A 144,179-nucleotide genomic window follows, 5' to 3' on the forward strand; every position below is an offset into this window, starting at 1 on the left:
GGTTTTTAAATCTTGATGTTTTTATTATGTTTTAGAATGTAACCCATGTTGGGAGGGAATACATTTAACAACTATTTTTGCAATTGACCAACATTGGCTTATTGAGTATACTTTTATATGACTTTATGTGATTGTCCATTTTTTGCCTTGCTTGGATAGGTTTCTATTAGTTAAAGATAATAGGGAGATCTACCCACATATCCCCTACCCCCCTTTTTTATTGTTCTTTGTTTGGCCACTCCAGCCTATTACGTTTTTAACAGGGATTCTTGTTTTGCTGATGCTAACCCCCTTCCCTGTCATATACCTCAGGGGTACCTCCTTCTTTTGAATTCCAGTGACTGTACAGTTACTATATGTAACCCCTTGAATACCAGATGAAAGGACACCACACAGGATATATATAAAATATATATGTATTTAATCACTAACACACTCCTCTGAACTCTTTATGAGGTCAGTGGCATAAGCACATAACAAGTTACACTTAGGAAATACTTTAAATAGCACAATATACAGTTAGGCCCTAGGGGCGCGGAAAACCATATACTAAGTAAGTGGTATAAGAACCACGACTTCAGAAAGGAGCAGGCCTAGGGCCTAGAGAATCGCTGGGGCTAGGTTAAGAGGGGGAGGTAAGTAAATGAAGATTTAGGACACTTCCAGTCTAGCTAGAAGCAAACAACTAGTAAATCTGGACACTAGGATAGTCAATCCCTACTGGAGCACCAAAGTACTCGTGTTACCTCACCCACGGACTGCGGGTGCATAGGTTTCAAAGTGTGTCGGGTTTCGTCTTTGTTCTCATTGGAGCCTTGAAGAAAGATGCTGCAGGCGACCAGGAGGAAGATGTCCGGGTGGATCTAAGGGTGGATCGGAGATGAAGAGGACCTGAAAGCAGAGGGGACAGAGTCTAGGTCACTAGCCAGTGACCGGGTGGAACCAGGGAGGAACCAGACGTCGTCGAGGAGCAATCAGGTAGGGATGTGAAGCTTGTCGTTGCAGCCACACGGACCAGGAGGCGTCGAGGATGACCAGGTGCTGGAGAGGAGCTGTCCCACAAAGGTTCTCGCAGATGGAAGGGTCGGCTTCAAAATCGGAGCCAACAAGCCTAAGCAAACGCAACCCACGCAGGATACACAAAAGGCTTCTGGTGCAGACCAGGAGGTTCTGAGGTACTTCACCTTTTCAGGGAAGCAAGGGTCAGTCTGGAGCAACCAGACCAGCGATGGATTTTCACAAGGATCGTCGTCAGAGGGCTACTAGCCAACGGGCCAGCAACCGGACAACACGTTGAGCAGAACACAAGCAGAAGGGCCCCACGCAGATCTCGTGGAGTGTGGAGGGCTGATCTTCGGTGCAAGTGGAGCTCGGTGTCGGGGTGTCTCAGTCCCCAGTGCACAGCTTCGAGGATGCCTCAGGAGCTGCGCTGGTAGCAAGTTGAAGACTTTCCAAGTTGCCTGGTTCCACGGATTCCGACGCCTTCCACGGAGCTCAGCTGTGCTGGGGTCGTGCAGTGGGGTCAGAGGAGTCCTGGAGTCGAGGTCTTGTCAGGCTCTGCGCTCGAGTTCTGGCGGGAACGGGGACAAAGCAAGCCGTCGAATTGCTGGATGGTGCCTGGTTGCCCAGGGTCGTCACTCCTTGGCCACAAGGGAGATTCTTCAGTCTTCACGTCAGTTGAATGTCGAAGGGTCCAGAGTTTCATTTCAAAGTTTAATCAGGATAAATCTAAAGTCTCCTGGGTCAGCTCCTACCTTTATACAACTAAAGGGGTCTGGCTTACTCACTAGGTCCCTCCTATGGGTGGCACCAGGAAAGGGGGTGGTTACACCCCCTCTCCTTTGTCCAGTTTTGCGCCAGAGCTGGGGCTGCAGTGCCCCAGCAGCCGGTTTGAACTGGAGTATGAATGGAGCACCTAGTGTGCCCCAGGCATGTCCCAATCTATTCAGCCCTCCCTGTCCCAATACACAAAATCCTGGCTAGGGTGGTGCTCGCACCTTCCCAGGCAGGAAACCTATTGTCCAAGCCTCCCTGACTGGGAGGACTCCCAGCAGCAGGAGGTCAGACTTGTGTCTGTGGCAGCAGCATCTATTTTGTGATGCTGGGGCTCTGGTTAACTTTAACCGGGTGCAGTAGTTTCAACATGTCTTCTCCCCCTAGAAGGGTGGAATGCTACCCCCGTTGCCAGAATTGGCGAGGGGGTAGTATTCCAAAGCGTATGACACCTTACACAACATGTTTTGATAAAGCCAAACCAAAGTTAGCATTAACCGCGAGGATTATAATGCACTTAAGAGTATATGGTATGGCACTATCATAGAACAGCTATAAGGACTTGCTAGAGCACCATCTCACACATAATCAAGCACTCTGCCTCCAGGATTGTTATGGCCTGCCATAGGAGTGACTTATAGGTTACTGTGTGTCTATTTTTAAGGGTAGATATAGGAATACTAAACCTAAGCAAGGGGTGATTACATGACCTTGCCCCAGCTGAGTGATCAGCCAGTTGTGTCAGTTTGAGTGGCCAGCCAGGGGTGGCATAATACATGCTGCAGCCCCTGGTAGGCCTTGGTTGCACCTATGCCCTGAGTACCTAAGGTACACCTCTACAGGGGCTGACAAGGTGAACCAATTCCCAATTGTGTATGTACCTACAGTACATGGTTTGAATTTAGAGAGAGTGCATCTGGGCTGTGGGTCTGATTAGCAGGCCCACAGCTACATCTAAGTCGAAAACCAGTAAAGCAAAAGCAAAAAGTGGGGGTGACCATAGGAAGCATACCCTACTCTCCCACAGGTACGATCTGCCTTGTGGAGGGTTCTTAATACATGCAGAGTTGGTTTCCGCACTACGAGCACACTGGAGGGAGGGGCTCACAGAACCTACAACGACAATGCATGCCAATACGTGGTGATGGCGGCCGAGACCTTTAAGGCCGTCACATGCCTGTATTCCAGAATGCTGAACGAAGGGCTGACGCCATTGGACGCACTGAAGTTAAAATGGGAAACGGGCATCAGGAAGCCTATACCGGAGAACGCATGGGAACAAATAATACGTAGGGCATGGAAAGGCACGAGAAATGCATGGTTCCAGCTAGTGCATTTCTTTATATTACATAGGGCATACTTAACCCCGGGCAAGATTAGGCAGTATTTTAGGGTGGAAGACGCAGCATGCCCATGGTCCGCGAGCGAAGGTGTGGGGCTGGAGCACATGCTGTGGGGGAGTGTCCTAAGCTGGGGAACTACTGGGAAGATGTAGGAGACCTTTTGAATGAGCTCACGAAGAGACAGTTAACTTTTAACACAGCTACGTGCATACTGCACTGGTTCCCACACACATCCAAGACCACGGTGACGAACAAATTCGCGGATATGGGGTTACTACTAGCAAAGAGGGAAATTACGAGGCTTGGAAATCAAGAGAAGGCCCTAATAGCAGGAGGTGGAGTGTTGAGTTCTTGAAGTGGGCGAGTAGTGAGAGCGCCATTAGATATCAGCAAGCGCGACGTCTGAACAACAAAAAAAGCACTAGAAACAAGCATGGGAGGCATTAGTACAATCCTTAGCGGATTACCATGCAGAGGAAGAACAGGGAGAGGGAATCGAGCAAGGTGCAGTCCCCTTACAGGTATAATACACAAGACCTTAAATAGTAGCCACATCAAGAACTAAGTCTGGCAGATTGTTCATAGTAATACACACTGGTGGAGAAGGGAGGGAGAAGGAGTTGATCGGGTTTGGGGGCAGTTTGGGTAAGAGAATTATGAAACTCCGTGCAGGAATGTTTGACAAGGTTAGATGGGGATGGTTTGAGCACTAATGTGGTGAATTAACAAATTATTGGATGGCCCTTAGGTCTTAAGTTGGAAAGGAATGTGTGAAGGTTTGATGTACGGGGATGGTGATTGATTAAGATTTGTGTAATTTGTGCAAAAATCTAATAACATTTGTTATAAAAAAATTAAAAATGAGTAGTGGGCACCGGCAAATTCCGCTATGTAGCGGCTGTAGAGTTTTAACGGACCTCTCGCTAATGGCAAAAGTCTGCAAACTCTGAAGGCGGAGCAGAGTTTACTGCCCAAGAATAGAACTGATTGAAAGAGCATTGTCTTTTGTACCTGGATGCCAAGACCTGCTTACGAAGCACAGGCACTTCCTGCTGTTCGGAGTGGCAAACAGATTGATTGTAGGATGACCTTCTTGATTGAAAATATAATCCACCTGCTTCTGCTCTAGTTCCCATTTGTGACAGTCCATCATTTGCTAACTGAGTGCAACTGCCTGATCATTCTGGCAACCTGGTAAGTGTTTCACAGAGATTTCAATATTGTGAAAAACAGCCGGATTCCAGAGCTAATGAACCAATTCAGAGAGGGATCGGGATCGTGTTCCTTCTTGCTTGGTTATGTAGAACATAGACGTTGAGTTGTTCAATCTGACTATGACTGGCTGACCTATTAGCCTAGGAAGGAACGCTTGCAGGCCTAGACAAGTTCACAAACATTGATGTGAAGTGTCTTTTCTGTATCCAACCACAGGACTCTGGTTGACAGTTTCTGCAGGTGAGCTCCTCATCCATCCATGGATGCATCTGCTGTAAGTATCATCCAGTTTGACGCAGGTAGGAAAGACAGTCCTACTTTTGTCTGAAGCATCCAGCAAAGCCTGTTTTGGACTTCTCGTGATTTGCACAGTGTATTCACAATATCTTTTGACTTGCTTCCATTGTGAATCAACCTCGTGCTGAACAGGCCTCGTGTGGATTCTGGAAAAGGGAACACGACCTATGCATGACACCATTAAGCGAATTTGTATTGCATCACTGTTATTGCCTGTTTTGTAGAGATGTTCCTTGCCACAATCAGCAACCTCTTCCCCCTTTTCCCTGATGGAAAAGGTTTCCTCAGTTGCATTTCAAGCAATGCACACAGGATCTGGCTATGTGTCTGTTTTTCTAATAAACATTTTTCTCAGTTCAAGGTGAGACCCAATTTTTAGAACGGATTGATGCAGGCCATTATATGCCTTCTTGCCTCTTTCTTTGATGATGCCTTGATGAGCCAGTCATCGAGGTATGGAAACACCTGATGAACTTCTCGTCTGCGGAAAGCAGCTACTGGAGCAAGGCATTTGTTAAAAATTCAAGGGGCTGACTTGAGTCCATAAGGAAATGTATTGAACTGATAACGCTGCCCCACTACCAGGAATACTAAATATTGTCTGTGTCTTTGATGAATTGTTGTTGGACTTGGCCCTTCTGGGAGGTTCACCCCTGAACTGTTTGCCTTTTAATGTTATATCATTATAGTGATTTCTGGTCTTTGCGCACTTTAGCACTATGGCGCAGTGTAAAGTGCGTACGCTCTCTGAGTGCGTGTGTGAGATTGGCCTGCCCTCCCATAGAAATGCATGGGGAATATGTGTGTCCATGGTAGTTCCTGATGTGTGGGGAATGCAGGCTCGAGTTTGGTATGTGCGAAGTCGTGAGAGTAAATGCTGCACGATGCTGTGTGCGGCTTTACTGTGTCTAGTGTGGAAGTGCCACTTCTAGAAGTTGGCATGTCTGTGCAGTTAATGTGATTTGACTGGCTTGTGATTGGCTGGAGCTGGCTGGTGTGCCTGACTCCAGGAGTCAAGATGGGTCTGCCCCGGTGGTGAATGGGGAGATCTGCATGTTGATGGCACGGAGGGGTGGCACCTGGGACCTGAATAGGGCTGGGTTTTTCCTCCACAATGCTGGCTCCGCCCCCTGTGATGCGACTGATGTCCCTAGCCTGTCCTGTGAATGGGAAGAGTGGCTGAGCACAACAGAGTGCTCCAGAACCAGCTGCATCTGGTTTCCCCCCACCCTGCACCCTAGAGACAAAGGGATTTGGTGTATAAAAAGAGGCTGTGACCTCCTGGAAAATGTTCTTATGTTCCTACTTGAATCTACCAGGGGCGTGCTGCTACTGGGGCCCAGGGGAAGGCTTGCCTCCCTGGGCCCTGCCCAGCCCCTGGATTGCTGATGGACTTGGATGCTGGAGGACTTTCCTTTTTCTTGGGAGCTGCTTGCTCCAACTTTTGGTGTCCAGGACTTTGTGGGACCCTCCGGCCCTCTTCACCTATGGGGGCTGTGGTCCTGGGACCCACCTTGTTGTAGGGGTCATTTTCTGGGGCCTTTGGTGCTTTCTACGCCCCCCATAGCGCCCGGGAGCGCTGTGCTCCTTTTCCTCGTGGCCCCTTCGTAGCAGGAGCCCACCCTACTTTATCGTCCCATTCGGTGGGAGCCTACCCCTCATTTGCACTCCTTAAACTTATTTATTCACAGAACGGGTGCCCACCCCGTGTTTGGGTGCCCTAGCGGGTGCCCACCCCTATTCTACATTGTATTTGCCTACCGAGGGTGCCCACCCCTCATTTTCCGAGATGAAAATCACCGCTGCGGCCCTCGCGCCGCAAACAGGAAGTCAGGCACCGTAGTGCCTGACGAGGGGCGGGACTTCCGGTTTTAGAAGGAAGTCCTGCCCGCCGCCGCGCTGTGATTGGCCGGCGCCCGGCCGGAGGAGGGGACTGCTGCCCTGGAGCCACGAAGGCTCCACATCAAGTTCCGGTCCCGAGATGGGGGACAGGGTGAAGAGCGGGCGAAGCGGGCGCATGGTGAAGGCGGGGCTCCCATGAAGAGAGAGAGCCCTGCCGAGCGCTACCGCCACCCAAGGAAGAGGAGTGCTGCTGTGAGCAAGGCTCCCCGGTGAAGGAGAGCCCCACAGCCCAAGAATCGCCGTGGAAGGGAGCAGAGGAGCCCAGCGAGGACGCCGCTTCCCATCCGACGGTGAGTGCGGGCATCTCGGTGGGTCCCCTGTCCGAGGGTAGAGCGGCCCCGAGTGGCAGCGGGCCGCTCCCCCGTTGCTCTCCCACATTTGGCCGCATTGTTTCCGAGTCCCCAGAGGGGGCACTCCAACAACGGGGGCAGTTTATATCTAGAGCCCACGAGACTCCACGCACATGGGGGCATTTTAGAGGTTAGAGCGGCCCCGGTTGGCAGCGGGCCGCTCCCCACGTTCCCCGAGCCCAGATGGCTCCCACGAGGCCCCATTATTTCAAAAATTAAAACAGTAGTTTGAAAAAGTAAACACACACTTGTGCACACCAAACAAATACTCGAATCACTAAAGATTTTAATATTTTATATAGAAAGAATAATCAAAATCGAAATCTTTTAATGGGATGATTAGTGCTGCATCTCGGCAACTAACTTTTCAATATTTGGTTCTATTTCTCAGTATGAGGCTCCTGCCAGGGCCAGACTGGGAACCCAAAGCCGCCCAGGCAAATGTTGTCAGACCAGTCCCAGTACTAAGTGCAGTGAGTGAGCCTGGCCACTGCAAAGCAAACTTTGGGGGGCTCTCTCACCAAGGAAATTTGGGAAAAATAGTGCATTCTGCAACACATTTGCCATTATATATTGAATTGAGTTTGCTTTTAAAGCATAGTAAATGATGACCTTACTATGCATCAATACAACAATCTTTTTGGGGCTCTTTTGTGAATAACTCACTAGCACTCTCTAACAGTGCCTCTCTTCTCTCAATAGCTCCTCTGTCACACGTATTTCATTTGTTTTACAGCATCCCTCATACAAGTGTAGGGTGTCAGAGCACTTTACATCACACACATACAGAGACAATGAATCGTATGTGTGTAAATCAGTGTATAGAAAATGATATGTTATATAAGGCAAAGGGGACTTCAAGGTGTAGGATTCACATGTCATCCATACTGGTGAGCATTTTTTAAGAGTGATTGTTCTGGAGAAGCACAAAATCTTGACACAGACTGTAACATAGGGGTTAGCTTTGACTTTAATTAGAACAGTTTAATTCTACGAAAAACAAACATTTTTGGTAAAATGAGGATTATGAAAGACTGGGAAAAAAAGATAGCATGCTTACTTGTACCATGCAGTTTGCATGCAGCTGTTTGATGGCAGGTCATAGCTTCAGGTGCTAGATTATTATTGTAACTCATAAACTGCACATTAACAAAAGAATCTATGTGACAAAAGCAGTAACCCACTGAGCAATGCACATAAACTACTGTTTTTGTTTTTTAAATGCATGGTACACATTCTTTGCAGCAGGCATATTAACACTCTGTGCTACCTTAGATGAGTCAACCCTGCTACTGAACAAAACATACATCCCTCTCCAGCAGGTCCATTAATCACTGGATGTTATCTTGACACTTTTATAGTTGCCAGAAAACTACAGATTATTCAAGGAACTTTGAAGTGCTTTTAAAACTGTTGCTTGCGGACCCCCTGGGAATGTGTCATGGACCCCTGGGGGTCCACGGACCACAGTTTGGGAAACACTGGCCTAGAGGGCTCCTGAGGACACATTGATTTAGAGCCTAGAGGGCTCCAACGATGGGCAAGTGGTTATTTCTAGAGCCAGAGTGCTCCCATGCGCACAGTTATTTCGAGAGCCAGGGGGCTCCAACCCTTTGCACAGGTTTGCTCCTAAGGGACAGTGAGGGCCCCTGTCGCAGTTTGCTTTCCAGCTGCCCAGCAATTAGTGGGTAGCTGCACCGTTTAGTTTTTCCTTTCCAGGGACATGTCTCTGGACTCAGGAGTGAGTCGCATTTCTTCATCCCTACCTTGGCCTTCCACAGCTGCGCAGCACTTAGTGCCAGCTGCAGCGTTTAGGCCCTGTTCTTGTCCTCAGCTGCCCAGCAAGTAGTGGGCAGCTGCTACGTTTAGGTTTTGGCGCAGTGGCGCAACCTGGACCCTCATGTGAATTATGTGCTGATGCTTTTGGGTGTTAGGAAATGTACTGTGTGTAGTATGTTTTGCGCACCCTGTCTTGATGCCTCTAGATTTGGTTTATGCCTAGGAGGTTGTTTTACCTAGTATAGTTATACTAGTGAGTTCATGGTTCCCTGCGTGATATATGCCTAAGGTGTTTAGGATTGTGTAGGATGTACTTACCTCTACCAGTGGTTACTGGTTGTGTGCTACATTTGCTATTTGGTGCTACAATTGTTCTATGTTCTAAGTGCTAGTTCTACCAAATGCTTATTCCTGACAGTGGTCCATGTGGCCCTGTCTTATGTACATAATCCCCTGTAAATTGCGCCCGTGCCAGTGGCACAGTGTAAATTGTGTGTTTACTATCTAATGTGTTTGGTATAATACAAAGGCTATTATTATATATGACCTTGTGTGGAGTTTCCTCTGTGGTGGGCCTTGGGTGTTGTTGCTGGGTGCGCGCAAACGCTTTACACATTGCCTCCGAGATAGGCCTGACTGCTCGTCCCAAGCTACCAAGGGGGTGAGCAGGGGTTATCTTGGCGAGTGACTTCCTTGCCCTGACTAGAGTGGTGGTTTCTGCCTGGCTTTGGCGCAAGCCTCAGCAAACCAGAAGAACAAGTTACTTACCTTTGGTAACGCTTTTTCTGGTAGATACAGTATCTGCCTGTGGATTCCTCACCTTGTGAATATCCCCCTTGCGTCAGCAACATTCGGAAAATTCTTCGTAGCATGCCGGCGTAGACGACGTCATAGGAACGCGGCATCTCACGCGACTCCGTCTGACGTCACCGACCCCTTATTAGGCCAACGTCGGCGTGATGACATCAGTTCCGCCCTTTTTTCCGTGCCTTCGAGGCACCCGGACGGACCAATGACAGGAAATATACATATATACAGTGTACATAGTACATACAAACCAAAATAGCACACATAGTGCATAACAAAGGTATCAAAAACCCAATAAATATACAAATAAACCCAAGTATAGCAGAGTGGACAACGGGGAGGCGGGTGGGTCAGTGAGGAATCCACAAGCAGATACTGTATCTACCAGAAAAAGCGTTACCGAAGGTAAGTAACTTGTTCTTCTGATAGATACATCTGCCTTGTGGATTCCTCACCTTGTGAATAGAGTCCCACAGCAGTCCCCACTCCCGGAGGAGGGTGTCCACTCTGCTACACCAGGAAATCTTGGAGGACAGAACACGCGAAGTGGCCGTCCCTCCTCACCTCGGTATCCAAGCAGTAATGCTCCACGAAAGTGTGGGGGGAGGCCCAAATCGCGGCTCTGCAAATGTCCTCAACAGGTACACCTCTAGACAATGCAGAAGAAGCAGATCTTGCCCTGGTAGAATGAGCTCTTATACCCTCAGGAGGGTCCTTACCCGCCAGGGAGTAGCAAATCTTGATGCACAGGATTATCCACCTGGAAAGAGTGCGCTTGTGCACCGCTCTGCCCCTCCGACAGCCAGCAAAACCAACAAACAGCTGGTCGTCCATCCGGAAGTCTTTAGTTCTGTCCAAATAAAAAGACACCGCCCTCTTAGGGTCCAGACGGTGCAGTCTTTCTTCCTCCTTAGAAGGGTGAGGGGGAGGATAGAAGGTAGGAAGGGTAACGGACTGTCCTAGATGGAAGGGAGTTACAGACTTAGGCAGAAAAGCAGCCCTGGTCCTAAGAACCATTCGTTCAGCATGAATGGTGAGGAATGGGGGCTTAGAACTAAGAGCTTGAAGCTCACTCACCCTCCTTGCCAAGGTGATCGCAACTAAGAAGACCGTCTTGAAAGACAAAAGCCTCATGGGACACTTGTGTAAGGGTTCAAAGGGAAAACCCATTAAGAAAGTTAAGACAAGATTTAAGTCCCATTGAGGCACGATAAATGGAGAAGGAGGGAACTTATTTGTGAGGCCCTTCAGAAACTTCAAAACCACTGGAGATTTAAAAAGAGACGGCTGGTCCGGCAAGCAGAGAAATGCCGATAACGCCGAAAGGTAACCTTTGACTGTGGCAACAGCAAATCCTTGCTGCGCCAAAGAGAGAGCAAACTGCAAAATATCAGACAGATGAGCCCTCAAAGGATCAACAGCCTTCTCCCTACACCAAACAACAAATTTAGACCATCTATACGAATAGATGGACTTGGTGGAGTCACGCCTGGCCGAAAGAATGACATCCACCACATCGTGAGGGAGAGAAAAAGAGTTCAGGTTGCCCCGTTCAATCTCCAGGCATGAAGGTGTAATGTCTGGAGGTGGGGGTGTAGAACCTGCCCCTCCATCTGAGAGAGGAGATCTACCCTGAGAGGGAGACGGAGCAGCGGGTGAGAGGAGAGGTAGAGTAGGTCCGTGTACCACACCCTTCTTGGCCAATCCGGGGCCACCAAAATGACTTGGGCCCGGTCCTGGCGAGTCTTCCTCAGAACCCGAGGAATCAAGGGTATGGGAGGAAATGCGTAAAGGAGTTGCGAGTCCCAACTCAACTGAAACGCGTCCCCCAGTGCTCCTCGCATCGGATACTGGAGACTGCAGAATGACAGGCAGTGAGCATTCTCGCGAGTGGCGAACAGGTCCACCTGAGGAGTCCCCCACATCTGAAAGATGTCGTGAACAACCTCCGGATGGAGCCTCCACTCGTGATCGGCAGAGAACTGCCGACTGAGAACGTATGCACGTACGTTCAGAACTCCGGCTAGATGATTTGCCATTAGACAAATCTGGTGGTCCTGAACCCAGGACCAGAGTCGCAGAGCCTCTTTGCAGAGACACCGCGACCCTACCCCTCCCTGCTTGTTGATATACCACATCGCGGTCGTGTTGTCCGTCAGGACTTGAACCGACTGACCGCGAAGGGAAGGGAAGAAGGCCTTGAGCGCTAGACGTATCGCCTGCAACTCTAGAAGGTTGATGTGAAGCAACCTTTCCTCTGGAGACCAAAGCCCTTTGACCTCCAAATCCCCCAGATGAGCACCCCACCCGAGAGTGGATGCATCCGTTATCACTGTGGCAACCAATGGAGGTAGTTGGAAAGGCTTTCCCTGAGACAGATTGCCTTCCACGCTCCACCATGACAGATCCGCTGCAGTTTCTCTGGAGATCCTCACAGACTCCCTGAGATCTCCGTTGTGCTGATACCACTGCCTGCGGAGGCACCACTGGAGCGCCCTCATGTGCCAGCGTGCATGGTTGACCAACAGAATGCAAGAAGCCATCAGACCGAGCAGACGAAGGACCTTCAGGACTGGAACGACCGTTCCATTGTAGAATAAAGGAATCATCTCCTGTATGTCGCGAATCCTTTGAGGTGGAGGGAATGCACGACATACTGTAGTGTCCAGTACCGCACCTATGAACAGGTTGCGCTGGGAGGGCACCAGGTGAGATTTGGGTACATTTATCGAAAAACCCAATTTGTGCAACAACTGAGTTGTCTCCTGCAGATGAAGGAGCACCTTCTCTGGCGACTCTGCTTTGATCAGCCAGTCGTCCAGATACGGAAATACAGGTATTCCCGACCTTCTGAGATGTGCCGCCACCACTGCCATCACCTTGGTGAAAACTCGAGGCGCAGTAGTAAGTCCAACCGGAAGAACCGCAAACTGGTAGTGCTGCGATCCCACCGTAAAACGGAGATACTTCCTGTGCGACTTCAGGATGGGGATGTGGAAATAAGCATCCTGCAAGTCGATCGACACCATCCAGTCTTCTTCCAACAGCGCCTGAAGAACCTGCGCAAGAGTGAGCATCTTGAACTTTTCTTGTTTCAGATACAAGTTCAAGATCCTGAGATCCAGGATTGGTCGAAGTCTGCCATCCTTTTTGGGGATCAGGAAATACCGGGAGTAGCACCCCTGACCCCTCTCCTGCTCCGGAACCACCTCTATCGCACCCTTTTTGAACAGTGCCAGGACTTCTTCCTGCAGGAGAAGCAGGCGGTCCTCCGAACAATAACCTTGGCAAGGAGGGTAATTGGGAGGGAACTCCTGGAAAGGAAGAGCATACCCATTTTCTACGAGATTGAGAACCCAAAGATCTGATGTAACCGATTCCCAATCCCATAGAAAATGAGTAAGCCGACCCCCTACCGGACCCGCATGATCCGGAATGGCGGATCTCGGGCTGCTTTTCTGTTGTAGGTGGGGGGTGGGTATTAGAGGAGGAAGTAGAGGAGGAAGAGGCCTGACGTCCACGTCCACGACCCCTCTGTCTACCTCTGTAAGACTTGTACAGAGGGTTCTGTTGCTGCTGCTGCTGCTGCTGGCCTTGTTTGAAGGAATGAAAGGAGGACCTGCCAAAGCCCCTGAACTTCCTGGTGGCTGTGCCTTTTGCTTGCAAGCCCAAAGACCTAGCCGTCGCCCGGCTATCTTTGAACCTCTCTAAAGCCGCATCCGCTTTCTTCCCAAAGAGGCCAACTCCGTCAAAAGGCAAATCCAAAAGAGTAGCCTGTACATCAGCAGAAAACTCCGAGGACTTTAGCCAAGCAGCTCTTCTGGTAGCCACTGAAGAACCCATCACTCTAGCCACAGAGTCTGCTGTGTCCATGCCACTCTTAATAACCTGGCGGGCTGCCTCCTGAGTGTCCAAAACAACCTCATTAAAGTTTTTCCTGTCTTCCTCCGGAAGCTTAGCTGACAATTGCTTGACCGAGTCCATTAAGGCATGCACATACCTTCCTAGTAAGCAGGTAGCATTTGTTGATTTTAAAGCCATGCTACCTGAGGAGAAAACCTTCTTAGCGGCTTGATCCAACTTCTTGGAGTCTTTATCTCCTGGAACCTGGGGAAAAGAGCCTGCTGATCTGTTCGCACAAGCGGCTTGCACTACCAGACTCTTCGGCGAAGGGTGAGATGACAAGAATTCAGGGTCTCCAGGAGCCACCCTATAACGCCTCGCCACAGATCTAGACACCGCAGGTGCAGACAAAGGCTTTTTCCAGACTTCTAGAATCGGCTCCGTCAGAGCCTCAGTGAATGGCAGAGTCGGCTCAATGACTGAAGAAGGCGAATGTAAAACTTCTGTAAGGATAATAGAGGCAAGATGGCTGCCGTGTGGAAGGCTGTGTGAGCAGCTTGCTCTCTGGCTCCAGGCGTCCGGGAGAAAAGGAGAGAGCATAGATCCATTTCTGATGAGGAAAAATCGATGACTGGCAGCGCCTGTGAGATACTTGGTTTGAGCTGCTTTGCGCGGCTGCATTTGGCTGCATTCGATCACTCACCTGGTTATATCGGCGTTTCTTCCATTGCTGGACATTGCAAGACGGAGGTTGTCTGAGGCGTTGTCCGCTTCCGGCTGATTATCTGGTTCGGTGTTTCACAACTGGGCTGCTTCTGTGGCGCGGAGAAAGGCGGAGAAAAGTATTGCGGAGAAGTGCCTTTGGAAGCTGTCAGCGTGCTGGCGTATTAAATACGATACACGATACAAAGTATCCCTCGAAGGATTACACGAATGTTGCTGAATTTTTACGAGCTCAGACGGCGGTCCCCGCTCTGGCGTGCTACACTTTGTCTATTCTGGGTGCAGAGCGGCGTCTTTCCTGGTAGAGGCGGAGGCGGAGGCGGTACACGGAAGGGGAAAAAAAAGACACCGTTACCCTCGTCTGTTAGCACCCGCAGTAACAGGAGAAACGACGCGGGCCGAACGCAGAGAAACGCGGACCTGGACGTCGAGGGATTCGTTATGGCTGAGGCTCCAGAGGCGGCACGCTCAACCCCTGCTAACACTGCAACTAAACAGGGTAAGAACTCCGGTAGGCCTCCTGCCAAGCATAATGAGGCCGTGAGTGTTAAGGACGCTATGCTACAGACTCTGCCTGCCTTGTTTGAGAAGCAAGTGGCCAGGAAAAAAATAATAACTGATACCAATGTGCAAAGCATAGATGCGATGGCAATGCAATCCGAGCAATCTACTGTTACAGCAGAAACTGATAATAATCCGTTAAACAATTCTCCAAATCCGTTGCTGACTAATCCCTTAAAGAAGGGTACTATGGGAGATGTAGTCTCTGGTGGTGCTGGTATCATTCGCTCCTGCTCGCTGCCCACGCTATCGGTATCAGTATCAGTAGAAAATGTCCAACAGAAGACAGTGGTAGACTCTGCATTACATACTAATTTGGAGGCCTCGGAGAAGTTTTTTTCTCTGTCGGAATTATCCTCGGATGAGGCGACAGGAGTTCACAAAGATTGGGCTGAGAACAGCTGCGAGAGCCTATCCTCAGATGGCGAATTTAGCGTGAGCCCTGATGCTAACACAGCTACCACCATTAAAAAAAAACTATGGAAAAAACGGTCATTACGTGTGGGGAGTAAAGAAGCTGATGTTAATTCACTCAAAGGGGGCAATACACTATCTTCCATTTTATCTTATAATTTGGTACCCGCTCCCACCACCGATGTCACTGATTCTGTGGGAACTATATCTGATCCTGTCTCGGGTTCGGTCACTGCACAGGACAGTAGTGAAGGCCCTGAGGAGATAACTTTGAAGATGATTTATGACACCATGATGAGCCACAGGGCTGAAAGTAAGGCTGAAAATTTACGTACGCAGGTGACCTGTGCCAAGGTCAAAAATTCAGTTCGCCGTGCCATCAAGATGTGCTCCGAGATCACCGACAGAGTTGTCGAAGCAGAGACCAGAATTGCAGTTCTGGAGGAAGAAAGTATGGCACAGAGACAGGAAGTTGGTGATTTTATGGCCTTAAAAGAGGATTTGTCCGATAAGATTGCTAATTTGGAGAATCAGGCCCGTAGAAGCAATTTACGCTTTTTGGGAATCCCCGAAAATAAAGAAGGATCTGACCCACGGCGGTTCATTGTTAATCTATTGAAGGATGCCTTTCCTGAAATGGTAGAGTGGGATTGGACACGAGAAGTACAACGTGCGCACAGGTTCCCCTTCACAGTGCGGAGTCCACGTCAAGGCCAAGTAAATTATCCTAGGGCTATTCTGGTCTCATTTAATAATTTTCTTGCCCGTGAAGCTATTTTTGTGTCTGCGAGACCAGATAAGAAAGCGGATGGACTTGGCTGTCAGTTCTTTGTACGACCGGACTATTGTCAGGCTACAGTAGTTCAACGGTGGAGGTTGAGACAACTGATTCCTGGCTTTCAAAAGAAAGAAGTTGCCGTTTTTCTTCAAGGCCCAGCGAAGCTAAAGACCGTATTCAAAGACACAGTCAAATACTTTATTTCAGAGGTTAAAGCCAAAGAATATTTGGACTCTATTTGAATTATAATTAGATGTTAAGGCCTTGTAGAATATAAGGTCAATATTCTGTAGATTTATAAGGACTAAAAGGGCTGTCAGCTTAAGTAATTTTGTCGAAACTTTATTTATTTTCTTTTTTCCCTCTCTTTTTAAGTAGGAGTAATAAGCCTCTTTCTTTTATTTTTCTAATTTTTTCCTCTAATTTTTTTTTTCTTCATCTAATTGCTTTCCTCTTCTCTCTTTTCTTCTTATGGACGTTATGGCCCAGGGACACGGCACCCATACGTTCTAGGAACTGATAGTTCCTATGCCTCCTATAATGGGGAGGGTGGGGGGAGGGGATCTGGGGAAATGGGTGGGGGTGGGAAAGGGTAAGGGTTGGTGGTGGGGGTGTAAGGCAGAGGTATTCGTTGCAAGAATGTCTAACCGGTATCCTAGTTGGTATTTAAGTTGTAGTAGCGAGGACTATACATTGTTGAGGTTTGCTAATCTTTTGTTTCTCATTATTTCAATATGGAGAAAAAGATGATAAAGGTGAAAATATGCACAATTAATATTAATGGTCTTAATGACTTTAAAAAGATTGGAATGTTTCGTTCTATGATTCAGACACTGTCTATCGACTTATTATGTATACAAGAAACTCACATTGCGTGGGATAAGCGCTCACTTTTGGATAAGTTGGGTTTGGATGTACTACTTGTTTCTAAGCAGATGGGTATAAAAAGAGGCATTGCTATTTGTATGCGAAAGGGAGTTGGGAAGTGTTCAAAAACTCTAGCTGATAAATGGGGTAGATGGGGACTTGCTGAATTAATTATCGGTGGTTCTAAATTTACTCTATGTTGTATGTATGGGCCAAATTTAGATGATGCGGAAGTTTTTCATACAATTAATGCAGAACTAGCTATTTGGGCGCAACCTACTATAATATGTGGGGACTTAAATATTCATCTGCCGGCTGACTGGAACATTAATTTAGGAAGGAGGTATATCGGTCATAAACCCAGAACATATTATGCCCTTCGGGAGTTGGTTTTGAATAACGGATTAACGGATGTGTGGTATAAAAAGTACTCCAAAGATCCTGGATATACCTTTTATTCTTGTCCACATCGTAAGTTCGCCCGATTAGATTATTTTTTTACGTCTTTGCAGTTTTTGTAGACAATTAGTCTTGAAATTCTACCCCAAGTCATTTCAGACCATAATCCCATAATTGCTGAGATCGAGGTTTCTACGGAATCTCAGAACTCAAGTAGATCTTGGTCATTTCAGAGAAATTTGTTACTAGATGAGGATTATTTACAATCTATGGCGACTATTATCAATGACTATTTTCTAATAAATAACGATTCAGCCTCCCCACCAGTGGTGTGGGACGCATTCAAATCAATTATACGCGGAGAGACAATTAGTTTTGCAAACTTTAAGAGAAAAAAAACACAAACAGAATTTAAGGAGAGGTTAAATAAGATCAGGTTAGCCGAGATGGATCTAGCGATGGCTTGTAAAAATAATGTTGGTATAGAAGACGCGCAATTACGTCTAGTAATCGAACGCTCTGGTCTACGGACTCATATTGCTGATAAAGTAGCATTAGATTTTAAGCTCTTCAAAACCGAACGTTATGAATATAGTGAGCGTACCGGCAAAATTTTAGCACAGCGGCTACGTCAGAAATCCTCTATTAATGAAATTCAGGGCGTCAATGATATGAACGGTGACTATCATGAAAGTAGGGAAGGAATTTTAGAGGCATTCTTGGGGTTTTATAAAACATTGTATAATGACTTTAATAATGAAGTAGATAAGACTCTGAATCCCGCAGATTACTTTCACAGTACTAATCAATTATTATTGGGGTGTGAAGAGATTGATTTATTTGGACGTCCAATAAGTTGGGATGAGATTGAGCAAGCCATTCTGAGTCTTGCTGCAGGCAAAGCCATGGGATTTGATCAGATACCTCTCGAGTTCTATCGCACATTTAGACATATGCTGAAACCAGAATTTGTAAAGATTTTTAATTCTGCTTTTCAAGGGAAACCACCTGATTCCTGGTCCACCGCTATTATAGTGGTGTTTTTGAAGAAGCACAAGGACTCGAAAGAATTAGGTTCATATCGACCTATATCCCTTATTACGGCAGACAGCAAGATCTATTCTAAAATTCTTGCAAATAGGCTTAACCAGGTAATGTCCAGTTTAGTGTCTAATATCCAACACGGTTTCATCAGAGGTAGAGATACTACTGACCATGTGAGACGTGTTATTACACTTCTAGATTGGGCACAGGCAAAGGAATCCCCAGTCGGGGTGATCTTACTCGATGCTGAAAAAGCGTTTGATAGAGTAGACTGGGGATTCCTTTGGACTGTGCTAGAAGGGAAGGGGTTTCCCTTGCAATTCATTCAGGCGGTACGTTCACTGTACTCTGGTCCTAAGGGTATTATAAGATTGGGCACTGACTATTCAAGATTTTTTCCAATTACGAGAGGGACGAGACAAGGGTGCCCTTGTTCCCCGCTTTTATTTGCGTTATACTTAGAACCTTATTTAAGTAGACTTATTTTGGAACCGAATATTCCACCAGTTCGTCTTTTTGAAGTAGACCATAAAGTTCTAGCATACGCGGATGACGTTGCAATTGTCACCTCTGATGTCTCCTCTGCGTTACCCACAATAATTAATCTGGCCAACGAGTTCGGAAAGGTTTCCGGCTACAAGTTAAACATCACAAAAACCCAGATCATTCACTCGGAAACGGGTAAACCCACTGATATCCCATTAAATATTACTGGTTCTTATCTTGGTGTTACTCTATCTTCCAAGGTTGAGGATATTGTTGCATTAAACTTAGACCCTTTGCTCATATCCTCTAATAGATCGTTGGAAAGATTCAATAATTTACATTTATCATTATATGGTCGAACTAATGTCATTAAGATGATGATCTTTCCAAAATTTTTGTCTTTTTTTCGCACTATCCCTCTATTTTTTTCAATGTCTCTCTTTAATAGAATAGACAGAATGGTGTCTAGGTTTTTGTGGGGATACCATCGTGCTAGAAGATCTCTAAAATGGTGCACTCTCCCATTTGATTGTGCTGGCTTGGGGCTTCCGAATTTTAAAATGTATTACTGGGCTATTGCTCTGAAAACTTTTCGGGTTTTGCTCTTTCATGATTATGTATCTGATCCAGCCATGTCACCCTCTATTTTTGAAATGCTCCTAGGTACTGACGCGCGGCAATGTTTGGTGAAAGTCATTGAACCTAGCTATTATAAAAAAACAAAGTTCAAGGTAGTCCTCGCGGCATGTTTAATCTGGAGGCAAATGAACAAAATTCTATGTATAGTTCCAAAACTGAACTACTATACACCTTTGTTTGATAATAAGTCATTACCCGTAATCTTTCAAGATATGGTAACTCACCGGTGGCACATGAGACAGATTTATTTACTCGGCCAATTGTACCAAAACGGGTCTCTTTTGTCCTTTTCTAAACTACAAGAGACTTTTGGTTTATCTAGGAATGATTTTTTTAAATACCTACAGATTCGTAGCTTCCTGGAAAAAAAAAATGTTTTATTTTCTGACACCATGGAAACTATTGATATTCTAGAAAGCTCTAGGAAGAACAGTCGTATCGGTATTATCTACCAATTAATGAATAATAGGACCCAGAACGATTTGGATCATCATACCCGGAAATGGGAGAGGAAGCTCTGTATCGTAGGGATTGATTTGGTAAAAGTGTTTGAGATGAGCAATAAGACACTAATTAATAGTTCTCTTAAGAGTCAACATTTTATGTCTACCTTAGATCTTTACTATACACCTGCAAAACTGGTCAAATGGAAAGCTGTAAAAGGTATCAACTGTAGCCGTTGTGGTACTTTAGCAGCCGACTCAATTCACATGTTCCATAGCTGTCCTAAACTTACTGTATATATTGAGAAGATTGAAAAGTTTTTGTCTAATTTGTTACATGTACGGATTATGCTCCATCCTACTATTATTATTTTTGGTGTTTATTTTCCTTCTCGGGATTTAACTATAGATCAAGAATATTTTTTGTTTATCGGAATGTCTATTTATCGAGCTTGTATTACTTCTAGATGGTTGGATGTAGATCCCCCAACGTTTGAGCTATGGTTGGGAAAGCTGCTGAATGTTTATAGAATGGATAAAGCAGTTTATAAATTGAAAGGACTCAAAAAGAAGACTTTTGGCCGGAAGCTATGGCTACCAATTGATAATTGGATTTGAAATGTACTTTGGTTGTTTTTTTTTTTTTTTCTTTTGTAAAGAATTTTGTCTGATTTCTTATTTTTGGTCATGTCCTTGTATGTATTACCTCTGCCAGAAAATAATAAAATAAATTAAAAAAAAAAAAGGATATTAGATTTGAACTCCACTGTTGGCAAAGTCAAGTTCAGCAACTCAGCAGCCTTTTTGATTACCATATGGTATGGCACTACATCCCTAGAGGGCGCATCCGAAACCACAGGTAACCCCCATTCTGGAGAAAGTTCAAGACTGCTTGCACTATGCAGATCCTCAAAACAATCATCATGATCCTGAAGCTCGCCTTACTCCACTTCAGGTTCCCCATACTCCTTCTCCTCTAAGAGACGTTGGGCTCTACGCCTCGACCACTCCAGACGGATCGAAGTCGACGGATCCGGTAACGACTCCGATGGAGTCGGAGCCGGTGTCGAGCGAGGAGCTGGAACAACAGGAGGCTGAGAAACAGGAACCGGCGTCGAGCCTCGATCCAAACTTCGAGGTTGCTCCGGAGCCGGCGAAGGCGTGCGCGGAGTTGATGACCTCGGCGGCCCCGTACCGATCCAAGAAGGATATGGAGTCAGCATAAAAGGCAGAAAGGGCGCCGGTGCATAAGCTTGGGGGACACCCAAGTTAAAAGACAAAGGACCCATGGGACCCGCAGGTGCTCCAGTGGGGTACATTGCCCTCGCATATACTCCAAACATAGCATTTAGGAAATGCGAAGGGTCCTGACCAGGACCAGGAAAGAAAGGTATGAACCCATTGACCGCTCCGCAGGAGGTTGTTCCGGATTCGGTTCCTCCTGACCCTTTTGAACCTCCAGGTCATCCTCCGGAGTCGGTGATTGAGGAACCTCCACGACCTCCTCATGCTCCGAAGACTGGACCGAAGCCGGATTCGGATCCAACTCCGGCTCCGGTGTATGTTCTCGAGACCGCATCGACGTGGCTCCACCAGCAGGAGACGGAGAAACAAAATCCTTGTGATGTTTCCGAGAAGACCTCTTCTTCGAGTCCGATGACCCCGAATGATGATGAGAACTATGCTTCTTCCTCTTATGTTTTCTCTTCGAGGAACCCGAAGCATGCCCAGAAGCTGACTTCAACGCCGACTCCGATCTGGCTCTCGATCTCGATCGCAACCTCGATCGTGACTTCGATCGCGACCTCGATCGCGACTTCGATCTTGACTTCGGCCTCGATCTGGAGTGTCTTGATCTCGAAGATCTACCGGCTTTTTTACCTTTAATCTTGGCTAATAGAAGTTTAGCCTCCCGCTCTCGAAGAGCCTTCGGATTCATCTTAGAGCAGGATCGACAGCCCTTGACGTCATGATCAGACCCTAAACACCATAAACAATCTTCGCGTGGATCGGTAATCGACATCATCCGGGCACAGGAGCCACACTGCTTGAAACCCGTTTTCTTCAACGACATCCTCGACGAAGAACAGAAACAGTAACAGACAAAAAGCAACAAAGTCTCTATCTGTAACCACAGAAGATCCCTGAAACCGTTAGCGTCGACGACGCGGAAAAAAGGGAACTGATGTCATCACGCCGACGTAGGCCTAACAAGGGGTCGGTGACGTCAGACGCGATGCCGCGTTCCTATGACTTCGTCTACGCCGGCGTGCTACGAAGAATTTTCCGAACGTTGCTGACACAAGGGGGATATTCACAAGGTGAGGAATCCACAAGGCAGATGTATCTATCAGAAATCCCATTTCTAACATTTGGTATGTGGAAATATGCATCCCCAACATCTAGGGTGATCATGAAATCTCCTCCCTTCATCATCAGGAGGAGGTCTTGCTATAGGGCAACCATCCTCAAAGATTGTTCCTTCATAAACTTTTTTATGTGTTTGAAATCCAATTGATCTCCATTGACCCATATTCTACTTGATCTGGAAAAACCTGGAATAAAACCCAATTCCTTCAGTGCAAGTGATTTTCTTTCTTGGGAGGGTTCACAGGGGGTCTCTGAATGAACTCTAGTGTATGGCCTGAAGAACAAGTAACTTACCTTCGGTAAAGCTGTTTCTGGTGGATACAGTATCTGCCTGTGGATTCCTCACCTTTTGAATTTACCCCTGCGCCAGCAATCCACGGAAATTTTGTCTTAGCTCTCTCACGTCGACAATGACGTCAGAATTGCACAGCGCCGTCCACGTCTCTGTATGATGTCACCGGAGCCATAAGAAGACCTCGTCGGTATGTTGACGTCAGTTCCACCCACTTTTTATGTGCCTTCGAGGTGAATGGGTGAACCGACAACATATCGCAATTATACACAGTATACAATATATACACACTACATGAATGAAAAGAAAGAAAATAGGAAAAGCCAAAGCCAAGACATTTCCTAGTAACAAACATCATAACAATGCAAATGACAATGAAATATGAGAATGTCATGCCCAAAAATCTTTTCGGTATACGTAGGTAGACAACGGGAAGGAGGGAGGGTCAGTCAGGAATCTGAAGGCAGATACTATATCCATCAGAAAAAGCATTAGTGAAAGTAAATAACTTCTTCATCTGCCTTTGGATTCATCACCTTTTTAATTGAATCCACAAGCTGTGTCCACCTACTTACACCAAAAAATCCTGCAGCACAGAACGTGCAAAATGGTCGTCCCTCCTCACCAGCGAATCCAAGCAATAATGTTTTGCTAAAGTGAGGAGGGAGGCCCAAGTTGCCGCCTTACAGATGTGAACCACAGGACCACCTCTAGCCAAAGCTGAAAAAGAAGACTTAGCTACAGTAGAATAAGTGCTAATACCTTCAGACGGCTCCTTCTTGGCCAAGGTGTAGCTGATCTTGCTGCACAAGATGATCCAACTGGAAAGTGTTCTCCTGGGGACAGCTTTGCCCTTCATTCTTCCCACGTAAGCAACAAAGAGCTGAATGTTCAGCCTCAAGTCCTTGGTTCTATCCAAGTAAAAGCTGACCGCTTTTCTAGGGTCCAGGCAGTGAAGGGATCTCCTCCTCCTTGTAAGGGTGAGGGGGAGGATAGAAGGTGGGTAATGTGATAGACTGCCCTAAATGAAAAGGTGTAACCACCTTAGGCAGGAAAGCAGATCTGGTTCTAAGAACCACCTTGTCTGCATAGATGGTTGTAAAAGGAGGCTTAGAGCTATGAGCCTGAAGCTCACTTACCGTCCTGGCCAAGGTAATAGCAATCAGAAAAACAGTCTTGAATGTAAGAAGCCCCAATGGACAACTATGAAGAGGCTCGAAAGGAGAACCCATCAGGAAAGAAAGAACCATATTTAAGTCCCACTGAGGCATAATAAAGGGAGTGGGAGGAACTCTATTAGTGAGGCCCTTAATGAACATCGTAACTGTAGGAGACTTAAACAATGATGGTTGATACGGCAAACAAAATGGAAGGAAGGCTGATAATGCTTACTGGTAGCCCTTAACAGTTGCCACAGCACAACCTTGCTGGGCCAAGGAAAGAGAAAAACTAAGTACATCAGACAAATGGGCCTTCAAGGGATCAACTGAACTATCTCCACACCACTTAACAAACCTGGCCGATCTACAGGAATAGACAGATTTGGTGGAGTGTCTTCTGACCGATAATAAAACATCCAGCACATCCAGCGGGAGAAAGAAAGAACTCAGGTTGGCCTCTTCAATCTCCATACATGAAGGTGCAGGCTCTGAAGGTGGGGGTGTAGAACCTGCCCCTGCGACTGCAACAAGAGGTCTGCCCTAAGAGGAAGACGGACCGGTGGGTGCGATGAAAGGTATAGAAGGTCTGTGTACCACACCCTTCTTGGCCAATCTGAAGGGATCAATGTGACTAGGGCCCGTTCATGGCGCATTTTCCTCTGAACCAGAGGAATCACGTATTATTGAGGAAACGCGTAAAGAAGCTGAAAGCTCCAATCTAGTTAAAAAGCGTCCCCCAATGCTTCCCGCATTGGATACTGGAGACTGCAGAATGACGGGCAGTACACGTTCTCGTGAGTGGCAAACAGGTCCAACCGAGGAAATCCCCACATCCTGAAAATGCGGTGAACAACCTCCAGGTGAAGCCGCTACTTGTGATCTGCTGAGTACTGCCGTCTGAGACTGTCCACACGCACATTCAGCACTCTAGCCAGATGATTTGCAATCATGCAAATCTGGTGCTCCTGGGGCCAGGACCAGAGCAGCAGAGCCTCTCTGTAGAGACGATACGATCCTACCCCTCCCTGCTTGTTGACGTACCACATCGCGGTAGTGTAGTCCAACGGGCCTGAACTGACTGACCGCAAAGGGAGGGAAGGAAAGCCTTGAGAGCCAAACAAATCGCCTGCAATTCTAGAAGATTGATATGAAGCAATCTTTCCTCTGGAGACCAAAAACCCTTGACTTCCAGATCCCCCAGATGAGATCCCCACCGTAGAGCAGAGGTATCCGTTACCATCGTGGCCACCAGAGAAGGAGGGTGAAACGGCTTCCCTTGAGACATGTTGTTCAAAACACCGCACCATAACAGCTTCGCTGCAGTGTCTATGGAGATTCTGATCACCTCCCTGAGATCTCTGTTGTCTTGAAATCACTGCCGGCGGAGGCACCACTGGAGAGTCCTCTTATGCCAGTGTGCATAGTTAACCAACAGTATGCAGGAAGCAAAAAAACCGAGCAGGCGTAAGACCTCCAGGACGGGAACAGCTGCTCCCTCATGAAACAATGGAATCATTGCCTTGTGGTCCAGAATCCTCTGAGGAGGCGGGAAGGCACGATTCACAGTAGTGTCCAGTACTGCCCCTATGAACTGATTGCGCTGAGAGGGTACCAGGTGAGATTTGGGTACATTTATCGAAAAACCTAAGTCAAACAACAGCCGAGCGTTATATGCAGATGATGCACCACCAACTCTGGCGGCCGCGCTTTGTGCAGCCTGTCGTCCAGATAAGGGAATACTGGAATCCCCAACCTTTTGAGATGAGCTGCAACCACCACCATCACCTTTGTGAAGACCTGAGGTGCGGAAGTATGGCCAAAAGGAAGGACCGCAAACTGGTAGTATTGAGATCCCACCGTAAAACAGAGATACTTTGATGCGACTTTAGGATGGGAATGTGAAAATACGCATCCTGCAAATCGATCAACACCATCCAGTCTTACTGCTGCAGTGCCAGAAGAACCTGAGCTAGAGTCAGCATTTTGACTCCACCTGGTTAAGGTAAAAATGAAACACCCTGAGGTCCACGATCGGTCTCAACCGCCTGTCCTTTTCAGGGATCAGGAAATATCGGGAATAACACCCCTGACCCCTTTCCTGCTCAGGAACCACATCTATCGCACCTTTCTGTAACAAGGACAGGACCTCTTGCTGCAGAAGCAAAAGATGGTCCTCGGGACACCAGCCTTGGCGAGGAGGATAAGGAGGGGGAAACATCCTGGAAAGGAAGGGCGTACCGATCTTCCACAAGATTTAACACCCAAAGATCTGATGCAACAGATTTCCAATTTTGTAGAAAATGGGACACCCGGCCTCCTACGGGACCAACTTGCTCCAAGATGGGGGATCTAGACCTGCTTCGCTGCTTCACTGCTGATCCAGTGGGGGGGACAGGAGAGGAGGAGGACTCCTGCCAGGAGACACCTGTATACGGCCTCTTCCCTTCCCTCAATAAGATTTGTGGAAGGGGTTCTGCTGACGGCCTCGAAAAAAAGCCTCTTTTGTACCCATAACCTCTAGGCTGGGACTGAAGGCCCAAGGATCTCGCAGTAGCCCTGCTATCCTTGAAGCGTTGCAGAGCAGAATCTGCCTTTGTCCCAAAGAGCCTGGAACCATCAAAAGGGAGATCAAGTAGAGTACCTTGCACATCTGGAGAAAACCCTGAGCTTGTAGCCACCCATTCAGAGCCCATCACCCTGGCGACTGAATCTGCTTTATCCAGACCCGACTGGCTTACCTGCTGGGCTGCAGCCTATGAATCAACCAACACCTCCAGAAAGTGACCTCAAATATCCTCGGGAGTTTAGGAGCCACGTCTTTGGCTGTGTCCATAAAAGCGTGGCTATATCTTCCTAACAAGCATGTGGCATTTGTTGATTTTAAGGCCATGCTTGCCGAAAAAAAAAACATTTTGGTGACTCCTCCAGCCTTTTGGAATCTCTATCCAGCGGGTGGAAGAGAAGGATCCTGCAGATTGTTTGGACGAACACGAAGCATGAACCACCAAGCTTTCCGGTGAAGGGTGAAATGTTAAAAAGGCCGGATTACCAGGAGCAGCCTTATAGCATCTTGCCACAGTCCTGCATAGGTTCTACTACTGAAGAAGGAAAGTGCACAACTTCAGTCAGAATTTTGAACCTGACCTCTGCCGTGGGTAAGAGCAGATCTAAAGGGTCAGCCACCTTCGTTATTACGCAAACACAAGGATAACAGAGTGTTAAAACTTTTCAGACACTCACCTCCAGTCACAGATTTGGGTTAAATCCATCATCGTTCTTTAGCTCACTTCGCCATCCCAGTTCAGAAACAGCTATATGTAAATCAGTCTTGACACTGTGCCTCATGGGAACAGTCCAGCCCAAACTGCCAAGCCATGTCTTCCCTGGAGCGGAAAGCATCCTGGGACTGGTTTCACGCTAACAGCCCTCATCAGTCAGGCTAGCTTGATTCTAGTGGTAACGTGAGCAAGAGACCTACGTCTGGTCATTCCCTGCCAACTTAGGGGGAACAAAGCAAACACAAGGAGATGATGGACAGAGTGCTGAAACTTTTCAGACACTCACCCCCAGTCACAGATCTGGGTTGAATCCATCATCAATCTTTAGCTCACTTCGCCACCCCAGTTCAGACACAGCTATATGCAAATCAGTCTTGACCCTGTGCCTCATGGGAATAGTCCAGCCCGAACTGCCAAGCCACGTCTTCTTTGGACTGGAAACAAGCATCTTGGGATCGGTTTCAGGCTAACAGCCCTCATCAGCCAGGCTAACTAGATTCCAGAGGCAAAGTGAACAAGGGACCCACGTCTGGGCATAACCTGAGAACTTAGGGCGAACAAAGCAAACACAAGAAGATGATGGACAGAGCGCTGAAACTTTTCAGGCACTCACCACCAGTTACTTGTCTGGGATGAATCCATCATGGTTCTTTAGCTCACTTCGCCACACAAGTTCAGAAACAGCTATATGCAAATCAGTCTTGACCCTCTGCCTCATGGGAAAAAGTCCTGCCCAAACTGCCAAGCCATGTCTTCCCTGGACCGGAAACAAGCATCCTGGGACCGGTATCGGGCTAATACCCCTCATCGGCCAGGCTAGCTTGAATCCAGTGGCTAATTGAGCAAGGGCAACACTTCTGGACATACCCTGCCAACTTAGGGGGCACAAAGCAAACACAAGGAGATGATGGAAGGAGCGCTGAAACTTTTCCAGACACTCATCCCCAGTCACAGAGCTAGGTTGAATCAATCATCAATCTTTAGCTCACTTCGCCACCCCAGTTCAGACACAGCTATATGCAAATCGGCCTTGACCCTGTGCCTCATGGGAACAGTCCAGCACGAACTGCCAAGCCATGTCTTCCCTGGATCAGAAACAAGCATCCTGGGACCAGTTTCCGGTTAACAGCCCTCATCAGCCAGGCTAGCTTGATTCTAGTGGCAAAGTGAGCAAGGGACCCATGTCAGGGCATACCATGCCAACTTAGGGAAAAATAAAGCAAACACAAGGAGATGATGAACGAAGCGCTGAAACTTTTCAGACACTCACCCCCAGTCACAGATCCAGGTTGAATCCATCATCGTTCTTTAGCTCACTTCGCCACACCAATTCAGAATCAGTTACATGCAAAGCATTCTTGACCCTGTGCCTCAAGGGAACAGTCCAGCCCAAACTGCCAGGCCATGTCTTCCCTGGACTGAAAACAAGCTCCTGGGACAGGTTTCGGGCTAACAGCCCTCAACAGAAAGGCTAGCTTGATTCCAGTGGCAGAGTGAGCAAGGGACCCACATCTGGACATACCCTGCCAACTTAGGGCGAACAAAGCAAACACAAAGAGATGAAGGACAGAGCGCTGAAACTTTTCAGACACTCACCCCCAGTCACAGATCTGGGTTGAACCCATCATCAATCTTTAGCTCACTTTGCCACCCCTGTTCAGTCACAGCTATATGCAAATTAGTCTTGACCCTGTGCCTCATGGGAACAGTCCAGCCTGAACTGCCAAGCCATATCTTTCCTGGAGTGGAAACAAGCATCTTGGGATCAGTTTCCGGCTAACAGCCCTCCTCAGCCAGGCTAGCTTGATTCCAGTGGCAAAGTGAGCAAGGGACCCACGTCGGACATACCATGCCAGCTTAGGGCGAACAAAGCAAACACAAGGAGATGATGGATGGAGTCCTAAAACATTTCAGACACTCACCCCCAGTCACAGATCTGGGTTGAATCCATCATAGTTCTTTGGCTCACTTTGTCAACCCAGTACAGACACAGCTATATGCAAATCAGTCTTGACCCTGTGCCTCATGGGAACAGTCCAGCTCAAACTGTCAAGCCATGTCTTCCTTGGACCGGAAACAAGCATCTGGGACCGGTTTCAGGCTTCCAGCCCTCATCAGCCAGGATAGCTTGACTCCAGTGGCATCGAGAGCACGAGACCCACGTCTGGGAATACCCGTCCCACTCGGGGTGACGAATGCAAAAAGAACAATTGTTGGACAGACTGCAGAACAATGTCATACATTCACCCCAGTACAGAGTTCTGGGCCTAAATCCATTGCTTTTTTTCTCACCATGCCATTCCAGTTTGGACCTAGCCATATGCAAATCAGTCTTGACCCTGCGCCCAATGGGAACAGTCCAGCCCGAAACGCCAGGCCAGGTCCTCCATGGACTGAAAACAAGCCTCCTAGGACCGGTTTTGGGCTTTCAGCCATCATCAGCCAGGATAGCTTGACTCCAGTGGCATGGAGACCACGAAACCCACATCTGGGCATACCCGTCCCACTCGGGGTGACAAAAGCAAAAAAAAAATTGATGAACAGAATGCAAAACAATGTCATACATTCACCCCAGTACAGAGATCTGTGCCTAAATCAATATTTTTTTTGCTCACCATGCAATTCCAGTTTGGACCCAGCCATATGCAAATCAGTCTTGACACTGCACCCAGTGGGAACAGTCCAGCCCGAAACGCCAGGCCAGGCCCTCCCTGGACTGGAAACAAGCATCCTAGGACCGGTTTCAGGCTTTCAGCCCTAATCAACCAGGATAGCTTGACTCCAGTGGCATGGAGAGCACGGAAACCACGCCTGGGCATACTTGTCCCACTCGGAGTGACAAATGCAAAAAGAACAACTGATGGACAGAATGCAGAACAATGTGATACATTCACCCCAGTACAGAGATCTGGGCCTAAATCCATTGTCTTTTTGCTCACCATGCCAATCCAGGTTGGACCCAGCCATTTGCATCCTAGGACCGGTTTCGGGCTTTCAGCCATGATCAGCCAGGATAGGTTGACTCCAGTGGCATGGAGACCACGGGACCCACATCTGGGCATACCCGTCCCACTCGGTGTGACAAAAGCAAAAAAAAACAATTGATGAACAGAATGCAAAACAATGTTATACATTCACCCCAGTACAGAGATCTGGGCATAATTCCATTGTTTTTTTGCTTACCATGCCATTCCAGTTTGGACCCAGCCATATGCAAATCAGTCTTGACCCTGCGCCCAATGGGAACAGTCCAGCCAGAACAGCCAAGCCAGGTCCTATCTGGAATGGAAACAAGCATCCTAGGACCGTTTTGGGCTTTCAGCCCTCATCAGCCAAGATAGCTTGATTCCAGTGGCAAGGAGAACACAGGACGCAGGTTTGGGCATACCCGCCCCACTCGGGGTGACAAATGCAAAAACAACAGTTGATGGACAGAGTGCAGAACAATGTCATACATTCACCCCAGTACAGAAATCTGGGCCTAAATCCATTGTCTTTTGCTCACCATGCCACACCAGAGAGCCTTTCATGACGCGCTTGCAGTCTGGGGATAATATCTGCCATCAACTTGCCTCGCCAGCGAAGTCTGTTCTTTCTGTGGCAGAGCTCCAGTGAGGGATGATCAAACTGCATTGCACTAGACGAACGGATGGGCAAAAACAAGGCGGAGCACTGACCCACGGGCTGGGGAATCGGCCGGATGTGAGACCTGCTGCATGGGAGCTGGACCTGACTGCAGTATCCAACAGCTCTGGGGGGGACGAGCTGGCCCAGTGGCACATCATTCACCATATAGTGTCCCACAAACTGCTAACCTGTGACAGATTATTCTGGCACGCTACAGTCTATATCGCGATGGACAAATCCGAAGGCTGATAGTCTAAGCTACATTTTAACTCCCTCTGGTCCCAGTGGGTGAGCGAGACTGGGGCAGAGATACCTGCTGCAGCCGGTTCATCCTCAGAGGCACACTCGGACTCAACTGACATGAAAGCCCTGCTGCCGGCGAAGGACCGAGCCTGAATTCCATTAAAACCAAAATGGATTCCATACGCATCACGATAGAAGTCATCACTTGCAAACTGGAGAGAAATGATGGTCGACTCCAGGAGACCGAGCAGCACATCTCCATGGTTGAGGATACTGTATCTTCCTGAAGGGACACCCTCCTTTTTTTTTTTCTTCTTTTTTTTTGGGTTTTTAGAAGACCTTTATTATGCAGAAAGTGGACATCATACATTTCACATTTCACGGCTCACAGAGGCCAGCTGAGCACAGAACAATCGGGTAAATTCTGAACAGGATGACACAGCCATTCAGCCGACAACCCGGGGGTCCGGCGGCGAGTCTCATGAGATAACATGTGCAGCCATCTGTTGTCTAGCTATATAAGTGATAGATCTTATGGTTTTGTGTTTTTTCGTCAAAATGTGCTTTGCAATGTTCACCCAGCAGTGGTGCCATGATGGTAATCTCCCAAATTCCCGCAGGCAGTTTAAGAGTCAGCTGTGGTTAGTCGGTAATGGGGAGGGGATCGGCAATAGATGTGTCACCAATGCTGAGTCTGTATTGCTGTCCATGAAATGGCAAAATGTGTAGTAGTATAGCTCACTGAGGCATAGGAGCAAGCAGGTATGTTCAGCAGGGTTAGTCTGTAGCCATGTTGGTCAAGGATCAAATATCCAGCAGTAGGGTGCCTATGTGCCTTCCCAGTTACGTTATCGGGAGGGCGCTAGGGACGTGGCAGCAGCTAATATATAGCAGCAAATCCATGTCTAACACATGCGAGGCCGAGTGTCAGTTCGTATCTCTCGTAGTGTGTGAGTGGCATCGCGTCTCCGCATTTTGTGGGTAGTATGAGGTCATTGAGGGATTGCTTCCTGATAGTGACGTGTTGCATCAGGTGTCCTCATTTGAAGTAAGGAATGGGGTCTGGTCAGGGAACATGACCAGCAAACAAACTGTTCCCTATGCCTATACAATGGCTGGGAAAACCGGGGGTTGGGAAGGTGAGAAAGACAAGGGAAGGGAAAGGGGGAGATTGTCGCGGGTTCTAATGTGGGGCATCGATTGTATAGTGGGGCCTGGCAAGGCTTCCTGTAATGTAAAGGGAGAGATGGGGGGGGTTTAGTCCCGGGCTGGGGCTGGTAGGCGTTGCCTGTAATGTATAGTCAGAGTGTAAGCTGGCGTTTCGCGGGGCGTTGGCGCAGTCCGCCTATATGGTAATCAATCCCCTGCAGCGGGAGGGGAGGGGGGGCCACCTCCCTTTCAGTATCTACAGTTGGCGCGGGCAGGCCTGGGCCAGGGCAGCGATGTGCACGCAGTGTCACGAAGGCGTTCGGTGTATAACGGAGGATTGTAAGTATCCTTATCCAGGGGTGTATGTCGTGTGATTGTAAGAGGTGAGTGGGTGGGGGAGAGGGGTGCAGGGCTATATCCGCTCTCGGCGTTGGTTGGCATCGCTATGGCGACGCTACCCGTTATCTCAAGTGATCCCCCGCTCCTGGCAGGCATGCTGGAATGCCTTTAGGAGGTCGTTCCAGAGCTGAGCAATAGGGAATTTGCGGAGTCCCGCTGTTTCCTCTCGAAGAAGTACCGTGCCCTCCGCTCGTGCCCAATTGGTAAAGGAGGCGCGCCAGTGTCGAGTGTGGGGGGGGGGTCGCCGCCTTCCAATGTTTGGTAAGCAGGCGCTTGGCTGTTATAAGCCCCATGTCCCAGAAGCGTGTCCGCACTTTGTTAAGCTTCGTACGTTTATACAACCCTAAGATACACGCTTCCCACGTGTGTGGTATCTGCTCGCCAGTGCTGCGTGTGAGGAGCGTCACGACTTCGTCCCAGTATGTGTGTATATCAGGACAACGCCACAGCATGTGTAAAAGGTCTGCTCCAGTCAGAGAGCAGCCTGGACAGGCGGCATCAGTGGTTGTAAAGTATCTATTTAGTTTGTCAGGCGTAAGATAAGCGCGGTGCAGAATGTAGAATTGAATAATTTTGAAGCGGGGGCTGCGTGGGATATATGTCGGTCCGGCTAGTATCATCGCCCATTCCTTGTCAGTCCAGGCCCGTCCCCTGTCCGTCGCCCACTTGTCCCGTAGCTGTAATGTGGATGGCTGCGAGTGTGTCTGCAGAGCCTGCGCAACCAATGGATGACGTGCGAGCCATTCCCCATAACATGGAGATACTGCATAAAATTATGCATCGGCAATTCTTCCGCCACATCGCCCCAGGAGGCAGTAAGTGTGCGTAAGAGAGTCGCATGTAATAGGAACTGCCCAGCTGGGAGCTCCGTGGTAGCAGCCAGGTCCGCAAAGGTGAGCAGCGTTCCTTCAGCGTACAGGTCACCCAGGGTGTCCACCCCTGCGTGCGCCCAGCTAGTCAAGCGAGTCACAGCCAGTGCGCCCCTTGGGCCTGGGGTGCCCAGAATGGGTAAAATCGGGGCGTATGGTGTTGTAGCTCGGGTGAGTCGCAGACAACGCAGGAAGCACTTGCGTGCTACCGCCAGGTACAGCTGTGAGGGGCAGGAGGTTCGGGTTATCGGGTGGAACAGCGTGTTGATTTGTGTTTGTGTCCAGGCAGCAGTCTCTGAGGCAGTATCCTCAAGATGTTTACCGCTGAGCCACCCCGTCACCCATTGCATCTGTGCCGAAAGATAGTACAGCTCCATGTTGGGAACCGCCAGGCCTCCCAACGTTGTTGGCATGTAGAGCTTGGTCAGCGCTACTCGGGGTCGGCCCGTATTCCAGATGAGGCTTCGCAGCAGAATCTCCAGATCACGGAAAATTTTATTCGGCACGTAAGTTGGTATATTAGCGAAATAGTACAGCAGTCTAGGCAGCACTATCATTTTGGTAAGTGTTATACGACTCGGCACGTTGAGGGGTAAGGTGTTCCAGAATGTGACCTGTGCTCTAACCGAGGAAATTGCCCGCAGGAGGTTCCCTTCCAGGACATCTATTGGAGTCCGATATATACGTATCGCCAGATAGCGGAACGTAGTGGGATGCCATTGCAGTCTACCTCCGCCCAGGCGCACATCGCACTCGGGCGTGTCCGGGTGGAAGGAATACGCCCCCGATTTGGACCAATTAACTCGCAGTCCTGACATCTCTTCGAAGGTTCGGAAGACATCGGCCAGGGAGGCAGGGATGTCAGTTATGTCCCTGACGTACAACAGTAAGTCATCTGCGTACAGCGACACTGTGTGGAGGCCATCCGCCAGTGGAATCCCCCAGTCAGGTCCCTGTGTCCTAAGAATAGTGGCTAGGGGCTCCATGGCCAAGGAGAACAATAGAGGCGACAGGGGGCAGCCCTGCCTAATGCCTCTGCGGACCCGGATGGTGTCCGAGAGCAGTGCGCCCGTGCGGACCCGGACCGTCGGTTTGTCATATAGTAGGCCCACCATGACCTCATATCCCCCACCCAGTTGGAACTTTTCCATAACCGCTCCCAGGTACGGCCACTCAACCGAGTCGAATGCCTTCTCTAGGTCTAATATCAAGCACCCTGCTCTGGGCCACTGTTGGGTAGCATACTCTTGTATCCGGAAAAGGCGACGGATATTGTGGGAGGTGTGGCGTGTCGGGACAAAGCCGTTCTGGTCTTGGTGTACCAATCGGGGCACATAAGGCGCCAATCTCCGAGCTAGCGTAGAGGCCAGTATTTTGTAGTCTGTATTTAGCAACGCTAGGGGGCGGTAAGAGCCCATCTTTGTGCAGTCTTTGTCAGGTTTGGGAATGGAGATTAGGGTTGCTCCATTTAACGTTGGGGGTAAGGTTGCATCCTCTAAGGCTGCAGCGTACATTTTCAGAAGTTCGGGGATGAGTATGTCTGAGCCTGCTTTGTAAAATTCGGCTGGGAGCCCATCTGGGCCCGGGGATTTGCCATTAGATAGGTTAAAGATTGCGTCGCGAACTTCGTCGTGTTCAAGCAAGGCTCCCAGTTCGTCCTGTTGCGCAGTAGTCAACTGTGGCATTTGCAGAGGAGCAAGGTAGCCAGCAATGTCCGGGTGTGGGTGAGGTAATCAGGAGTGATATAGTGCATTATAGTGAGCGGTGAATGCGTTGTGGATCTGGCGCTGCGAGTATAAGAGGCCCCTCCCTTCTGCGTGTATTGCTACCACTGGGGTCGAGCGCGTCTCCTGTGAGATCAGCCAGGCCAGCAACCTGCAGGCCTGTCACTCATATGATGTGTCCTCGCCGAGTGCGCTGCGTAGTTGATGTCGCGAAGTCGCTCCAAGAGGCCCACGTGGTCTGCGCGTGCCTCCTGCAGCGAGTCAGCGCCACCTTCAATGGCCTCCCCCTCTTTTTCGAGCAGAGTAGTCTCCAATCTGGTAAGCTCACTCTCTAGTTGTTGTCTCATGTGGCCCTGTGTCCTCAAGCAGTGTCCCCGAATTACCACCTTGAAGGCGTCCCATTCTACCTGCGGGGATGACGCTGTGCCTGCGTTGTCTTCAAAGTATTGAGCAGTGCGTGTAAGAAGGGACTCGCGGAAGGCCGCGTCAAGTAGCAACGTTGGTTGTAGTCGCCAGGTGGGTATGGGGGGGCGCGGTTGGTCCCAAGCCATGGTTAAAAAGTGTGTATTGTGGTCCGAGTGTGTGCGGCCCATGTATAATGCTTCAGTCACAAGGGGTAGGAGGTCAGTGGATGCCATGAATCGGTCTAGGCGGACATGTAAGCCGTGGGCGCCTGAGTAATAGGAGTAGACCCGCGTCCCAGGGTTGTGTGATCTCCAAACATCGTGGAGGTCCCACTGCTCGGCCCACTCCAGCAGCGCCTTTGTGGCGCCACGCGTCGGAGCGCCGATAGGGGGCGGGGAGGAGCGATCTAATGTCGTATCTAGCGTGCAGTTGTAATCTCCACCCAGTAGCCAGGGGGCCGCATGCCAGGTTGCCATCATCGTAGAGAGGCGCGCCAGGAAGCCTCCCTGGTCAGTGTTTGGAGCGTACAGTGATACCAGTACTATCTGGTGCCCATCTAGCCTGCCTTGTATTGCAACAAACCTACCCTCCTGGTCTATCGTAGTGTCTGTAACCGTCCAGGGGGTCCCAGGGCGGACCCATATCAGTGCGCCGCGGGCGTATGAGGAGTAGGATGTGGCATAGAGTTGTCCGCGCCATTTGCGGTGCAGCGCCTGGACCTCCGCCTTGTTCAAATGCGTTTCCTGAAGTAGTGCTATGCCTATCTTGTGTCGCTTCAAGTACGAATAAATTTGGTAACGCCTAGCTGGTGTGTGCATCCCCCTAATGTTCCAAGTGCAAATTCGTGTCTCAGTCATGGCTTCCGTGGGTATAAGCTCCTCCAGCCCCCCCGCTCATCAGATACTTAGGCAGTGCTTCCCACTTGGCCCAGGGCCTTCTCCCCAGTACAAAATTGCCCCAAGGTCTCAGTACAGAGTGTGGCGATCTCCGGTGGTGTAGAAGTGTAAGGAAAGGGGGGGAAACATATGGCCTCAACATGGCAACATAACCTGAAATGCCAAAAGGTCGGCTACATAACATGTCGCCGTCCAAACACTCGTATGAGCTCGTAAACTATACAGTTCTAAGGGGCACTGTGTGGCTTAAGTTGTAACAATAAAAATGACAGTATAGTCCATAGGGAGTGCAACGTCCCGTCCGGGTAGGGTCAAAAGGCCGTTGCCGTCTGGCGGTTGCCCAGGTCCTGCCGCTTAGCGCGGTGCCATCGGCGCTCTCAAGCATCTGGCTGTAGGGGTAAGTCTCTCGGGGGGGAGCTCCCCCGCCTCAGATAGTCTGAGTGTCGCCGGTTGGCATGTGTAATGTTGCCGATTAGGTGACCAGTTCTTAGCAGTGGGCGGCTGGGTCATAAGTATATAATAATCACAATACCCGGTCGGAGTCCAGTGTCCCAAGGCGAACAGGGCCCAGCAATGCGCAGCTGCTTAGATCTCTTCTCGTGAGGGGGGCCTGCAAAGCACTTGCGTGGATATGGCTTCTCCGGCGCACGGGAGCAGGAGTCTGTTTGGGCCGTTCAGCCAAACAGGTCGGCAGTTTGTGGTGTGACGTCTGGGAGATCGTCAGTGTGCTGGGAGTCCTGTAAGCCATAAATTGCTTCATCATTGCTCAGGAGAGGCGCCGGACTAGTGTCCGGGGCAGGGGACGGAGCCGGAGAGCTACTGATTTCCACTACTTTGCGGAGGGCGTCTTGTTGTTCCTGCAGCATCTCGTTTGCGGTTGGAGAGCGAGCTGGCGATTCCCGTGCTCTGGGAGGTGTGGGAGCCCTGCGTCGGCAGCGCCTCCGTGTCCCTCGTGTGCGTTCTGTGGTAGCAGTCCCTTGCGCTCGCCTAGGTACATCGGGCATGTTCTCATCCAGCCAGGCCTCAACTTCGTCAGAGTTCGTGAAGAAGTGCGTCCTATCTTTTGCTACCACCCGTAGCTTGGCAGGGAAGAGCAGCGAGTATTTGAGTCCAGCTTGTCGCAGTCTTCTTTTCACTTCCAGAAAGGAGTGTCTTTGCCTTTGGACTTGCACGGTATAGTCCGGAAAGAACATTACTGTGGTGGTATCAATCCGGATCTCGCCTAGTTTCCTGGCTTCCCGCAAGATCGCATCGCGATCTCTGTAATTTAGGACTCGAAGGATGATAGGTCTGGGGTTCGAGCCAGCAGTTAGGGGTTTCGTGGGCACTCGGTAGGCACGTTCCACCACAAAGTGAGGCGACCCTGGAACTCTCTCCCCTCCCACCTCCGCCTTACACAGAACCACCTCTCCTTCAGAAAACAACTCAAAACTTGGCTATTTGATAAGTAACGAACACCCCCCCCCCCCCAAGCGCCTTAAAACCCTCTGGGTGAGTATTGCGCTATACACATTTTTGACTTGACTTGACTGGACTTGACTCTCTCAACTGGGTCTTCCTGCAAGTCTTTCTCATAAGGATGGGATTCCCCAGTACCTTTCTGTCTTCGATTGCGCTCCTCTATTCTCACCCCGTCGCCAGGGTGTGTATTAACTGCACGATTTCCCCCCTCCTTTGTGATTACACTAAGTACACAGCAGGGATGCCCGTTATCGCCATTACGTTTTGCTTTCCCGACTGAGCCACTGACCGTCAGGTTGAGGGAGCACTATCATGACTATGCTCTGCACTACCCTAGTCAACACCTGTTAATTTCTCTTTATGCTAAAGATACTACCCTTTTCATCCGAGAGTCTAAGCCTGAATGGCATCTTGAGGGAGTTTGTCCGGTTCCGCACGCAGGTTGTCAGACATTCAGATCAACTTGGAGAAATCGCAGCTCTTTCCCATCACATAGGCCACAATACTTTTCACCCTGGACTTTGCTCTACAGTGGTGCCCGGCAGAACTTAAGTATCTGGGGAGAGAGAGATAGATATCCTCACAGGCCTCCGTCACTTTACATCTCTTCAATCAGTCTCTTTGTTTTCTTGCACTCCCTTCTCGGCCGTGTCTCTCTGTTCTCCACTTTTTTTTATTTTTTTTAATATATTTTATTGAGTTATCAAGCAGCACAACAACGGCTTAATATCACATGCAATAAAAACTTGTATGCAGTTCAATATTCATTATCAAAAACAGGATTAACCAATGCTCAATGTTTTACTCCCCTCCCTAACTCCCCGCCCTCCCCCTCTACCTCCACCCCCCTATCAGTGTGCCCTCGAGTATCTCCTTGCTACAAAGCGCCTATAGTCCTGAGTTCTACAAAACGTAACACAAATCAATGTGAGATTACATCATCATTAATCTCAGTAGATAACGAATTCCATCTGGTTGTTCACATGTGCTCCGAGTCTCCCTCCTGAACTTTCAATATTTCTGAATGTGTCGTGTAGTGCGTAGCTCCTCCTTATATGTGCTCAAGTGTCCTCATCTAAAACATTCCCCTCTGCGTTCCCGGGATCCCCCACTCTGGTCCTCACTCCCTGATCTACAACTGCCTGCACCTCATCTCCTTCGTCCAGTTCAACCGGTGATTGGAGGTCCGTTACTAACGCTCCCCAGGCCCTTGCAACTTCCAGCGCCTTGTCATTAGAGGAACGCCTGGCCAGCTGGAGCCGAAGTGTCGCCTCGCTCCCAGCCCAGTGCTGGAAGCTCGCCTTCCACCTCTCAAAGCTAGGACCCGTCCTCGTCTTCCAGTGCATGGTAAGCTCCCTCTTCGCCATTATTTAACCCAAATCATAAAATTTGCTTGTTACTTTAGTGTTGGGGGTGTGCGGAAACCACAACAGAAGGCAGGTTCCCATCTCAGCTTCCAGCTCACGTGCCGTCACTCGGTTCAAACATGTCATCACATCCACCAAATAAGAGCCTAATCCCACACAGGACCAGAACATGTGACCAAAATCAGCGTCTTCTGCATTGCACCGAGGGCACAGCGATTGGGTTCCCCCAAAATACTGCTGGATTTTGACCGGGGTTAAGTAGGCCCTGTGAAGAGTATAAAATTGGACCAGTTGGAACCTAGCATTGCGCGTGCCCTTCCAAGCCCGCCTCAGCAACTGTGGCCACGTCGTCTCAGGAATGAGCTTACCAAGATCTTCCTCCCATTTACCTCTAAAGCTATCCAGAGGGGAAAGGTTTTCCGTGGACAATCGCCGATATAAGCAGGTGATGGCCTTAAATGTACCCGCCGCCATAGTGACGTATTGACACCCCAACGATGTTGGGGGTTCCGACAATCCCAACTTCCACTGTTTCTGAATTCCCGCCACAAGGGCAGCATGCAATAAGTAATCCCCCCTCGGCAGGTCGAAGGCCTCCCACAAGGCCGAGAAAGGCATCAAGACACCGTCTCTATATAAATCCCCAATCATGTGGAGCACTCCTCCCAGCCAGCCAATGCCGACCAGTCCCCACCATGAGGGAGGGCCGTGCACATGTGGAAAATGACTAAAATCGGTATACATAAGCGGCGTTCATTTATGTTCACCATAGCCACTGTTGAGCGTTAAGTGAAAATCATGAAACATTGGCCACACCATCTTGTCCCTTTTTAGGCCCCTTCGTGCGCGTAAATGGTAGCCATTTTGAAAACCATGGTCTCCCTGCCCAGCGCCGCTAGCTAACGCATCTCTCCCTCTGACCTCGCAAGCATCCCCCTCGCTCTGATAGCCCCCGATCTCTCCTGCCTGGGCCATAAACACACCTCCAGCGCGACCCTGTCTCCGAACCACATCCCGTGCTGAACCCCCTCGCTCTTTCATCTCATTCAAAGAACAGGCCCTTTTTGATAACCTCTTCCTCCCCACCCGATTGTCCAGCCTGATCCCAGGCCATCACCTAGCCCAGCAGATGCAGTTTATTGCCCCCTACAGTAGGACCTCGCCTCACATCAAAGGAGCAGGGATTAATCAATGCCTTCACACCCCTAGATCCGACCGATCGCCCACATTCCTGTTCCCAGCGGAATGTCCAGCTGCGCGATAGCCATCATGCTGAGATTTGGGCAGGGACTTCTACTGTAAATGTGTGTGGGAACAGGCCCAAAGTGAGGATTCCGAGGATGTCTTTCCGTACATCAAAGTATTGACAAGAATGTGTCTCATGTAATAAAGCAATAAACCTGTGTATAAGAGGCCAGGCCTCAAGGATGCGTTTAGAGCACCTCGAGAAGATACCCTGTTGTCTGATTTGACGTGTTCTGCTCCGTCGGAATAAACTCCTGTTTCCTGCCTTCCAGTCTCCAGCGCCTGCCTCTTTATTTGGTAACCGTGAGTTGGGTGAGAGGCGGCTAACGCCGGGCAAACCTTGAAAAGGGGTAATCAACCTGATCTGCCTGACCCTTTTTCCACAATTGGCGTCCCAAACGTGGGGCCCATCAGTGACACGTGGAACCAGTGGGAGAGGTCCCGACGACAGTGTGAATGACTGCAACGATCGGGAAGAGCTCCTGCCCGATAGACCCTCGTCTGGCAGCCGATCATCCGAACTTCACTGGTTCCGAGCAGACCTCTCTCGAGTGATCTACGGTCCTGACTGGGAACCATCAGGAGTGCCACAGCAATTACGGAGAATAGAGGACGATCAGGTGCTGGAAGCGGAAGGCGAGAAACTTTCCATGCGGTCCGGGTAAGGTCGTGTAACACGACGAATCGCGAATTGATTGTTTGATTGTTTGAAAATACTAGTATTACTCATTTAATTGTTTCTGAGAGATTCTCTATTTGCAAACAAGCACAGAGTCGCCATACTCTGTTTAGTCTTTGCAGATAGTGAAGGGTAGGTAACGCAGGCCTTTGCCCCCTTTGTAACCCGTCGTGCCTACTTCCCTCTCCATTTGATTGATTGTTATCCAAGCATTTACTGCTTTGGAATTGGTTCTCTTTGGATCATTCTCTATTTACAAAAAAGCACAGAGTCGCAATACTCTGTTTAGTCCTTGTGAATAGTGAAGGATAGGTAACGCAGGCTTTTGCCCCCGTTGTAATCCGTTGTGCCTATTTTTATCCCTCATTTGATTGCTTGTTTGTCCGAACATTGATCGTTCGGAATTGGTTCTCTTTGGGTTATTCTCTATTTACAAATAAGCACAGGGTCGCCATACTCTGTTTAGTCTTTGTGAATAGTGAAGGATAGGTAGTGCAGACTTTTGTCCCCTTGGTAACCCGTCATGCCTATCTTTGCCCCGTTTGTTGGTAGTTGGTTCAGCCCGGACCATTTATTAGAGGTAGATCATCCGGCTCCACCGGAGGACACCCCTTATAAAAAGGACATATATATAAAAATACGGATTAGCCGTTGTATCGTGCTAGCAAACTATAACATAAAAATCGTTAGGGAAAACAAAAGGAATCGAACAAAATCAGTAGACCACTGATGGGATCTTTTTGACCCCGCTAAAATAGAAACATTAGGAACAACCCCTCATGAGAAATATGAAACTAATAAGAAGAGCCGAGCTCGACGCCATGATGGCTGCAAGGCAGCTCGACTCCATCGCCCACCCCACCCAAATACCGACAAACCCTATGCAAATATTATACATATATACAATACTCCAGCAAAGTAACATGTTAAAACTTTTTATTAAACAACTATTTACATGGCAAACGGCTGCAACAACAAACCCAACGCATTCGCCGTCTGCTTAACACTGTTCCTGTCCCGCCTTCAATGTTGGGCTACTTTGGGCTACTTTTTAGTTGTCTTTGGGCTATAGAAAGTCTACAAAAGCCATCAGCCGGCGAGGTAGCGTCGGTGGCGGCCTGTTACGCGAATAGGCCGGAGGCTACCCAACGCGCCAAGACCCGTCCACGGATCACCCAGATGTAATGTCCGACAAGTTGCGGGCAGAGGATGCCTTACTGGCGGGTCCAGCCATCCTACAATGCTGCGCCGAGAGACGGCATGGGGTGCCCTGGAGGGGGAGGCGACGCGAACGGGCCTCCCCCACCTCCCCAGGAGGAGGTTCCTCAGCTGCAGTAGGGCACCCCTTAGCGTTTCACTCGCCGACCAGCTGCAGAAGGGCACCCCTTAGCGTTTCACTCGCCGACCAGCTGCAGCAGGGCGACCCTTACCGTTTCACTCGCCAGTCAGCTGCAGCAGGACAACCATTAGCGTTTCACCTGCCGGACGACTGCACCAGGACTGCCCATGGTGTTCCACTCGGTCGGATGGCCGGAGGACCCGCTCCGGTGGCCGGGGTGAAGAGCGGCTGCCGCTGCGGAACGCTCAAAATGGCGGCCGACTCCCTGGATTTGGGCCTGGTCCACTAGAACGGCTCTGGACTACTCTGGAACTCGAATGCTTGCCCGCTCGGCCATGAACCACACTCTTGAAGACATTGTCCAAGCTTTAAAGATTCTACGAGAGTCGCTGGCCCTCGACTCCCGCGGGCTTCCGGTGGGGGCAACCGCCACTGTTGCTCGACTCTCCCCCATGGATATGCCACTGCCCCGGGTGACCACCGCCTTAACCCCATCTGGTGCTGTGAGGGAGGCTGATGCAGTGCATCGGTGGAGGGATACGCCTGCTGTCCCGCTCTCCGGAGTGACCGCGATGTTGCCGCGAGAGGATGGTGCTCTCATGATGACGCCGGCTTTTGTCTGAAATTACCAAGAGACACTCGATCAGCACCGGTGGGACCTCAACGTGACCCGGTAGGGAAGATTTTTGCCTTCCTCCCCTTAGAGTCACGGTTCATGCAGCCTGTTCTTTCTGTTGGCGCTAACAAACTTTTTGAACTGCCGAAAGGGATTCTGGTCCGACCGCTAGTTGTTGGAGGCATTTGGACTATACTCTGGAACCACCCGGCCTCGCCCCAAAATGGCGCCAGTATAGGCGGGACTTGCAACTCCTTATGTGGTCCTTGAGCACGTGGCGGGCGGGGAAGGGTACTGACTGAGCATAAGGACAACCCTGCTGATATTGGTTCTTACTCACTATTGATTATTGTATTATTATAGCTTCGAAGTAATGCTATTAGGCCATGGTGTGCGTATGAACGATTTTATTGTAACTGATCCTGTTTTACTTTTAATTATAAAATCGACCTTCATTGATCCTGCAACCATTTGTCTCATTTAGTTTTTTTAATTAAAATTGCTCGCTCATTACGTACTCCTATACTACAAGTGTAATCTCTCCTTACCTCATACGTTTCCCGCCTGCCCCGTGGCCGCCCTGTATGGTTGGAGGCCCGTATTTGAATGTTGACATCTTTTTCAATCAAGGTTTTAAAAGAAAAATATATATATGAAACTAGCAGCATAACAGCCATTTAGACTGATAGGGTTTTTTTAAATACCATGCTCTACGAACAAGAACAACCCTATGCCACCATAATCCTTTACTTTTCCTCGAATGAAAACATGAATCCGTCACCCCCCCATCTTATACTGAATACCCCTGGCCTTTGACCCTTTCCTACACGCGGTCTGTACTACCGCCCTTGGGCGACCTATGTAATGAACAGCCTGTCATTGGTTATCTTTTCCGCACTACCGGTTCCTCTGGGCTTCAATACCGAGATAAAAGGGACTGCATCCCACAGAAATAAGTCGAGTACATGGTAGGTAAAAACATTTTTATATTTATGCGTGCTGATGTGCTTTGAACACTGCCCCCCCGCCCCTCTTTTCTTTTTCTGCAGGTTACATCGGAAATTCAGTCGAAATATGGAGAGGACCTAAAACGCACCATGCTCCGCGCGAGGAAAATAGGCCAGCTCTGTGAGATGGTACATTATATGCAGGAGCTATCTCTGAGAGTATGAAATTGTATGGTATGAATGTGCGCATGGGCCCTGAATTGTACGGTATGAATGCGTATGTGTGGCGCACGTCTGGGTCGATAAAAGAATGCCTTCTGTACGACGGAGGCGTTGATTGAGCAGTTAATGGAATAAGAGAAATAAGCCCAATCATGGTACCTGCATGTGAAGGACGAAAAAGAATATAGTACTTACCTTACCCAGGAACGACTCTCTCCCTCTCTGGAGCTGGTGAATAAGAGAGTGGCCTACACCAGAAACTTGAAGGGTTATTGTAGTACCTCGGACCCGAACCAATATCCCAAATATTCACCCAAAATAATGCGCACCAGTGAGTCAATTTACGTGCTGACTAAATAAGAGAAGTCAAGAGTACCCCGGGTTGGGGTTCATCCCAAACCTCCCTCAGCCCAGAAATTAGGGATATTGTTGTGTTTTAGATTTACCCCTTCTTCTTCCACCCTCATAGAAAAGTCAGAATTGTACCATCGCACGTCCGACTGGCGCCCCTCCTTTACCTCAGCGTGGATCGTCACTTGCTAGATGTTGGAAGACTCCACCGTGAGTATAAGCACGATTAGACTAGTGTCCGACCAACTAAGAGGGAGTAGGTATTTTCAAAAACGAGGTTACCAACAAAAATTGCCCACTATTAGGAAGGAAGGAGAATAAAGAGCTCGACCCCCAAAATGAATTAAATGGAATACTGAGAATGCGCAACACACATGAAGAAGTCCTTTTGCCCAAAATAGCTCTGTGTTTTTGTCTTAAGTTTTCGCACTTGATGTATGTACCGTCGCACCCTATCTGGTATCTGTGTATACGTAAACTATGAATTTATGTTTTCCCTCAGCTTTTGTTTTATACATGAAACTGATCTATATGTGTGTGCACTGAATAGCCTATTATTGTACACGTTTTCTCTCTCTCTCTCTCTCTCTCTCTCTCTATGTCATACGTGTACTAATAGCCTATTTTGTGCGCATGTCGCTCTCGCCCTCTGAGGGCTCCCTCGCTCCCTTTTGAATAAATGACGACACTGTACCTCGCCGGTACGGGAATAATTGGCTTTTAGACACGACAGTGTTTGAACAAATTGACAGAAAACAAAACGATCGTATTTTGCCATATTACTGCCTCTCCTTTCTGTAAAATGATGAAACTTAATTGGCTGAGAAAGAAAGGACAGGTAAGACGACGGATGTCCCCTAATCTGACCCTTAAAAGGGAACTATATGTCAGTGGCTTTTTGTTTTAAGTACTTTTGGTAACACCACCCTCATCATTCGGACTACCACCGCCCATTGCACAAAAATAGAATGTCCGATACGTCCCCGTTTTCTCCAGAATGGTCCCAGTTCTGTACCAGCCGTCTCAGAAAATCTTAAAAGACTGTAGCTATAAGCCCATGATAATAGCATCTCACACTTTCTCATAAAATTAGCAGACCCCGAAAAAAAATATAGCTCGACAGGATTTGTTTTAGAAATATGAGTCTCTACCGGAGGAGCCGGTTTGAATTTAATAGACCATGTGATTGATAGACACCAGACTCCCTGCCACGTTTACAAATGTAACAGGAATCAACACCTAACAGACATGATTATGAAAATTCGTAGAATTGCTCACAAACCTACACCACAGCAATGATTTATGAATTAACAGCATACCCCGTTGTAAGGATAAATAAGCCTCCACCCTATCATGACCGATGAACGCTTCCCCAACTACTTGGGGTTGGGAAAGAAATTAAAGTGTGTAAACGTCTTCCCCTGTCAGTTCTCTAAGACCTTTTTTTACTCATTTAAAGATAACGTGCAGTCATCGGAGGAGAGGGGCCGGACGTGACGCACAGCCTGGCTGCAGATCGGGGAATATCTATGACCTCGACCAAGGTGGAGCCACAGAGCAAAGAGTTGCGGGACGAGGCACCATTCTCAACGTGGAAAATGAAGGAAAGAAGGGCTGTCCAGAGGCCCCTGCATGTTGATGAGTTCGTGCCGAAAGTCCCAGCCCATTGTGCCAGATTGATGGGCCCACTTGCTTAAAATTTCTGCCCTCCTTGGTCCGTTTTAGATCTGATCCCACTCCACCCTCTCTTCCCTCGGCCTCCCAAAGCACGCCCCCATCGCCCCCTTTTTTCCATACGGAGTTTTTCCTTTGAACTTGACTTGAAGAAGAAGCGCAGCACAAAGATAGAGTAGGGTTGTCTGATTTGACGTGTTCTGCTCCGTCGGAATAAACTCCTGTTTCCTGCCTTCCAGTCTCCAGCGCCTGCCTCTTTATTTGGTAACCGTGAGTTGGGTGAGAGGCGGCTAACGCCCGGCAAACCTTGAAAAGGGGTAATCAACATGATCTGCCTGACCCTTTTTCCACACACATACCCAGGGGGATTTCCGGGGCATATGGGCTCGCAAACCCTGCGCGCCTCTGACTTTGCATCCAGCATGACCGGAGGGTGCGCTCTTCGAGGGTGAGCTGGTCCAATCGGAGCTTCTGCCGGAGAATAATGAACGACAGTACGTGTCTGGGGATGACCCTACCCTGCGCACCACTGCCTGTGTAAGCCATTGCAGCTGTGCCGCCAGATAGTACCACTCGAAGTCCGGGGCCGCCAGCCCCCCTTCCTCCCTCGGCCTCATCAGGGTGGCCAACGCTACCCGCCGTCTGCCAGATCCCCAGATAAACCCTGTCATCAACGCCTGGAGTGTCCGAAAAACGGAAACAGGGATCCAGATCGGCAAAGTACGGAAAAAATAGAGCAACCGTGGGAGCGCTACCATCTTCAAGAGTGCTACTCGCCCAGCTACCGATATGGGGAGAGTACGCCAGAATGCTATGCTACCTCTGAGCCCTCTCAGCGCGCTACCCACATTCCCGTCGAAGAGGTCGATGGGGGCGTGAAATATGCGGACACCCAAATACGGTAGGCAGTCGGGTTCCCACCTCAGGCCATCAAGCGCCGGGGGCGTCCGGCCCCCAGGGGATTGGGGAAACAAACAGGTCTTGTGCCAATTCACCTGTAGACCTGACAAATGGCCGAATTCTCAGAGCAATTGTCTGGCGCCCTGCAAGGCGTCCCCTGTATCAGCCAAATATAAAAGGAGATCGTCTGCATATAAAGATATGTGATGAGGTTCCCCACGCAGCAAGACTCCCTCGTACAGTCGTCCCTGGCGGGCATGTGCTGCTAGCGGTTCAATTGTCAGAGCAAACAGTAGCGGGGACAGAGAACAGCCCTGACGAGTACCTCTCTCCACCTGGTAAGCCGCTGAGATAGTGCGTCCCGTACGAACCCTTGCCGTGGCGGAGCTATACAACAGGCTGGTCCAGCGTATAAAATGATCCCTTAGACCAAATCCCTTCAATACTCAAAACAAATACGACCACTCCATGCTATCGAACGCCTTTTCGATATCCACCGACAGCACTGCTGCCCTCGCCGAGCCCTACTCCTCCATCCCCCATGATCCGGATCAATTGCCGTATACACGTCACGGTGTTCCTAGCAGGGATAAAACCCGATTGGTCTGGGTGCACCAGGGTGCCCATGTGGTCTAAGAGACGCGTGGCCAGAATTTTACTGAGGATCTTATAGTCCACTGTGAGCATGGAGAGCGGTCGGTACGCAGCCGTGGATGCGGGATCCCCACCCTTCTTCAGTAGCGGCACTATGATCGCTTCTGTCATGGTGGGTGGCAGCCTACCCAATTTCCACACCTCTTGATAAACCGACTGCAAGTGTGGCACCAGGATATCCAAATATGCTGCCCCCGGCGTCTTTCTCCGAGCCATGTGTTTGACCGCGGCCCTAATTTCTCCCGGCGAAATGGGTTCCCCCAGCTTGGTGCCCTGTTCCGGGTCCAAATGTGGCAGCCCCGCGACCTCTAGATAGCCATCCAGACCATCGGGGGGGTCCCTCATCCTGCTCTGATATAGCAGCGTATAATTTTCCAAAAATTGGTTGTTAACCTCCTTTTGTGAAAAGACCAGGTCCCCTGCGGGTGTGGTCAGAGACATTATTGGGGAGCCCCGGAGCGCCGGGTTAGCCAACCAGGCCAATAACGTCCCTACTTTGTCTCGTTCAGCATGGGCTCGGACCATATATTCTCCATAATCATAGCCACTTCCTCGCGCTCCGCTGTCATCGCATCTGGGCCTTTCCCATTCGTGTGGCTATCTATTTATGCCTGACGTAGGCTAGTCTCCGCTCGGTCTATATCCTGCAACAGCACCTTACGTGACCCAGCGACGGATGAGATGCATGTCCCTCTCACCACTGTGTTAAAGGCATCCCATTCATGTGCTCTACTCAACACCGTCCCTGAGTTGTCTAAGAAGTAACGCTCCATGCCCTCCCCGAGCTCTGCTGCAAACGTGGGGTCTTCCAGCGTCGCCGGATTCAATCGCCACGTCGGGATCACCTGCCGCTGCCGCGACCAGAGCACGGTTATCAGGCAGGGGTTGTGGTCCGAGAGTGTCCTCGCTAAGTACTCGCTATGGCATGTGAGTCCAGTGCCCCCGAGGTACACAAAATGCCATCGAGCCGTACATGTAAATCATGAGGCACCGAATAGAAAGAATAGTCCCTGTCCGAGGGATGCTGCGCGCGCCAGACATCCACAAGACCCCACGCTCCCTGCCATTCCCTTCGTACCTTGGCCACTCGTCTTACTGCCGACTGAGCCAGCGGGGGGTGAGAGCGATCTAGTTCCACGTCAGTGATTGAATTGAAGTGTCCCCCCCCATAAACACCGTTCCAACTAAAAACGACGCTAACTTCCCAGAAAGCCGCGCGAAGAATGCAGCGTGGTCGGAGTTTGGAGCATAGAGGCTGCTGAAGGTCACATCCCTGCCGTCCAGGCAGCCTAACACCAATACATACCTCCCCTCTGGGTCTATAATAGTGGTTGTATGTTGGAAAGGGACCCCTGATCTTACCCAGATTAAAGTCCCCCTGGCGAAGGCAGAGTAAGTGGTATAGAACAACTGTCCCCTCCATCTCCATTGTAATGCCCGTCCCTCTGTCTGATCAATGTGTGTTTCTTGTAAAAAGGCCACCTGGATCCCTCTGCGAACTAAATATGCATGTACTTTATAGCGTTTCCTCATGGAGTTCAGCAATCGCACATTCCAAGTGACACATTTTAATTCAAGTCGGGTCGCCATAGGAAAGGATGTCACAGAGCACGATCCAACACAGTCTGACGGGCACACTGACAACCCCCCCCGATCAAAATTTCCCCAACAACCCCCCACCCCAACTTTCCCCAGAACAGGCTCTAAACCATAGTTACCCATCTAAACACAGATCCACTAAGGGAAATTCCCTGGTAACTACCAGAGTCTCACAGTAAGTGTGAGGTAGTGGGGTGGTCCAGCACCAGCACAGGCCAGAGACAACTTCACTTGTCCAGTCTAATGGTCAGGCCTCATATGTGAAATCCCCTCCTCCCGGCAGCGTCCCGCCCCAGAAGTGTCCCCCCCCAATTAAATCTCCCCCCCAAAAAAGATGCCCCCCTGCTCGAGTCGGGGGACCGGCCCCCCGCCCTTTCCTGCTGAACCGTGTCCACCCCTCACAGTGGCTTGGCCCCGCTGTCCGTATGTTCCCCCTTACTGTTCACAGGTTGGAGTCCGGTATCAACACTCGTCCAGCAGGCCATCACCAGGCCGTGGAGTAACCTCAGGCAGATGGTCATTGTCCTCCTCAGATCCCTCTGAGCCCACCTCCTCCGACCCCTGGTGGGATGCTGTTTCCTCCAGTGGGGCCGCAGCCGCCGCTCTGGAGATGATCGCTACCGCCTGTAGTGCCGCTTGCCTCTCCAGTCCCGTCTGGGAGTTTGATGCCGATTGTCCCTTCACCTGGTGCGTCGGCCTCTTCGAGGTCTTGGCTGCATCTCGGCCTCTGAATCCCGTTGTCCTGGGCCATCCTTGCCCGCGCGATATTGTTCGAGCCAGTGCCAAGCATCGTCGGAATTGTCAAAGAAGGTTGCAGTCCCATCTACCATCACCTTCAGGCGTGCTGGGAAGAACAAAGCATACTGTAAACCCTCCGTCCGGAGGGCCCTCTTGACCGTCATAAAGGAAAATTGGCTTTGTTGGACCTCCTGGGAGTAATCAGGGTAGAGGGAGACTGAGGCATTGTCCACTCTGTAGGGGCCAGACGTCCGGGCATTCCGCAATATGAGATCGCGGTCCTTGAAGTGGAGCAGGCGTGCGACCACTGGTCTGGGGGGACGCCCTGGGCTGGGGGTCGGGCCGGCACACGATGAGCCCTCTCCAGGGTATAGAAATGTGATAGGCCTTCAGGGGCGACCACCTCTCGCAGCCACTTTTCCAGGAAGTCAACCATATTGTCCCCTTCGTATTTCTCGGGAAGGCCCACCACCCTTATGTTGTTGCGCCTCTTGCGCCCTTCTGCATCTTCGGCCCTCCTTTCCAACAATTGCACTCTGCGCGATAGGTCACTCAGCGACACGTCCGTCGCCTTCTGCGCAGGTTCCAGCGTTGCAAGCGCAAGTTCTGTGCTCTTGACGCGGTCTGCCACCCCAGTTCAGACATGGCTATATGCAAATCAGTCTGACCCTGTGCCTCATGGAAACAGTCCAGCCCGAACTGCCAAGCCAAGTCTTCCCTGGACCGGAAACAAGCTTCCGAGGACCGGTTCCTGGCATTCCAGCCGTCTTCAGCCCGGCTTGCTTGAATCCAGTGGCAAAGTGAGCAAGTGAGCAAGGGACTCACGTCTGAGCATACCCTGCAACACTTATGCGGCCAAAAGTGTGTCATATCTCTTCAAAAGCTCTGCTGCAGTCTTCAGTCCACGTGAAACTTTTGCCCTGTTTTGTCAGTTCTCTCAGGGGTGCACTCACAGTGGCAAAGTCTTTGATATATCTTGCACAGTAGCTAGCGAGGCCGAGGAATGACCTCACTTCTGCAATGTCACTTGGCTGCTTCGCTCTTTCTAGCGTGTCCACTTTGCTGCGATCCGGCCGCATTCCTTTCTTGAAGAAAATGTAGCCAAAGAATACTAGTTCGTCTCGCCCTAGTTTACACTTGTCCTCATTCAGGGTCAACCCTGCCTGTTCCAGTTGGGAGCACACCTATCGCAATGCCTTGTCATGCTCCTCGTCGGACTTGCCAGACACCAGGATATCATCACTGTAGTTTAGACTATTTTTCACCGGCCTTATTACTTGCCTAATTGTTTCCTGAAATATCTCAGCAGCGGAAGATATTCCAAAACTCAGCCGTTTGTATCAGAACAGACCTAGGTGCGTGGAAAACATTGTGATGCATCTGGACTGAGGGTCAAGCTCTAGCTGGTGATATCCCTTGCACAAATCTAGCTTGGAGAAACGTCTTGTGCCTGTTAGGCAGCTGATCATATCATCAAGGTGAGGTCCAGGGTGCCTCACATGTTCGATCGCTGTGTTTGGTATTCTCATGTCAACACATATTCTTATTTTGGACGTGTCTTTCTTCGGTACTGCCACTATTGGTGACACCCAGGGCGTCGGTCCCTCTGCTGGTTCTATGATATCCTGCTTCAACAGTGCTTCAAGCTCTTCTTCTTCTCGCCGGTGGTGCTGAGCTACCGGCTTCACTGCTTCATCGATGTGCAGCGTTATTTGACGCCCCTTTAGCTTCCCCAGTCCTTGCAGTAACTTGGGGTATTCCTTTAAGATGCTTTTCTTCTCTGACATGTTGTATCTCATTTCGAGGAGGTCCATTATCTGTGCTGTGACGTTGCTCAGTAAGCACGGTGCCGGAATGTCACCCTTCAACATGTGAATCTCTTCCTTTATCGTTTGACCTTTGTATGTTAGGTTCTCTGTGAATTTCCCCATGTTTGTCACTGGTTTTCTTGACCCCCAGGTGAATACTTCAACTTTGGACGGCTTCAATGTTGGTTTCACCTCCATCTTCTCGTATTCCGACATGCACATGATGTTGCATGTTGCGGAGCTGTCCAAAACAAACCTTGCTTTGTGTGGTCCTACGCCTATGGTCACAGACTTCGTTTTCTTTATCGCGTTCTTGTCCACCAGGCGGATGCTTTCTTGTTTTCCACTTTCAGCAGAGGACATGGCAGCGGTGTCCGTCATGAGGTATAGTCGTTCTACTTTTTCCTCTTCCCTTTCTTCTTCTGACTCTATCGAGTAGCTTCTGTTCGCTGTTTCAACATGTCTGACGTGTCTGCTCGTCATCGTTTGCGGTCTTCCCGCTCTTCCTCTTTCATTTCTAAATTGCAGTTCCTGGCATACGCTGGCAAAGTGGTTGTTTCTGTTGCATTTTCTGCATGTTTGGCCAAATGCCGGGCCGGCCACATCTATAGCAGGTCGATTCAGGTTGTTTCCTTGTCACCTGTTCATTTTGCCCTTTTTTCCAGCTGCTTGTGCGGCTGCCGTCCATCATGCGGTGGGCTTGTTCAACTCGCCTTTCCTTTCATTCCATTTCCTTTGCTTGCGCTGTCGCTCTTGACTCAGCTTGTGCTAGTGACAGGATCTTTTCCAGGGATGTTGGTTCCTTCAGGATTCTCGCCCGGAAGTTTGTGTCACGGCATCCCTCAATGATGCGCAGGCGAATTGCTTGTTTATTGTCGTATTTATCGAACTCGCAGTGAGTCACTAGCTTCCGCAGTCGCGTTGCAAAGACGTCCAACGATTCGTCCGTGTGCTGAAACGCGATTGTGAAGGTGTATCGCTCAAAATCGACGTTTCTCTGCGGATCAAATTTGTTTGTTAGGCACTTTATTAGTCCCTTGTATGTGGAGGTTTCTTCTACTGGTAGGGTCACTAGTAGATCCTCTATTTCATTGCCTACTAGGTTGAGAAATAGGCCCAGTTGTTTGGCCTCTGTCACATCCGTTGTTTCCATGTACCTTTCAAGTTGAATGGGAGAGGTCTGTGATATTGGGTGCTCTGCCATTCGCCCCTTTGTTCTGCCATTTTGCTGTTCTTTTGTGCTCTTTGTGGCACTTGCTTCTGTGCTTTTTCACAGTTACTGTCTGTTATTTCCTTTATATATACCTATTATTTTATTTCCTTTTAAGGTGCCTTTCTTTGCATCTGATTGTGCTTTTTTTCACCTTTGTATCTTCTTCTGTCCTTATTTGGGCATTTGCACTGTCTTGTGCTTTTTTTTCTTTATTTGGTGCTCTTTTCGGCACTCTCTAGGCTTTTTCCTTTGTTGCCTGACTTTAAAATGGCCGCCGCGCTGTCTTGCCCTCTTATTGGTCCAATTTCCTGACTCTAAAATGGCCGCCGTTGATCTCGCGAGACTTCGTGACCAATCGGAGCGCTGCCTGACTTCAAAGTGGCCACCCGATCTCCTCTCACGCTTATTGGCCCTGGCTTTAAAATGGCCACCGAGATTCGCGCTCAAATTTCTTCGTGATCGTGCTCACCGGGTCATTTGGAGCGGCTCACCGGTGCTTTCACACTGCTTCTTCTCTGTCTTCCGTGGTGGTCGGGGTGGGCTCCTGGTCTCGCTGAAGTCGGCGCTCGTACTTCGACACGCTGGGCATTCGATACGATGTTTTCTTCGTCGTCCTCGTCGCCAGTTGTCGTATCATCAAGCCTCAGCAACTACAGGACGCAGTGGCTGGTCATAAGGTACCTCTTTATTGGTGTTATGGTACAGCATACATGTATGTCTGCTTCCTCGCCCCGATGGTCGTCTTCTGCCCGTGTCCCCTCCCCTGACCGGAAGTGGTGTCCGGTGTCCGCTGCCCTTTGCCCCAGCCCAGGGTCCTAGTGTCCACTGTCTGGGCACGACATCTGCCATTTCTGCACTCACTGATCAAATTACCTGCTAGGTTTCTCTTCAGCTGTCTTTAGCTAGCCGTATCACTCTAATGAAAATTGTGCTTCTGCCTTAGCTAATATATCTCTTTTGAACATACCAATCCTACTGAATTGACGATTTTTCTAGGCACTAAACACACAATTAATTCATTTAGCATGGGCAGGGAGACAGCCGCGCATACAATGTGACACCCTCAGATTACCCTTTCAAGCGGGTGGGTTTGAGGCCTGTGTGCTGAACTCACGATGCTGTTCACTGGTACCGCCCCATCCCGTTTCTCCCCCATTTGGCTGTGGGGCAAGGATATATGACCCAATACCTTCTACTTCATTCCTAGGCACTTCATCAGGTACTCCCTCCATTTACTCGTCCACTGTGGTGTGCACCTCGGGTGCTTGGCAGAGACTGTGTCGTAAAGGGGGCAAGAAGGTCCTCTATTCTCCTTGGTCCCACTAACCTATCATCCCATTCTGCCTATCACCCATGAGTCGCTGTGTAGGCTTCAGTGCAAGAGACAGGGCTTTAATTCTTGGGGAGATTTGTACCGCAATGGATTCTTCATTTCGCCGGCCGACTATGAGAGCTGCTCCAGCCTCCCCCATGGAAGACTTCACATATATTAGTCCAATGTGTAACACTAAGACGGCTGTATCAGACTTTCCCTCTGAAACCCATCAACTTCAATGCCCTTCATAATTTGCTCCAAGCCACTAGTTCAAGCCACTTAGTTTCCTCATTGTGTCGTACTGCACAGGCAGAATCTCTGGTTTATTGGGGATAGGAAAATTTGGAGTCGGATATAGAATTTAGGAGGTCACTCACAGATATACAGTGGTGGAATTGATGTGCACCGACAGGGCCGATAGCGTCCAGTAGTATCCATTACATGTTCCTCGACTGGGCAACTACACTCCTGTCAAACTGCATAGGTTTGGGCTTAGGCTGGATGATACTTGCATCAGATGAAGGATGGCCGGTGATGATTTCCTTCATTTGGCTTGGTCCTGTGTGCCAGTACAATCATATTGGCAGGACGTCCGAGCTGCTCTCTGCATTCTGATAGAGTAAAAACTTTTGCTGACCCCCTTCCCTCATGGCTCTTTTCAGGCACGTCAAAAACTTGGATGCTGCGTATCGGAGGTATGTGGTGCAGGCTCACCTGCTTGCTAAGAAGAGAGTTGCATGTCAGTGAGGGCGTGGCAGGGCACCTACAATCAAAGATTGGATTACAGATCTAATATACTGTAGTGAACAATTGACAGTTAACAAATGACACTGTATGCCAACCTCTTGCATCTCACTTCATGACCCCGAGATACATGGTTACCTCTATGCACTTATATTTTGGCACACACATCATCATCTGCTCAGCCTTCATAATCTCCTGATGCTCCGCATACAGGCACTAGTCAGAACTTAATGTGTAATACTGGGCTCAATGCGGTTCCGCTTGATGGTCCGTGCTGGCTGTAACCTTAGATTTCCCTTACCCCCTTGTGATGGTGATCTGCAATTGTACCTGTCATTCCTATTTATGTGGGTCAGGTCAGGTTTAATGGGCAAGTTACTTACCTTGGGTAATGCCATATATGGTAGAGAGATGATTTAGTTGCCGATTACTTACCTTTAAATTTCCCAAGCAGCAATCAGGCACCAGAAGATTTTACTTTGAACAATACCCTTGCCACCGGTAGGGGGTGTCAGTCGGCTCCCCATGGCATCATCAGCTTTGTCTCCCCGGTTGTGACATCCATGTCACCTATATAGGTGCCAACTTGGCATACTGATGTCAGTTACTTTTCACGACTTTTGACACCACGAGCGCGGTGCCATGAAGTGGACACTGATGTGTTTCTGAAAAACAAGGGCCCTGAAAGGAAAAAGCCCTGACCCTAAAATCCAGTCCGCAGTGCGGGCAGGGTGGATGGGTCGGTAAGGAATCTGCAGTTAGATCATGTCTCTACCAGATAAGTCGTTATCGAAGGGAAGTATCTTGTCCATCTGATAGAGACATCTAGCTGCAGATTCCGTACCTTTCAATAGATACTCAAGCAATATTATTCCCGAAGGAGGTGAGTTTGGACAAGTTAGACCAGGAAGTCATGCAGGACAGAGCAGCAAAAATGTGTTCCTTGAGACTTGTCCTTCTAGGCTGTAGTGCTTAGTCATCGTGTGCAGAGATTCCCATGTTGCTGCCTGACAAATGTGGAGGAATGGGACACCACGTTGCAGAGCTGTGGTAGTAGCCTTAGCTCTGGCTGAATGAGCCCTTAAGCCTTCAGGGGGCTGTTTTTTGCCACATCATAGCACATTTTGATGCAAAGGACAACCCATTGAGAGATCATCCTTTTCTGCACCGCAAGACCTATACGTACCCCAGGAAGAGTCGGCCATCCAGCTGGAACTCTTTTGTGCGGTCAAGGTAGAACAACATTCTTTTTGGGTCCAGATGGTGAAGTCGCTCCCCTTCTTTATAGGGATGAGCAGGAAAGCAAAAAGTGGGCAGGGTGACAGATTGCCCAACATGGAAATGTGTTACCACTTTCGGTAAGAAAGAGGCCCTAGTTTGAAGCACCAACTTATCAGGAAAGATAGTCAGGTAAGGAGGCTTGGATGACAGAGCCTGAAATTCGCTCACCTTCCTGCCAGATATTATTGCCACTAAAAAGGCTGTTTTGTTGGTGCAGGAAAGTATGATCTGCTTTCCTGATTACCCCCTGTGGAAGACCACACCCCCATTTTTCTGCTGATGTCAGTATTTTTTTTACTATTCTGACTGGGCTTCTGGTAATCAGGACCCCAGTCACTTTGCTTCCACCCTAAATTGACCATGGTAAGTACTTCTGTAACTCAACAATTGGCTACCGGTGTACCCTTGTCAGTCCCTAGTATATGGTATTAATGTACCCACGGCATAGGTACTCCAGGGGTCTCCATTGGGCTGCAGCATGTATTGTGCCACCCATGAGAGACAACTTAAACTGTGACTACAGGCCCGCCATTGCTGCCTATGTGAATTGGTGCTTGCACCTCTCAAAACAGATATACATTTTCTTATATCGGAGGTCACTACACTTAAAATCTATAACTCACCAGGCAGGCATTTCAGTCGTGAAGGCATCATGCTTGGTTATAAGTGTGAGGGTGCCCCTGCTTGAGCAGGACACCCCTAAAACTTCAGAGTCAATTCTCAAGGCTCTGTAAGTGCGGCCAGCCATTTTGATACATATAGTGAAAATCTGTCATTACGCTATGGCTAGCTATGAAGTGGCTCTATCGCAGCTGCGAATGTTTGGTATCAAACATGTCGGAATCATACCCCAACACCATTACCCGTGTTGGTGGTATGATTCCATGCACTGGGGGGGCTCATCCAGGAAACCCCCAGGACTCCGGTAACAGCTGTCAGGGTCTGACAGCAAGCTAGTGCTGCTGCCGACCCCAGAAACGATTCAGCCCTCCTGCTGCTGAGCTAAGCTCAAGCAGGGGAAGGTAGAACAATAGGTTTCCTGTCACAAGGAGGTGTGACCACCTCCCAGACAGGATTTAGTGAATTGGGCTGGGGTGGGGTAGCTTTCCAGCGCCACCAGACTGCTTTGAACAGCACATTTGGTGCGCTCCCTCCATAGTTTGGTTTGAGCCTGTTCAGGGAGCGCTTGGCTTCCGCTCTAGTGCGAAGCTGGACAAAGGACATGGAAGTATCCTCTTCACTGTCCAGCCCCTCCTCTAGGAGGGACCCCTGAGTCGTCCTAATCCCTTACCTAGGGTATTTAAGGGCTTACCTGTGAGTGTTACAAGACTCAAACATGAAACCACGTCACTCTTCAACCATCTGGGCACTTGGACTTCGCTGGACTTTGCCTGGAACCGAGACTGCATCACGGAAGACTCCAACTGCTCCTGGTCTTGCTGCTTTGTAAGTCTTCTTTGTCGTTTGTATCTGTGCTTGATCCAGGATCTACACCAGACCTGTGGGCAGCAAAGACACCTGTGGTACTCTCTCCTAGAGTGAAGGAGTCACTCCCCTGCATCTGCAAGCACCGCAATTAAGATGACGACTCTGCTGCTTCTGACGTCCCACATAGTTCAAAATGCTCAGCAACAAAGGTAGTGGTTCTACAACTCCTCGAGGCCTGACCTGTCCTCTCTGCAATTTTGAGGCCAGTATGCCTCGTCAGAACCGGTGAGACTGAACCCCTGTGCACAGCCTTGACTTGCTGCTGCCAAGGCTTGTTTGCTCTGTACTCCAGAGAGCTTCGAGCTACAAGAAACTCCAGCCTTCAGCATCTCTTCCTGCCAAGTACAGCATCCTCACTGCATCCTCTGCACCGTGGGTCTTACTTCTTTGTGACCTGCTCAAGGTCCTCTTGCGACTCCTGCGCCTCCAGCCTGTGGGTCCTCCTGAGGGTCTTCTTCTGTTCCAGTAGGCTTCACTGCTTGCTCAGGGCCTGCTCTGACTCTCCTGCTTGTGGTGAGTCCCTTGGACCTTGCTGGTCCCAACGTTGCTCCTTGTTCACTTTCCACTCATGCTGCGGCTGCCAAGTCTTGCTGGTGCTCCTGCTGGACACCGACCCCATGGTTCTCGACTTCTGACGTGGAACAGCTCATACACAGCTTCTTCCTCAAACATTACCTGGTCCTCACAGCTGCAGCAACAAGGTCACCATCAACTCTTTTTAACCATCCGTCATCGGTGGGCATTGCTCTCCCGTACCTCCCGGCCACCTCCAAGTGGCACTGACACGCTCCTCTCTGCTTACAGGTTCATCACTTCAAGAATCCACCCTTGGATTCCACCGGACTGCTGCACAGTCTTCTCCAGCGGCATCTTCCCTGAAGTCCCCCATTGTGGTCCACAGCGGTTTCCGATGTCACTCCGCACCCACGAACCTGGCTTCCCTGGTGTAGGTATCCTAGATCCTGGAGGATCTACAGATGGGGTATCTCTCCAACCTTTTGTGTTCCACTGGGTCTCTTCTGGGTCCACTCGGAAGGGTCCTTCTTCTGTAAAACTGCAACCTCGACTTCTCTGTTGAGTTTTATTGGACACGCAGCTGTGTTTCTACTCTGCACATAGCCTCTGTGGGGTTCCTGGGTACTTACCTTGGGTGGTTCCGTGCGTTCCCAGCTCCTCTGGGCTACCCCCCACCTAGACTCCTTCTCCTCTCTCACAGTGGAGATGCTTCCCCACATTTTAAATTCAATCAAAAGTGGTTCCCCCCTCGACCCTGCACCTTTTAACATCCTGAAACTTGTGACACCTACCATCACCTCCCCTATCACCAACTTAATAAACGCCTCCTTAGAACAGGGTACTGTTCCCCCCAACTGGAAAAAGCCACAGTAAGAGCACTGCTAAAGAAACCCCACCTGGATCCCTTAGAGCTGGGCCATCTCCCTACTCCCTGAAATTAGCAAGGTGGCAGAGAAATTCATTAACCAACAGCTCTCCACCTTCTTTGAATCTAATGGCCTTCTATACCGCTCGTAGACAGGCTTCCGGCCTGACCAGGTCACGGACACCGCCCTGCTGGCAATTGTGGAAGAAGTGCGAACGATCCTAGACTCGGGTGGATCTGCAGCAGTGATCCTCCTAGACTTAAGCGCTGCTTTTGATATGGTGGACCACCGTATCCTTGTCCACCGTCTAAACAGAAAAGGAGTCACAGGGTCAGCCCTATCTTGGCTCAAGTCATTCTTAGAAAATAGAACCTTTCAGGTTTCTGAAGGCAACATTCGATCCAGAGCTATTCCACTCCAATGGAGGGTGCCTAAGGGCTCTTCTTTAAGCCCTACACTTTTAAATGTGTAAATGTCCCCACTGGAGGAAATCGTAGCCCCTTTCGGCATTAAGCTGGTCAAGTACGCAGACGACACCCAACTTGTTGTCTCCCTCAAGCAGACGGACCGCTCCTCAGAAAACCTATGCCAATGTCTCAAAGAAATCTCCAGCTGGATGAGCCTTTCCCTCCTCAAACTAAACAGAGACAAATCAGAGATCCTAGTGCTCGGCAATCAATCTAATTCCTTCCACAAACTGATGTGGCCAACTTGCATGGGACAAGTTCCCTCCCCGAAGAAATAAATAAAAAGCCTGGGTGTCTGGCTCGACCAGGACCTTACTTTTCAAACCCAAGCCAGGAAAACCACGGGAATCTGCTTTGGTCTTCTACCCACCACACAAAAAATTCTCCCCCTCCTACCCCCCCACTCCAGAAAACTCCTTATTCAGGGTCTCATTCTCTCCAGACTAGATTATGGAAACGCCCTCTATCTTGGCGCCCCGAAATCAGTCATAAACAAACTCCAACTTGTCCAGAACTCTGCAGCTAGGCTGCTTACAGGCACAAAAAAACAATGCTCTGCCAAGCCTGCCCTAAGCTCACTTCACTGGCTCACAATCCAAGAGAGAATTAATTTCAAGTTCCTCTGCATGACACATAACATTCTCCAGGACAAGGGCCCCCCAATTCTGAAAACCTTGATCAGACCATATAAAGCCAACAGGAAGCTAAGATCCGATCACCTCTTTCTGGCAAACATCCCCAGAATCAAGAAGGAGGAAGGGAGGAAAGGAGGTCGCCTTTTTTCGTACAATGCCCCCGAACTTTGGAACTCCCTCCCCCGGAACATGCGGAGGGAAACCAACCTATCAAAATTCCGTAAGCTCCTGAAAACCTGGCTTTTCCCCTAGGTCACTTCCGTTCCCTAGCTAACTCTTCGAGCTCAGAGCTGGGACGCACCTGGGTAGCCACGTGCTCTACAAATCCACTTCCAATTCCAATTCCAACTCTGAGTCTCCTGGTCGCAGTTCGCATTCCACTTTCTTAATATAGGATTTGGTCTCCCACTAGAGAACACTGTATTTTATGCTACTTACCTTAGTACAATTGAAGTATTTTTGTGTATTTGTGTTTATATCTCCAGGTAGGAGACGTACAATGTGTTAGTGAGTGTAGTGTGATAAACAGCCATATTTTAATATGTACACTGTGTGTGTTTTTTTCGTTTAACCTACACAACATGATTAACCTGGTAAAATAAGCTGCTTAACTCTCCTTCAAGATAGGCCTGAAGGCTGCTATCCACAGCTACCACTTTGAGAGCTTTCAAAAGGTTATCAAAGACTACTAAAATCGCTGTGAGGGTGCCTTGATTAGTACAAGGTGCTTAAATAAATAAGTGTGCACCATATACCGAGCCAGCCTCCTACGGTTGGTAATCAGCAGCGGGGTCAGTTGTGTAAACGTTTGTACAAAACCTTAGGCAGGTGAGAACCAAATTAAGGTCCCACTGAGAAAGGATGAAAGGGGAAGGAGGAAACATACGTACAAGCCCCTTGAGAAATCTGTTTACAGTAGGGGATTAAAATAAAGAGGGTTGGTCTTACAGCCTCAAAAAAGCAGACAGGGCCAAAAGGTACCCTTTGAGAGTGCCCAGAGCGGGGTCCTGCTTGGCAAGGGTCAGATTAAAGAGTAAGACCTGAGACAGGGAAGAAGAAAGTGGATCAATAGCTCTTTCTGTACAATATTTTACAAATTTGTTCCACCAGCAGGCACACACAGTGTTGGTGGAAGGCTGCCTGGCCGCCAAAATACCATTGCAGATTTCGTGAAGAAGGTCAAATACTATCAACTGCTACCACTCAATATCCACGCAAGAAAGCGTAGAGTTGACAGGTCCAGGCAAAACTGCTGACATTGAGCATTGTTGGAAAGTGGACCCTTTTTTTGCATAGTTACCCACACTTTATTGCCTGACATCTGATGCAACCTGACTTGATGTACCCTGGGTCCCTGGCTATCATGTTCCCAGGGCCGATGTTCTTTCCCAAAACTGAACCTTTGTACCTACAACTGGCACATTCCTGGCCACAGGTAAGCTCCTTGCAAAAGGTACCATGGGTGCCAAGGGCACTATGACCAGAGAAGGCCTCTAAGGGCTGCAGCACCTATTGTGCCACCCTTAGAGGCCCTGTACCTTAACACCCACACACTGCCCTTGCAGGCTGTGTGAAGAGTCGACATGGCACACATGTGTGCCATGCCAGCAACCCACTACCTGAAGCCTAGGTAAGTCACCTCTCTAGCAGTTCGCACTAACCCTAGGGTGAGGGTACAGTGGCATGAGTGGTGTACTCTTACAGTATCTATCTTTATTCTTAGGCATTATAAAAGTAGTAAAGGCATAAAGAATATATGGGCTGTGAGTTGGTCATTACAAACTCCACAGCTCCATAATGGCTGTACTAAAAACTGCAAAGGGGGCTCGATAGTGATTCAGGATACTGAAGACTACAGAACTGAGTGTCTACGACAATTGCATGTCGAGACCTCATATGAGAAACTCACCACAGATCCCACAGAGAGATTGTCCTTGGAGATCAACACTCTGATTGAGGAAGCCTTAAGCGAAGGGTGGATTACGAATCACGAAGCTAAGTTCTTAGTCACCACACACCCCTCAATGCCTTACTTTTACACTTTGCCTAAAGTGCATGAGCTCCAGAGACCACCTCCTGGAAGGCCAATAATATCTGGCCAAGGCTCCCTTCTGGAACCGTTATCGGCATTTGTGGACCATTTTCTCAGACCTATTGTTGAGAGAATACCTACGTACCTCAAGGACACTACTGATGTTCTCAGAGCCCTACCTGATATCGAGTACAACAAGGAGACCGACTATCTGGTCTCGTTCGACGTAGAGTCGTTGTATCCCTCGATTCCACAAGACGAGACCCTGGACACCATCAGGGACATTTTAAGCCACACAGAGTTGAATTCAATCACTCCGGTATCCTTTATCATGGCTTTGGCTAAATTAGCCATGAAGGACAATTTCTTTAGATTTGAGGACAACATTTTTCTCCAGACTTCTGGGACCAGTATGGGCAGCATTTTCGCCCCTAGCCTGGCGAATCTGTATGTCCATACTTTTGAACAACAGCACATCCTCACCACATCTAATCCCTTCCGCCCCTATATTAGGTGGTGGAAGAGGTATATAGATGACATTCTTGTTATCTGGAGAGGGGACCGGGAGTCTGTATGTCTATTTCATGAATGGCTTAACATGCAGAATCAGTATTTACGCTTTACTGTTGAGCTGAACAAAGAAAGGATTTCTTTCTTGGATTTGTCCATCTATGCCACCAGCACTGGCCTTGAAAGTGAACTTTTCCGGAAGCCGATGGCAAGAAACTCCCTTTTATTATATGGGAGTCAGCATCCTAAAGCTCTGAGAGATAATTTGCCATGCGGGCAATTTCTTAGAGTGAGACAAAATTGTTCGGGAAAAGAAACTTTTTCCAAACATGCAGAACTACTCAGTCAGCAGCTTATCCAGAGACAATATCCGAAACAGTTAGTTAAGCGTTCATTGAAACGTGCAACTAACCATAATCGCCTTGCACTACTTGACTTCCCAGTAGCCAAACGACCTCTGGATCGCATCACTTTTGTGAGCACTTTCAATACTAGATCGAACCAAATACAGCGCATTGTCAAACGCCACTGGAGAGTTCTCAATGCGAGCAATGATAAAATTGAATTTCCCTTGTTCGCCTTCAAGAGGGCTACCAGCCTTAGGGACAGGTTGATCCATACCTGTCCTAAAGACATACCCAAAAGATCTGTAGGTACCCTGTGGGATCTTCCAGCTGTTACAGGGCATTATCCCTGTGGGTCTTGTTCGGTCTGCCCCCAGACGTCACGGACGATAGAACTAGACATAGGGACAGATCGACCATGGGTGCTTAAACAATTCACAAATTGCAACAGCACCAATTTGATTTATCAAATGACCTGCCCATGTAACAAGAAATATGTGGGCATGACGACTCGAAAGGTCCGTATTAGAATGCAGGAACATAAGAGTCTGTTTCGTTGCAAAAAAACAGTGTCCAAGTTGACTAAACATTTCTTGGAACTCAATCACTCAGAGTCTGACTTTTCCTGGACGGTTTTGGATAAACCTCATATTCCATCCCATGTGAGTGACATATCGCAATTCTTGTTCCTAAAAGAACAAAAATGGGTATTCAAACTGTCTACAGACACCTTGGGTTTGAATGACGAAATACCCTGGGTAATTTTAAACTGAAAGGCATCAGCTCTCTGAGTGGTCAGCTTGGATACTCATAGAGGCGCTCATGGTGTAAGTCAGAAGAAAGATTCACTAAAGTTAGTTGGACACCTTTTCTTTCAGAAAGCACAAAGGATCAGGATTGGGACCAGTTCATGGAGGAGGATAACAACTTTTGGCCTAACCCCTTTGGGCCAGTGACCTCGTCCGTAGTAGGCTGGTTCCTTTTGGATTTTTAAATGATATGCATAATAACTGCAGCACCCGCATTATGATACATGAGGGTATTGATAGGTCTTATTTGGCCTAGTAATCTGTGCCTGTGGGGCTATTTCCGCTTAACAGAATGGCCATTCTCTTGACCTAGTAAACTCACTACTAGAAAATTACTCATAAATAATGTTTGACATCATTTGGGAGTCCTAATCGACATCCCGCGAGACTTCGCCGACATACAACAATGCTCATTCCAACCCAAGCAGATGATAGTTATCATGCTTGCTTAATAATTAAGCTCACATTCCTTAGGTGTTGCTTAGCGCTTCGGGTTAGTTTTGCCTGCATTGCGCAGTTTGACAATTCTATTCCTCGGGTCTCTAGCCACAGAACTACACGCACATGACGTATGACGTCATTTGGTAGTCCCGCTGCGACCTCTCGCGGACCTACGCTAACACTTTGTTTTGCAACAAGGCTGCAACACACCTCGGCAGGATCCACAACGATAAGGGTGCACAGCGGACCCCTGTAGTTTATTAACACTACACAAGCAGGGAGATTACCTTCGATCCATGACCCAATAGTAATTCCAGGGTGATGCAGTCAGGCTCGGTCCGCCCACTTCCGGTTCCCGGCAGTACTTCTGACATTCCAGCCGACTGAGCTCTGCCTCCCACTGCGCTCAGACGAGTGAACTGAGGTCACGACGGACAGGTCAGTTCACAGAAGGTACAGGGGGCCTATTAGAGTAAATATTGGACAACTGCAGCCTTTTTATTTTATACAGTATGTAGATGAGAATGGGTGTTCCCCCTTACTTGAGAACCCCTATATGCAACATTGGCAGTTGTTTTCTTTTCTTCAGAGAGAGACACAGAGGTAACTGGGTGGGTTGAGAGTCTGATCAGTCCTGGTTCTCTCTGAGACTTTTTAACTGTTCTCCAAGAGGTTGGGAACTATTGAGGGTGGGTATTTTCGTAGAGTTTAGGAGAGTATAAGCTAGTCTTCCTTTCTCTCCTTCACTTACACCCCCTCCTTGCCTTTTGTAGAGCGGGACCTCCTTCTTACCCTGAGCTAGGTTCCAGGAGAGGTGAGGCACACTCCCTGTACAATATGGGTGAGTACAACCAAAGTTACACATCACTGTTAGGATGTAAGTTACGGTTCTATTTCCTCCTTTATGATCCAAATCCTTGTTGTTTGTCCCACAGAGACGTACGACACGCCGAATTGATACAGAGGAGCATTAATTCCGAAGTTGCACATTTATATCCTTTTTTGGCACCTTTATAAGACAGTAGCGAATAATTAAGAACTGTGGCCCTGACGAAAGCCCTTGGTAATACTCCAGTTGGGCTGAAACATGTTGGCCTGTTTGATAAGCAGTTATTTGTTCCAAACTGCTTCATTTGCTTGGTTTTATTAAGGGAGAGTACAATGCCGATTAAAGTTCACTTCAATTGTCTCTCTACCCTTTTTTAATCTTCACCACCTTTTTTCTTTCGCACTGCACTTATTTCCATCTAGATTAGAGTTCTTTGGTCATCACTGTGATTGAGGGTTTGACCGCTACGAGTCTGAGGCCTGGTATGGTCTCAATGATCAAGAGACACACCGGCCTATCCCGGATGACCACATGATAACAATTTGATCTACATAAGATGTTGATGGAAATCCTTGCTCTCTGGAGGGGTCCATTCAAACAATTGCAGTGGACCATAGAACTGGTAGGTTACATCTCCATATTCTGAATTGAGGCACTAAGTGAATTCTAGTACCCCATACACTTGCTCACGTAGATAGGAGTATAGTGGATTTAGGGATTACTATATAGCTCCCTTTTAGACCCCCAGGTTGTTCTTTGTGGTTAAGCAAACTTCTCAGCACATTAAATCCACACCGATGCCAGCGTGGGATTTAATGTAAAATGCACTAAGAGGGCATCTTAGAGATGCCCTCTGAAAATCGATCAGTTCTGGTGTGGTTCGGAAATGATTGCCCACCATATGCCACCACTGGACAGGTTTCTGGACCCCAGGGTAGAGAGTCTCCACTCTCTGGGTCAAGAAACAAAGCTCGTCTTGGGCAGAGGTGTTATTCCCCCTCTCCCAGGATGGGCTTGGTCCATGGAGGGGAGGCTTCGAAGGCCTGCCTTTGGAAGCTGTCCCTGACTTTTGCTGCCCCCAGTAACTGTCTCCAACCGGTTCTGGCCCCCACTTTGAGTGGGAGAATCGGCAGGAAAACATTGCACACTTCACGTCAAACCAAGCGGAAACAAAGGTTTATACCACAGAGGAAGCAGAGTCTATCTACTCTTTATACTCTTTAATTCAAGATATAAGAACTTTTAATGCCACACAAGGAACAGTGAATCAACTTTTAAAACCACAAGAGTACACACTAGACAAAGAATTTAATCAAAGATTGTATGTGACAACCTTAATACAATATCACAAGGTGAAACAAATTCCTCGTGGCCTTAGGATATCGTTGAAACCGATGCTTTTCAAGTTTAACAAGAATTTTATGACCAAATGGTATGCTATTCTGAATAAATGTTCTCTGGACTTAATATTTTTGATTATAGGAGAACTATCAGGAATTTTCAAGGACCTAGCAGTAGAAATTCATGATCTCAAAACTGAGTTAGAAAATGGAATGGATGCTGAACACTGGACTAAGACTGAATGACATCAATGAAAAATTAGACAACCACACAAGGAGATTTATAAAAGAAAACTCAGGACAATTAAACAGGACACAACATACTATAAGCTAGATCAGGTGTACACATGGGCAGATGCATACGCCCAACGACGTGTCTTCAAAAAACCTGAAGCTTCTTCATCTGAAGAAAGTATAGTCACGGAACAAGAAATGGTAATAACAGAGATGCCAATTCAATTAACCACCAATAGCTCGGAGAAAACTTCAGATGTTCATACAGCCACCACTTCGAAATATTCTTTTATAGAGACGAGCCAAACTTCAAATCATCTACCGGAAGAAAGGAACACAGAAAGGAAGCAAACAAGGAGGGAACAAAAAAACTAGCCGAACATTCACTCACGTTGAGAAATCTGAAGGAAACGTAATAATGAATGTTTCAGACATATTACTGACACATGCAGAACTCTCAGTCCTTAACAAGGGTATGTCATTTGTTCCCACATACAACACAAATCAATTAGAAACAGAGATATCTCTTTTAAAATTCATGAGGAAATTAAGATTGAGATTGTTTTTTCACAATCTACCGCAAACCGATAAGTCAAGTGAGCAAGAGGCATAACAAAAATTCAAACCACAAAGTACCTTAAAGTCACCTTATCCTCATAAGGCATTAGACACCTTTGAGCCTCCACTGAAAAAAGACCTTCAGAATCTTCAATATAACTCTGTCAAACAGAAGTACCTTTCTTTACTTGAATATCAAATCTTAAACCGTTTGCACAAAAACAAAGAAATCATCTTTCAACCAGCAGACAAAGGAGGGGCGCTGGTAATTATGAACAGAACCTTTTATTAGCGAAAGGTATGAGCCCATGTCATGGATGAGGACACATATATTCAACTGGAAACAGATCCCTCACAGGATTTCAAAAAAGTACTTACCACTCTGTTGGACAAAGCACTGGAAATGGGATTGATATCGGAGAATACAAAAACATTCTTAACTCCTGAATTTCCCCAGAGACTATATATGTACCTGCTACCGAAGATGCATAAAGACCCGAAAGATCCTACTTTAGACCCATCATGGCACGATGTGGTTCTATTCACGAACCAATTGGAAAATACTTGGATCTTTTTCTTCAACCATTGGTAAAGGCATGGACATTATGCACCCAAGACACTACGGATTGTCTTAACAAACTCACCACCACTCAAAACGCAATCACACAAGATGCATGGCTATGTACCCTAGTCGTAGTTTCCTTATACGTGTCAATTCCACATGGAGAGGGTTTGGAAGCAGTGGAATGGAATGTTACTCAACAACAATGACAAACAAGGCAATAGGATTTTTCTCCTTGAGTTGTTACGTTTCACAGCTTTTTCACGCGGGAGAATAAGAACTGGAACCTTAATGGGCTTTCCTGGGGCCCCATCTTAGGCTAATATATTCACGGCAAAGTTTGAAAACAAACACTTATATCCTTCAGAATGTGATTTGGACTGACAATTTAATAACATATGTGTGTTATATAGATGGCATCTTACTAATCTAGAAAGGCACAAAACAACAATTGGAGAACAGCATTCAAGAATTAAATACACACAATCCATGTATACAGTTCACCTTCAACATGAGTCAACACAGCATCAACTTCCTATACATTGACTTGCACATCACGGAAAAGGAGTTACAAACCAGAGTATTTAAGAGACCGACAGACAAGAATAATTCTCTACACTATACCAGTTTTCATCCCTTCTCACTCAAAAGACATTTACCATTATCACAGTTCATCAGAATTAAAAGAATTACCTCAGAAGCATCAAATTGCACTGAAGCCATACAGGATTCATGTGGACAGTACATTAAAATGGGGTATCCCACTGAGGTATTGGATAACGCTAAGAGTAAAGTACAAAGCATGGAACGGATAAGTTTACTCCAACAATCCCCTAAAGCATCTAAAAAAAGAGAGGTATGTGTATTGAAGGTCTTTACAAAATCAACAGCCATCAACGACCGCGTTGAAACAATGCGTTGTAACAACGCATACCATTACCCCGCAAGTCGTAACGACCACGTTGTGGTTGCATGCAGGGTGACGGCTTCGTTGTGAGGGCTGTTTACCAGGGAATATATTCACCCACCCAAACACGGGTAAAAAGGTTAAATTAAAACATTCCTCAGACTGCAACTCTGAGTTGGTCATATATGCCATCAAATGCCCATGTGGTCTTATATATGTGGGTAGGACAGCAAGAAAAATCTGAGTCTGTTAACAGAACACAAAAGCATAAGAACCAAGAACAGGAATTCATACTTAGCAACACATTGGTTAGACATGAAACATACCATACCACAACTTCATTTTACAATTTTAGAAAGACTCACTCCTACACCAAATAGGGACACACACAAATGTAAAAGACACACTTCGCACGTCAACCCACAACATTGCTTGTTGGGGCGAGGTTCACCCACATGTCGCATTCGCGTTCACATTATAAGTTCAGCAGGTGAGTTTTCACGAACTTGCACGAGTCCTTCATTTCGCGGTATCAGCAGGGTCACTTGTTTACAATGTGTTGTCCTTTTACAGCCATTGTTCCTGACAAGTGTGGATGACAGCGGATCATTGAATGCTTTAGTAAGTAACCCAATAGTTTGTTGAGAGATGAGTCTAACTATACTTTTGGATATTTCGGTTTCCAACAGGAGGATTATCATGATTATTATTACATTTTATTAGTGATAAAGCACGATTCCAGCAATCAACAGATTGCATGATAAGATCATTTGAATCTCCCAGTATGTTAAAGATTTGACTATTGAACGCATACGGCACATGAAGTCACATGTGTTGGAGTTAAAACCAGTTTCATCACGTTATTCAGTTTTTGACAAATATATATTCTGCTCAGCACAAAATTGGGCATGTGTCACTACTAAATATGGTTGTTGGCATTTGGTCTCATTGTACTAATTTGCCACTTGCTTGGTCACACCAGCATACCTCCACAAGGGTTTAAGAACAGAGTCAATACTTTTGAAAGAATATTGGGGGGAAAACTTAATTATTCTGAGATTCAGCTTGCATTAACACGTGTAAATAACAACTACATCAATAATTGCAAATGTTCCTGGATGTCTTTGAATTACATTGAGTTAACACATGTATGTTCCTTTTACAGTTCCCCTGAAGAAGGGTTCAAAGAAACCCGAAATGCATTGGGAATCTAATTACAAGCACAGGAGAAGAACTTCTATTGTATCATATAATGTGATGTAACATTGTTAATTTTATGTATGCAAGGGCAGCATTGGGCCACATATAGTATTGTAAACCCTTTTTCTCTTGTTTACAATGAAGAATTAATGAAAACTAAACACAGAAATAGACCATAAATAAATGCATATTGAATCAGATGAAATTGTTGAAACATTTACTTTATTGTTAGAACCCTAGATGTCTAGAGTGGTGTGCATTGTGTTGTATGCACAGTTTTCTGTGCATCTCTCCAAATCACACATCCCTGTGTGCCATGCCTGCAACCCACTGTCTGAGGCCTAGGTAAGTCACATCTCTAACAGGGTGCATTAGCCGTAAGGCGAGGGTACAGTGGCATGAGCGGTGTACCCCTACAGAATCTAAGTCCATTCTTAGACATTGTCAGTGTAGTAAAGGCATAAAGAGTATATGGTCTGGGGATTGGTCATTATGAACTCCACAGCTCCATAATGGCTTTACTAGAAAATTTGGTAGCAAACCTCTCAGCACATTAAACCCACACTGATGACAGTGTGGGATTTAATGTAAAATTCACTCAGAGGGCATCTTAGAGATACCCCCTGAAAATCAACCAGCCCTGGTGTAGTTCCTGAATGGCTGCCTACCATTTGCCACCACCAGGTAGGTTTCTGGACCCCTGGGTAGAGAGACTCCGCTCTCTGGGTCCAGCAAAAAAGCCCATCCTGGGCAGAGGTGTCATGCCCCCTCCCTCAGGATGGGCTGGATCCACGAAGGGGAAGGTTCAAAGGCCTGCCGTCTTTGGAAGCAGTCCATGCTGTTTTTCTGCCCCCAGCAACTGGCTCCCACCGATTTGGCCCCCACTTTGGGTGGGAGAATGGGCAGGAAACCCAAGCTAGGAAGAGAGGGGTGCCCACCTTTGCCAACCCCACCCTCAGGTGGGGGAGGCAAGGTGAAGCACACATCTCAGTCCCCTCCATCCCAAAAATTAGGGCCAATTAGAAAGAGGCTCATGGCCCCTCCCATGGCAGGGTGGCATAATAGGTGTACCCACCCCAAGGAAGGAACCCATTGGTCCCGACCTGCACACCCCTTTAAACGCCCCTAAATCTACTATTTAAGGGCATCCCTGTACCTTGCCTCCTCAGACTCAAGGAAGAAAGAAGAAGGACTGGAGAGCATGCTGACCCAGGAAGAAGTGGACACCTACTGCTTTGGCCCCAGCCCTACTGGCCTGTCCTGAGTTCGACCTGCCTACAGCGAAGAAACCGGCATGTCCAGCAGCCAGCAGCCACCCCACTCAACTGATAGGGTCTGACTCCAGTAAGCACCGGATCTGCTCAAGAAAGACTCCAAGACCAGAATCCGGATTCAGGTGACTTCGTGATTCTGCACCACTCTGCACCCGACGACCTCAGCCCGAGTTCGAGTGGCTCAACACCACAAGGAGGTCTCGCCAGAGGTCCTGAACTGGGATCTGGTGATCCCCGACCTTCTCGAGCTTCACATGATGCCTGCAGCCTCAACCTGAAGGGTCCCCCGACACTGACTGGAGCTGATAAGAAAACGGGATGCCAGATGACACCCCTGCACCAGACACCTCACTGCCTTGGGTGGCCCAATCGACGGTGTCCAGGCATCCCCCAAGATCCCAACTTACCTTTCCAGCCAGTGGTCACCTTCAAGAAGCCTCCATGTCCGAGCCTGCAGCAACTTCACCGAACCGAAGGTCCCCATTGTAAAGCACAGCGTCCCGACATCTTTTTGGCACCCGGCAGCCCCAGTGCCGCTGGTGGTGCAGCTCCTGTGCTTATTGTTGGCCCCTGAGGTGCTGACCATAACCCCAGGAGCTTTGCCCCTACACCCCACTGGCCTGCTCGTAAGCAGTCCCTATCCCAAGGCCCCCTTGGCTCTATTGGCTAGCATTGGGCCCGTGCACTCTACACCCGGCCGCCCCAGTGCCTTTGGTGGTGCAACTCGAGTGCCCATCTAGACCTTGGGGAACCTTAGTCCTAACCCTCAAAACTCACACTTGTAAGTCATGTACTTACCATTAGAATCCGCTAAAACTTTTCTCCTGTAGGAACCCATGTTTTGAGATTTTGGGCCTAAAAGTTCTTAGTGGTAAACTGATTTTTATATGGAGAAAAGGGAACTGTACTACAAAGTATAGAAAGTCTTACTTGCTGTGTATTGTGAGAACCTTATGTGTGGAATCTAGGCATACCACCCCCAGTACTCAAAGGAATCAAAAAGTAACTAAAAAGTATTCTGAAAGTAATGACTTTGTAATTCAAACTTGCATTTTTCAGTGATACAAACCTGTAACAACTGAATATCCATCCTCAATTGCATTTCTGTGTAAAGCTCTACAATTTAAAGCATATTTTCCCTACCTGTACCAAATCCTGCTTGGTTCTAGAAATGAAATACAAGTATAACTTTTTTTTTTTTTTTTTTTTTTTTTTATGTTTGAAAGCTTTATTAGAATAAAATCAGATATTACAATTAAGGTGACATCAGCAAAAATTAGAAAAAGTTAAAGATTGGGATAAATTAAACATAGGCAGCCAATATCACAGTGAAAAAACCAAGCATTTGGAATTATTTTACGGGGGGAAGGAGGGGGAGGGGAGGGAGGTAAATAAAAGCATGGTAATAGGATAAGGAGTGAGTAAAATAGAGAATTCAATAAATGTAATCAAAAGAGTACAGTAAAATACATAATATTTAGCAATTACTTGAAATAAGAACCTTTAGCGAAAAGGAAACAAGTATAACGATAAAAAGAGAAATCACAATAGTGAAATGGAAATATCATAAAACTGCAGGCAGAGTACATGTATTCAAGGGGGTTTGAAATTATCCGAGGAAACTGGAGAATATATCTTTTTGGCAGATTGATCTAAATATAAAGTGAGAGGTAACCAATAAAGTTCAACATTGCGGGGGGGTTTACAGGAGGAGGCAAAGGCAACATCAAGTCTATGTGATTGACATACTAGATTCCACCAACAATTTAGAGACAAATTGTTCAAAGATTTCCAGTTAGATACAATGTGTTGTAATGCAAGGGCTAACATGAGGTCAAAAAGGCCTTGAGAGTGTGGAGGGAGATCCAGATCATCTGAAAGGCTACCTAGAAATACAGTGGTAGTGGAGAACTGGGGAGAGATGTTGAAAATACAGGAGAGGCGAGAAAATATCTGAGTCCAAAAAACGCGAACTGATGGGCAAAGGAAGAAAAGATGTGAAAGATCTGCATTGGGAGCGTTACAGGTCCAGCAAGTAGGGATAGAAGTGGAGTGAAAGCGAGATATAGAAAGAGGAGAAAGGTAGAGTCTGTGATAGAAGAAAAATAGGGATTGAGTGAGAGAGGCAGTGCGGGAAATCTTCAAAGATCTGGCCCATATTTTGTCCCAAAGAGAAGTTGACCATAAAGAGCCCAAATCCTCCTCCCAAGACAATTCTAACTTCGATTTAAGACGGTGTGGATCAGGGGCGGAGAAGTGGCGATAAATAAGAGAAGCTTTAGGAACAGTAGAGAGGACGGTAAGTAAAGAGGGAGGTGAGGCTGGCAGGTCTTCAGACGGAAGAGAATAATAGCGCTCTAAAATGGTTTCCATAAGAATGAGGAATTTTTTTGCAAAAGAAGGAGGGCAGCGGAATTGAGACTGGAGTTGGGGAAACGAACAGGGGGATGAGCCATCAAACAGATGACGTACCCAGATGATACCTTTCGCTCTCCATGAGGGCCATGCAATAGGTCTGTTCTTTATTAGTATGAGTGAATTATACCATATAGGTAATAGTAGGAAGGATTCCTGAGTGACCTGGGCAGAAGAGACTAAAGGTCGTAGAAGAGAAGAGGTATGTTTGAATAAAAGGGGATTAAGACATGGGGCTTTAGAAGTGAAGCGGATAACCTCTTGTAAAGAGTAAGGAAGCAATAACTCTTGTTCGACAGAGAGCCAGAGGGGAGAAAAAGGGGAGGTTTCCTGAGAGAGCCAGCGGGAAGCTTGTCGAAGTGAGAAAGACTTGTGGTAAAGTCGAAAGTCTGGGAAGTTGGTTCCACCATTGAGTTTAGATTTACGGAGGCGCAAGAGAGAAATACGAGCCTTTTTCTGTTTCCAGAGAAATTTGGACAAAACCGAATCGATGCGGCGGAAATAAGAAATAGGGATACGGATTGGAAGCATGGATAATAAATAAATCAAAATTGGGGCAATCATCATCCTGATGGAGTCAAGACGACCCCACCAGGAGAGAAACAGAGGATTCCAGGAGGCGAGTAATAATTCTATTCTAGAGATAACTGCATTCATGTTGAGTTGAATAGAAGAGGAAATAGAGTTAGAAAAAAGAACACCAAGATATTTAATTTTCTTAGAGTTCCAAGCAAAGCCTGTAGCCGTAAAGAAGTGGGGAAGGCAAAGTTTAGTTAACGGAAGAATTTCAGTTTTGTCAGAATTAATTTTATAACCTGAGACCAGAGAAAATTTTTCGAATTCACTTAATAAAGAGGGAACAGAGGTGACTGGGTTTGAAATAAATAAAAGAATATCGTCAGCATATGCAGATAATTTAAGATGATGAGCTCCATAAGGGAATCCGGAAATGGAGGGATTGTTACGTATAGAGGTGAGGAAGGGTTCAAGTGCTAAAATAAATAAAAGAGGTGACAAAGGACAACCTTGACGGACTCCACGTTGAAGTGTGAATGGGGAAGTGAATTGACTGTTGACGAGAACAGAGGCTTTGGGCGTAGAGTAAATCAAAGAAATATAAGATATGAATTTAGGGTTGAAGCCATGCCATTTTAAAGAAGCCATGAGAAAGGACCAGTCAACCCGATCAAAGGCCTTCTCAGCATCGACTGAGATGGCGGCAATGGGAATTGATAATGAGGGGGCTTTACTTAACACATTAAGGAAGAGTCTGGAATTATCTGAAGTAAGGCGGCCTTTAACAAATCCACATTGTTCTTTCCCTATGAGATGTGGTAAGAGCGGGTCAAGGCGGAGAGCTAATAATTTTGCAAAAATCTTATAATCCACATTGACTAAAGATATAGGGCGATAATTTTTACAAAACTTAGGGTCTCTACCATCTTTAGGAATAAGGCATATGGTAGCGTCCTGAAAGGAGCCTTGGGCCGATCCAGTAGAACAAAAAGATTGAAAAAGAGATAGAAGTTTAGGTAAAAGGAGATCCGAAAAATGTAAGTAAAATTCAACTGGAAAGCCGTCAGGTCCTGGAGTCTTGCCTTTAGTGAGGGAGGATAAAGCAGTGGACAACTCAGAGATGGTGAGGTCAGTATCAACGGACGAAAAATCAAGATGGGAGGTATCTGGTGTAGGTAGGTTGTCAAAATAGGATTGAATAAGGTCTGGGGTGGGAGGGTTCTCAGGCGTGTATAAAGATTCATAAAAAGAATGAAATTGTTCCAGGATTTCTGCATTTGTATGTAAAAGAACATTAGAGGGGGAATAGATAGAGTCTATGTGAGTTCGTTCCTTACGCGATTTGAGGTAGTTAGCTAATAGTTTGCCAGATTTATTTCGGCCTCCATAGTATCGTGCGCTGCCCCTGAGGAGAAAAGAGGAGGCTGAATCTGTAGTAAGCTTGTTAAAAGCGATCTTAGCTTTAAGAAGTTCAGGAGACATATGCTTATTAGAGGAGGTATAGAATTGATGTTCCAGCGATTTAATGTGGGCAAGGGTAACTTTACGTTTGTGAAGGAATTGTTTCTTCTTCTTAGAGACAAAATCAATAATAAAACCTCGGGCTGTGGCCTTGAAGGAATCCCAAAGAATATGAGGAGGGGTATCAGGTGTAGAGTTGAGTTGAAAAAATTCAGAAGCGAAAGAGCGAAAAGAGGAGGGGAAGAGAGGATCAGTAAGAAGAGAAGGGTTGAAACGCCAACGAGAGGATTTAGGAGTAGGTGGAAGAAGGTCAAAGACAGTAATAATAGGAGCATGGTCAGAGATAACAATAGGTTCAATAGAAGAGGATATAAGGTGTTGAGAAAGAGATGAAGATAGAAAAATGTAGTCTAAACGAGAGAAAGAAGCATGAGGAGAAGAGAAGAAGGAGAAATCCACAACGTCTGGGTGAGTGAGTCTCCATGAATCCACAAGATGTGTCTGAGTGATAGTGTCAAGGAATTGCTTATGTGGTTTGTGAGGGGAAAAACGAACAGAAGATTTACGGTCTAAAAAGGGGTCAATGATCTGGTTACAATCTCCACCCAGTATGAAAGAATCATCTTTATATTGAATACATTTCGCTGTAATGGAGGGCCAAAAGGAGGAGTCAAAACCTGTGGGTCCGTACACATTGAATACAGTAATTGGGATAGCATTAATGAGTAGTTTAGCCAAGATCCAACGCCCCTCAGCATCTTTTTCTTCTAACAATACTTTACACTGGAGGCGTTTATGAACCAAGATAGCCACCCCATTCTTTTTTTGAGAAGCAGGAGAAAATAAAACAGTGCCAACCCATAAACGCTTTAGTTTTAAGGATTCAATATCTGAGAGATGGGTTTCTTGAATAAGAACAATATCTGGATTGAAAGAAGATAAATGTGAAAGTACTCTATGCCTTTTGATAGGGTGATTAAATCCTTTCACATTCCATGAAACAACTTTGAAGGTGAAAGAGCAGCAAATTGATCAAAATTGAAGAATGCAACAACATACTGTACAATAAGTAATTCAAACTGTAGACAAATAAGAACCATATAGATCATCAAAAAGGTAGAAGGAAGGATAGATAGAAGATGAAAAAGAAAAGGAAAAATAAAGGGAGAAAGGGAGAAGGATAGGAAAAGAGAGAAAAGAGCAGCAAAGGAAGGAAAAAGAAGAAAAGAGAGAAGGCATAGAAGACAGTACAAATCCAAAAGGATGACTGTATTGAACATACCTGGAGGGGGAAGTACACAAAGGGGAAGGTGGGGAGGTGGTGATGCGCTACAAGACGGACGAACCAGGGTCGGGAGCAGGACCACGCCAAGACCGGACAAAAGGAATACAGGACGGGACAAAGTGGTGAAGGAAGCGTCCGACAAATATCCATCTGGGAAAAAAAGAAAAACATTATTGACAGACATACGAAACAAGTGACTTAAACGTAGAGCTAGAAATACAGAGAGGAAGAATAAATAAATGTAAGAGATGCAAGAGAAAGACAATCAAAGAGGAGATAGGGGAAAAAAGGATGTTAAGGATAAAGTAAGGAATACGGAAAGGAGCACGTAATCAGAGAAAGGTTATGAGAGAACAAGACATGAATACAACAAAAGTCAAAGCTCAGCCACTGTTCGAAGCAGAGGAGGAGGCATCCATTCCTTCTTCATTTTGCAAGAGGAGAAAGTTCCGTAGTTCTCCAGGTTCCTGAAATGACCAAGTCTTGTTCCGATAGGTGACTCTGAAAGTACAAGGGTGAAATAGGCCATATCTTGCTCCCATAGAACGTAGAGATGGACGCATAGCCAGAAATTCTTTACGTCTGGAGGCAGTAACATTAGATACATCTTGGGATAAGTAGACTCGTTGACCTTGCCAAGACACTTGTTTTTTGTTCCTTGCTGCTGAAAGAATCAAAAGAAGATCTGTGTACTTCAAAAATAGGATGATCACTCCACGAGGCTTGGAAGAAGAGTCAGTTCTCGCCCCCAATCTATGGGCCCTCTGTATACTGATGGTTGTAGAAGGGGGCAAGTCCAAGAGTTTCGGTAAGAAGGTGGTAAAGAAAGTCACTGGATTGTCACCCTCAAGATTTTCCGGCAAATTATAAATACGGAGGTTGTTCCTCCTATTGCGATTTTCCAAATCTTCTGTATGCTTTTGCAGGGAAAGGACAGTCTTCTCCAACGCCCCAATACGTTGCGTGTTGGATTGAAGTTCAGGAATATGGAGCTCAACAGTAGAAATACGGGCATCCATGGATTCCCATTTGTCTTTCAAAAGCTGCATATCTGTACTCGTCTTCTCAATAAAGGGACGCATTGCTCGTAGTTCCTCCAAAATCTGATCAATAGGCGAGGCAGGGGGGCTATCCTCTGGTGTAGGAGAATTTTGTTTGAGGCGCTTGCCTGGTGTAGCCGGTGAAGAGGGCTTACCAACAGATGAGTGAGCCAAGGATGACTTCTGAGTCGTCATTTTGACAGAGGGATTCGACTTAGGTGTACCAGATGAAGAGCCCACCAGAGTTTTCATAGAGGGTGTAAAAACAAATTGAGGCGTATGTAACCAATAACGTACCTCAGACAGGTAAAGTCAAGTTTGAAAAGCCACTTGCACATGTAGTGATTATGTGAATAGATGTAAAGTATTCATCAGATGGACAAAGGACGAGAAGGTATACTGTAGTCCTCTCGCGCTGAGGTAAAAATGAGTTGCAGCATAAGATGAACCGTTCCGCTAATGGCGCAGGCGCACTGGTTTGTTGATTCGCGCTTTAGATGAGGGGGCGCTAATCCATGATGAAGTAAGTGGCACAGCGCAGTATGAAGAACGGTTATAATAAGGCGCGCTAATGACAAGCGCCCGTAACTGAGATATCCAAGTTAGTAATGATGATGGAGTCAGTGTTCATGAGACAGTCACCACAGGGAAGTGCACAACATGAATAGGAGATATGTGTCGAGTCACAGCGCCGTCACAGATAGCAGAAGAGAACATAAGGCGGCAGTGCGCAGATGAGAGATGTAAACATCATGGAAGCGTGAGGAGATGAACTTGGACCGCGGTGCGCAGTCAGTCGCGGTGATTTGAAAATGGCGGACACTTGACAGGAGAGGGATAGCGGTGTTAAGTGGAATAGGGGCATAAAGAAATAAAATGCGCCCAAACGCTCCCCTTTTAAGACGAACTCGCGTAAGTGGCCGTTGGTGTGAGGCCGGTAATTAGAGGCGCTAAAGAAGAGCCAGTCTGTAAGCGAGTCGCCGGCGCTGAGGCAGTTCACAAAATGGCGGATTACGGTGACTGTAGAGTTAATCAGGCTAAAAATCCATCAAAGTCACGGAATACGAGCAGGAAAAAACACACCTCATGTTGGCGGTATGCTCCGGTTTCCAAATCCGGTGTTTTGGGCGAAGTCCGGCTTCCTTCACATCGGTAAAAGCAGAAGAGGCTGTCCCGGCGCGACGGAGCTCCTCACCTAGCCGTCCATCTCGCACGGCGTCCAAGCCACGCCCCCAAGTATAACTTTTTTATACTTACCCAATTGGCCTGGATTCTGTCTGTGAGTGTGTGCCATCAACCTTGATTGAGTGAAGGCAATAAATGCTTGGCATACCCTCTGGATAAGCCTAACTGCATGCTCACACTACTACAAAGAGAGCTGTTAGTACTTACCTTATTTAGCCTCTGGTATACCTCTGGGCATTTCCTGGACTCTGTGTACCCTATACCTTATTTTGACATCAACAGCTGAGTTTGTCCACTCTGGTGTACAGAGAACCTGTCAGGTGGTGAACCATCAGGATTATGCCCTGCTGTTCCAGTCATCTCCAGAGACGCAGGGCCTCCTGAAAAAGAGTCCACAAAGCCACCCACCGTGATGGCTACAGTACTACATGGCGGTGGTGTTGTCCATGAACACTTAAACCAGCTTTTTGTTAATTGAAGAATGAAAGGCTTTCAATGCTAAGCAAATTGCTTGGAGCTCCAGCAAGTTAATGTGGAGTCCGGAATCCACCGAAGACCAGAGTGCTCTGATCTCCACCTCTTACCAGGATTGAGCATCTGTCACTACTGTGTGATTTGGTTGGGGAAAGGAGAGGGGTCTGACTCTGGCCCAATCATGGTTGGTCAGCCACCACTGCAGGGCCTGTGCAGTTCCCTCTGAGATCTGGGACATGTTGGAGAGATTCCCCTGATGCTGCACCTACTGGAACTTTGGGTCCCACAGCAGTGCCCGCATATGCCATCTGGAATGTGTCACAAGCAGGATGCATGAGGCCCAGCAGCCTCAGAGTCATTGTCACCAAAATCCAGGCTAGCGGCTGAAACATCGGTATCATAGCCTGAATATCTGGCGACTGCTAGCCCCCCTCTCGGACATGCGCCACCACACGCGGTGCTGCGGTGAGAGCCCGGACATTGCAGTGCTGCATCGGACTGCAGCACCCCGCGAACACTTGCGGACCCCCCCCTCCCCTATGGCTCTGCCGCGCGAGTGACCTGCATTTTGCCGCCCCCCCCCCCCGAATCCCCCGTCTACCTACCCTGTGAGACACAGCTGACATGCTGATTCCGACCCCCACTCAAAGATAAGGCACACTCTACCCACACGTACCCCTACCTACCTTCTCCACAGTTCATGTTACGGTTTTGTAGTTCATTACTGATTTGGTTTCACCTCCTCTTAGACCATGTCCGTACACATACCATCTTGCATTTCAAACCGTTTCATACCACATGGTGCCCTCGAACGAGACATCTAGAGCATAGGCGCACCACCTGCGTGCGGAGTTACAGAGGAGCTCTTTCCGCCGCAATGGGCAGACAAGGCAGCTATGCGCCCCAAACACGCTCAGATGCTGTACACCCTCATCACTCGTTAGTGTGACACTACACCTGTCTACATATAGACCCACGCGCTTACCCTTACCAATGACACACGAAAGATATAGTGGGCTTGCCTGGCGCTACCGCTGATGATGAGGGTTTGCTCACCGTAGCTACTCTGGTCCACTGACTACATAAGGAAAACCCATAGACCACATACTGACATAACACCGAATGCTTGCATTATTATTGAGTAATGTGATGTGTTGACATACGCTGCCGAACCCCAGGGTTGTCGGCCTTGATGCTGTGTTCCAATATCCCGCTTAATGCAATGTTCACTACCTGCAGCTGGCCCGGCTGGGTTGTAAGCTAGAATGCTGTGTATACTGTATGTTGGACAATAAAGGTCTTTTAAAAAAAAAAATTTAAAAAAAATCATAGCCTGAATATCCTGGAAGCGCTGCTTTAGAGGAAAGGCCCAAAACAACACTTTCCAGAACAGCTCCGATGAAAGGGAGCATCTGAGAAGGAGTCAGGTGTTACTTCGAAATGTTGATAGAGAACCCCAGCGAGTGCAGGAGGTTCGCCGTAGTCTAGAGGTGGGAGATGACAGCCTAGGGCGAGCTCACCTTCAACAGCCAGTCATCAAGATAGGGGAAGACTGGCACCCCTGACTTGCGCAAATGAGCTGCGACCACAGGCATCACCTTGCTGAATACCCGAGGGGCGCTGGTAAGGCCAAAGAGGAGCACTGTAAACTGAAAGTGCTTGTGGCCTACCGTAAACCGCGCCAATGAGCGGGCAGGACTGGAATGTGAAAACAGGCGTACCATTCAGTCTCCAGGGCAGCCAAGACCTGAGCTAGACTGAGCATCTTGAACTTTTCCTTTTTGTGGAAGTAGTTGACGGCTCACAGATCCAGGATAGAGAGCAAGCCCTCTTTCTTCTTTGAGACCAGAAAGTGGCATAAATAACACCCACAGCCTACTTCTGGTGCAAGAACACTCTCTATTGCTCCCTTGGCCAAGAGAGCTAAGTCTTCCTCTTGAAGCAAAGTCAGGTGAACCTCTGTCAGTCGGTCAAACATTGGAGGCACGGAGGGAGGGTAATCTCGAAGGGGAGGAGGTTGCCCCTTTGGACTATCTAAAGAACCCACCTGTCCAACGTGATATTTTGCCAGTGGTGGAGGTGACGGCTGATCCTGCCACCAACTGGCCGCCTATGATCTTGAAGGGCCGGACTAGGAGGGTTTGGAGGCTGAGGGGTTATAGGGGGTGGTGGACTGACCCGACCTTTGGCCGGCCGACCTACGAGGTTGGATCATGCTGCGCACATGGGTGCGTAGAAGTTGCTGAACTTGCGTGTCCTTGTGGCTGGGGTATGGCTGGAACGGCTGAAAGCCCCTTCCGTGGCCACAAAAAGGGCGAAAAGCAGAAGGGGGAAGTGTGGCCAATTAGAGGCCCAAGGACTTTGCCATAGCCCTTGAGTCCTTAAGGCGCTCTAGAGCCATGTCTGCTTTGTCCCCGAAGAGACGAGTACCATCAAAAGGCATGTCCATGAGGGAAGCCTGGACATCCACAGAAAAGCCAGAAGTTCTCAGTCAGGCGTGGCGTCAAACAGTACTGCTGATGAAATTTCACTGTCCAGTGAGTCGGTCGTGTCAAGCCCACAACAAATTGGGAACTTTGCTGCATCTCTTCTGTCTGATACTGCTTGGGAGAGGATGGCTTGGGTCTCCTCCGGGACCTGTGGCAGCACTTGCGTAACCATTTTTCACACAGAGTGGGAGTAACGGCCCAACAGGCATGCAGCATTCCCAGACCGCAATGCAAGGCTGGCGGAAGAAACATTTTTCTTGACCCAAGCTATCCAGCCTCTTGGATTCCCTAACTAGGGGTGTGAAAGGGAAAGCACCTTGAGATTTAGAGGCTTGGAACACTAAGCTTTCTGGGGTAGGGGGTTCGGGAAGAAATTTGGGTTGCCCGGTGCAGGGTGAAGGCGGCGGGTGGTTTTCCTATTCACAGGAGCCCGGACCTTCCTCTGGACCGGGACTGAGGATGAGACATCTGGGGTAAAAGACGTGGTGCTGAGCACCACACCGCAAGTAGCTTTAGGGACCGTTCACTCAAAGCTTTCAGAGCCATGGCCTGGCAGGAAGAGCATTGTTGCACTCTAGGCACCAGAGACAAACCAGGTGTGGATCCGTTACCGGCATGACGCGCTGACAGGTGGCGCAAGGCTTTAATTCAGAAGTCTTCTTGGACAAAAATGGCAGTAAAAGACTATTAAAAAGGGCCAGAGTGTCAGGAAGCGATAACCTAAGCACCTTCAGGTCCTGACACTGAGAAACATGGTGGTGTAATATAAAGTAATTTCCGTAAAGTAGGTTTACATTAGGACTGTTGCCTTGGTAATACGAGAAAAAGAACTACATTTCCTAGGAGACCATTCGTCTATTTAGTGTCAGCTGGAAAGAAAGGGGAGGGCCGAATGACACCCAGGGCCCTTTCTCCTGCAGATACTGCTACTACACATCCCGCTGCCACCGCACACCAGTTCCACCCACCACACGACCGACACATACCGGACCCGACTCTCTCAGCTGTATCCTGCTCAACACACGCTCCTTCCACAAACACACCATGATATCTGGGACCTACTCGGTTCTGCCCACCCCGACATCGCCTTCCGCACAGAAACCTGGATGATCTCCACCTGCTCCCCAGACATCGCCACAGCCATCCTGGAAGGCTACAAGAATATTCACAAGGACCGCATCAACATACGAGGCAGAGGCATCGCCATTGTACACAAAAGCACCCTTCGCCTCACCACCCACTGAGGCGACCAACATGGAGCACCTCCGCTTCCAAGTTCAGACCAACACGAACAGAACACCACGCTTTGCTGCACCCCCATCTACAGACCTCCCAGAACCCTGTCCACCCTTTAGCTCTCGCCTCCTCTGACTACATCCTCCTCGGTGACCTCAGTTTTCACCTGGACAACCCCAACGACAAGAAAACACAGTCCCTGCTGGAAAACCTCCCCGTCTTCGGACTCAGACAACGGGTCACCTCTCCAACTCACTCAGCAGGACACACGCTCAACCCTGTCGTCTCTGCTGGTAATAACGCGTCCTTCAGCCACACCTCCGAGCTGCTTTGGACCGACCACTGCTGCATCCACTTCTCCTTCACCTAACCCATCCTACACCAACACGCCCACCGCTCCACTCGCAGAAGCTGGAACAAAGTCACTGAAGAACAGTCCACCACCTCCCTCAGCAACACCCCACCTCCGACTTCCCTGGACGCTAATACCTCAGCTCACAACCTCCACCAATGGAACTCCAACTGCGCTGATGCACTGGCTCCTATCAAGAAAGTGCGAGGCAAACCACACTCCAGAAAAAAGGCAGCTTTTTCAGCTCCACCCTGCATGAGACCAGATGCTCCTGTAGATGGCTCGAAAAGAGATGGACAAGGAGCAAGAAGGTAGAAGACTGCTCAGCCTTCAAAACCATTATCACTGCACATCACAATCTCATCAGAGCAACAAAGAAAGATGCCCTACAAGAAAGGATCAATGCCAACGCACACAATAGCAAGAAACTTTTCGCCATGGTCAAATAATTTGCTAAACCCAGCACAGGTACAGCAGACAACCCACCCTCTCAAGACCTCTGCAAAAACCTCAGCACCTTCTTCCACCGGAAGATTAGCACAACAGCTTCAACAACTTCTATACCCAAGATCCTCTCACCCCACTCGCAACCACTGTAGCCAACAACACCAGACCCCAGCAGACCTGATCAATTGGACTCCCCTCACCACTGACAAGAGCCTCAAGATCATGAAGAACATCCACTCAGGATCTCCCTCGGACCCCTGCCCGCACAACTTCAACAGAGCCAGCACCACCATCGCCCCGACCTCTGCAGCACCATCAACTCCGCCACATTCCCGGAAGACTAAAAATCATAGAGATCAACCCCTTGCTGAAGAAACCGTCTGCTGACCCGAAGAACCTCAAGAACTTCAGATCCATCTCTCTGCTCCCCTTTCCAGCTAAGGTAATCGAAAAGGCAATCAAAGCCCAACTTTCTGAGTTCATTGAGTTAAACCACATCCTGGCCCGCTCTCAATCCAGCTTACGAAGCATTCAGAGTATGGAGACCGCCCTCCTCACCGCTACAGAGGACGTTCTAACCCTCCACAAATGAGGTGAAACTGCAGCACTCATCCTCCTGGACCCCTTGACCGCCTTCGACACTGTCTCCGAATGCACTCTATGCTCAAGACTCCACAATGCAGGCATCCCTGAAAATGCCCTGGAATGGATCTGATCCTTCCTCACAGGCCGAACATAGAGTCAGGGTACCACTCGGTACCCACATAAATCAGCTGTGGATTGCATCAGGGATCCTCCCTGAGCCCCATTCTCTTCAACATCTACATGGCCCGCTCGCAGCGATCACCAGCAAGAAAAGACTCAACACGTCTCCAACGCCGACGACACAGAGCTGATCTTCTCCCTCCCCAACGAACCCACAGTTGCCAGGATGAAGGCTGTCGCCACCAGGATGAAGGACAGCTGCCTCAAGCTAAACTCAGTGAAGACCGAAGTCCTCATCCGGGCTCCAACCCCTCCGCTTTGGATGACTCCGGGTGGCCTGCAGATCTTGAACTTCCCCCACACCCAAAGACCACTCACAAGATTTTGGCATCATCTTGGACTCCTCGCTCACCATGAACTGCCAGATCAACGCTGTCTCATCATACTATCCCACTTGCTATGCCTGCTCTGAAAGATCTTCAAGTGGATCCCCACCGAGTCCAGAAAGACGGTCACCAACGCACACATCAGCACCAGACTCGACTGCATCAATGCACTCTATGCCAGTACCACCCAGAAATTCCTTAAGAAACTGCAAAGCATCCAGAATGCCTCCGCCAGTCTCATCCTTAACATCCCCCATCACAGCCACATCACCAGCCACCTGAGAGACCTCCACTGGCTCCCAGTCAACAATAGAATCACCTTCAAGGTCCTCACACACACCTACAAAGTCCAACATGACCTGGGACCTGCATACCTCAACCACTGCCTCTCGTTCCACGCACCCATCAGAGACATCTGCTCCATCCAACTGGCCCTGGCTGCCATTCCACATGTCCGCAAAACCACAGCCAGGGGAAGATCCTTCTCCTTCCTTGCAGCAAAGACCTGGAATAACCTGCCTCTCCCCCTAAGGCAATCACTGTCACTGCCCCAATTCAGGAAGGAGGCCGAGACCTGGCTCTTTGACTGAACCACAATGCCTTGCGACAGATCTGCATTTCCTCCACACCTCACCTCGGCCACCCCACACCAGCACCTTGAGATCCTTATGGGTGAGTAGTCGCACTTTGCATGCCACTTGATTGATTGATTTAGGGTTATATTAAGGATCAGCGCATGACAGCTTGGTAAATACCGATTCCTTAATACTGATTCCTTATTGGCCTTGTATACCGATTCCTTAAATGCAATGTAGGTAGCACTTAAAACAGTGCACCTCAGTCTTAACTTCAAGTTGGTGGTAAGTAGCGAATTCCTTTCAAAAAGCACTTTTTTGCTTTTTGAAATGTGCCATGTGGCACACATGCATGCCCTTAGGGCATGCATGTGTGCCACATGTGCACACATGCACATTTCAGGGGTGCAACAGGGTGGCATCCTTGAAATACCTCCCGGTATTACCGATTCGGTAATACCGAATCGGTAATACCTCCAAGCCCATAGGAATGAATGGGTAGATATTCGTTATTACCGAATCTCAATTACAGATTCGGTAATAACGAATATTAAGAATTCGGTATTTTTTACCGAATTTTTACCTACATCGGAAATACCGATTTCTAAATACCGAATCAGTAAAATTCAGTATTTAGAAATCGGTATTTCCCTATTACCTACATCGGGCCACTAGCTCGGATTCCTCGCTCATTCCGAAGAAAAAGGCAGCATTTCCATCTGGTGGAGGTTACCTCGTTCTGAGAAAAATAGAAAGGACTCAGGGCCAGATGTAGGTGGCCAATTACCGGTCGGTCGACCGGTAATTGGAATTTGAGATGTAGGTCACTCAATTTTACAGAATCTGTAAATTTACCGATCGGTAAATTTACCGATTCTGTAAAATACCGAGTCGGTATTTTTACCGAATCGGTAATTTTGAGATGTAGGTGGGACTCTTCTGAGTCCCACAAGCCTTACCGAATCGGTATTTTACCATCAAATCCTATTTGATGGTAAAATACCGATTCCGGTGTGCATGCACATGTGTGCATGCACACCTCTGCCATATGACAGGCAGACCTGCCCTTGGGGCATGTATGCCTGCCACGTGACACCCCCTGCACCCTTGTGAAAATCGGTATTTACCGATTCTGTAATTACAGAATCGGTATTGCCCATTGATTTCTATAGGCTGCAAGGCCCATAGGAATCAATGGGCAATACCGAATCGGTATTTACAGAATCGGTAAATACCGAATCTTAACGATTCGGTTTTTACCGATTCTGAAATACCTACATCTCCCCCCCTCTATTTTACCACCTCTTAAATACCGATTCAGTATGAATCGGTATTTAAGAGGTGGTAAATTAAAATTACCTACATCTGGCCCTCAGTGTGGGATTTCATTTTGAAAGGAGCCTCGAGAGCAATCCTTCTGTCAAGGCTTTGACAGTTTTCACAGGGTTATTTTGTTGACGGTATTTCGGAATGGTGTGCTTCGTCCTTTGGAATTAAGGTTGGAGAAATACCCGAAAGCACTGCTTAGACACAGGATCTGTGCTTGCATATGCACACTGTTGTTGGGACTGCAAAGAGCAGTTCAGAAAAACATTACAAAAAGAGAGATTTCATTTCAAAAACACTTTCTCTCAGATAAGTACATTACTTTTTTTTGTTAGTTTACTTATTTAGCTCTTTTTAACTACATTTACTACTGTGTTTTTTGGTGCATTGGCATGCATACATTTCTTTATCGTTTCATTCCCCTGTGAGCATAAATCAAAGGAATTTCGTTTTCATTTGAAAAGTACGGCAAGGAAAACGTAGATAATGCTCAATTTGACATTTTCACAGTCCCCATTTGGACGATTATTCTAAGGAGGAGTAATTGGAACCTTTTATACTCTCTCACATTCGCACATGATTTTAGTTAGAGATGAGTGAGGAATGGGCAGGATTGTATAATGAAAACCTGCGTTCACATATTGTTTATATCTTTGTGTGTAGCCTGAATTAAAAAAGTCTCTGATGTTCCTTATGGGGAGTGATTGAGTTCCAGCGCTGTGCAAGGAGGCTTCTATAGCCAGGCACTTGCATTTAGATAGGTATTTTTTGTGTGATTTAGAATAGTTATCAGGTAACAGGAACTGTGGAGACGATTTATTGTTTTTTCTTGGTTTTCTTGCAGGCCTCCTTCCTTGCAATTCCTTAATTAACTCCCTTTTCCCCCAGTCAATCGCTCCAAACTTCTGTACATGCATGCATGCAGAATTGGGGATATTGAGGGGTGGACCATTTATGAGCATCGTACAGATCCTGAGGAGCTGACCCTAAAAAGACAGTTCCTGACACAGAGGGTAGCTTTCTTCATGGACCTGCGCTAACTGGCGCAGAAAGAAAAGAACTGAAGTCAGTACGCCATGGTGGCAAGTTGTGAAAAGTGACGCGGACATCACGACAGCGGAGACAACGCCAACGACGGCACATGGAGCTGACTAACGCAAGGGTATTGTTGGAAGAAAAGTCTGACACCTGGGAAATTCAAGGGTCACAACTATTGTGGTTCTTGATTTATATTCAATGAAATTCAATAAACAGATTAATTTAAACACATTTTGTTTATTTTTTAAAAACCCTAGTTTTAGGAATTTTTGCTCTACTGAATACAAATATGAATTGAGAGCTATTTCACAGTGTACTTCATTATGGAACTTGACTGCAGACTGGTCCATAAAAGTGATGGTATCAAATGCCTGTACAGATTTACACCAAGGACCCTATGTCCTTTTTTAAAGAAGATAAAAAAAGACCTAACTTTGCCTGTTGCTTATAATAACCAGTATTCCATTTTATTTGACTTAATAAAAGTGTTCCTAAAGGATTTTTTTAGAATTATGTTATCTTTATAACTGTACTGGGAACTTTCACCTACGTGAGGTATTTCTAATATAATAATATTAATCAATATCTCATGATTTAGAAAGGATATAGCTATGAGAAGTTTTATGTTTTATTATCACATTTCGTGTGGACCATCTCTGTACTGTCAGTAATGCCAGAGTTAACGTACTCCCGAAAGTCAAGTGATGGTTTAGAGTTAAAGACACCTAGAGGTGGAGGGCAGTCCTTTCAAAACCTCCTGTTTCTAAATCACATCAAAGACATACCCAGTTTTTCTCCACATGTTCATCTTTCATACAGGTCTTCAGGTTTTTGATGGCCAAGTTGATTTCTGCGTTTATCATATTGGTCTCGGACACTTCCGCCTCAAATGCAGGCTAAGAGGACATAAGCCATGAAAGAAGGGAAAACAAATAAGACAAAATTAGTGGGCACAAGGGTCAATGGATTGGGCAAAGAGAAGAAAACTAGGGAAGGAGGGATACGTATGAAGTGATCATGTGAAACTGCAAAATGTAATGATGAGGCGAAAAGGAAGGAGGCGAGGATGAAAATTATAAGTGAAGAAGTACAGAAGAAAACAAAAGACTTTGAAAGTATAGAGTATGGGGTAAGGAAGACACGAATAATAAGCAAGAAGACGGGAGATAAGTGAGTTTGCAATACCAATGCACAGGGAAGAAACAGGATGAGGGAGGGTTGTAGCAGCTGAAAGTAAGGACAGTGGGGAGAAGGGAACTGAATGTAAAGGGATAGAGCTAGCAAAAGTAGTAAAGTGAAAGAGCGAGATGAAGTGTAAGTGTAGTGTAAATAAGAGGAATATGCACTAATTCTGTAAATTGTGTACTTCACAAACATAGGGACTGGGAACCTAATATTTAGAATTGTGAATATAGCTAACAGAGCGTGCGAGATCGCCATTTTATTTTACAAATCAGTTCATATTAGTCACGAAAACAAAAATAACAGAAACGCAGCAAAGAAAAGTCTTCCATTCTATGGCAGGACCGGAGGCTCTTCTTTCTTTTATTTTATCTCCAGCAGTGATCAACATTAATGTAAAAAAACTATCTTTCCCATGAACCATTGGGAAAACGTCAACAAAAGGAGGACCAATCAGCCGTCCCGAAACTCAGTCAAAGTCACAGGGCTTCTGGGATATTTCTTCTTTCTTTTCCTGCTCTGCTGCAAGTTAAGTCTCGAATATGCTTCCTCTAATTCTAGTGAGATTTATGACTGTTTTATATCTTGCATGCCTATTGTGACTTAGTTTTTAACGTGCAGCATTTATCTGTGTCGCTCCATTCGTGGCACCGTTAGAAGCCTCGAGGCCAAAACACGGTAGCCGCTAGAGGGCGTACGTACGGCGCAAGCCACGTCTCATTGCTCAGCGGGAGACATGTGTCTTCCTGTCAGTTACAAATCTGTCAGAGACACGTCCACGCCGAGCCTCTGCCTCCTCGAGCCGCCTAGAAGCTTTTACGCCCGTATTTGCGGGTTTGTACTCTGATCTCGGCAGCCTGACGCCCGTCTAAATTGGGTTAATTAATTATTAACTGTGACAAGCGCTCCTAGCAGCATAGTGCCTGCGTGTTGACTCTAATGCCTTCAAGATAATTATTAACTAATTTGTCAAGCGCTCCCAGCAGCATATGCCTGCTTGTTCTTGGACTGCCACTGGGGCTCAACCCAGGCGTTTGGTACCCTTATTGTTTTTCAGGGTGAGTCTGCCCCAAGGGTTCTTGCACCCAGTGTTCGCGCTTGCGCGACCAAATGAAGGACTTGTAACAGCCGCCAAATCCATAAGTACCAGCGGTTTGCCAGATTCTGTGGGGCAGTGAGGATACTAATAAGGCTCCACCCCCTCACTCTAAGGGGTCCATAAGGATGTAGGGCAGATCGCCACTGCCCACATGGCGATCCGCCCTACATCCTTCCCCGCCCGTCACCCATTTCCCCCCACCATATTAGTATGGCGGAGGGTACCGCGGGGGACGGGAAGACCGTCTGCTTTTCCGCCCGGTTGAAAAGTCGATTGGGCGGAAAAGGGTTTAATATGGTGGTGGTGTCTGCTAGACACCACCATCCATATCAGCATGCAGGCGGGAGGCAGCCTTTCCGTGGCGGCAATGTGCCACTTAAAGGCACGTGGATTTTGAAGTTGGGGGCCCATGGATGCTGGGGGGGGTGGGAGGGCACATAGGGGTTACCTATGGTATCTCCCTGCATGTGCATGCACAGCACGGCAGGCACCACGCGGTGTCTGCCACGTTGGACATGCATATCCACAACAATGCATTTTTGGCATTGCGGCGGGTGATGCTGAAAGCACCGCCTGCCACAATGTTAAAAATGCAGGATGCACCCGCCACTGTGGCGGGCACATCCTAATCCCCCCCACAGGACCGCCGCACTTATGGCGGGCGGTCCCTTTTTACGTCGGATGGCGGGCAGACAAAGTTCACCCGCCATCCTAATGGTGCCCTTGGTGGCATCTGCCTAGCTGGTGGTGCCCTTTCCAGAGGTCATTGACGACTATGTTAAGTTGGGGACCCTCCTGGTCCTCTCCTTAGATGACGAGTTCTGCGTGACAGTAGACGCTTCTATCCACCAGGCAGATGCGGCGGCCGTGGACCACTTTGACTGGTGGTTCATGGAAATCGCCTATGCATGCGCGGACAACCCACCTCCTAGGGAAACCCCCTCCTCCCTTGCACGCCCCCCAAGCGCATATCTGATTCAGCCATTGACCTTGGCGCCTTTGAATGCCTTAAAAAGGCCTTGCTAGCCCGCCCTTCCCTCGACACCCCTGATACACTGAGTGAGGTTCCCCCACTGTCTCCGCAGGGTGGGATGAATCCCCCACTGAGTCCATGAATGAAGCGGGCCTTCCCAGGCCCTGGCGCCCCCCTACAAGTGGCACAGAGGCCCCTTCAAACATGCTGGTCCCTGAGGACCTCCTGCACCCGCATTTCATGGAATGGGTCCCCGTGTACAAGGTCACCAAGTTTGTGACGAGCCACCTGAGGAAACCCCTGAAGAAAGAGGTAAGGGCCTGCCTTAAGGCGGAGTGCCTGCGCCCCTGCCCTTGCACGTAAGGTGGCGGTTACTCCGGAAATAGATACCAAGATGGCCACGTTCCTGCAAAAATACATTTGTGACCCCAAGAAAGGGACACATAGGTCCTGGATGGCGTGCCAGGATAAGATCCTGGACCTCGCTAAGGAGGCTAAGGCTTCCAATTCCCACCTCTATTCCGAGTCCGTGTCAGGCTGGGCTCAACGTGCCCTAGTGTTCCTGGGAAACGCTAATTGCGCTCTTTCAACTGAGAGACGACGTTCTCTTCTGCTAAAAGTTGACTCCAAGCTCGGGGACCTCGCTTCCTCAGAGGCCGGCTCAGTGGCTCAAGGGGGGCTCTTCAGGGAACCATTTGTAAAAGAACTGAGAGAGAGTTCTTCCAATCCAGAAAAAACTACAGGGGCCGAGGCTTTAGAGGTGCCGTGAGAGGTCACTTGCAGACCCAACCAGGTAAGAGTTTGTCTCTACCCACAATTATAGGTAGGCGGCAGATTGGCCGTGTTCTCGAATAATTGTGAGGCTATTACCTCAGACTCATGGGTTCTCCAAACCATTAAGGGTTCTGTATAGAGTTCTACGGGTGTCCGTCTAAGATTTTTGTCCGCGTCTTCTTTTTTCTTCGGACGCCCAATCAGCCCTGGTGGATAAAGAAGTGTTGGATCTACTACGAAAAGGGGTGATTGCCCATGCCTCCCTCCACCCACGGGGTTTCCTAAGCAACCTCTTTTTGGTGGACAAAACCGATGGAGGCCAGCACCCGGTGATAAACCTAAAGGAGTTCAACAGCTGTCTAGTTTACCGCCATTTCACAAAGAAGGGAATCCACCTGCTGCATGACCTCCTGCACCCAAGCAACTGGATGGTGCATCTAGTCCTAAAGGATGCTATTTGGTGATCCCTATATCCCCTGCCCCCCTCCCCCATCAACGGTTTCTCCAATTCCTGTGGCAGGTTCGGGTATATCAATTCAATACCCTTCCTTTCGGGCTCTCCTCCATGCTTCACCAAGGTCTTCAAACCGGTGGCGGAGTCCCTCAGAGCACAAGGGTTCCGCCTTATCATTTACCTCGACGACCTACTACTCAGTCCCCGACATTGCTGACAGAGCAATTGCAGACCACGTTCGACTTGCTACAGGGGCTGGGTTTTGTTATCAACGAAAAGAAGTCCCTCCTTACACCGGAATGACACACTACCTTTCTAGGGATTGTCATAGACTCAGTGAACAAAACATTAAGTTTACCAACCAGGAAGATCTCAAAGATTTGAAGGGAGCTCAGACGGACTCCGGCCAGGCAAACCACTTCTCTCCGTTAGATCGCCAGGATAATGGCGCTACTGCCGTCCTCTATTCAGGCCATCTTCCCGGGCCCTCTGCGCTACAGGGCCCTTCAGTGTCTCAAAGCCGGTCACCTAAGGAAGGGTCTGCAATATCCAGAGCAGGTTCCACTCACAGAGGAAGTGCAGCTAGAGATGTGGTGGTGGTTAGACCATATGGAAGCCTGGAACGGGCCGGCCATCTTCGGCTCAGCTTCGGACTTGGTTATAGAGTCGGACGCCAGCAAATCGGGCTGGGGAGCTCATTGCGGCGACTCCTTTACAGGAGGAAAGTGGTTTGTAGACAAACAACTTCTCCACATCAATTGCCTAGAGCTGTAAGCGGTCTCTTTTGCAATCAAGTGTTGGACCAAGGATAAGGTTAGCTGCAGCGTGCTCCTGTAAATGGGCAATGTCTCAGTGGTCCGATATATAAATCACCTAGGCGGCACCAAGTCCAAAGCCCTAGCGAACATGGCCAAGGAGTTTTGGACCTTTTGACTCGACCGCAGTGTCTCAGTGTCAGCGGAGTACCTGCCCAGGGCGGCCAATGTGATAGCGGACTGTTGCTCCAGGGCATGGACAGATATGAGCCTCTGGCAACTGGACCCTCGAGTCTTCCAGAGACTGCTATGGGGACCGCTGTGGGGCACGTTCTCGGCAAATTGTTTTGCCTCTTGTCTAGACCACCTACTTCCCAAATTTTTCATCTGGAAGCCGGACCCCCTGGCAGCAGCCACGGATGCCTTCCTCCAGGATTGATCGAAGGAGTCGGGTTACACATTCCCGCCGTTTGCCATGATAATGCGCCTAACAGTGCAGTTTCGCAGAGAGCAAGCAAGGGTGGTGCTGATCACGCCCTACTGGAGGTCACAAGTTTGGTTTCCAGTTCTTCTGGAACTTTCCTCGGATTCTCCAATCGTTATACCCCAAGATCAGAATGTCTTTCGGGATCCCAAGGAAAATCCCCACCGTCTAATCCTACAGAGCCGGATGCTCCTCGTGGCCTGGAGAATTTCCGGCACCGTTGGAGACTGTGCAGCCTATCACGAGAGGCTCAAAGTATTTTAGCAGCAGCATGGGCAGACGGTACCAACAAACGCTACAGATCAGCCTGGTCTAAGTGGGTGGATTGGTGCCTTAGGAAGGAACAAGATCCTGTGGGGTGCAAAGTGGTCTACATTCTGAATTTCTTGGCTTCCCTGGCTTCTGAAGGCTTAGCATACTGCACTATTAATTCTTACAGATTCGTGACTTCAGCGGGCCGTGCCCCGGTTCAAGGGGAAGCAGTGGGGGAGCATCCGTTTGTTTGCAAACTTATGAAAAGTATTTGCATGTAGCTCCCGTCACAGCCCAGATACTCCAATCTATGGGATGTTAACAAGGTTTTATTCCTCTTTAAGTCGTGGCAAGTGAATAAATACCTGTCAAGGAAAGAGTTATCGGCAAAGCTAGCCATGCTTCTTTGCCGGGTCTCCTGTCAAAGAATGTCTGATGGGCTCTGGATCTTTCTTGCCGTGTCTTCACCCCTCAAGGAGTCACGTTCCATATTTCTAGACGCACAAAGTCGGGGTCCAGGACAATTTCGTACCCTGCATTCGAGAGGCACCTAAGCTGTGTGTAGTACGCTGTTTGAAGGCTTATGAAAGTATGACAGATGAACTGCGTCCCCACGGGGAGAACCAACTATTGATTTCCCTCAGGAAATCTTTCAAAGCGGTCTCTTCACCCACCATAGCTAGATGGATCAGATGGGTAATGCAAGGCGGGCATTAACATTTTGCACTTTGGTGCCCATTCAGTCAGAGGAGCTAAGGCCTCCAATGCTTTCTCTCTCGGAGCCCGCCACGAAGACATAATTAATGCCGCAGACTGGTCTTCAGACTCCATGTTTAAAAGATTCTATTTCAAACCAGTCGTCGACATGGCTTCTCTGGTGGTTGAAAAGCTTCGAACAAGCATAATCCTCACCTCCGGTCCTGCCATAGAATAAAACATTTCCTAGTAAACATGAAGGAAAGTTTCAATTCTATTAAGGACACGGAGAAAAGGAATATTCCTGCCCAGAGTCTCCTGAGGTTGTCAGTCCTTTTTTCCAACCAAGCTTAGGGGACAGGAGATACAGATGTTCCAGAACAACGTATGGCATAGGTATAATCTCAAATTTTGCGTAAAAATATTCTATATTGTTATGCTTTGTAGGATTTGGTTACAGTTTTCAAAAGCCAAGAGTATTTGAGCTCGGATTAATTTCAGTTTTTTTCCTCTGACTTCTTGTAGGCTCAGAGCCTGCTTAGACGGACTAGAGGAATTTGGTGACAGGCAGAACGTCGCAGTCAAGAAAGAGGACATATCCCAGAAGTCCTGTGCCTTCGAGGGAGTTCGGGATGGTTGACTGGTCCTCCTTTTGTTGACCTTTTCCAGATGGTTCATGAAAAAGATAGTTTTTTACATTAATGTTGAACACTGCTGGAGATAAAATAAAAGGAAGAAGAGCATAATCCTCGCCTCTGAGTCCTTAATAGAATCAAAACTTTCCTTCATGTTTACTAGGACATTTTTCATTCTTCTGTTTAGGAAGCTAAGTGTGTTATGCAACATTATGCAATTATGTCTGCAGAGCACTGAGCCAATGTGGACAAAAGCATGTTTTGATCAATCAACAACACTCAGAATGGCTATGATATATATTGCCACACCCAAAGTCGTCCAAGGTTAGGGGTGCACAACTCCCTGGGTTAACCATTCCAAAACCCTTCACATATGAAACACTTCCCAAGAAAATGAGAGATCCACCATAAAATGTAGTTATCCTTCAATTATTCAAAATTGTAAGTGTGTTTAAAAAGATATTTCACAAATGTCAAGTGGTACACTACTACTGTCCAAATATATAAAGCCAGTTCATTAAATAGAGGATAGTCTTTATTTCATTCTTGTAATTTCAATATAAAAGAAAACACAGTCAACACGTTTCATCCCCAAAACAGCAGGACATCTTCAGGGCGTTACATATCATTCAAATTGTATTTTTTATTTGGCTGGTATACACCCATTAAAAGTTTCAAAAAATATTTATTTTCTAAACTTCTAGATATGTTCTATTTTCTTTCAATCCATATGATAGCTCATCCTTCACTGAATCAGTAGTCCCATGCATCAATTACAAGAGAGCATTAAAGCATCACGATGGTGTGCTGTTTTTTACATTCAAATACAAGATCAAAATATAGACTATAACGTCGAATCACTGACATAATATCGAAAGACAAATTATCGAGCAACATTTTCAATAGCAATAATATTGATACTATATACTTATTTAAAAAAGTACAATTTAATCTAAACCATAATATTGTTCATCAAAAATATCGTACACATTATTACCATTTTAAAAATTATTGAACATTGGTTAAATATATACATCATGTTGAAAATATCGACCACAAATATATCGACAGCGAAAATATTGTCATTTTATAATTATCGACTATCTAAAACATGAGAAAACATACAAAATTAAACACAATAAATATAAAAAAATACTAAAACATACATTACATATCAAATTAAATTGAACACATATTTTTTAAAAGAATAAAAACATTACTAAAAATAAATTAGAAAATACACTAACATTTATACATATAAATTTGCATCATATAAAAATATTTTCTTGCATTTCATATATATTATAACAAATATTCAAATAATTTTAAATATAAAGAGGAAAAAAAACGGAGTCTTAATTAGCGTTTTCCATATAAGGAAAACAACTTACAAATCAATTAAAACAATATAGATTAACCAATAAAAACACACAATATTAAAACCCACCAATAAAATTAAACTAACAATGAATTAAACCCTATATAAACCAACAAAGCTTGCTCTTCTTTTCCATCTCAAACCAACAAGGCTAAAGGAGAAACTCTGTTGGTTTTCTACCTGAAGCAAGAACATCATCAAACCAAAACCTCTATAGATCTGATAAAAGTACATTATAAAATCCTAAATAACAGTTAAATTAATGTTCTCTAAATAATAACTTTCATACTCAAATATTTAATTTATATCTTTGTTCTATTTTATCTTTCCACTACAGACAACTCTAAACACAACAACAAAATTACAGAGGACACCCTAAAACCATCCACCTAATAAAGTAAGTATTGTTCAAAATGCATTTAATAAACCTGTAAAACTCCAACCCAAACCCAAAATCCTTCCCAAACACGCACCATGTAAAATTGTTGTAAAACAAATAATAATATCTACTTTAATCTTTTTTCAGAAAAACAAACTACTTAAGAAGATTCCAAACAGAAAGAATAAAAATCATCACTTTCAAGCATCTAAATACTAAGGGGGCCATTATGATGTCGGGCGGATCACCACCGCCGGTCGGGCGGTGGCAATCCGCCCGACATGTTTCCCCGCCCACACACCATTTCCCCCCTGCCCTATTACAATGGTGGGGGGCACAGCGGTGGACGGAAAGACCGCCCGCCGCTTTACCGCAGGCAGGCAATCATTACGATTGCCTGCCGTGCGGTCCTAGGCAATAATCTGGTTGCGGTGCCTAGCAGGCACCGCCCACCATATTAAGATGTCAGCGGATTTTGGCCTTTCCATGGCGGCGATGCTGCCATGGAAAGTCATGCGGTTTTTGGCTTTGGGGGCCCGGTGCGGGCCCCCGTGGTACTGGGGGGTAGGGGTGCACTTAGGGGGTACCCTACATTGGCATGCAAAAGGTGGCAGGCACCGCGCGGTGCCTGTCACGTTGTGCATGCCAATACACAACATGCATATTTAAGATTGTGGTGGGTGCTGCATTTCAAATTCCCAGGTGGAAGGTCTATATGAGTACACTTAACCAACAAGCCAAAACCAATAACGCCGTTGAATTATGGCATAATCCCTTCACACAAACCACAGGAAGAGTCACACTAACACTACACAAACGAATAACCTCCCTACAAAAAGAACAAAGCTATCAGGAACTCCGAATGAAGCAATCTGTCACTCAACTCAAACCAAAAATCTCTAACTCCTTAACCGCGGTGGCAATTCCGCCGCTGTGCGGGCGTTCTATTGAGTGGGCGGGGCTGCATCGGCCAACGGACGTGCCAGCACTACGGAGGTAATGCTCGCAATGGCCATTGGCCGACGGGTGCAACAAAGGGGTTATACAAACTAAGCAAATGTAACAAAACCTTCAAGAGCAAGTTAAACTATATCCTAGTACAAGAGGCCTGGAATACCTAGGAATGATCGCCAAAAGATTACTTTAAAAATTCCATACAAATTAAATGCAAAATATTTTTTTTTACTTCATATCAAAACATTAAGTAATATATTTATATCCTCACAATTATAATTATTGTGTGTAATATATTTTTAATACTAAAAAATAATATATTTATGCACATTAATTATATATGTGATAAAATAAAACACAACAACAATAAAACATAACATTTCCCTCCCACAATGAAATAATTTTCAAAAACTTACTGTGTTGTATATTAAAAATGCCACATCCTCTAAAATAATCCAGATAGGTTTAAAAAATATATCCAGAAAAAGTTTCCCCCCAAAAAATGCAATAAAACAGCTGTACAAAAAAATAAATCCTCCATCGATAAATCCACAATCCGGAAACCATCAAATACCCTAAAAAAATGTTTTTAAAAAGAAACACTCCATGAAAGCTGAAAAATTAAATAAGTGTAAAAATTATATTAGTTAATAAAACTAATATACACTTACTAAAAAAAATAAATGCACGTTTCCGGCACCTGCAACTTCTTTAAATTAAAACCTAGAAAATAAAAACAAAACATTCCCACCCACACAAAAGCACACATAATTCACTTAATTACATTATTACTAACAATATATTTTTTAAATAAACACATTAAACACTCTGGGGCCTATTAGGATGGCGATCGGAAAACCACCCCGACCGCCATGGAATCGGAAAACAGCCTCCCATCGGTACCACGGGAAAACCGGTGGTACAATTACGTTCTACCGCCCAAAAAATCCGACCGCAGTGGAACGGGGCCAAGAAAAACTGCCTGTAGTGGGCGGAGATGGCTAAAACCGTTCAGCGGCGGCCGGAATCGTGGCGGAAAAACACCAACCTGCCGCAAGTATAGTGGAGACACCGCACGGGAAATTAGGATATATCCTGACGGTCCTGCGGTATGTTCTGCAGATTCCGACAGCCGCAGTCCCTAACAGTGACGAATGGGAGAGCCGGCAGAAGAGCACACCCCAATGCACAACCACATGGCAAAAAGAGAAATACAAATCCCAGGACAACCCACACAACACACCTGACAGCACCCCCCCATTTGGACACACCTACGTAGCTGAGTATAAAACCAGCCCCTTACCTGACCACAATCCCTTGCAACACTTCAGCCCTGAAGGAACTAAACCCTACAGCACAAAGGAGAGGCAAACAACACACCATCACTACTCACACCACACACAGCATCACCACCACTTCCACACCTGCACTACTAACCCGCCAGTACATCACACACCATACCAACCACCACATCCCTGCACCCACAGCCACTTTGCACACCACACACCATGTCATCACAGAAAATGCCCAAATTCACAGAGAGTGAGTTGACAGTCATGGTAGATGAGATAGTCAGAGTGGAACCACAACTGTTTGGAAGCCTGTTCCAACAGACACCATTAGCCACAATAACACAAACGTGGGCAAGGATAGTCGAGAATGTCAATGCAGTAGGGACCACCCTGCGACCCAAAAATGAAATCATGAAACGGTGGCATGACCTGAAGAGGGTTGTCAAAGAGAAGAGGAGCAAGAACAGTGAGCTGGCTGACAGGACCGGCGACGGCCCTCCCATTCCACCAAAACCATTCACTCCATGGCAGGAGAAGGTGCTTGCCATACTGCATCCAGAGAGTCTCACAGGAGTATCCGGGGGAGTGGAGGCTGGTAAGTACAAACAAATGACTACCACCACACTGCTATGTACTGTCTTGCACAACTACGAAGCTACACCTCCTCTGACAAATTCCATTAATCTGTACCACACACTCTCAAAAACATGTCTCACAGATCCAACATTCACTCCCTCCCACTCACCCCAAACATAGCTAGCAACATTACCATGGGGGCATGTGCACATGCAGCCAGAACTACAACTCCCACCAGGCCCACTTATCCCACAGCCTAGCAAGATGGAGCCCTCACCCCACAAAACCCAGAAGCATATGTCAGCCATTACATTACCCATATCAGACTAACAGTTAGGTAGCCATCTTGCCATGGAGGGCTGTTTGGACGTGGCAGGCCTGCACTACAATTCCCACCATGCCCCCTGTCCCACACCTGAGCAGGATGGAGTACTACCCCACCCAGGAGCAGTTGGAAGCTATTGTACTACCACAAACAAACTCACAGGTATGTAGCCACCTTTCCTGGGAGGGCTGGTTGGGGGAGGGAGGCCAGCACCACTACTCCCACCATGCCCCTTGTCCTTTGGCCAGGAGCAATGTGACACTCAGGACATTTCCCCAATTTGTTCTTTGTGACATTCTTGTGCTGTTGTGCAGTCATGGTTGCTCATATGCAGTTCATCTGTGTATGCTGCCCAGTCCTCTGGTCAAGTTGTTTCTGCCTTTCTGTCCCAGACTTGTGCATCTGTTGGTGTTATGTTGAATGTATGTGTGTTTGCTGTGGTACTGCTTCCCTTCCAGGGTGTGATGTTGTCTTTGTGCTGTGCTGATTAGTGTGTGTAAGTATTACTTTTATTTGATTTCGTTAAAAATCATAAAAGCATGAGAAAAACACATATTACATAATAATTAACTAAGGTTAAAATCAAAGAAATATAGACAAGTAAAACCATTGTCCTTTCGTAAGCTTTGGTCACTGCAACAGTTAAAACGATAGCAATGTAAGAAGTTCATTGTGGTTCGATATGAAAAGAGCAGTATTTGATACCTGTACAGAAAGGGAGTGACCAGTCAGTCATATGCTTTTGCCATGTGGACTATTGTCTTTTTTGTCCAGTTGTTTGGCTGCTATTTACCAAAAGGTGATGGCTCGACATGACAGCTGAATTGACAGTCCACCAAGGCATTGTATCACTGCAGCTCTGCACGATCTCAATTGGTGCTTCCTAAAAATCTCCCGAAGAACTGTTTTTCAAGGTTCCAATAGCGCGGGGCAGATGCATAAAAGGTGTAATAACGACTCTTCTCCTTGTTCACACAGGCGACATTCTTTCGTAGGCCATGTAGACTTCCATTTCGGAGTTAAATCCTTTGTGGGGAACGAACCCAACCGCAACAGCGTCAAATAGTGCTTTTTGTGATACGAGAAGTGTTCGGAGAAGTACGGTTGGGGTTTCAGAAACTGGTATGATTGAACCACTGCCGATGCATGATTTTTCTTAGCAAAGGCAGTTTTATCAGTTAGTAGCGAAGTTCGCTTTATTGCGCTGTTCACCATATTTTTTAAACCGGAGTATGACGTTGTTGTATGCCATGCCTCTTCAAGATGTAAATCAGCAAGTGATTCTTTTAGGACTGCTACAATGGAGTTTTTTTGCCTCGCCTGATTTTCGATTTCTTCCCAACAGCAGTGGGCTAAAGTGTCGTCTTCCGCTTGCCTTATCCGCCAATAATATTTTACCATCGCCCCTTGTCTTGCTGGTTTCTGATTTTTCAGCCCGTATGCCAATCGAACTTGTGCCTGAGAAATGTGTTGAGGAATTAAAAACAGGCGCTTGAAAAAACTCGATTGGGCTAGATTTAAGGCGGCTGCATCTTTGGTATTCAAAATTTACGACTCATATGATATTGAGGGTAAAAATTTGGCTGCGATTATCTTAAGCAACTGGCCTGTTGGGCAACCTTTTAGCTTCTTCTGTAAAATTTTGAAAGCATACAGGAGTTGTTTTGCTTTAGTATTCCCTTGGTCCAAATGTAGCTTGTATTTAAGTGAGTGGTCAAGTTGGAACCCTAGGTATTTGTATGAGTCCACCTGGGATATTGGTTTTTCCTCCAGTTTCCAGGTGAATTTTCCTTTTGACCCTTTTTTGTGATGAATGCTAAAGCATAATTCCTTTGTTTTCTTAAGGTTTATTATTAATTGAGCAGAGGTGATATCATATCCTAGTTGTGTCATTGAACTGCAGGCCTATTGGTGTTTGTGCTAGGAGCACAATATCATCTGCGTATTGAAGGCTCCTGATCGGTGTTTTGCCTAATTTTGGTGGGTCGATTTGCACTTGTTGGAGGTACTTCTCAAGATCGGCTGTGTAGATGTTGAATAAACAGGGGGCCAACACACACCCCTGTTTTAGACCGTTTCATGTTGGGATCTTGTTTGTTATGGTGCGGCCATCTCCTTTCCTTATCTGCACCCACGTGTTTGAGTAAAGATTGATTATTGCCTCCAAAAGTTTGGGTGGTGCCCCCCAGGTTTGCATTTTGGCCCACAACTTCTTTCTCGGGACCTTGTCGAATGCAGCTTTAAGGTCGATAAAGCATGCGTACAAGGTTCGAGATTTTGCGTAGGCTTGATTGGCTAGTAATGTCACAGCAGAAATATTGGTAAGGGTGTCCATTCCGGCCCGGAATCCAGTTTGGGTGTTCGGTATCAGATTTATGCGTTTGACCCAATCCTCTAGATCTGCCAAAAGATTTGCAGCATATATCTTGGCCTCCACATCGATCAGTGCAATCAATCTATAGTTCGCAGGGTCTGCACGTGAACCCGTTTTGTATATAGGATTTAAAATGCTTCCTCGCCAGGAGTCAGGGATCGAGCCAGTTGTTAACGCGTACGTAAACAATGGAGTTAGAATGCCAGTCCAAAATGGAGGGTCGTGCTGGAAGAGTGCATTTGGCAGGCCATTAGGACCTGGTGCTCCCTCAGATCTTAAAATTTTCATAATTTTAAGAACCTGGTCTTGTGTAATCTGTAACGGAGGGTCTGAAGATTCTGACTTTTGTGTTTTGTACGTGGTTTCTGAAGTGGGAACTTCCTGCTTTATAACACCCAAGAGTGGGGTGGCGTTATATGTCTGATCAATATGGTCTCTCCAGGTATATTCCGTTATGTCTGAGTTAAGGTGCCGGTTCTTGCCATTTGATAACTGGTTGATAACTTCCCAGAACAGCTTAGAGTCTCTCCGCTTACTGGCGTAGAAAAGTTTCGCCCAGAGATTTTCACTATAATCATTCTTGGCCACCTTGATGTCTCTTTTTAGCCCTTTTCTTGTTTTTTAAATTAGGGCAAAGATGTCGCGATAGGGATCTGGGCCTCGGTGTCGGAGTTGTCTTAAATATTTGTTTATTAGTCTTTTTTGTTTCCTTAGGCTATTCGTGAACCAAGCTTCCCCTACTGGTCTTCTTCCTTTGCGTCCATTACCTTTTCTTGAGAATTCATTGTTTAGATCGTGAGTGAAAGATGCCCAAGCATTTTGAACACAATGGTTCAGTTTTGAAATTCTGGAGAAGAGTAATGCACGAAGCCATGATATCATCTATTTTTCCCTTGTTCCAAGTAAGTCGTTTTAGATTGTAACATTGCGTTGGTAGAGACATTGCATTGTCTGTTTTGGGGTTTGCCATGCTTATAGCAGGGTGACATTTTGGGGGTAATGATCACTTTCAGCTCTCTCTTTTATTAAATAGTTTTCAATATATGGAAGAATGTCCTGATCTATAAATGTGTAGTCAAGGATTGAGCCTGATTTTTGAGTAACCCTGGTGTATGCTGGGGAGCCTTCTAACGGAGCTCGTCCGTTGAGCGGGCACAATGAAAGTTTTTTCAGCAGGAGTGCACATCTATCACTGTGTGTGTTGCTTCGTTTTCTTCGTTGTATGTAGCCTGTTGATTTTCCTTTCCTGACATTTAAAAGGTTCATGTTGAAGTCTCCGGACAAAATGATGTTAACATGTGGATGCGCACGTTTAAGGGTGGCTATTGTTTCTGTTAGTTTCTCTATCCTTGACATCTTTTGTTTAAATGAGGGATGGATGTAAATATTCAATATAATGATACTAAAAGAGGATGTAGCCACTAATTTGATACATGACATCCAGGTCGTGTCAAGATCTACTACGGAGACTTCCCAAGAAAGGTTGGTCGAAACAAATATGGAGAGACCTCCTTTTGCTCTGCCATATTTGGAATCCCTCTTTGCTGGGTTGAGATACTCTTTATATCCCACGATTGATGTTGGATATGTCTGCCATGTCTCCTGGAGGATGAGTAGGTCATGTTGAGTTATGAATTCCAAGAAGTCTGGATCTTCTAATTTTGCGCTTAGGCCATTCACATTCCAAGAGCAGATGCTCCAGTAATTAGCTGGTTTTGATGCTTTGGATGGGTTTATTCATGCCTTACCATAACTGGTTCCAGTTTGATTCCTCTGCCCGTGTCCCGGGGGATTGTCCGCTGCGGGGTGAGCGATGGTGATGGTAATTTTCCTTCCGGTTTGAACTATGTCATTGCTTGGGCTAGGTTGATCCGGACCTTTCGCTCCTCTCAGCATACCCTTCTGTAGGTTTGGTAATTGTAACGGTGTTGGGTAACGGGGCGGAGCAAGCTTTTTTATCTCTATGCCCCATTTGGCAAAGGCGTCTTGTTGCTGCCAAATCTGCTCAGCGATGGAAATATCGGAAAAAGTTGCTCTAGTGGCTCGTTACGTCTGAATTGTTTCTGAATTCTATACATTCCAATTTACAGGTGTCCATATGACTCAGTGAAGGAAGTGCCTTAAATAATTTTAATAGTACGCCTCTGTTGAGGATATCTTGAGTTCCCCTCGAGACATAGTGGGGGATAAATTCCAACTAAATGTTATTGCTGGCCTAGTCCGGTCTTTGTTTGCAATCTATGCTCATTTCACTTTGTTTCACCTCGGCGAAACGCTTCGAGGACGTTCCACAAAATTGCTGTACGTTACGTGTATTTCTTTCTAGATGCGTATCCATGGCATTAGCCGGTGATATCAGGTGACTTCCCAGATGGTGTCTGTTTATTTGTTCAAGGTTACTCCCCTCCTCCTCATTATCCCCCTCCTTAGGAAGGTTGACTCGTTTAATGCTGGTTGCGGTAGATTCCATCGTACTAGGCCCTAGTGGGGGTGATGTTCTTATAGGTTGTGTAGCCTGAGTTGTTGAGAGCCGTTTCTTTCCCTTCTCTAAAGGCTTAAATATGCTGTAGACTTTTGCTATCTGGCAATTTTCTGTTGTTGATTGACTGAGATTTTTCGAGGTGATGGGCTTTTGAGTTGATGCGATCGGATGAGCCACTGGGCTTGCGTTCTCAGTGGTTATGTTTGTAGCATTAGCTTCGTTTTGTGTCGCTTCTGGCTCTAGCGTCATGTAGTTTACGTTTTGGGCCTGTCTTATCTGTTTTCCCTTTCTGGCCTTTCTCAGACATTTTCTCTCTCGCCTGCTTAGAGGTGCCATGCTGTTTGTTTGGTTTGCCTTTCGCTCGTGACTGTTATCCGCTTGTGGAGCTGCCAAGGAGTATCTCTTGTCCTTAGTGTTTGATTGCTTTGGTGTGTTGGTAATACCCAGTGTTTGGGCTACGTTAATCTCTGCGACTCCTACATTTTCCTCCGTGCAAGGGCTTAGGCGGGCCTGATCCTCTTCCCTCTGTGTTTCTTTTGATCTCTCTGCTGATGAGTTGATTTTTGAAGGGGTAGCCCTAATAACCCCCAATAATTCGGTCATTATGGTCGGAACTGTAGCTACTTGGTTTATTATTTGGGCGCAGTGGCAGTGATACGATTGAAAGGTTGTTTCTCTGTCTGCCTGCACCCTTGTGATAATTTCATTAAACTTTTGCAGCTTTTGTTCCACCCCCTGAACATAAATGGCAAGCGTGTTAAGGAGATCCACTTGGGTATCTAATTTATCTGCATGGTAAGTCAAAGCTTTACCAATGGTATCCAAAGTGTCTAGCAGGTGTGTCCATACTGTTGATGGTGGAGAGCTTGTTCTCTGTTCCTGAAGGCGGTGGACATCTGGAGATGAAAAATCCGGTCCGCCTGAGAACTCCCTTGATCGAGCCCTTCTTTGTGACGGTGGCATCGTCAAATAATTATCAAGGTTCTTGTCTTTAAAATACTTATCATCATGCTGATTAAAGGTCATGAGCTCATGACTACTTAGATGGTGTGTTTCCAATAACCGAGATTGCAAGGAGAATTGGTTCTGCTTGTTTGTGTGCCTTTCTGCGCAGACCAGCTCTTTTGCAGATTGGGCCTCCTGCTGCTTATGTCTGTTTCCGTGTGCACTAGAGATGTTTGGACTCGTCTGTTTTGTTGGAATGGTCTCATTGTTACTACTGGGACCAGTTAATGGCTGTTGAAGCTTCTGCAGCAGTTGTGTCTCTGACAAGAAAGGATTATTATGAATTAGTGCCTCCGTTATCTTTACATTGTAGCTTTGTCCGCTTTCTAGGAACGCTGTGGAAGTTTGGAATTGCAAGCCTTGAGCTTCAAAATCTAATGTGCATCGAACATCTGGTCGTTTCTCCCCAAGTTTTCAGTTGAGGATTTTCTGCTTTTATCGTTTGTATCTTGGAAGACGTTTATTTCCATTAAATTTTGAACTTCTATGAGTTTATTATTGGGATTTTTGTGATTTGAGCCTATAAGATCTTTTGAAGTATTGGAGTCGTTATAGGCTTTGGTTTCCTTATTTTCTTTAGTTGTTTTAGTTGCCACGCTTAGGAAATCTGTGATCAATGCCAATCTAGTGCTATTAGGGCATGAGTGGTACCTTGATAGTACTGGTGGGGCTGATGGAGTTCCTTTCTTGCCTCTGTCTTGGGCAACATGAGGGGCTAACTCTGTGACACTTTTGCTACTGCTGTGGGTGATTCGCTTCACACTTGCAGAGCCGTGGGTTACTGATGTAACAGACGTTGAAACTCCCAGCACCTGCAGCCTGTCACCGTCACCGTCACCGTCATCATCAGCTTGCCCCCATCCTGCATTTGTCCCCTCTGGTGTTGCTCCGGATGTAATTTCTGGTGTAAATTTGAGGGAAGTACTAATATCCACCTTAACTGGCTCTATGAGTTCATTCAGCATCAACTCCTTCTTTGAACTTGCATTATACTTTTTGTCTTTTTTTTTTCCCCATCTCTGATTGTTCCTGATCTCATGACGAATTGTTATAAGCAGATGCCCTTCCCCGACTGGACAGCTGAGGTTTAAAAACTTTAATTGAGGTATGAGAGAGGAAGATTGAAAGATAAAATTGAGTTTAGCCCCCCCTTTTTTTTTTCCCCCTCTAGGAAGCAATTTTCAAATGAATCAAACGTTGAGTCAGTCAGGCTATATGCAAAGGTAATTGATGTAGTTTAGCCTGACCTTGCTTGAAAGACAAGCTACGGAGTCAGAGAAGTGGAGGGGGGCGCAACCTGGTCCGAGTCAAAGCCCCTCGCAACACCCCCTGCATCAACTCCTCACCAAATATTTTCCGAACTTGCTCGTTGTCAGGTTGTGTGGCTCCGTGCCTTTCCTTGCTTGCATTAAGCTGTACTGGACTCCTTGCTGGGGCTCTGCAACTCGTGCTCTTTAACAGGCTCTGGCCTCTGATGCGGCCGCTGCCTCTGTACTCCCGTACTCCTGTGGTGGCCAGGGGAGGTGGGGCGGGCCGCTAGTTCGCTGGTTCACTGACCGCGGCACCGACCGCGCGCTCCTGCCCAACAGCCCCCTGCTCTCACTGACAGCTCCTCCTGCTTCCGTCCGAGTTCCGTTCGGGTCCCAGGCTCGGGTCCCAGGCTCGCTGCACCCTCGCTGCGCCCCCGATGCCCCCCTAAAGATATGGCAGCCGTAAACCTTCGGCGAGTGTGCGGCAGGTGTGCGGGCGGCAGGTGAGCGATGTGCAATGTGCGGCATGCAGGGGCTCACCAGGTCAGCAGCTCGGCAGCTCGGCACTCAGCTCGTTACTCCCCACTCAGTTGGCTCAGTCGGCTTGCGGTTGATTCTCAATCCCCCAGTCCCCCCGCAGGGACGCTGCTGGACCACTGGAGCCGCCGCTTCTCTCTCCTCGTGTTTCCCGTTTGCCGTTTAGCGTTCGCTGCTCTCTGCAGCTGATTAGTGTTGTGTGGGTTCATGTTGCGTCACTCATGTCTGTGAGGGACTGTTATGCTTGGTGTGCACACACTGCTTGTTGTGGATGCAGTGCTGTGGGTGTATGTTGCCCAGTCATTGCCTGGTGTGCATCCACTGATGGCCTGCTGTGTTTGGTATGTTTTTTTACCACTGCTTCTGTTGTTTGTTTGATGTGGCTGTGTTTATCTGTGATGGTACACTTTCTGTCTGTGTTGTGGTATGTTGTCTATACATTGTTCCTGACTGATGAGGTTCTGCATTCCTGTTGTGTCTGTGCTCCCATTACCTTTCCCCAGTTTTGCTACACAGGGCATATCTGTTCTTGCTGTAGTTCTGTGTGTGTTTCTGTTGGGTTATGTGTTTGTCTATTGTTTTTGTTTAGACATTTGTTCTGGCATCCCTGTGTGTGTGTGTGTGTGTGTGTTGTTTGTGCCTACCCACAAGGTGTGTGATTGATTGTCTGTGTAGTGACTGAGAAAAATTGCCACGCTTCAGTGTGTTTGTCACTGGTGTTGTGTGCTGTTGGTCTGAAGGTGGGTATGTGTGTAGATTCCTACTAGTGTTTGACAGTCATGGAGTATGTCAATAGGCCCTGTGTGTTGTGCTGCTGGCGTACTCCTGTGCAGTGGTTGTATACATATGTGTTGTACAAAAGGGGGTGGTGATGGACGGAGCATCTGAACCAATCAAACACTCACACCCAGTCAACAGATCTGGGTATAATCCATCACCGTTCTTTAGCCCACATGTGTGGCCATTCACAGTTTTACTTCAGGGCCTTCCTTTCATTCTTGTGCCTATACATGGGCTGGCTTGTTGTCTCCCTGGGTTGTTGCACTGAGCTGTCTGTGTTTTGACTTCACTCACTGTGCCAGCTATGTGTGCTTTGATGGCGTGAGGGTGTTGTTCTATGTTCCTTGTCTTGCATGTGATGTACACATGCTTGATTGTTGTCTCCATGGCCTTCCATTTGGGTGCACCTCATTCTGGCTTTCCTATTTGTTGTACTCCATTGCTGGTTGCATGTGGTCTGTGTATGTGTCTGTGTGTCTCTGTGGGGTATGTCTGGGTGACTTGGCAGGCTGTGTGTCCAGTAGGATGTTTGTTCCTTGTTTGTGTGTGTGTTCATTTGGTGTTGTCCTCAGTTTTCTTGCCATGAGTGTGGTGTTGTTGTGGTGTGTGTGTTGCCTTGAGTGTGGTGTTGCTTGTGTGCTGTGTGTTCCTCTGCAGCCACTCCTGCTGTGGCTGTTTCTCTTGTTGTTTGGTTTGTGGTGCAGGGCATGGATTCACCTGGCGCGTTGATGTGCATGGGGTTTCAGACGAGGGGCACATGCATGTCCCTTCAAAGGGGTGGCTGGTATGTGGAGGTGTGGCACTGTGGTGGTTGTGCCCTGCCCATGCCTGGCGATGGCCTGCCTTCTGCAGTGTGCGCATGTATTCCCTTGTCTTCACCGCTGCGGTGACGTGACCGGGACATTGCTGGAAGATCGTAGTGGATGTGTATCCGGGATGTGGAGGGGTGACTTGGTGGCAGGTGGGTCATGTGTGGTTGCACTTGTGGATGTGTTCCTGTCCCCACCAGGGTGTCTGATGTGAATATGGTCCCTGTTTCTGCCCTTGAGTTGTGTGTTGTGGTTGTGTAATTGCGTACCTGCGCGGCGTCAGCGGCGGTCCATGAGTTGCTGGTTATGTATCAGGTACAGCACTGGGGAAACGTGTAGGGCTGGGTCCATTGCGGTCGTGACCAGGTGGTGTTGACCGAGACTCTGGTTTCGCGCTCCTCAGTTGAGCTTCCGCTAGCTCTGATTGAGCGGTTTCTCCGCTGCGGTGCGACTGGTTATTTGGGGCATCCTAATATGTGTAGCAGGGAAAACGTCATTCCGCACGGCAGTTAGTCTCCATTGGCTCACACCGCCACGGGCGCACTTTGATGGTGGTTCGTGTCGCACCGCGGCGGACTGGGAATGGGCTATGTTTGGCCATTCTAATATGGCGGGCGTGAGGTCCCCTACTCGTGGGCGGAAAAATTCATTTTTCCGCACCGCCAGCACCACAGTCGTGTCTCCGCCTGCCATCCTAATAGACCCCTCTATTTCTACCTTTCTAACTAGGCCTCAATTACGTAAAACCAGGTAAACAGTCGATACCTAATTTTCGCATATAAAACCTCATAACATCACAAACAAATCTCTAAATATACTAAATAAACTCTAACTACCGTCAAAATAACTTTAAAATGTAGTTAAAATAAAGAAAATAAACCTTACCTTGCATGACATGAAGCAGCTTCCAACTGCAAGCTTCTCCTCTTCCAAATGACCCAAAACAACAGCGAGCAGTGACAAAATACCAGGCCAAAAAATATATGGCAGCTTTAAACATAGTAAATTAAACCATTTTAATTATTAAAAAGTTTACATCACAAATTAAAAATGTTATTATTTTTTTAATGTATTACATTACTTTGAAACTTTGTAAAATTATAATAATAAATATTATAACCCATATAATATTTAAAATTATAATTTCATAAAATTAAAACTAACAATAATCAATATATTAAACATGGTTCTTCTTTTAAAGCTATTATAAAAATACATATTGGTAAAAAAATGCAAAACCATACAAATGTAATAATTATTCATATTAATATGTTATATAATAATATTATTAATTAAAATGTACTATATTAGTTATAAAAATACTATGTTTATATATCTCAATTATTATATAAAACGTTTAAACTTAAATGTATTAAAATATTACCAATATATGTGATAATATAAAAATTGTTAATAATACAAAACAATGTTTAACAATATTTTCTAAAATAATATTATAATTTGAAGTATATGCAAAATATTGTAAATGTACAGTATCTATTATCACACATTTGTTAACAAATTTGTTACAAAATAAAGTTGGGCATTAAAATATGTTTTTTTCAATATTGTACCAAAATTATGAAAAAATATACTGTTATATTATTTCTGCAATAAAGAAAAATTATTTTATTGTCATTTACTTTTCTATATGTAATAAAACATTATATTTACATACTACATTTTCTTCATAATAAATATTTTACCAAATAATATGTCTCATTTATTGTCTACCATTTCATATTTAAAAAGTCAATATTTTATTTTACATATATTGATATAAGTTACACTGTATTAAATACAATGGTATAATATCTATTTAATCTTTATTAATTTCCTGCAAAACTATTTTTTATTGATAAGTTTATATTAATTTCAACTGTATAAATATGTTTAAAAAATATTATCAGTGTTCCTAAATTTCTCTTACAACTCCACTTTACATTAACACAATGTACATACTAAACACTAAACCTAATTAAACTACTATTCCCACTCCAATCACTATTAAATGTTGATACTTGCTGGGCACTAAACTTAATTAATTAACTATTCCACTCCACTCAATAGTAAATTATTATAGGTGCTGGACACTAAACTTAATTAATTTACTATTCCCACTCCAATGAGGATTGAATTGGGGTATGTGCTGGACACTAAACTTAATTAATTTACAATTCCTACTCCAGTCAGGATTAAATTGGGGTAGGTGCAGGACACTAAACTTAATTCATTTACTGTTCCCACTCCAATGAGGATTAAATTGGGGTCGGTGCAGGACACTAAAATTAATTAATTTACTATTCCCACTCCAGCTAGGATTAAATTGGGGCAGGTGCTGGACACTAAACTTAATTAATGTACTATTCCCACTCCAGTCAGGATTAAATTGGGGTAGGTGCTGGACACTAAACTTAATTAACTTACTGGGGTAGGTGCTGGACACTAAACTTAATTGATTTACTATTACCACTCCAATCAGTATTACATTGATATAGGTGCTGGACACTAAACTTAATTAATTTCCTATTCCCACTCCAGTCAGGATTAAATTGATATGGGTGCTGGACACTACACTTCATTAATGTACTATTCCCACTCCAATCAGGATTAAATTAGGGTAGGTGCTGGACTCTAACATGAATTAATTTACTATTCCCACTCCAATCAGTATTACATTGGGGTAGGTGCTGGAAACTAAACTTAATTAATTTACTATTTCCACTCCTGTCAGGATTAAATTGGGGTAGGTGCTGGACACTAAATTAATTTACTATTCCCACTCCAGTCAGGATTAAATTGGGGTAGGTGCTGGACACTAAACTTAATTAATTTACTATTCCCACTCCAGACAGTATTAAATTAGGTAGATGTTGAAAACTAAATTTAATTAATTTAATTAACTTACTATTCACACTACAATACATATAAAATTAATATAAATACTAAAATATAAAAATAATTATTTTAATAACACTACAAACACTATTAAATTACACAACTTGCTTGAAAATAAATTACTTAATTTTAAATGACTTACCTCATTTAACAACTATAAAATATATATTCCACTCCTAACTAATGTTATCAAATGTTTTATATATATTAATATTTAATTTTTAGAAAATATAATGTATATTTTTATTACATTTTTTTAAACACTAACCACCCTTAATCCCTATGAAAAACAAAATACTCGCGAAAAACTTTTATTATAAAAATTGTAATTTAGATTTTAAGAAAATGTTTAATTAAATACATAAAAAGTTTAAATTAAGCAACATATTTATACTATATATATTTATTAACACTCCCCAACCTTCTCCACTACAAAACCAACATCCTACTACTAAAAATATATATTCAAATTAGAAATAATATTTTCTAAATAAATGTAATTGTTTTAAAAATATTTTAAATATGATATAAAATTATATTTTAGCACAACACACCCTTCTTCCCTATAAACACAACTTCACTCTCATTAAAAATAAATGTTACATTTCAAATTTATCTTTAAATATTTGTATTATGTTTTTAAACATTATTTAACAGCCCTCCCCACCGTTATTCCCTAAAAACACAACATACCACTCATAAAAAATTATCAAAAATTTAAATAATTTTGATATTTTATAAATCTTTCCTTAATAAATGTATAATATATTTCTAAATTCTAAATTTTAATGTCAAAATTACATTTATAATTGTTAAATTATTAATATATTTTTTAAATATTTTTGAAACACTCCCCACCCTTATCCCCTATAAATCCTACATCCTGCTCCTAAAAAATATAATACATATTAGTTTTTATTAACATTATTAAAATAAAATAATACCACAAACACACTAAAAAAACACAAATATCATACTTTGACAATATTTTTACATATCAATATTTTTACATTCGATATAACATACTTTGATTTTTTTGATTTCACTCAAAAACGATATTTTTTACATCGATATACAGAACATTGAGATTTAATCCCATCGATATTTAAAACTCGATATTTCTGTATATCGATATATAAAAAACGATATTTAGACTACTTGCCTATAACATCATCTATAAATTGGCTTTCTATATTTGAACTGTAGTGGGGTACCACTTGACGTATGTGGAATTAATAACTTTTAAAAACTCCAGAAATTTTGAATAATTGAGGAATAACTACATTTTAAGGTATGCCTCTCGCATTTTCTTGTAAAATGTTTTGATACAATTGCTTTTCGTTCTGACATGTCCCTAACCGAGGCAATGTTTATGCAGTAATGTGTATGTAAGGATTTATAAAAGTAACTCCACCACCTCTCTCCATAGAGAATCTTTGAAAGAACAGTATAAAGAGACCTAAGAATTTGGGAGAGGCAGACATGAAGACTAGTTGTTTGAGGAGCATGCTAAATATATGACTGTACAGTTTAGATTTTCTTGGAGACATGCAAGGATAATACAATGCAATGAGTCCCAGCTGATACCTTGCTCTGGCACTTGGTGTATAAGCCAAGGTGTGTCAGACCTATTAATGTTTACTTAAACATGCCTATGAATGTAACTCTCACAATCTTGGATATAACATTTAAACAACAAAACGTACCATATTTTGTTCCCATTACATCACCATACACTCTATTATTTCCTTCAGATCCCTAAACCCTTCTATAAAAGGTACCATAAGTATCAGCCTATTTTGATGGGAACACCTTTAAACCACTTAGAAGATGTGAACAGGCTTTAAACCTGGACAAACCTGAGCAAAACAGAAAGATTCACTATGCCCTGGAAAGTCTTTTGGCAGGACCAGATAAAGAGTTCAACTAGTATCTAAAGGTGAGAAGCCTATTACAAGGTAATGCTTGATTAGTATGTGAACACAGCAAAACTGCATAGGTACTTTCCATCTTCCAGCATACTTTGTTGGTGAGTATTTGGTGGGTTGAGGAACTTTCAATATATATGGTCGGATTCACCCTTTGTTGCATCCTTTTGAGAGGGCATTTTAGTGGCTATTACAAAACTCTTAGCACATTCTAATCAAAATGTCATGTACTTTATCATTTTCAGCTTTTGCTCATCTCTCCTAGAACATCAATCTAAAGCAAATTTTAAATTGAGGGATTGTCTGGGAGTGATTAAACTAAGTTTAGCCTCTCCTAAGGATAAAAACAATCAGCCCTACCATAGCACTGTGGCATTTATGTCTCTGTAATTTAGTCACCATGGACAATTATCATGAACCCTTCACAACCAATGGGGCAAGTTTCAGACATTTTGCTGCCCTTTACTGTCTTAAGTATCAACTGGCATCCTACAACCTCATGCCGTGCAAGACTGAAAGCTTGCACATAAATATTCGAGAGATGAGAACACTGTGCTTTATTTTGAGTTCAATCAGACAGACTATGCAAACAAACAGTGCAGATGACTGTTGTGATTTCATTGTATACTTTGCCTGGAGACGTTTGGGGGGGGTCTTTGGTGGTGGAGAGAGGGGGAGGGGGGTTAGGAATTGTAGATAATTTGTGCTGACATTCTCTGTAACAATGCTGTGCTTTTTTTAAGCACTCTTAATGGGAAAATGTTGGTAACTGGTCTTTACGGTTAAACCCTAATAAAAAGAAAAGTTTAATAAAAACCAAAGCTGAGCCCCATAAAGACAGAAGAGCTGATTCACAAAAGCATCTATGAGTATGGGGAATAGTAATCTTTGACATACTATAACATACTTATTGGAATCAGCCCCAAAACATCCAACTTCCTTTTAGAAAAGGAGCAAAGACGACACAGTCCTTTCTAACTGTACTAATTGTTTATGATATTGCCTGAATATCCCCATCTTATTCCCAAAGGCATATAAGAGTACTGCAGGAGTACTACTTTACATATGTTTTTATAAAGTTCCCATTGTTTGTGCTAATTACCAGTGACAACCAAGAGGAGCGAGCTAGAATGGATTTTACCCGTGAGCAATGACACTAAACTCCACAAATGGTCAATTGCAAAGCAACCCTCAGCTTCAAAGCACACACCTCAAACATGATACATACAGTAACTTGAAAACTCTTCTCCCTGAATCAGATATCAAAACTACTGCACAAGCCTGGTGCCATACTTGCTTACTGTCATCTGTGAAAAATCTGTGAGCCCCTCAGGCGCATTCTTCATGCAGCTGCCTAAATCTCTCCGGATTTGAGAAGGTTCGACCCAATCTCATTCACTCAATAGATATTTCAGTGGCTTCTCAACCAGCCTTTGTCACCTTCAAAGAATGATGCATCACCTACACAGTGTTAAACTTAAGCCTTGCGGTGTTACATAATTCTAGCAGAAGCAACCTAATAACGGTTGGGTCACAAACAAAAGCAGGAAGGACTAAATGTCAAGCATCTCTTGCTACCCTCCTAAGAACTCCTTATACCTTCCTGCCCCAAGTCCAGCAAGCTCCCAGCCACTACTCTTAATGAAACGCTTCATCCAAGTATAAACAGCAAGTTATTAAATGGCAGCTGTTAATCCCACTTACCCTGCTGCATAAATTCCCTTGACCCACACTTCTATACTTCTTTCCTTTAACCCAATATTTGTACAGTGCTACAATGGTTAGTTCAATTGAAACCCCCAATGCACACATGCTCATACCCCTCACTGTATGACTTCCCTCTTCCAGCACCTCACTAATGAACATCTTATATACTTCTCTCCTTTCCCTTGTACTGGAACTTCTCCTCACCATGTGTATAGGCCTGTGCCTGGGTCTCATTAGAGGGCTCCTGGTGCACCTTCCTTTTTGGGCTTACAGTCCTCTCATCTTGTGTATGTCCTGTTCACTCTTCCACCTTGTACTACAACTCCTCTCTCATTAGCAAGTCTAGTGCCATCACCTTGTTAATGTCCACCTAGAGCACATCCATTGTACTTAGCCGTCTTACCTTACGTAAGTCCTGAGCCAGCGCATTATTAATGGCAGCCATGTTCTCTTTAAGGAGGTTCAAGAGGGCATTGAGCTGGGACAGCCGGTACTCCACAGTTCGGGTCTTACCCGAGTTGAAGCTGGCCCTGAGACGGCGCAAAATGTCCTGGAAGCTGGGCATCCTGGTGATAGAAGGAGAGCATAGGGTCAAACACTCCTGCTTCCTGGACCCCCTCTACCTGATGTCTGAGGTGACCACTGCCAGCTAGAATGGATGAGCAGTGCAAAGTTGCGAGAATCCCAGTAGGGGAATAGCTGAGGGTGCTCTGGGTCAAGTTTCAGTTTGCAATAACATAGATCTATGATCAACGTTCTGGAACAGTCGGGATTACTGTGGCCACAAATATGTTAGAGCTGTTTGTGGATCAGTGCTCAAATAGCAGGCATTCTGCAGATGCATTGGTAGAGTTCTGTATAGAGCAGTGATGGAATACTAGTCATAGTATAGGTGAAAATTGAGGTGCATTCGTAGAGTTGTGAGAAGAATGGCTAAACATGCTTTTATCTGGCAGGATATAGGAATGAGGCAGGGAGCTTTAACCCTCACACATCTCATATAATTGGAAGGAGCTGTAAAAATATAGACAAAGCCACTTGAGAAGATTTGAAAGCTTAGCCCATATTTGTCTACAAAAATTTTACTGGTTTAAAATGAGAGTGCTGTTAAGTACAAGAGAAGATAGGAAGGCTTAGTAAACAGATGTGGAAAGGGGAAGTGGTTCTTATGTAGAAGTCTCTCTCTTAAAATATTTTTAGCCCTATTAAAAATACATTATGCCTCAAATTACTAAAATCCACACCTCCATTCACATATTTAACCCCCTGGTTTCATGTGTGCATTTTTTTAAGTTTTGGCATCAGAGCACTAAAATGTTAATGGTGTACTTGCGATGTGCAGATCAGCAATACTAAAAATCCTGGACTCAAAGGACCCAAAATTAATCTGTCAATTAATTACATTTTTAACCTATTTTGAGAATTTAACGAAAGAATAATATAGGCTATAACCATAATTCAGCAATGTTTGCTGTTTTTTTCATTAAAAAAGCATATATTTTGTAAATTGAAATCAAAATTTAAAATGTGGTGGGGCGTGGCTACGCAGGCGAGCGGAATGGCCGCCTGAATGTAGAGCTCCGCCGAGCGGGCTGCAAACGGGGCCATTTCCATGAGATCCGACACTGCGCAGGGGTCGGAAAATGCTTGATGCCGACCCCTAACACCATCGGATGAAGCTGGCCTGGCATGGAGGCCGGGGGACGGCGAGAACGGGTGCAGCTGCGGAGGGGTGGTGAGGCCTCCCGGGCCTCGCCGGACGTGACCCTGCTGCGCCGGAGCGCTCGGTGAGTCGGCATTGGGGTTGCTGTTGGGCTCTCCCAGGCCCGCTGCTTGCCCCCGGTGGTCTCCAGTGGTGGAGGGGCGGACCCTCGGTACGGGACCGGCCCTTGCGGCCTGGTCCGGCCTTGGGAGCCGGGGCCTCGATTTTGGAGACTACCTGGGCTGGGTGGCGGCGGGCGGGGGGGGGCGGGCGGGCGGCGGACCCTGATTGTGATTGGGGGTGACGGGGGGAGCGACCGGGGGGCTCTAGGGCGACTTCCAGGCGGCCCGCATCTCTGCATTCGGTGGGGGCTCTACATCTCCGCCCCCACCACCAACACGCTTCCCCGACTCGCGCCTGTCCCCCAACAGGCCCACGAACAATACAATCTCCAGCCCTCAAATGCTGCAACCGGCCACGCATCTTACACGCCTGTGAGCATGCTGGATTGACACAAGAAGTCTGCATGGCCTTCGTGACTCTGGGTTATTTGCTTGACTGTGCCTCGTTGTCCTGGATGCCTGATCTTCCTGCTGCGCTGCCATTTGCTGCCTTACTGAGTGAAGGAATAGTCTTGCCTGCTGGTGCAGTGTTGCCGCCACGACCCTCCACTGGCCCTACCTACTGCAAGGGCTTGGCCTCCAGATTGGCTCCAGGCGGACGTGTCACCCCGGCATAGGAACCCCCCGGGACTGCGCGGCTCTGCCTTGGCGTCCCTGCGTCCTTTGCGGTGCGGATTGCGCCTAACACGAGGTGGTGTTTGCGACCCCTGATCCATTTGTCCCGGTCTGGACACCTCGCTTGCAAGGTGCCCTGTAACTGTGCTCAACGCTCTTGCTGGTCGCACCTGTCGCTGTGTCTTGACGCACTGGTGCTTGTCCACCGCCATTTCCACCATGGGTAAAAGAGATCTTAACCAGAGGAAACTTACCTTCGAAACGGCTTCCCTCCGTACAGTTGAAAACCCACCTCCACATGCTGCGGACGCTGAAGGCCCAGTGACAGCGGGAGACACCGCTGGTATGGTCGCCGAAATGTTGGGCGAAATGCGTGCTGGATTCAAGGCCTTGGACTCCCGCTTCGACACCCTCGAAAAGAAAATGGCGGATATGGGCGCGAAGATTCAATCGCATGATAGGCGCCTGGATGTGGTTGAATCCAGAGTTTCCGACTTAGAAGATGGAGCTGCGTCGACGCTGAAAAGATTGGAACGCGTGGAGAAGATCCTTAAGGAGGTTGCTATTAAGAACGAGGATTTAGAAGCGCGCAGTAGGCGCAATAACATTCGCATAATTGGTATGGCGGAGACGACGGCGACCGGACGCTTTGACACATTTGTGGAAAATCTCTTGATCGAACTATTCGGTAGGGACACGTTCACGGCTGGCTTCATAGTGGAGCGCGCACACAGATCGTTGGGGCCTCGGCCTAATCCAGGGTTGCCACCCCGGCCCATCATAGCCAGAATCATGAACTTCAGAGACCGGGACGCGGCACTAAAAGCTGCCAGGGAGGCTGGCGAGGTGAAATGGCAAGGTGGAGTGCTATCCTTTTACCCAGACTTCACAATTATGGTCCAAGACGCGCGCCGAAAATACACTGGTGTCAAGGCCGCTTTGCGCAAGCTGGGGTTGCGCTATGGAATGCTGTACCCTGCCAGGCTCAGGGTGGACGTGGATGGCAGGTTTCGCATTTTTTACTCCCTCGCTGAGGCACAGGAATTTTGTCAAACTTACAAAAACAGAGGGTCGCCTCGGACCTCTGGCGAAGCACAAAAATCTCCGCCACACACAGACTCGCAGGCTAGTACTGACCTTTTTGCGGAGAGCGGACAAGGCTGAATTGTACCCTTTTTTGGATTGGCAGTTCCCTTCAGTATTATGCACCTAACGATGTTGTTATTTTTGCAGTGTTTTCTATACTTGTTGAGAATTGAATGTCGCCCCGGTTTGCCTTTAATTTTCGAGTATATTACTGGAACATTGCTTTTGTCTGATGATATTGGTGTTATTCTTTGGGGTGGGAGATGCCTCCTGGGGCTTAAGGAGAGGCTGGGTGGTGGGAGGGTGGGAGGGATTGTTTCATTCTTCGGTTCTAATGTTAACGACAATGCACTGTTTTTCTTCATGAATGATGCTTATTTTGCGGGAGGGAGGCGGCTGCTATGCACACACTTGTTTAATTGTGATTCCTTCGGTTTTGAATGGCTAAGGTAGGACAGCAGTCTTGTCCTTCCAGACTTACCCTGATGTCATGGAACGTCCGAGGTTTAAATAACACGAGAAAACGACGGCAGGTTCTAAACTACGCAGCGCGACATGGGGTTGATGTATTGTTTCTACAAGAGACACACTTAGTGCGGAATGACACTTCCTCATTTGCCAGGGGCTGGGGCGCACACAGGTTCTTCTCCAGCTACAGCAGATATGCGAGGGGTGTGGCGATAATGATACATAGGCGCGTCCCCTTTGTGCACTCAGACAGTGTAATTGACAATGGAGGCAGATATGTTCTTGTTACAGGGGTACTTCTTGGCTTCAAAATCACCTTTGCTGGAGTATATGGTCCCAACTCAGACTCCCCCGCCTTATTCCAAAGTCTCCACGATGCTTTGCTACGCCTGGACACCGATATGTTGGTGGTAGGTGGTGACTTTAACTTGTTGATGGACCCTGCCAGGGATAGCACGTCTTCTTCCCCAGACTGTAAACCCCGCTCACGTGCGGTACTGACAGATATGTGCACACACTACCCGCTCATTGATATTGAGGCTCGTTTACACTCTAACACGCCCACTTATACCCATCACTCTGGATATCACAACACTAGTACCAGGATCGACTACTGGCTCCTTTCCCCAGGGGTGGCCGGTTGGGTGAATGACCATTCGACACTCCCACGCACGTTGTCGGATCACTCTCCTATTGTACTGACCCTACTGATTCCCAGGCTGGGGGGATACGAGAAACAATGGCGTTTCCCCGGCAAGGCGTTATCTGACCCGGTCTTCAAAGACGACATTCGTACAGCGATAGAGGAGTATTTTGAACACAACACAGGCACAGTAGACACTTGGGCCACGTTGTGGGAGGGATTCAAAGCCACTATTAGAGGGGTTTGCATCACTAAACACGTGGGGGACTTGCGCGAGATCCGGGCCGCCATGACACGTATCGAGACAGAAATAACCAAACTGGACAGAGACACACTCACGGACACCGATGGTAAGATAGAGGCGAAGAGGTTAGGGCTGCTGCAGGAGTTCAGGGATACTGCAGACAGGGAATTGAAATATCTGTGCGCGCAACACTCAGCTAGGCAATACGGAGAGGGAGACAGGCCTGGCAAGCTCCTGGCTCAACTGCTCCGCCCTCCCCGACAGGCCTCATACATCTCTGACATGGAGGATGACTTGGGTGTTCGACATCAGACCACCCCTGACATCTGCGATGCCTTCTTATCCTACTACAAAACATTGTATACCTCCACTCTGGAAGGGGATCGTCGCGACCCAGGCCCCTATATCAACGAGATCTCAATGGTATTCCTGGAGAAATATATGCAGGATTTTCTGGCTATGCCTATTGATCCAGACTGCGTCATTGAGGCTATAGATGCATTGAGGGGCTCCTCAGCGCCGGGTCTTGATGGCTTTTCGGCCGACTTTTATAAGGAATACAAGGAGGAGCTAGTACCGCGCCTGATAGAGATGTATGCGGAGGCACTCGAAGTGGGGGATTTGCCGCCTACGCTCCGAGAGGCAGTTATCATTCTACTTCCTAAGCCTGGTCGGGACCCCACGAGGTGTGGCTCTTACAGACCCCTTTCCCTACTCAACCTTGACTACAAGATTTTAGCCAAAGTCCTCGCAACCCGACTGTCTTTACTGATGGATTCTATTATCTCGCCGGCTCAGTCCGGATTTGTCCCCCACAGATCCACCTCCTTTAATCTCAGAACGTTGTTTTCGGTGCTCCACAGAATAGACCCAAATACACCGGCGGCTGCGGTGTTTTTGGATGCCGAAAAGGCGTTTGACTCTTTAGAATGGCCCTTTTTTCTGTCTGTCATGAGACGGATGGGCATGCCACCGCTGTTCGTCTCCACGGTCGAACTGCTTTATACCGCTCCTAGGGCGCGGCTGCGCCTTAATGGCACAATTTCTGATAGCTTCCCTCTTTCTCGGGGAACCCGACAGGGATGCCCCCTGTCCCCCCTGCTATATATCCTGGCCATAGACCCTTTGGTGCGGCACTTTCAAGAACACCACATGCACCGTGGGCTCCAGTTTCGAACGGGTCCGCTTCTCATTTCCCTCTACGCGGACGATACCATTTTATATGTCAGATCTCCGGAGACGAATCTGGCGCCCCTGCTTCTGGAGGTGACCCGCTTTGGGGAATACTCCGGCCTTCGTATTAACTGGCACAAATCCGACATCTTTCCACTCACCCCCTCCACTGAACGCTGGGACTGCCCGTTCTCGCTTGAGTGGAATACTGAATCAGTGAAATATCTGGGTATCCACATTCATTTAGACACGGTATCTATGATTCGTCTGAACTATGGCCGGGCGTTGGACTTTCTGGAAGATAATCTAGCACGTTGGCTTCGCCTTCCTCTTTCGATGGCTGGCCGTATCGCCATAATTAAAATGATCGTGCTCCCCCGTTTTTTATATCTCTTTAACAACATTCTGATCCCACTCACTAAAATCTTCTTCACCCAACTACGCTCGTTGTTGCTGCGGTTGGTGTGGGGAGACAAGACCCCGCGAGTTTCCTGGCGAATCCTGACACTGCCTTATGAAAGAGGTGGCTTTGGAGTGCCCGATTTTTATCTTTACTACCTAGTCGCGCAATGCGCTTATGCACATCCCTGGTTCCACCCGGACGCTCGGGTTCCATATCTGCGGCCGGAGGCGGACTTGGTGTTACCGTTTGCCCTCAACACGGTAATACCCAAAGGCTTACCCCGAGACCCTCTAATAAAAGAGAGAGGGACCCCGAAACCAAAGGGATAGGGTTCCACAATTGACGTTAGTCAGAAAGAAATTGCCTTTGGGTAAAATAGCAACAGTACATGAGTACTCACAAGCATATAAACAACCATTTAAGACACCCACATATCACAAGGAAGCAATGTAAATAAATAAAGTTTGCCAATATATGTGAAAACACTCTGAAAATATGTCAAATTATAAAAACAATTTATTAAGGATACATTACATTAGATAAAAACAGAAAATGGGAAACACACAAGGACGGTACAATAATCCATAAAAACCACATTCAAATAAAAAGGAGTATACAGGGAAAAAGGATAGAACTCAATCAAAAGACAACAATTTTTGAATTCCTCCTTAGTTTATATTCCCAGATTCGCTCCTTAGGCGTCGACGCGTTTCGGCGGTGTATTCATTTTAATCCGCCTTCATCAGGACAATAAAACAATAAAGTTTCCCATATAGATTCTGAAATTTAAATGGAAACCAATCTTAGGCTTATTTCCTGAAAACATACAGAAATCTAAAATCACAATCCTTAAAAAACGTAATGTTTCCAACTCATTATACTAACATATATACATTGCTTCCAGAACAAAACACATAATACATTGATCTAACTCATATCAATATACAATATTCGTAGTTTGACAGCAATAGTTCAAGACTTATGTTCTTCATAACAACCTCAAAGTCATGAGAATATACATGTTCGTTCCTAAATAAGATTCCAGGAACATTTGGGTTTCTACTAGTATTTATGTACTACATTTCCAAATTTAGTAGGCATGGGGGTGGCGTGAAAGGAGAGCACTGATACATCACCTACCTCAAGCATAAAATAAATCTGACAGATATTGTAAGGGGTATTCCGCCTCCTTAACGTCAGATCAAGAAATTCGTCCAGCGAATCAGTGAAATATCTGGGTATCCACATTCATTTAGACACGGTATCTATGATTCGTCTGAACTATGGCCGGGCGTTGGACTTTCTGGAAGATAATCTAGCACGTTGGCTTCGCCTTCCTCTTTCGATGGCTGGCCGTATCGCCATAATTAAAATGATCGTGCTCCCCCGTTTTTTATATCTCTTTAACAACATTCTGATCCCACTCACTAAAATCTTCTTCACCCAACTACGCTCGTTGTTGCTGCGGTTGGTGTGGGGAGACAAGACCCCGCGAGTTTCCTGGCGAATCCTGACACTGCCTTATGAAAGAGGTGGCTTTGGAGTGCCCGATTTTTATCTTTACTACCTAGTCGCGCAATGCGCTTATGCACATCCCTGGTTCCACCCGGACGCTCGGGTTCCATATCTGCGGCCGGAGGCGGACTTGGTGTTACCGTTTGCCCTCAACACGGTACTACCCAAAGGCTTACCCCGAGACCCACAAGACATACAGACTGTTTCCACTACGTCATGGGCTTGGATGCAACTGTGTAGACTACTCCAGTTAGACGTGCTGTACTCTTCCACTACCGAACCCACACTGGTTCCCTATTACCGCTGAAAAAGTAGTTTGCAACACACTGTCCAAATATCAGCTCACCACAATAGGGGACCTGTTCCCAGACGGACATGTCTTTTCGGTGTCAGAGGATCAGCGATTCACTGACCGGACGTTTATGGATTCGTTTGTATTGACCAGAGTGCGATCCATGCTCAGAGCGCAGTTCCCCTCGTTCCCACTACCCCCAGATGACATGGCTGCCCTAACTTTCTTACTCCAGTCCCATACAGGCGCACATATGGTTTCTAAGCTGTACAGACTCTGTGTGGCGGCCCTTCCTACTTCGGAAGCGAGGGTCCGTGCGGCATGGGAAACTGATCTGGGTAGTTCTATCACAGATGACCAATGGGCTGCTTGTTGCCGAGCTACTAAAGACGTCTCCATTAATAGTAGGCATAAATTGATACATTTCAAGTTTTTGAGGCGGCTGTACTTCACACCGGCCCTGGCCCACAAAATTGACACAACCAGACCTCATTGCTGCCCCAAATGCAAGGACCCACATGCCGATTTTGCACACCATACATTGAGTTGTCCTAAACTGCATGGCTACTGGCTGCAAGTACACCACCTCTTGGGCGAAATTTTAGAATGCGAGTTGCAGCCCATACCAGAGATTGCGCTGCTTGGTTATGTGGTTGAGTTCCCCCGTGCCACGCGGAAGCTGGCTGCCATAGGCTTCTTGCTCGCAAAAAGGGAAATTGCTTTATTATGGGGGTCCAGACGAATCCCCAACTCCAAGGCATGGTTACGCAGTCTTGCCAACTGTAATATCAATAGTGTGGAATATTCCACGCAGGTCCCAACAGCTTCACGCCCAGCTGACATCTGGGGCCCATACCGACAGTACGTTAGCAAATTAACGCAGGCTACACAATCCCAAGCTGCCAGTTCTATTGTCCCGGAAGGGGTGGGATAGGTATCGCTAGCATGACAGTTGAGCTTTGCCTGTTGCGTTATGAAGGTCTTGTTATTAAAATACTACTGGGACGGGGTGGGCGGGAACTGCCGATTCCATGGTTAATGATGTTTGAGAAAGGGGTGGTTTTTTCTCTGTGTTTTTGCCTACTTGGCCCCGATTGAAGGTATTGCACTGCTTACATCTCTTCATATGTCATTCCATCGATCCTCGTCTGCCTATGCCAATGCTGTTACCACCTTGATCATGATTGATGTGTTGCTTGTCGCTCTCTCTCTCACAATGGCATATTCATTTTCGTTATGTTTGAAAGCATATATATCTCTTTACGTTATCCTTCCACACGTGCGATTCCCATGTAGAACTGGAAAAAGGAAAATAAGGCTTCTAGAATGTGTTGCACCACTTGTAATATTATTGGTCACGTCCTCCAGCTGCCTATTTTGTATGATGACTACTCAAGTTTTCAATGTAATTGGTTTACTATGTGATTGTATGCTTATACGGACCAATCTGATGCTAATAAAGAGATTTAAAAAAAATAAAAAATAATTTAAATGTGGTATTAATTGTTTATATCTATTTTTAGCACCAGAAGGTAATATATTTTATGCTTTGGAATATTGTAATAGTTTTAATTAACTACACAATAAAGAATTTTCTTCTTCTTACTTGTGAGATGTCACCTTCTGATCTTAGGCGCAAAAGTGAAATATCCGTGAAGCACCAGTTTCGAGCCAAGACAGTGGCTCCCCTATAGCACCACTCAGATGTGCCTTTGAGCTTCTTTTTTTGATCCTTAAGTATAAAACTATTTAGTCATAGTCGCAATCAAGTTTTTTAAAATAATTTTTTATTCAGTTTCAAATAAGTACAACATACTAACATCCCATTGTTCATATTACCATATACATTCGTAATAGTCATTTCAGTGGCTAACACATTCCCACCACTAACAATTTATGCTACTATGGGCCATATGTATGAAGCAAATTTGCATTCGCAAAGGCCGAATTTGCAAAATGGTATGTATGAAGTAAAATCTAGTGCAAAATAAGGAATCGCAAAATTAGCGATTCCTTATTTTGCAATCGCATTTAAGGAATCGCAAATTTTGCGATTCCTTAAATGCAAAGTATGAAGCCAAAAAAATTTGCTAAATGCCTTTAAGGAATCGCAAATTACCACCAAAAGTTGCGATTTCCTTGAAAAATGCACATTTCAGCATTTTTCAAAGTGGCATGTGACGCACATACATGCCCTTAGGGCATGTATGTGCACCACATGTGCACCCATGCTTATTTCAGGGGTGCAACAGGGTGTCCTTTGGACACCCCTGCACCCTTGAAATTATTCTCAATTTGCGATTCGCAAATTGCGAATCGCAATTTGAGAATAAATTCGCATTCCTTCATATGGGCCTCCTGGCCCATAGAAATGAATGGGAATTATTCCTTAATTGCGAATTCGCAATTTGCGAATTCGCAATTAAGGAATATCAAGAAATCGCTAAAAAATTCAGTGTTTCTTGATACATACCATTTTGCGATTCTGAAATAGCGATTTCTTAAAAATCGCTATTACAGAATCGCAAAATGGTTCCTTGATACATATGGCCCTTTGTCCCTCGTGTTGGGAGCTCCATTATATATCGCTTGGCCGCGAAGCCAATGGCAGTTCCTCAGCACATGTCTCTAATGACGATTGCAGTAGACCATGTCCTTTATCCATCCATGGTGGCTTGGTGCCTTGTGCCCACCCCAGCACATTGCCACCAGCCAAATTTTCCAGTAACAGTGCTACCGCGATAAACTCTCGATTAATTGGTTGTGTTGTGTTAGCCCCAGTAAGCACATTTGTAAAGTGCAAAGGACCTGATCTGTTGTCATATCTTTGAGGGTACGCACCGCTTTTCCTCAGTACTCACGCACTTGCCCATAGTCCTAGGTCACAAGCATAAAGTCAGCTACAGTCTGTCTGCAAGGGTTGCAGCATGCATCCCTTCGTAATCCATATTGATATAGTTTGATTTGTGTATAATATGTTTGCTGAAGAAATTTGAAGTGAATGAAGCGTAAATTACAATTGGAGGTCAGCATCCTTCGACAATGTGCAGCAGAAACCCCAGTCTTCCAATCTTATTTGCGCACTCAGGGACGTGCTCCAAAGGGAAACATCATTTACTACGAAGTCATTACCACGCGTTACGTTTACTACGGGTAACTTACCACGCAAACGTCTTTTCAACGCGGGTGCATTCCACTAACGTCTACCACGCAATGATCAATCCTTCCAGTCTTCCTTCGTCCTGCGTGTTCATCATTTAGTAAAAGGAAAAATAAAAAAAGGAGGCTTGGGGGGACCAGGGGGGGTCTCCCGTCCAAAATGAACAAGCGGAATGTAAAAAAAAAGAAGAAAACTTAGAAAAAAACGATAATAAGTGTTTCTGACGATCAAGGAAAAAGCCGACCCAGCGACGTGGCGTGTACGTCATTATAGAAGTCCTATCTCTATTTTTAAAGACGTGTTACTTTTGATGTTCGTTTCCGTGAAGGGCTGCTGGTGAAAGGCGTGGAGAGGTGAGATAAGGATCAAAAGTTAAAACTTAAAAAATAATTTAAGCCCATTGTGAATTAAAACAAATTTAAAATGTAAGGTAATATGTAGTATTGGTTTGATATAAACAACAATATTTTACTTTGTTCAGCAGTTTTGAAAATGTTTTTGTAGCCTATCAGCATCATTATGTAAATTTAGAAGGGAGGTAAGAGGTTAGTTAACGTAAAATTTGCGGAGTAGAATCCTGCGTTATCAATTGCTGCGTGGTAAAGACACATGCAAAGTAAAATTTGCATGGTAAAGCCATGCGTGGTACAGGTAAGCGTTGTATAATCATATATTCCTCCAAAGAGGCAACGCCCGCGGCTCTGAGCGCAGTTTATCCAATTGTACTGTATTATATAATCACCTGACCAGGTGTTTACGGGACTTAGAAGTTAGCAGTGTTTGTAATGCATTTAGTGCGGGTGGTTCTTCTGGAAAGACAGGGTATAATGCCCTTATGACCGATCTCAGGCGAATGTATGTGAATATGAACAGCTGTGTAGCGTTATTTATGTATGCAAGATCTGTCTGGTCTAGAAAAGGCCCTTCGGGAAACATGTCGCCCATCATTTCCAGGCCCACATGTCTGAGAAGAGCCATCACTTTTGTGTCTTGTGTGACCGTGATATGTGGGTGGTGACCCAGGGGTAGAGGCGAGCCGAAAAGCGGGACTTCACATGCTCTTTCTCCCAGTTTGGTCCATGCCGCAACAGTACAATGCCCAGTGTCTATTTCCGTACGGTTTGTGATTTTGCGAGTGTGTGTCAGCATATATCGAAGCTGTGCGAGGTGTGCCGGCACAGGTGTGGCAGGTGTGGTTGTGGATAATACCAGTAATGTGCATATTGTGCCTGGGCAAATAGGTAATATAAGTATAAGTCTGGTGCCTCAAACCCTCCCTGTTCCTAAGGTAGCATCATAATTTCTCATTTGACATGTAGTTGCTTGCCCGCCCATGCTAGCGTAATCAGTTGCGTGAGTAGCAGTCTGAAGAAAGAACAGGGGAAGGGAATAGGTAGATCACTGAAGAGGTATACAAAATGGGGCACTATAATCATTTTCATGAGTTCCACCCTATCTGCCATAGAGAGAGCCATTTTTATCTACCTGGTTACTTAGTTCCCCAAATGTTCCATAGCCTTCCCGCCGTTTTCTCGCAACAGTATGTCTTGGTCCCTGTGTACCCACACGCCCAAGTACTTCAGTGGGTCAGTGGCCCACTCCAGCAGGTAGTCCAGCGTGTGTGGTGTTGTGCTTTTTGTTTGTGGTATTATGATTAACTTGGACTAGTTAATGCTTAGGCCTGAGAACCCTTCAAATGTAATGTATTCCTTAAGCAGTGGTGTCAAATTACACACAGGATTTCTGACATAGAGTACCATGATGTCTGCATATAGTGAAATGCCAATTGGTCTCTGTTAGACCTGTCAGCCCTTTGGGTGGTCCCTCCTATTATTAATTTACTTTTGTCCCCTTTTCTGCCTTCTAACCTTTGTTTTTTTATGTCCACTGGAATTTTTAGGTGTTGTCCTGGGGGGTGGGTGCTACCTTGTCCTCATGCTTTCATTGAGGCCTAGACATCCCCCCTTTTCTCATGAAAATTTAGTTCTACAAAATGGTGGCTTGTAACTGCCACAAATGGCCACCTCAGAAAAGGGACCCATAGGATAACATAGGGACACTCTAGAACCTTCCAGCTGGTTCTAGTAGCCTGGGGCCAGCCTATATAAAGGTCAGAGGGAGGGCGGCCATTTTGTGTGTGACCAGAGAGAGGGTGATGTGGACCTGGTGAGGAGTGAGGCGACTTAGTGAGGAGGAAGGCGCACTCTGAGAGGGGTTAGATTGACCTGCGGGCCAGCTGCTCTTCCATACTGACGTGACCCCTTTCCTGTTGACCAAACCCTGCCATCGTGATACCATCACTAGCTCTGAAATATACCCTCCTCTTGACCCTGCTTGCCCAGTAAGATGAACTTGTGTTACTGCTAGGAAGCAGAAAGGAGGCTAGCTCTGAAGCGATACCAATCGCAGCGGTGAACCCGGATTCCCCCTACCAGAGACTGCCGGAAGAACACTAACTGGCAGCGTTGTGAGGCCAATTCATTGCTGACACGCTGTGTGAGGGAGGCGGGGAACGGTCCCTGTGGACGCGAAGCAGGACTCACCGTGTGGAGGTCTTGTCGTGCCAGCTGTCGACCCTTCTGTGTGGAAGTGCCCCTTTCTTCCCTCCCCCCTGCCGCGGATTCCTTGCTTAGGGTGTGAAAGCGAGGGACATCAGGCGCCGCCGGAGGACAGCGGAGGTTCCGGAAGCTCTGGAGGCAGGTCTGCGGTGACGTCGGGGAAGGCGTGGAGGCGCTGAGAGAGGCCGGGTGAAGGCGGAGCTCGTCGTGGGTGGAGCCGGCGAGAGGAGGAACGCGGAAGCCGGCTGAACGCTTCTACGGGCCAGCGTGGTGACGAACGACTGATTTCTATCCTCAAGAGAAGGGGAAGGCAAGTCAAACCAGAAATCAGCGGAGCCTTCCTCTGATCAGGGACACGGAGCAGGCGCTGACTGGGGCTTGAGTGACACCTCAACATTACTGAAGTAAGCAGGGGATCTGCACTGGGAGAGGGTGGCAGTAAAGACGCTCGAATCCTAGCCTTAGTGGGTAACGGGCCAGAGGCTTAAGGCGAGACAAGCAAGCCTGAGGTGTCATAAATCAGGAATTCCGCAGCCCTAACAGTATTCCTTAGGAATCGGACCTGTGCCTTCCAGGAACTGCCGAACTTGAGAGGTGGTGAGCTCCCGATAATCTGTTCAAGTCATCAGTCACTGAGACCCAGGGCCGTAGGGCCGAATTAGAAGTCAGGGGATAACTTGAAGACGAGTATTCAGGGCATGGGAATGGTCTGGGGTTAAGCCACACCATCCCCTGTTGGAGTAGAGCAAACTATATGGCAATACGTGATGCACTAATAATGTACCTGTTTTCTTTTAGACATACAGCTGGTTGAGACATTTTTCAAGGGTGCTAATGGGGACAGGCTTGCTGTGCAGCTGTAACTTCTAGCTATTGTTGACCCTGAGTTCCCAAGGATAATGTACATGTCAGCTCATTCACAGAGAAGTGTTATTCTGTTAATCCAACTCATTTAATCTGTAATATTTATGCTGAAAAGCGAGGGTGCGAGGGTAACTGCTGAGGATCTTTCCTCTTGGGAAATGATAATAGGAAATGTAATGTGAAGTCTTGAGGACGTCAAGAAGTAAATGTGTGGTCTTGTATTTTATTGAGTTATAAACCCTGCTAAGAGACAAAGAGATATAAAAAGAAGATTTTATAAAGGAAATCGTATTTTTCTAAACCTGGTGTAGTGTCATTTTTGGAGTGGATGGACGCTGGACTCCTGTGAGAGTGTGACGCAAGCTTAACACTTTGTGCCTTTGGATTTAATCATTCCCCCTCTGAGTCAGGCTACCCTATGTGGTCTGGTGATCCCAGGTCCAAAATAATTGGTGTCTAGCGGTGGGATGACAACTGTGCTTACGTCCACATAGCAGTAGCCTAGTGTACTCCACAGACCTACACCTGGAGTTTTCTCCAAGCGGACTCCCTAATTAAACTTTTGATTTTCCAAATTTACTCCTGGTGGTGGGTGGAAGTCGCTTCTATTTACCCTCTTAACTAATTTCTTCTGAGTGGCTGTCCCTGACTCTCTTTGGCAAAATGGAATTTGCTCTGGAAGAATTGGAGACCTATACTGTGGCCCAACTTAGAGAATTTTGCCAAAATATGGGAGTGTTCTACAAGCGTGGTGCTAAAAAGGGGGAACTCCAAACCAGCTTGAGAGCGTGGGTGGCAGCGCACCCAGATGGGAAGGAGGAGGAGGAGGAGGCAGGCCGGGACACTGTCATCGGGGTAGATGGATTGTACCAACCTGAAGTGGGGAACCTACTACCGGGTCCTAGGACACTTTCAAGGGAGGGCAGCAGTGTCTCTGGAAGAAGCTTAACCGAAGCTGAATTAGCTGACCGGAGGGAGAAAAGACAGCTGAAGTGGGAGTTAGCCCGGTTGGAAAAGGAGAGGGAGGAGCAGAAGAGGGCTCATGAGTTGAAACTCAGAGAGTTAGATCTCAAGGCCCTACAGGCAGGGACTCCCAGTACTCCTAAGGGTGGCAGCGAATCCAAAGATACAACCAGGGAACCCAGACCCTATTTACCAAAGGACGTAGTCGCCAGCTACAGCGCAGGGGATGACATCGCCAAGTGGCTGGCTGCCTATGAGGTCTCCTTAAGAGCCCATGGGATACTGGAGAAACATTGGGGGGGTGGCTTGTATAAATACATGCCTCCTGCAGGAAGGGATACACTATTGGCCCTAGAGCAGGGAGAGCAGACCCACTACCGCACCATGAAAGTGGCGCTAATAAGAAAGTTTGGACTGACTCCAGAAAAATACCGACAGAAGTTTAGGGGTAGTCACAAACTAGGCACACAGAATTGGGTGGATTTCTTGGACTACGCAAAGAAGGCATTAGAGGGTTGGGTACAAGGCAGCGAGGTGAGGGACTATGAGGGGTTGTATGACCTTATACTCAAGGAGCACCTACTCGAGAAATGTGTTCCCGAGCTGCGACAACACCTGGTGGACAGCAAGCTGACCAGCCCCTGGAAGCTTGCTGAGGAGGCGGACATCTGGGCTAGTACCCGGGTGTCCTCAAAGGGGACTGGAGGGGATTCCCAAAGGACCGGACAGGGCGGCCCCTAGAAGAAAGAGGGGGGAGATAAAAAGAGGGAGTTCTCAAAAGGCCCCCAAAACAGTTTCCAGGGAAAGGGAACAGGATTCACCCCTAAGGCTAACCCGCCCAGAAACCCTCATCCTGGCCAAAGCCAGCAGCCAAGGGTTGTCCACTGCTTTGAGTATGGTGGCGTTGGACACTATAAGGGAGATGTCAAGTGCCCAAAGAGACCACCCCCTCCCACTGGAGGAAAAGCCCCGGGAGTAGCTAGTGTAGTGCTCGGGGAGGAGTTGCCCTTGGATAAGGGTGGGGAGTGGGCGGGTGTCACCTTAGTGTCCCTGGGAGATCGGGAGATGGTTCCTAAGATCCAGGTGCCCTCAAATACTACTAAGTATGGGCAATGGGTCACCATCAATGGCCAAAGAGGGGAGGCTCTGAGAGACACAGGAGCCAGTATGACTATGGTAAGGAGTCAACTGGTGTCTCCAGAGTAGGTGATTCCACATGTACTCCACCCCGCTGCGATGGCTGCCGGCAGATTGGGCCACTACCCTGTGGCCGAGGTTCCCTTTGAGTGGGAAGGGGTAGCAGGTTCACTCCGAGTTGCCGTAAGCCCTGCCGTGCCAGTTGATTGTCTGCTGGGGAATGATATAGAGCACACTGCTTGGAAGGAGGTGGAATACCGGACTCATTCTGAGATGCTGGGTACACCTGACTGGGCCTGTGCTAGCACAAGGTCCGCGACTACCCGGAGGGGGAGTTCGCTTGGGCTGGAGCCTGGAACAAAGGCCCAGCCAGCTGCCAGAAAGGGAAAGATTCGGGGACAGGAGAAGCCTGCCTCGGCATCCACGCCCTGTGAGACAGATAGGCCACCTGCGGTGGTGGACCAGGAGTCAGCGGAGGGGGATGTTATCTCCCTGGAGAATCTACCTATCCCCGCCGAGTGGCATGTGGAAGGAGGGCCTACCAGGGAGGAGTTTTGTAAGGGCCAGAAGGAGTGCCCTACCCTTGAGGGACTGAGGTGACAGGCCGAAGCCCAGGCAGCAGGGAACGTTACTGGGAATTACCACATTTACTGGGAGGATGGACTCCTCTACAGTGAACCTAAGGCACCCGTGCACGGTTCATCACGGGCCTTGGTTGTCTCTCAACGTTATCGAGCCTTTCTTTTATAACTGGCTCATGAGATACCCTTGGCAGGACACTTAGGACAGGACAAGACCTTTGCCCGGCTTGTCCCCCACTTTTATTGGCCTCAGATGAGGGTGGCATCCGACACATACTGTCGGACATGTGTAACTTGCCAAGCCAGTGGGAAAACAGGGGTGAAGCTGAAAGCTCCCCTGGAACCACTTCCTGTCGTTAGCACCCCCTTTGAAAGGGTGGGCATCGACATTGTGGGGCCATTGGATCCACCAACTACAGCTGGTCACAGGTTTATCCTAGTTCTGGTGGATCACGCCACACGGTACCCAGAGGCAATTCCTCTCAGGACCATTAGTGCACCTGCAGTGGCTAGGGCCCTGATGGGGATCTTTACCCGAGTGGGTTTCCCCAAGGAGGTTGTGTCCGACAGGGGGAACAACTTCATGTCAGCATACATGCGGGCTATGTGGAAGGAGTGTGGAGCTACCTACCGGTTTACCACTCCTTATCACCCACAGACCAATGGTCTGGTGGAAAGGTTCAACAAGACCTTGAAAGGCATGATAAGAAGTCTGCCTGAGAGCCTGCAGAGGAAATGGGACGTCCTCCTACCCTGTTTGTTGTTTTCCTACAGGGAAATGCCACAGAAGGGAGTGGGCTTCAGCCCCTTCGAGCTTCTGTATGGGCACCCTGTGCGTGGACCTCTCAGCCTGGTGAAAGATGGATGGGAAAAGACTCCCAGGAAGCTTCCCCAGGATGTAGTGAGCTACATGCTGGCCTTCCGGAGCCAAATGGCAAAGTTGTGGAAGCAAGCTTCAGACAACTTGGAAGCCAACCAAGCAGTGATGAAGGAGTGGTATGACCACAATGCTCACCCCGTGGAGTTGGAGCCTGGCCAGAAAGTGTGGGTGATGGAACCTGGAGAGCTAAGTGCCCTCCAGGATCGCTGGACAGGCCCCTTTGAGGTGATGGAGAAGAAGGGTAAGGCCACTTACTTAGTGGATCTGAAGACCCCCCCGGCAGCCCCTGCGGGTGCTCCATGCTAATCGCCTCAAACCCCACCATGAGAGGCCCGAGGTCATCCTGATGATGGTGACTGATGGAGCAGAGGAAGTGGAAAGCGAGCCTCTCCCTGATCTTTTTTCGTCTCAGGAAAAGGATGGGTCGGTGGAGGGAGTGATTCTCTCCCCCCCTAACTCCTGAGCAGCGAGAGGACTGCCGCCAAGTCTTGGAGCAGAACTCCTCGCTGTTCTCCCTTGTCCCGGGAAGGACCCACCTGTGTACCCATGATGTGGACACAGGAGACAGCCCACCTGTGTAGTCTAAGACCTACCGGCTGTCAGACAAGGTGAAGGCCAGCATCCACAGTGAAGTTACAAAGATGCTGGAGCTAGGAGTAATTGAACCTTCTAGTAGCCCCTGGTCCAGTCCGGTGGTTCTGGTACCAAAAGCTGCCCCACCGGGCACCACTCCAGAACTGAGGTTCTGTGTGGATTACCGGGGACAGAATTCAGTGACCAAGACTGATGCACATCCGATCCCTAGGGCGGATGAACTTATTGACCGGCTGGGAGCTGCCCAATACTTGAATACCTTGGACCTCACTTCAGGGTACTGGCAGATCTCCCTTACAGATGGAGCAAAGGAAAGGTCAGCCTTCTCCACACCTGAGGGCCACTACCAGTTCTGCGTAATGCCCTTTGGGCTCAAGAACGCCCCTGCCACCTTTCAGCGGCTGGTGAACCAGGTCCTCTCTGGGATGGAGGCTTTCTCCGCTGCTTATCTGGATGGCATTGCTGTCTTCAGCAGCAGTTGGGAGGACCATTTGTGTCACTTACAAGCTGTTCTCCAGGCCTTGAAACAGGCTGGCTTGACAATCAAGGCCAGTAAATGTCAGATCGGGCAGGGGTCGGTTGTGTACCTAGGCCACTTGGTGGGAAGGGGAGCGGTGCAGCCCCTCCAGGCAAAGATTGAGGCTATCATGGCCTGGGAGCCCCCCAAGACTCAAACTGAGGTCCAAGCCTTTCTGGGCCTCACAGGTTACTACCGTGGCTTTGTGAAGGGGTATGGCACTATTGTGGCACCCCTAACTGAGCTCACATCCAAGAAGCAACCTCGACGGGTAGTCTGGACGGAGGCTTGTCAGCAAGCCTTTGATAAGTTGAAACAAGCAATGTGTGCAGCACCGGTCCTGAGGGCCCCGGATTTCTCCAAGGAATTAATTGTCCAAACGGATGCGTCAGAACATGGCATTGGGGCAGTGTTATCGCAACTCAACGAAGAGGGGCTGGATCAACCTGTTGTCTTCCTGTCTAGGAGACTGCTTCCCCGGGAACAGAAGTGGAGTGCAATTGAGCGGGAAGCCTTTGCCGTGGTATGGGCTCTGAAGAAGTTGCGGCCATACTTGTTTGGCTCGCACTTCCTGGTTCAGACCGACCATCGACCCCTTCGTTGGCTGATGCAAATGAAGGGGGAGAATCCCAAGCTGTTGAGGTGGTCCATCTCCCTACAGGGAATGGACTTCCGGGTGGAACATCGGCCAGGAGTGGACCACGCCAATGCAGACGGTCTCTCCAGGTATTTCCGCCTTAGTGATGAGAACTCCCAAGGGGTTGGGTAGCTCTTCCCACTTTCAGCTGGGGGGGACGCGTGTTAGACCTGTCAGCCCTTTGGATGGTCCCTCCTATTATTTATTTATTTTTGTCCCCTTTTCTGCCTTCTAACCTTTGTTTTTTTATGTCCACTGGAATTTTTAGGTGTTGTCCTGGGGGGTGGGTGCTACCTTGTCCTCATGCTTTCATTGAGGCCTAGACATCCCCCCTTTTCTCATGAAAATTTAGTTCTACAAAATGGTGGCTTGTAACTGCCACAAATGGCCACCTCAGAAAAGGGACCCATAGGATAACATAGGGACACTCTAGAACCTTCCAGCTGGTTCTAGTAGCCTGGGGCCAGCCTATATAAAGGTCAGAGGGAAGGCGGCCATTTTGTGTGTGACCAGAGAGAGGGTGATGTGGAGCTTGTGAGGAGTGAGGCAACTTAGTGAGGAGGAAGGCGCACTGTGAGGGGTTAGATTGACCTGCGGGCCAGCTGCTCTTCCATACTGACGTGACCCCTTTCCTGTTGACCAAACCCTGCCATCGTGATACCATCACTAGCTCTGAAATATACCCTCCTCTTGACCCTGCTTGCCCAGTAAGATGAACTTGTGTTACTGCTAGGAAGCGGAAAGGAGGCTAGCACTGAAGCTATACCAATCGCAGCGGTGAACCCGGATTCCCCCTACCAGAGACTGCCTGAAGAACACTAACTGGCAGCGTTGTGAGGCCAATTCATTGCTGACACGCTGTGTGAGGGAGGCGGGGAACGGTCCCTGTGGATGCAAAACTGGGTCTCACCGTGTGGAGGTCTTATTGTGCCAGCTGTCGACCCTTCTGTGTGGAAGTGCCCCTTTCTTCCCTCCCCCCCTGCTGCGGATTCCTTGTGCTGGGGTGTGAAAGCGAGGGACAGCAGGTGCCGCCGGAGGACAGCGGAGGTTCCGGAAGCTCTGGAGGCAGGTCTGCGGTGACGTCGGGGAAGGCGTGGAGGCGCTGAGAGAGGCCGGGTGAAGGCGGAGCTCGTAGTGGGTGGAGCCGGCGAGAGGAGGAACGCGGAAGCCGGCTGAACGCTTCTACGGGCCAGCGTGGTGACGAACGACTGATTTCTATCCTCAAGAGAAGGGGAAGGCAAGTCAAACCAGAAATCAGCGGAGCCTTCCTCTGATCAGGGACACGGAGCAGGCGCTGACTGGGGCTTGAGTGACACCTCAACATTACTGAAGTAAGCAGGGGATCTGCACTGGGAGAGGGTGGCAGTAAAGACGCTCGAATCCTAGCCTTAGTGGGTAACGGGCCAGAGGTTTAAGGCGAGACACGCAAGCCTGAGGTGTCATAAATCAGGAATTCCGCAGCTCTAACAGTATTCCTTAGGAATCGGACCTGTGCCTTCCAGGAACTGCCGAACTTGAGACGGGGTGAGCTCCCGATAATCTGTTCAAGTCATCAACCACTGAGACCCAGGGCCGTAGGGCCGAATTAGAAGTCAGGGGATAACTTGAAGACGAGTATTCAGGGCATCGGAATGGTCTGGGGTTAGCCACACCATCCCCTGTTGGAGTAGAGCAAACTATATGGCAATACGTGATGCACTAATAATGTACCTGTTTTCTTTTAGACATTCAGCTGGTTGAGACATTTTTCAAGGGTGCTAATGGGGACAGGCTTGCTGTGCAGCTGTAACTTCTAGCTATTGTTGACCCTGAGTTCCCAAGGGTAATGTACATGTCAGCTCATTCACAGAGAAGCGTTATTCTGTTAATCCAACTCATTTAATCGGTAATATTTATGCTGAAAAGAGAGGGTGCGAGGGTAACTGCTGAGGATCTTTCCTCTTGGGAAATGATAATAGGAAATGTAATGTGAAGTCTTGAGGATGTCAAGAAGTAAATGTGCAGTCTTGTATTGTATTGAGTTATAAACCCTGCTAAGAGGCAAAGAGATATAAAAAGAAGATTTTATAAAGGAAATCGTATTTTCTACACCTGGTGTAGTGTCATTTTTGGAGTGGATGGACGCTGGACTCCTGTGAGAGTGTGACGCAAGCTTAACACTTTGTGCCTTTGGATTTAATCATTCCCCCTCTGAGTCAGGCTACCCTATGTGGTCTGGTGATTCCAGGTCCAACAGTCTCTGTCGGAAGTGCAGCGCTGCCTGTTTATGCTTTTGACAAATTTTACAGGCTAGGGGTTCTAGTGCCAGCGAGAATAGAAGCGGGGACAGTAGACAACCCTGTCTCATCCCGCGGCGTATATGTATCTGGTCAGATGTGCATCCATTGATCCGTATACGTGTGACTGGGTTGGTGTATAGCAGGTGCACCCATCGTAAGTATGCCTCTGGGATGCCAATACGTTGAAGACTGGAAAAACACGTAGGGCCATTGTAATGAATCAAAGGCTTTGGCGCCATCTAAGAGTACATCCGCTGCCTCTAGGTCAGGGTTCAGTTGGTGTAGCAGCCCAACGATCGCCCATAGGTTGTGTGCCATTGATCTCTTTGTCATAAAGCCAGACTGGTCTGGCAGAACCATAGTGGTTACCAATGGCTGCAATCTGTTGGCGAGAATGTACGCCAATATTTTGGTGTCAGTATTGATAACTGATAGAGGAAGGTATGAGTCGCATTTGTTGGGCTGTTTGTTCGACTTCAGTAGTGCTAAGAGAAGGGCCTCTCTAAGTGTCGGTGGAAGGGTTTGTTTTTAATATGCCTCCAAGTATAATACCAGCAGGTGCTGTGCCAATAGGCCCGCAAACTCCTTATAGAATTCGCCAGTCTATCCTGTCCTGGCTCTTTTCCATTACGTAAACAGTGAATAGTCTCAGTCACTTCATCTACGTCTATTGGTTGCAGCTAGTATTCATGATGTCCATTGGACAGCCATACTAATGCTATGTCATCAAGGTACTTTTTAATGTCTCCTTCCGAGAGGGCCACTTTGGAGTCATATAGCTTCTCGTAATACCATACTGGTCTGTACGGTTCTCCTTCCTCACCTTTGGTATGGACTTGTGGCCTCCGGCCCTTCATACCTTAGCCACCAGTGCACGGCCTGGGCATCCCCACTCCCCATAAGTTCTAGCCACATACCATTTAGATATATAGTGCATTTCCCTCTGTACCATATTGCTATACTGCGTGAGGATGTCTCTGATTTCCGCTAACGTATTCACATTCCATTCTGTGTCTAGTTCTCTCGCCAGGGACTTCAGCTTCGTTTCCAGTTTATTAGATCTTTTAGTATACCTGCATGTGCACGTAGGCAGACTACCCTTATCGTAACTTTAAATGCCTCCACAGTATAGAGGTCTCCTCTACAGAGCCCACATTTATTGAAAAATATTCTGTTATGGCTTATTTTAAACTGTCTTTGTATACTAGGTCAAATAGAGCTGTGGGATTAAACCTCCATACGTAGCGTGATGGGCTCTGTGTTGGTATTTCTAATTCTAATTTAACTGGGTTGTGATCAGATAACGTTCTAGGGAGGTGTTGCACCATTTTTGTCCATGTGCTCACTTCGGCTGACACCAGCCAGTAGTCGATTCTACTGGTCCCCGGAAGCTTGTTTCCTTCCCAGTGTAAGAATTGGCTTTTGTAGTCTGGTCTGCCCTGTTCCCACGATGCACTGGGCCAGGGACAGACTAATTTGCATACAGCCAGGTTCTGAAACTGGGATGGTGCAATGAGCTAAAAAACGGTGTTGGATCTAGCCCTGATCTCTTGACTGGGTGAGAGTACTCTGCTTAATTCAGAGACTCTGTCCATCACCACCCCTTGTTGTAAATAATTTTGTCCACCCTAAGCGTGGAAGGGTATACTCAGATGTGAGTCCCTTGCTCATTGCACCATCAGGATTCAAACAAGCCGGGCCGAAGACGCCTGAAATGGCAGAAACCGGTCCCCGGAAGCTTGTTTCCTTCCCAGTGTAAGAATTGGCTTTTGTAGTCTGGTCTGCCCTGTTCCCACGATGCACTGGGCCAGGGACAGACTAATTTGCATACAGCCAGGTTCTGAAACTGGGATGGTGCAATGAGCTAAAAAACGGTGTTGGATCTAGCCCTGATCTCTTGACTGGGTGAGAGTACTCTGCTTAATTCAGAGACTCTGTCCATCACCACCCCTTGTTGTAAATAATTTTGTCCACCCTAAGCGTGGAAGGGTATACTCAGATGTGAGTCCCTTGCTCATTGCACCATCAGGATTCAAGCAAGCCGGGCCGAAGACGCCTGAAATGGCAGAAACCGGTCCCCGGAAGCTTGTTTCCTTCCCAGTGTAAGAATTGGCTTTTGTAGTCTGGTCTGCCCTGTTCCCACGATGCACTGGGCCAGGGACAGACTAATTTGCATACAGTCAGGTTCTGAAACTGGGGTGGTGCAATGAGCTAAAAAACGGTGTTGGATCTAGCCCTGATCTCTTGACTGGGTGAGAGTACTCTGCTTAATTCAGAGACTCTGTCCATCACCACCCCTTGTTGTAAATAATTTTGTCCACCCTAAGCGTGGAAGGGTATACTCAGATGTGAGTCCCTTGCTCATTGCACCATCAGGATTCAAGCAAGCCGGGCCGAAGACGCCTGAAATGGCAGAAACCGGTCCCCGGAAGCTTGTTTCCTTCCCAGTGTAAGAATTGGCTTTTGTAGTCTGGTCTGCCCTGTTCCCACGATGCACTGGGCCAGGGACAGACTAATTTGCATACAGCCAGGTTCTGAAACTGGGATGGTGCAATGAGCTAAAAAACGGTGTTGGATCTAGCCCTGATCTCTTGACTGGGTGAGAGTACTCTGCTTAATTCAGAGACTCTGTCCATCACCACCCCTTGTTGTAAATAATTTTGTCCACCCTAAGCGTGGAAGGGTATACTCAGATGTGAGTCCCTTGCTCATTGCACCATCAGGATTCAAGCAAGCCGGGCCGAAGACGCCTGAAATGGCAGAAACCGGTCCCCGGAAGCTTGTTTCCTTCCCAGTGTAAGAATTGGATTTTGTAGTCTGGTCTGCCCTGTTCCCACGATGCACTGGGCCAGGGACAGACTAATTTGCATACAGCCAGGTTCTGAAACTGGGATGGTGCAATGAGCTAAAAAACGGTGTTGGATCTAGCCCTGATCTCTTGACTGGGTGAGAGTACTCTGCTTAATTCAGAGACTCTGTCCATCACCACCCCTTGTTGTAAATAATTTTGTCCACCCTAAGCGTGGAAGGGTATACTCAGATGTGAGTCCCTTGCTCATTGCACCATCAGGATTCAAGCAAGCCGGGCCGAAGACGCCTGAAATGGCAGAAACCGGTCCCCGGAAGCTTGTTTCCTTCCCAGTGTAAGAATTGGCTTTTGTAGTCTGGTCTGCCCTGTTCCCACGATGCACTGGGCCAGGGACAGACTAATTTGCATACAGCCAGGTTCTGAAACTGGGATGGTGCAATGAGCTAAAAAACGGTGTTGGATCTAGCCCTGATCTCTTGACTGGGTGAGAGTACTCTGCTTAATTCAGAGACTCTGTCCATCACCACCCCTTGTTGCAAATAATTTTGTCCACCCTAAGCGTGGAAGGGTATACTCAGATGTGAGTCCCTTGCTCATTGCACCATCAGGATTCAAGCAAGCCGGGCCGAAGACGCCTGAAATGGCAGAAACCGGTCCCCGGAAGCTTGTTTCCTTCCCAGTGTAAGAATTGGCTTTTGTAGTCTGGTCTGCCCTGTTCCCACGATGCACTGGGCCAGGGACAGACTAATTTGCATACAGCCAGGTTCTGAAACTGGGATGGTGCAATGAGCTAAAAAACGGTGTTGGATCTAGCCCTGATCTCTTGACTGGGTGAGAGTACTCTGCTTAATTCAGAGACTCTGTCCATCACCACCCCTTGTTGCAAATAATTTTGTCCACCCTAAGCGTGGAAGGGTATACTCAGATGTGAGTCCCTTGCTCATTGCACCATCAGGATTCAAGCAAGCCGGGCCGAAGACGCCTGAAATGGCAGAAACCGGTCCCCGGAAGCTTGTTTCCTTCCCAGTGTAAGAATTGGCTTTTGTAGTCTGGTCTGCCCTGTTCCCACGATGCACTGGGCCAGGGACAGACTAATTTGCATATAGCCAGGTTCTGAAACTGGGATGGTGCAATGAGCTAAAAAACGGTGTTGGATCTAGCCCTGATCTCTTGACTGGGTGAGAGTACTCTGCTTAATTCAGAGACTCTGTCCATCACCACCCCTTGTTGTAAATAATTTTGTCCACCCTAAGCGTGGAAGGGTATACTCAGATGTGAGTCCCTTGCTCATTGCACCATCAGGATTCAAGCAAGCCGGGCCGAAGATGCCTGAAATGGCAGAAACCGGTCCCCGGACGCTTGTTTCCTTCCCAGTGTAAGAATTGGCTTTTGTAGTCTGGTCTGCCCTGTTCCCACGATGCACTGGGCCAGGGACAGACTAATTTGCATACAGCCAGGTTCTGAAACTGGGATGGTGCAATGAGCTAAAAAACGGTGTTGGATCTAGCCCTGATCTCTTGACTGGGTGAGAGTACTCTGCTTAATTCAGAGACTCTGTCCATCACCACCCCTTGTTGTAAATAATTTTGTCCACCCTAAGCGTGGAAGGGTATACTCAGATGTGAGTCCCTTGCTCATTGCACCATCAGGATTCAAGCAAGCCGGGCCGAAGACGCCTGAAATGGCAGAAACCGGTCCCCGGAAGCTTGTTTCCTTCCCAGTGTAAGAATTGGCTTTTGTAGTCTGGTCTGCCCTGTTCCCACGATGCACTGGGCCAGGGACAGACTAATTTGCATACAGCCAGGTTCTGAAACTGGGATGGTGCAATGAGCTAAAAAACGGTGTTGGATCTAGCCCAGATCTCTTGACTGGGTGAGAGTACTCTGCTTAATTCAGAGACTCTGTCCATCACCACCCCTTGTTGCAAATAATTTTGTCCACCCTAAGCGTGGAAGGGTATACTCAGATGTGAGTCCCTTGCTCATTGCACCATCAGGATTCAAGCAAGCCGGGCCGAAGACGCCTGAAATGGCAGAAACCGGTCCCCGGAAGCTTGTTTCCTTCCCAGTGTAAGAATTGGCTTTTGTAGTCTGGTCTGCCCTGTTCCCACGATGCACTGGGCCAGGGACAGACTAATTTGCATACAGCCAGGTTCTGAAACTGGGATGGTGCAATGAGCTAAAAAACGGTGTTGGATCTAGCCCTGATCTCTTGACTGGGTGAGAGTACTCTGCTTAATTCAGAGACTCTGTCCATCACCACCCCTTGTTGCAAATAATTTTGTCCACCCTAAGCGTGGAAGGGTATACTCAGATGTGAGTCCCTTGCTCATTGCACCATCAGGATTCAAGCAAGCCGGGCCGAAGACGCCTGAAATGGCAGAAACCGGTCCCCGGAAGCTTGTTTCCTTCCCAGTGTAAGAATTGGCTTTTGTAGTCTGGTCTGCCCTGTTCCCACGATGCACTGGGCCAGGGACAGACTAATTTGCATATAGCCAGGTTCTGAAACTGGGATGGTGCAATGAGCTAAAAAACGGTGTTGGATCTAGCCCTGATCTCTTGACTGGGTGAGAGTACTCTGCTTAATTCAGAGACTCTGTCCATCACCACCCCTTGTTGTAAATAATTTTGTCCACCCTAAGCGTGGAAGGGTATACTCAGATGTGAGTCCCTTGCTCATTGCACCATCAGGATTCAAGCAAGCCGGGCCGAAGACGCCTGAAATGGCAGAAACCGGTCCCCGGAAGCTTGTTTCCTTCCCAGTGTAAGAATTGGCTTTTGTAGTCTGGT

Source organism: Lissotriton helveticus, chromosome 1_1 (genome assembly GCF_964261635.1).
Source record: "Lissotriton helveticus chromosome 1_1, aLisHel1.1, whole genome shotgun sequence".
NCBI lineage: Eukaryota > Metazoa > Chordata > Amphibia > Caudata > Salamandridae > Lissotriton > Lissotriton helveticus.